Source organism: Loxodonta africana, chromosome 22, assembly GCF_030014295.1.
Source record: "Loxodonta africana isolate mLoxAfr1 chromosome 22, mLoxAfr1.hap2, whole genome shotgun sequence".
In the NCBI taxonomy this organism is placed as follows: Eukaryota; Metazoa; Chordata; class Mammalia; order Proboscidea; family Elephantidae; genus Loxodonta; species Loxodonta africana.
In genome coordinates this window covers 2,714,168-2,858,346 of record NC_087363.1, presented here as the reverse complement: position 1 = coordinate 2,858,346, position 144,179 = coordinate 2,714,168, and the positions used below count along the sequence as shown (strand labels likewise).

Genomic DNA, 144,179 nt, shown 5'->3' with positions numbered 1-144,179 from the left:
CTCTTATTTCATCAATTACCCAGTGGTTTTTAAGCCGGATGTTATTCAGTTTCTATGTAATTGAATTTTTTTTTTCCTTGCTTTTCCTGTTGCTAATTTCTACTTGAATGGTGCTGTGGTCAGAGAAGATAATTTGCATTATTATGATTTCTATTTGTGAATTTATTTTGGCATTTGGTTCCTATAGAATTTTCCTGAATTCTTTAATTTTTTTGTCTGTATTTTCCATGAATTTGCCTGCCTTTTCCAAAAATTTGTCTATTTTTTCTTCATTTTTCTGCTTCTTGTTCAACTCTTGGATAGCTTGGAATATTAGAGATTTGAATTCCCTGTCAGGTACTTCTAGTGCCTTTTCTTCTACTGGAAAGTCATCCTGAGTTTTATTTTTGATGCCTACTGGTACCATTCTGTCCTTTTTTTTTTTTATGTTTTGATGTCTGCTGTCTTCAGGACATTCAGTAGTTATTTTCTTCATTTAGCGATTGTAGATCTGCTTGTTTCATCCTACTTTTTTTTTGTTTTATTAGGTTGTGTCTGAGGTGAGCTGTGCTTCTTTGTTGTTTCCTTGTCTGTGGTCATGATAGTTTTCATCCCATTTTCCAATAGCCAGGGCCAACTGCTCAGCTATGGTACAGCAGAGAATATCCAGCTGAAGTGTAGGTACTGGGATGGGTTGTTTGTCCCGTGTACTAGGGCCACAATGCAGGACGGGAATCAGTGCTGGATAGGTTCCAGTAGCCCATGCCTGTGCTGGTAGGAGTGCGATTTTCAGCACATGGTGTAGGTAGGAAGAAAGGAAGGGGGAGTTTTTGATGTGAGTTAATATGGGTATGGGAAAGAGGAGAGAGGAGAGAGAAACAAGAGCCAAAAAGAAAGAAAGAAACAAACAAAATGTGGTGAGGAAGCTTGCTGTTAGAGTGGAGAGGTGAGAAACTGAAAAGTGGAGAAAAACAAAAAGGAAAGAAAAGAAAAAGGGAAATAGAAAAAAATAAGTAACAAAAAACCATGGAAAAAATAAAGAAAAGCCCCCAGGTGTCCCACTAGTGCAGCTGAAAAGACTGAAGAAGTGGCTCCTAGGCTGCACAGTATAGCCTGGCTAGGAGGGAGTATAGATAGATGTCACACAGTGCTAGTTGTTTGGGAGACAGGAAAAGAAGGTATGTATAGAAAGACCAGAACTGAGAAATGAAGACAGGCAGAAAGGAAAAAAGAGAGAAAAAAGAAATGCTCCCAGGGGCTGCACAGACTGGGGAAGTGGCTCCTAAGACATACAGTGCAGCATGGCTAGAAAGGGCTCCCATGCCATGAAAAGAAAAACAAAACAAAACAAAAAAGCCCAGGAATCCCACCAGTGTGGTGTCACAGACAGCTGGACTGGTTCCGGTTCGGGCTGTACTTCACAGCCTTTCAAGAAGCAAAGCTGGCACGTGGAGCCAGGTGTTCAAGAGAAAGGAGGGTGTGGTGGTGGAAGGCACAGAAGAAACCAAAATAAATGGCAAAAAGCAACATCATCAACAGACACCTGGCAATCAGGGAGCTGGCCAGTGTGGGTGGGCTGAATCCAAGCGCTCCAGACTGAAGTAGTTGCCTCTCTACCAAGACACTATGGCTGGTGGGGAGCAGAGGAGGCCAAAGGTGGGGGAAAAAGGATGGTTATTAAACCCACCCCCAGTGCCCTCGAGTTGATTCCGACTCACAGTGATCCTATAAGATGGAGTAGAACTGCCCCATAGAGTTTCCAAGGAGCGCCTGGAGCATTCGAACTGCCGACCCTTTGGTTAGCAGCCAGAGCACTTAACCACTATGCCACAAAAGAGTGGTTATTAGGAAAGTGTATATCAGCAGTAGATTTCCAGGTCCTTCTAAGCCTGCCTTAGTCTGGAAACTCAGCTGAAACCTGTCCACCTAGGGTGACTCTACTGGTATTTGAATACTTGTGGCATAGCTTCCAACCTCACAGCAACACGAAAGCAACCACATTACCACAAACTGACAGACTTGTGGGGAATTTTTTTTGATTAACTAATGAAATATTTTCAGAATGTTTAGCTGTTAAGAGTCAATTCTAAACAAATATTCTGGTTTGTCACATTTTGGATTCTATTACCCTTTTCCTCCTCCCTTCTCATCACAGTGGTTTGTACCAGGGATGGATTCTGACCTAGGGCAGACACTCCATAAAATGGCCAATCACCTAAATTTAGTCTACTCTACTCAATTATAAGAGCAAGCTTATTCAAATTTCCTCTTTGAAATTCTGACTAGGTAAGCGGACAGGTTGGATGGAAGAGATAAAAGTTTGTAGACTACACGAAAGTAGATCCTTTGTCTTGAAAACCAAAGGTACATGCAAGCAGACATTTTGAGAAAACAGAGAACATAGTACCCAAAACCCAAACCAAACCCAGTGCCGTTGATTCGATTCCAGCTCAAAGCAACCTTATAGAACAGAGTGGAACTGAGTTTCCAAGAGTTTCCAACTCAGTAGAACTGAGTTGTCCCATAGAGTTTCCAAGGAGCACCTGGAAGATTCAAACTGCTGACCCTTTGGTTAGCAGCTGTAGCACTTAACCACTATGCCGCCAGGGTTTCCAAAGAACATAGTAGAGAGTAAAAATGATCTCCAAAATACCAACTGTAATTTTATTATGACATGCAAGAAGTGAAACAACTAATTGCTCCCACCATTCTTTCATGATGAACAGCACATAGGAGATGAACTTTTAGTAGAAAATGAGTGGAAAACTGTATAATAAGTTATTCTTGTTGTTGTTAGTTGTCCTCAAGTCAGTTCGGACTCACAGTGACCCTGTGTACAACAGAAGGAAACACTGTCTGGCCCTGCGCCATCATCGCAATTGATGTTATGCTTGACCCCGTTGTTGCAGCCATTGTGTCAATCCATCTCGTTGATGGTCTTCCTCTCTTTCGTTGACACTCCACTTTACCAAGCATGGTGTCCAAAGTAAGTGAGATGAAGTCTCACCATCCTTGCCGCTAAGGGGCGTTCTAGCTGTACTTCTTACAAGACTCAATTGTCTTCTTTTGGAAGTGCATGGTGTATTCAATATTCTTCACCTACACCATAATTCAAAGGCATCAATTATTCTTCACCCTTCCTTATTTATCATCCAACTTTCACATGCATATGAGGTGATTGCAAACACCATGGATTGGGTCAGGCACATCTTGGCCCTTGAAGTGACATCTTTGCTTTTTAATGCTTTAAAGAGGTCTTTTACAGCAGACTTGCCCAACGCCATACATCTTTTGATTTCTTGACTGCTGCTTCTATGGGTGTTGATTGTGGATCCAAGTAACGAAATCCTTGAAAACGTCAATATTTTCTCCATTTATCGTGGTGTTGATTATTGGTCCAGTTGTGAGGATTTTTGTTTTATTTATGTTGAGGTATAATCCATACTGAAGTCTATAGTCCTTGATCTTCATTAGTAAGTGCTTGAAGTCCTCTTCACTTTCAGCAAGCAAGGTAGTGTCATCTGCATAACATAGGTTGTTACCAGATGCCCCTTTCTTCTTCATGTATTCCACCTTCTCTGATTATTTGCTCAACATACAGATTGAATAAGTAATGGTCAAATGATACAACTTGATGCACAACTTTATTGACATTAAAACCTTCAGTGTCCCCTTGTTCTGTTCGAACAACTGCTTCTTGTTCTTTGTGCAGGTAAGCATGTGAGCACTGTTAAGTGTTCCTGAATTCCTATTCTTTGCAATGTTATCCATAATTTGTTCTGATCCACCCAGCTTACTGCCTTTGCATAGTCAATAAAATAGGCAAACAAACTCAACTTCAAGAACTATATCAGACAGTGTTTCACCACATTTCATAAAGTTTTCACTGGCTGATTTTTTTCAGAAGTAGATCACCAGGAACTTCTTCTTAGTTTGTCTCAGCCTGGAAGCTCAGCTGAAACCTTTCCAATATGGTGACTGTGATGGCTAAGCTTGCGTGTTATTGAATAATGGCTGCAAAGCTTTCAGCCTCACAGCAACATGCAAGCCCCACGTATGACAAATTGACAGACAAGTGGGGGATACAATAAGTGGTAGGCCTAAATATAACATTAGTTTGCTTAGAAAGCTAAGGTGAGAGCCTTTGAGAACCTAACCAAAAAAATAAATAAATAAAAAATAAAAAGAAAAACTAATCCATTGCTGTTGAGTTGATTTCTATTGACAGCGACCCTATAAGACAGAGTAAAACTGCTCTACAGGGTTTCCAAGGCTTTGATCTTTACGAAAGCAGACTGCCACAACTTGGTAGATTTCAACCAATGAATTTTCAGTTAGCAGCTGAGCACTTAACCACTGCACCACCAGGGCTAAATGTCTACTAACAATAGGAATAGAAAGCCTGGAGTTTTAAGTTTAGCCTTGATTGCTAAGAAAAACAGAAGAGTCACTACCCCCAATATATCAATTGAAATTCAAAGACATATTTCTGTTGACCTTTCTTCCAGTTCACTAATCCTGCCATCCTACCTAGAAACAGAAAGTCTCAAATTGTATTTAAAAGTGAAGAAATGAAAAAGCTCTTTGGAATCACTAAATCTGTGGGCAGGATTTGTATATTTTGGGAGATAACTTTCAGATAATCAGGTAGTGCAATATAGGTCAAATATTTTCTCCTGAAAAAAAAAAAAAAGAAACCTCGCCTGGCACCCAACACCTTCCCATCTGCTATCTGGGATATGCACATGCTAGAGGTGGATTAGTGATGTCGTGTGTGCCTGGAGGCTGGAATTTTGGGAGGAGGTAGAGGAAAGGACCCCACGGTTCATTATGCAGACTTTTACTTAATCCTTGTATATGCAGCCGCACACTTCCTAATATTCCCCCACAGTTATATCAGAAATTTTCTAGCTCGATTCTTATCTACTAATGATTATAAAATAAATTTTGCCCTTGAATCAGTTCTGATTCATGATGACCCCCTGTGTTCCACAGTAGAATTCTTCTATATAGGGTTTCAATGACTGTGATCTTTTGGAAATGGATTGCCAGGCTTTTCCTCCAAGGCTCCTCTGGATGCATTCGAACCTGTGATCTTTTGGTAATAGCCAGACATTTAACTCTTTGCACCACCCAGGAACTCCACCTATGACTATAAGCATATGATTCTTTCTTAATGGAAGAAATAAGCAATTCATAGTGATTACCTTTTTACAAAAGGATAAGAAAGAGATAATTAGATTTTTTTGCATTTTGTACATTTTTGAAGTGTTTGGATTTTCAAAAATTATGCATGCATTACTTCATATTTTCATGTCAACAGAGTCATCCAGATGGTGAAATTATATACTGTGTTTTCATCTTTTTATGCCATTGTATTATACAAAAGGAAACCATAAGTTCATATTTTAAAAAAAGAACAGCTTTTCTGTGAAACATGAAAGCTATCCATAAAAATTTATTTCCTCTCTCATCTAAACTCTCACTGAAATGAAAGTGAAGAAGGAAATGACAAAAAAAAAAAAAAAAAACTAAACAAAACAGGACATACTAGTTGCTGAAAGAGTGTCACGCATTTTCCAAAGCATAATGGTAGGTAACTGACTTAGCAGAACAGAGGAAGCTACAAGCACTTGAGGAACGATAGTAAAAAAAAAGCAAGTTAGTTCACCTGGAAAGCTCCTGAGATGTTACATGCTTGAAGCATCATGTTTCACAGAATGTAGAGGTGAAACTTACACTGGATTAGTGGAGGGTTATTTTATTTTCTAGGCTATACAGGTGGTCCCAGAGTTATGGGCACTGGACTTACATATAGCCAGTAGTTATGAATGAACCCGCGTAATGCTAATTATATTAAAAATTTGAGGTACGTAAAATGGCTCAGAATAACATGTGGGCACTATTGTGTAATGAATATCAAAACATTCTTATTATTAATGTATGATTCTGTTAAAAATGTTTTAGGGTATCTGGAAGAGTTTCTTTTTTTTATGCTTAGAAAAGTACACTATACACTGTATACTAAGACAAACTTTTGAGTAACCGATGTTAGATACAAACTGTACCTAACTGTTCCAACTTATTTACAAATTTGACCTAAAAACAGATATAGGAATGGAACTCGTTTGTAATCCTGAGACTGTCTGTATTCTACACAGCCAGGAGACATCCCTTCTACCCATGATGGACAGGTGTCAGCAGAGCTCATAGACTAAGACTGGGAAGAAAGGTGATCTATTCCTGAAAATTGGCCAATGAACACCTTATAGATTACAACAGAGTATTGTCTGACTCACATGTTTCGAACATGTCATTAGGAGGGTTCAGTCACTGGAAGAGAACATCATAGTTGGTGAATTAGATGGCCAGCAAGGATGAAGAAGACCCTTAATGAGATGAATTGGCACAATTATCACAAAAATTGACTTGAACATACCTGCAATTTTGAGGATGTTGCAGGACTAGTCAATATTTTGTTCTGTTGTGTATAATGTCTCTATGAACTGAGTTGATTCAACAGTAGTTATCTATCTCTACTGTCTTCTGTCAGGTTGGCTGCTTATGGGTGATGGGATACATGAAAATATCTACAAACACTGAGATCACAAGAACAATCTCACACTTCTGTTGTTCACTAATGGGTGTTATGTCCCAGGCAATGTTTATGGAATACCATGTCAATGGATGACTTAGTCTATAAGCCTCATTCACAGTTGGAGGCACTGTGAAGGCAGAAGGCACAACCTATATCTGAAGTATTTATCATTGAAATCCATATCTGAAGAAATAATTTCTATTAAGTATTTATAATTAAGGTTACAGACAAAATTAAGGTTACTAATCATCTAACTTTCAATAGGGATATTATCATGTATTATCCAGGTAAAATAAATGAAATCACAAGTATCATTTAAAGGGGAAGAGAGAGGCAGAAGAGAAACATGGGGTTGTGATAATGCAGGAATCATCAAATATATGCAATGTGGCTGACTTTGAAGATTTAGGAAAGGGGTCATGAGCCAAGGAATGTCAGTGGCTTCTAGAAACTGGAAAATCCTAGAGCCTCCAAAAGAAACATAACCATACTGACACCTTGATTTTAGCCCAGTGATACCTATGTCAGACTTCCAACCTAGAGGACTTAAGACAATAAATTTGTGTTGTTATAAGCCACTACACTTGTGGCAATATGTTACAACAGAAGTAGAAAACTAACACAAGACCTTAAAACATATAGAGTCAGCTCCATATGTCCTTGCCAGAACACCAAATCCTTATGTCAAAAAATTTTCAATTTCCAGACTTACACTCTGTCCCCTACACTAACACCTTCAAGATCTTCTCCCATAGTAATCTTCATTTGTCACCATGTAAATTAGCTGGGTACTCTAATTCCCCATGTAAATCATTTCTGAAAGAGTAAAAATTGTACTTCACTGCTTTGGCTTTCCTGAGACCTACCCCTGGTTAATGTGTGGAAGTAATGTGATATAGGAGGGAGCTCTAGGGGAGAAAAAATACCACTGTATGACAACTACTTCAGATGAGGTAATTGCATGGGATCAAGGCAAGGGAAGACTATTTTTTCACAAGGGGAAGCCTACCAAGGAGCTGCAGAAAAACTTTTGGATTCGTGGTTGTCACTTTTCTCTACAAAATTTTAGCTCCCAGGGTCCTATTCCTTCTTTATCAGGACTCTGGTTCCAACAAAGGAAGTCTGCTGAGGCTGCACGTTCAGTCTTCTTTGCAGTTCTGCCTTGTTTATTATAAAATTCTAACTCTTAGCTACAGCAGAATTTCTGCATTTCCAGGAGACATAATAGATGGAGTGTTTCTGAGGAGACCCTTACATTGGATTAAATGCATACTCTCTTTTTATCTTTTCCTTATCTCGAAATACAAGAAGATATCAGCAAAAACTGAGGCAACTGGAAACTACTACTATGCAAATCTTACAATAGAAGAATCAAACTGTAGCTTCTGTAGTCAGTGGTAAACTACTTGGGATGGATTTTGCCTTGAAATTCACAGAAACTAAAAATAAAAAAATGTGATGCATATGAAAAAAGATATGTCACCATAATTCATCATAGAATCCCTAGGTCCGTATCTACACAGAAAAATAGATACCCTTTTTCTCAAGCTAAAGAAATGTCAAAGCTCTTGGTACATAAAACTGATACAAATTTAATAACTTTAATACAATTTACTACAAAAATAAAGTATTCTTAAATAAAAATTTCTGTATGGATAAAAATAATAAATTAATTTGAAATTAGATTCTTAATGATTATGTAATTAGAGACTGTGGGTCAGGTGGATAGTGACAAAAGTTGGTATTCAACCTCACTGTAGAAACGTACATTTCATATTCACATTTCAGTCCTTTCTACTACTCTCTTCTCTGGATTGTACTGAAAACTCACTAAATTTTTATCTGTGACAGAAGATATTCCTGTTTCAAAGCCTCAAATTCCTCCTCTGGATTATCACTTTCATTTTTGAAAAGAGAAAATTTACCAGGATAGGAATTTAAGCATATAAACGGCTAACTGAAATCATAATAAAAACAACAAACCAACAACAACAACAACAAAATCCATAATCACGAAGTTGATACCACTCATGTCAATGTCATGTGTTACTGAGGAGAATTTTTCCGTAGGGTTTTTGGCTGTACTCTTTATGAAAGTGATTACCAGGCCTTTCTTCTGTAGTGCTATTGAGTGTATTTGAATGTAAACTTATAAATGGTGGAGTGACACCAGAAATCAACATGAAGAAGGACAGCAAAACACCAGATCAAAACTGCAAGTGGTTCTAGTTATCCAAGAGAGTTAGAGAGACAACAGTAAAAAATAAAAAGCAATTGGCCTGACATACCTGTTTGTACCTGCTTTTGTCTCTTCCTCTACTTAAAATTGACTCAACACTAACCAGTGTGTGTGTTTATACTACCCATTTTCCTGAAGAAAGTAGCACTTTTCCCACAAAATAGGATTCTATGAAATCCGCAATAAGAAGATAATATGCTTTGTTGAATTATGGTAGGTCAATGCAAACTATGAAGAAAGATTTGAAATTTCCATTTATCTTTGGTCTTCTGAAATCAGTTTCTTGCTCCTCAGCTTCCTCATGGCATTTTTCACCTCAGCATTTCTCAGTGTATAAATCAGAGGGTTAAGCAAAGGTGTTGCAAATGTGTAAAACACAGTTATCATTTTATCCATGGGGAAGGTGGTTGCGGGGCGTGTGTATATAAATATACAAGGAACAAAGAACAAAATGACTACAATGATATGGGAGATGCAGGTGGAAAGAGCCTTTTTCCTTCCTTCAGCACTGTGGTTTCTCAGAGAATACAAAATGACAACATAGGAGAACACCAGCAATACAAAACTCACTATACAAATGGCCCCACTATTGGACACCAGTAGCAGGTTGGTCATATAGGTGTCTGTACAGGCAAGTTTCAAAAAGGGCTGCAAGTCACATAAATAGTGATCAATCACATTGGGACCACAGAAAGCCGAACTCAATGTCAGAAAAATCTGAACTGAAGAATGCACATAAGCCCCTACCCAGGCTACAGCCACCAACACACTGCAGATACACCAGTTCATGATGCTCATGTAGTGCAGGGGTTTACAGATGGCCACATAGCAGTCAACGGCCACCAGCATAAGGATCAAGATTGCCAGGCAGCCAAAGAAATGAAGTGAAAAGACTTGGATAATGCACTCCCTGAAAGAGGTAGTGCTATTCTTCAGAAGGGCATCCACAATCATTTTAGGGGCTATGGAAGTAGAGAAGCAGGTGTCAGATAAAGATAAGTAGAAAAGGAAGAAGTACATTGGACTCTCAAGTGCCCAGCTGGTCTTGATGGTAACAATTATCAGTGAGTTACCCAACAATGTCCCTAAGTAGAAAAGCAAGAAAAACACAAACACTATTTTCCTTTTAACAGGATTTGTGTCAACCCCAGCAGAATGAATTCAGTCACATTATTATTCAGCATCATGGTTTCACGAATGAGGAGAAGGTACAAGTATGAAATCGTTTATCTGAAACAAAAAAACAAAAAATACAGGAATTAATGTACGGTGGTATGCAACAGTGTGAAATATTTTAAGCAAATTAAGTTGTGGTGCTATGTGAGAGCCAGTGGTTCTTACTATGTGATGTTATGGGATATTTTGAGCAAAAATAAATATTCCTCATCAGGGACATTCTAGCTGTTGTTTCTTAGTCGCTTCACCTCTTTGTCCCTCAGTTTTTAGTGACCTCTTCATAGGGTCATTTTAAATCTCAAATCAGCTTATGGAGGATAATTTCCTAAATCACTCTTAAAATGCAACTCCTTGTTAACTTTGACATGTTTCTGCTCTTATTGATTTGATTTATTTGATAAGTAAAAATTAGGGATATATGATGACAATGTATTATTTACTGAATTTTTTTTCACATTCAATACACCTCGGGACCCATGTTTTGCATGGCCATTTTTTCAGGCTGCATTTGGGATATATTTGTCTTTCTTATTGATTTTAATGTTATAAAGTCACACACTAATCCTGTCCACATAAATAATGTCTTATTTCTACATATATTTATGTATTACATATTAGTGATGCATACTTATATAAAATGTATATTATTTATAAATATATAATAAACAAACAAAATCATTGCTGACAAGTCGATTCTATTCATGGAGACCACATGTGTTACAGAGCAGGGCTGCTCAATAGGGCTTTTTTGGATGTAATTTTTTACAGAAACAGATTACTAGGATTTTCTTCTGTGATGGTGGTGAGTGGGTTTGAATCTCGAATCTTTAGTTGAGTGCAAACCGTTTACATCACGAGGGGACCAAAAAATATATATCCCCAAAATTACTGAACACTCATTTCCAGATATTCCACCTTGAAAAAGGGAGCAAGAAACACTTATTTATCCCATTGCTGTGGTGTCAGTTCTGAACATAGCAACCCTGTAAACACTTACTACCTTCTAAATAATCTACTTTTACCTCAAACACCTAAATGATGTTTAGTACTTGACATATTGTAATAAACATAAATGAATATTCTTTGATAATTTGTAATGAGATATCTAGATGCCTTGGTGGTACATGGTTAAAGGACTCCTCTGCTAACCAAAAGTTTGGTGTTTCAAACCCACCAACCACTCCATGGGGGAAAGATGAGGCAGTCTGCTTCCATAAAGACTTATAGCCTTGGATACCCTATGGGCCAGTTCTCCTCTATCCTGTAAGGTCACTATGAGTTGGAATTGACTCAGTGACAGTGGTTTTGAAATACGGCATCTCAAATATCTCCATTTCTATTTTTTTCTTCCAATTTCTGAAAAGCTAAAAAGTACCTCTTACAGCACTCAAAGCCCCTGAGTTTATATTTCCAAACTACAAGGGGAGCACAATTGCTTGATAGTTCATGCTTCACAATATAGGATTTTTGCTTAAACATTTTAGATCCGGGTCAGTAGGAGTGGGGGTATCACCAGGCACACCAGGCAGCTGGTGTAGAACCAGACAGTCAATAAATACAAGTATAAATATAGGAAAAATTTTCAATGTTTAAGTTGACATTTCATATTAATGTGAAATAATGGACCTTTCACTAACTGATGTTAGGAATTTGAATCTCAATCTGAAAAAAAAAAAAAAAACTACCTCATTATTCAAAAAACTGTACATTCCAGACAGTTGGAGGATACAAATGTGTCAGACCAAACTAGAAAATAATATTGGAAGAATAACTATATTTTAGAGTAGCAAATTCATAAAGAAAAATACATTATACACAATTATATACATTATATACAAATAATACATTAAACTGCCATATAACAAAACTCACTATGAACAAAGAATTTTAAAAAGTGGTAGAATAGGATTAAATATTTATAACTCCTACAAATCAAGAACATAAAGATTAGTTACCCAATTTTAAGGAGCCTTGTAGGCGCATAGGTTAAGTCCTCAGCTGCTAACCTAGTGGTTCATGGTTCAAACCCACTCAACGTCTCTGCAGAGAAAAGACCTTAAGGCCTGCTCCCATAAAGATTTCAGCCTAAGAAACCCAATGGAGCAGTTCTACTCAGTCACAAAGGACCGCTATGAGTCAGAATTCAACAGGGCTTTTTTTCGGGTATAAAGACTCATTAACAACCTGCACACTAATTATGCAGGTGATACAACTGTGCTTGCTGAAAGTGAAGAGGACTTGAAGCAATTATTAAAAAAAAAAAAAAAAAACTGGTGAAGATCAAAGTCTATAGCCTTCAGTATGAATTACACATTGACATCAAGAAAAAGAAAATCCTCACAACTGGACCAATAAGCAATATAACGATAAATGGAGAAAAGATTGAAGTTGCCAAGGATTTTGTTTTACTTGCATGCACAAAGAACACCCGTGAAAGCAGCAGTCAAGAAATCAAAAGACAGATTGCATTGTGCAAATCTACTGCAAAAAAAAAAAAAAAAAAAAAAAACTTTAAAGAGTTAAAAAGCAAAGCTGTCACTTTAAGGACTAAGGATGGCAGCTCACTACAACAAATTGAATGATATATGTCACAGTACAATAACACCTATTTTAGGAAAAATATACATATTTAAGGTGGAAGGAAAATTTGAAATTATTTTTCTCAATCCTGAGGGTTAATGTAATTTTTTTTTTAATCTGGATCTAAAAATCCCTATTCTGAGAGGTATCAACTCAATAGGGAAAATTGTTAAGATTTTGGAAAAAGACTATTCAAACTCAGTGGGAACACATTGAGCTTAGCAAACATGACATGACTAGGTAAATGTTTTGATTGCTGTTGTTATTTGTTGTTAGGTGCCTTCAAGTCAGATCTGACTCATAGAGATCCCATGTACAGCAGAACAAAACACTGCCCGCTCCTGCACCACCCTCACAATCTTGTTATGTTTGAGCCCATTGTTGTACCATGGTGTCAATCATCTTGTTGAGGGGCGTCCTCTTTTTCTCTGACCCTCTACTGTACCAAACATGATGTCCTTCTCCAGGGACTGGTCCCTCCTGTTAACGTATCCAAAGTACGTGAGATGAAGTCTCTTCATCCTTCCTTTCAAAGGAGCATTCTGGTTGTGCTGCTTCCAAGACGATTTTTTCATTCTTCTGGCCATCCATGGCATATTTAATATTTTGACCAACTCCACAATTGAAAGGCATCAAGTCTTCTTCGGTCTTCCTTTTTCATCGCCCAGCTTTCTCCTGCATTAGAGGTGACTGAAAACAATATGGTTTAATCAGGCATACCTTAGCCTTTAAAGTGACAGCTTTGCTTTTTAACTCTTTAAAGTGTTTTTTTTGCAGTAGATTTGCACAATGCAATCTGTCTTTTGATTTCTTGACTGCTGCTTTCATGGGTGTTCTTTGTGTATGCAAGTAAAACAAAATCCTTGACAACTTCAATCTTTTCTCCATTTATCGTTATATTGCTTATTGGTCCAGTTGTGAGGATTTTCTTTTTCTTGATGTCAATGTGTAATTCATACTGAAGGCTATAGACTTTGATCTTCATCTTTTTTTTTAAATAATTGCTTCAAGTCCTCTTCACTTTCAGCAAGCACAGTTGTATCACCTGCATAATTAGTGTGCAGGTTGTTAATGAGTCTTTCTCTATACCCAATGCCCTGTTCTTCTTCACATAACCCAGTTTCTAGGATAATTTGCTCAGTTTGCTCAGCATTCAGATTGAATAAGGATGGTTAAAGGATACAGTCCTCACCGTACATTTCTCCTGACTTCAAACCATGCAGTATTCTTTTTCTGTTCCAACAACTGCCTCTTGCTCTGTGTACAATTTCACCATGAGCACAATTAAGTGTCCTGGAATTCCCATTCTTTGTAATATTATCCATAATTGGCTATGATCCACAGAATCGAATGTCTTTGCATAGTTAATAAAACACAGGTAAACCTCTTTCTGGTATTCTCTGCTTTTACCCAGGATCCATTTCACATAAGCAATGGTATTACTCGTTCCATGTCCTCTTCTGAATTTGGCTTGAATTTCTGGCAGTTCCACATCCGTGTACTGCTGCAACTGCTTTTGAATGATCCTCAACAAAATTTAACTGGTGTGTGAGTGACTCAGTGGTTAAGAGCCAAGGCTGCTAACTGAAAGGTCAGCAGTTTGAATCCTCCAGCAGCAACTTGGAAACCCTAAGGGGCAGTTCTCATTTGTCCTGTAGGGTCCCTATGTGTCAGATTTAGCTTGACAGCAATGGATTTTGCTAATATTAATGATATTGTTCCATAATTTCTGCAATCATTTGCATCACCTTCCTTTGGAATAGGCATAAATATGGGTTTCTTTCAGTCTCTTTGCCAAGTAGCTGGCTTCCAATTTTCTTGGCATAGATGAGTGGGCACTTCCAGCGCTGCATCCATTTGTTGAGCATCTCAATTGGTACTCCTTCATTCCTGGAGCCTTGATTTTCCACAATGTTTTCAGTGTGGCTTTAACTTTTTCCTTCAGTACTATTGGCTCTTGTTCATATGCTACCTCATGAAATGTTTGAAAGTTGACCAACTCTTTTCGGTACAGGGACTCTGTGTATTCTTCCATTTCAGTTTGATGATTCCTGTGTTGTTCAATATTTTGCCCATAGAACCCTTCAATATTGCAACTCAAGAATTGAGTTTTTTCTTCAGATCTTTCAGCTTGAGAAATGCAAAGCATGTTCTTCCCTTTTGGTTTTCTAACTCCAGGTCTTTGCACGTCTTCATAATATTTTACTTTGTCTTCTCCTTCTCTCCTTTGAAATCTTCTTTTCAACTTTTTTACTTCATCATTTCCTCTGTTCTCTTTAACCACATTCAAAAGCAAGTTTCAGAGTTTCTTCTGACATCCATTTTGGTCTTTTCTTTTTTTCCTGTCTGTTGAAGGGTCTCTTGATTTCTTCATGTATGATTTTCTTATATCATGCTACAACTCATCTGGTCTTTGGTCATTAGTGTTCAATGCCTCAGATCTATTCTAGAGATAGTCTCTAAATTTGAGTGGAATATACTCAAGGTCTTACATTGGTTCTTTTGAAATTGTTCTAAATTTCTTCAGCTTCAGCTTAAACTTACAGTATGAGCACTTGACGGTCTGTTCCAAAGCCAACCCTTGGTGCTGTTCTGACTGGTGATATTGAGCTTTTCCATTGTCTGTTTCCACAGATGTAGTCAATTTGATTACTGCAAGGTCCACGTGTATAGTTGCTCTTTATGTTGGTGAAAAAAATGCATTTGCAGTAAAGAAGTCATTGGTCTTGCAAAATTCTATCATATGATTTCTGGCATGGTTTCTCTCACCTAGGCCATTTTTTCCAACTGCCGATCCTTCTCCTTTGTTTCCAACTTTCCCATTATAATTGCCAGTAATTATCAATGCATCCTTATTGCATGTTTGATCAATTTCAGACTGCAGATCTAGGTAAAAATCTTCAATTTCTTCATTTTAGACATTATTGGTAGGTGCATAAATTTGAATAATAGTTATATTAACTGGTCTTCCTTGTGGGTATACGGATATTATTCTACTACTGACAACATCGTACTTCAGGATGTATCTTGAAGTATTCTTTTTGATGATGAATGCAGCACCATTCCTCTTCAATTTGTCATGCTGGCATAGTAGACCATAGGATTGTCTGTGTCAAAATGGCCAATATCAGTCCATTTCAGCTCACTAATGACTATGATCAATGTTTATGTGCTCCATTTCATTTTTGATGATTTCTAATTTTCCTAGATTCATACTTCATACATTTTGTGTTCCTATTATTAACGGATGATTGCAGCTGTTTCTTCTCATTGTGAGTTGTGCCACATCAGCAAATGAAGGTTCTGGAAGTTTGAGTTCCTCCAGGTTATTAAGGTGTACTCTCCTTTAAGGTAGCAGCTCTTCCCCAGCCATATTTTGAGTGGATTCAAGCCTGAGAGCTAATTTTCTGGCACAATATCAGACAATGTTCTGCTGCTATTGATACAATTTCGTTGGCTATTATTTTTTTCAGAAGTAGGCTGCCAGGACCTTTTAAGTTTGCCTTAGTCCAGAACCTTAGCTGAAACCTGTCCAGCAAGGGTGACCCTAATGGTGTTTGATACCTGTGGCATAGCTTCCAGCCTCACAGCAACAAGAAAGCTACCACATTACCACAAACTGACAGACATGTGGGGAATTTTTTTGATTAACTAATGAAATATTTTTAGAATGTTTGGCTGTTAAGAGTCAATATTAAACAAACATTCTGGTTTGTCACATTTTGGGTTCCATTACCCTTTTCCTCCTCCCTTCTCATCACAGTGGTTTATACCAGGGACAGATGCTGACCTAGGGCAGATACTCCAAAAAATAACCAATGACTTAAATTTAGCCTAGTCTACTCAATTATAAGAGCAAACTTATTCAAATTCCCTCTCTGGAATTCTGACTAGGTAACCTGACTAGTTGGAAGGGGAGGAGGGGAAAGCTTGTAGAATGCATAGAAGGAGATCCTTTGTCTTGAAAACCAAAGGCACATATAAGCAGATATTTTGAGAAAACAGAGAACATAAAGACAGTAGAGACCAAAAAAGTAAGATAAGAGAAAAAAGGCAAATCATGCAAAAACTCAGAGAAAATAAAAGATGACACACTAGTACTCCCAGCATCCTGAGGTACTTTCTAGCTTCTCCCAAGTACATGAAGGCTCTTATGATTAAATTTTACAAAGTAAAATGATCAGCATACTATTTTTAATCACTAAATAGGTCTGACTGAAACTTGGTACCTGATACATTATCTCCAAAATACCAACTGTAATTTTATTATGACATGCAAGAAGTAAAACAACTAATTGCTCCCACCGTTCTTTCATGGTGAGGAGCACATAGGAGATGAACACTTACTAATAAATGAGTAGAGAACTATATAATAAGTTATTGTCGTTGTTAGGTGCCATCGAATCAGTTCAGATTCATAGTGACCGTATGTACAACAGAAGGAAACACTGCCTGGTCCTGCGACATCATCACAATTGATGTTACATTTGAGGCCATTGTTGTAGCCATTGTGTCAATCCATCTCATTGAGGGTCTTTTTCTCTTTCGTTGACCCTCTACTTTACCGAGCATGATGTCCTTTTCCAGGGACTGGCCCCTCCTGTTAATAGTCTCAAGTATGCGAGATGAAGTCTCACCATCCTTGCCTCTAAGGAGCATTCTGGCTGTACTTCTTACAAGACACATTTGTCTGTTCTTTTGGGAGTGCATGGTATATTCAATATTCTTCACCAACACCATAATTCAAAGGCATCAGTTCTTTTTCAACTTTTCTTGTTCATTGTCCAACTTTCACATGCATATGAGGCGATTGAAAACACCATGGCTTGGGTCAGGCACACCTTAGGCTTTAAAGTGACATCTTCACTTTTTAACACTTTAAAGAGGTCTTTTGCAAAAGATTTTCTCAATGCCATACATCTTTTGATTTCTTGACTGTTGCTTCCATGGGTGTTGATTGTGGATTCAAGTAATGAAATCCTTGAAAACTTCAATATTTTCTCCATCTATCATGATGTTGCCTATTGGTCCAGTTGTGAGGATTTTTGTTTTCTTTATGTTGAGGTATAATCCGTAATGAAGTCTGTAGTCCTTGATTTCCGTCGGTAAGTGCTTCAAGTCCTCTTCACTTTTCAGCAAGCAAGGTTGTGTCATCTGCATAACACAGGTTGTTACCTGATGCCCCTTTCTTCTTCACATAGTCCAACTGCTTGGATTATTTGCTCAACATATAGATTGAGTAATGTCTTAATTATCTAGTGCTGCTATAGCAGAAATACCACAAGTGGCTGGCTTTAACAAAGAGAAGTTTATTCTCTCATAGCCAAGCAGGGTACAAGTCCAAATTCAGGATGTTGGCTCCAAGGGAAGGCTTTCTCTCTTTGTCAGCTCTGGAGGAAGGTCCTTGTCATCAGTATTCCATTTGTCTGTGAGCACCTCAGGCTCAGGGACCCCAGGTCCAAAGGAAGCAATCTGCTTCTGGTGCTTATTTCTTGGTGGTATGATGTCCCCCACACTCTGCTTGCTTCCCTTTCCTTTTATCTCTTGAGAACTAAAAGATGGTGCAGGCCACACCCCAGGGAAAATACTTTTTTATTGGATCAAGGATGTGGCCTGAGCAAAGGTGTTACATCCTACCCTATTCCTCTTTAACCACAGGCAAAGATTATAATTTATCATACATAGGAAAATCACAAAATGGAGGACAACCACACATGGCCTAACTAAGTTGACACATATTTTGGGGGGACACAATTCAATCCATTACAAGTAAGTATGGTCAAATGATACAACCTCATGCATAGTATCCCCTTGTTCTGTTTGAACAACTGCTTCTTATTCTTTGTTCTGGAATTCACATCCTTTGTAATGCTATCCATATTTTGTTATGATCTACACAGTTGAATGCCTTTGCATAGTCAATAAAACACAGGCAAACACAGCTAATCTTCCAGCACTATAGCAGACAATGTTTCACTACTATTCATAAGGTTTTCACTGGCTGATTTTTTCAGAAGTAGACCGCCAGGTCCTTCTTCCTAGTTTGTTGTTGCCTGGAAGCTCAGCTGAAAGCTTTCTACCACAGGTGACTGTGGTGGTTAAGGTTGTGAGTTATTGAATAAGGGTTGCATAGCTTCCAGTCTCACAGCAGCATGCAAGCCCCAACATATGACAAACCAACAGACACGCAGGGGATGCAATATGCGGTAGGCCTAAACATAACATTAGTTTCCTTGGGATGAAAGGAGAGGTGAGAACCTTTGGGAACCTAACCAAAAATAATAATAAAAAAAAATCCATTAATGTTGAGTAGATTTCTACTCATAGCAATCCTATAGGACAGAGTATGACTGCTCTATAAGGTTTCCAAAGCTTTGATCTTAATGAAAACAGACTGCCACATCTTTCTCCTGTGAAAAGGCTGGTAGATTAGAGCCAATAACCTTTCAGTTAGCAGCTGAGCACTTAACAATAGTGCCACCAGGGGTACATGTCCATTAACAATAGGGATCAAAAGCCTTAATTTTTAAGTTTATCCTTGATTGTTAAGAAAAATAGAGGAGTCACTACCCCCAATACATAAATTTAAATTCAAAGACAAATTTCTATTGACTTCTCTTCCAGTTCACTAATCCTGCAATCTTATCTGGAAAGAGAAACTCTCAAGTTGAATTTAAAAGTGAGGAAGTCAATAAGCTCTTTGGAACCGCTAAATGTGCGGGCAGGATTTGTATATTTTGGGAGATAACTTTCAGATAATCAGGCAGTATGATATAAACCACATATTTTCTCCTGAAAAAAAAAAAAATCCACCCCTCTGCTACCTGGGATATGTACATGGTAGTAGACGATTGATGAGCTAGTGATGTGTGGTTGGCTACTGGAATTCCACAAACTCACAGTGTGGACTTTCACTTAATCTTTGTGTATGAGGCAACATACTTCATCATTTTCCTCCCAGTGACATCGAAAATTTCTAGTTCAATTCCTATCTATGCATCTATCTATTGATACCACAAAAAAAACCTACTCTCGTGGAGTGGATTACAACTCATAGCGACCCTATTGAACAGAGTAGAACTTCCCCACAGGGTTCCTAGGAGTGCCTAGTGGATTCGAACTACCGACTTTTTGGTTAGCAACCATAGCTCTTAACCACTAGGACACAGGTTTTCCTATTAATAGGTAAGAAAAATGCAGTTGGCTTGGAGTCGATTCTGATACAAGGCAGTCCCATGTGTTTCAGAGCACAGATGTGTTCCATAGGGTTTATCAAAGGCTGTGACATTTTAGAAGTAGATCTCCAGGTCTTTCTTCTGAAGTTCTTGCAGATGGCATGAACTTCTAATCTTTTGGTTAATAGATGAGCACTTAACTGTTTGTACCACCTGAGGCTCCATTTATGGCTATAAGCATATGGTTATTTTGTAATGGAACAAATCAAAATAAACTACTAATAGTGATTACCTTTTTACAAAAGGATGGGAAAGAGGTACTAAGATTTTTTTTTATTTTGCACATTTTTGAATTATTTGGATTTTCTAAACTTATGCACATATTACTTCATATTTTCATGTAAATAGCTAGTTTTTTTTTTTTTTTTAGTTAGAGACATCTAAGTGGTAAGACATCTAAGTGGTAAAATTTTATACTGTGTTTTCTTCTTTTTATGTCTTTGTTTCATAGAAAAGAAAACCATAAATTCAGATTTAAAAATTAATACCATTTTCTGTTAAATATGATGAGCTATCCATAAAAACCTTTTTCTTCTTTCTCTTGTTTACTAAAATAAAAGTAAAAAAGAAAATTACCTGTTAGTCCACTATGATCAAAAAAAAAAAAAAAAACACTCAGGAAATACCAGTTGCTGAAAGAGTTTCAGACATTTTTCAAAACATAGTGATAGGTACCTGACACAACTGAATAGAGAATGTTACAACCATCTGAGGAAGAATAGAGAAAAAAGAAAGTTAGTCCACCTGGAAAGCCCCAGAGATATTACAAGCTTGAAGCAACAGGTTCCACAGAATACAGGGGTGAAACATACAATGGATTATTGGAGGATTATTTTATTTTCTCATGCTATAAATCATATAGAGTGATGATGGGAAAGACCATCAATTATTCATTTGCAAGTTCAAGTTGAAACTGAAGAAAATTATAACAAGTCCATGACACCCAAAGTACAGCCTTGGGTATATCCCATCTGAATTTAGAGACCATTTCAAGAACAGATTTGAAGCATTGAACACTAATGACTGAAGACCAGACCAGTAGTGGAATGACATCAAGGAAATCATACACAAAGAAAGCAAGAGATCATTTAAAAGACAGGAAAAAAAAAGAAGAAGAAAATAGATGTCAGAAGAGACTCTGAAACTTGCTCTTGAATGTAGTTAAAGGAATGGAAGGAATGATGAAGTAAAGGAGTTGAAAAGAAGATTTCAAACGAGGAGCAGGAGAAGAGAAAGTAAGTGTTATAATGACATGTTCAAAACCTGGAGATGGAAAACCAAAAGGGAAGAACATGCTCTGCATTTCTCAAGCTGAAAGAACTGAAGAAAAAATTCAGTTCTTGAGTTGCAATATTGAAGTATTCTACAGGAAAATATTAAAAGATGAAGAAAGCATCAAAAGAAGATGGGAGGAATATACAGAGTGACTATACCAAAAATAATTGGTCAACATTCAACAATTTCAGGAGGTAGCATGTGATCAGGAACCAATGGCACAAAGGGAAGAGGTCCAAGCTGCAGTAAAGGAGTTGGCGAAGAACAAGGCTCTAGGAATTGAGGAAATACCAGTTGAGATGTTTCAACAAATGGATGCAGCACTAGAAGTGCTCACTCATCTATGCCAAGAAATTTGGAAGAGAGCTACCTGGCCAGCCAACTGGAAGAGATTCATATTTATGCTTATTTTCAAGAAAAGTGATCCAATGGAACACAGAAATTATCCAACAATATCGTTAATATCATGCACGAGCAAAATTTTGCTGAAGATCATTCAATAGCAGCTGCAGCAGTGTATTGACACGGAACTGCCAAAAATTCAAGCCATATTCAGAAGAGGACCTGGAACCAGGGATATCATAACTGATGTCAGATGAATCCTGGCTGAAAGCAGAGAATACCAGAAAGAGGTTTACCTGTGTTTTATTGACTATGCGGGGACATTTGACTGTGCTGTGTGGACCATAACAAATTATAGATAACATTAAGAAGAATGGGAATTCCAGAACACATAATTGTGCTCATTAGGAACCTGGACATAGACCAAGAGGCAGTCGTTTGAACAGAACAAGGGAATCCTGTGTGGTTTAAAGTCAATAAAGGTATGTGTCATGGTTGTATTCTTTCACCACACGTATTCAGTCTGTATGCTGATGAAATAATCCAAGAAGCTGGACTTTATAAAGAAACGTGGTATCAGGATTGGACAGAGACTCATTAACAACATGTGTAATACAGATGATACAACCTGCTTGCTGAAAGTCCACTTACTGATGAAGATCAAAGACCACAGCCTTCACTGTGGATTACACCTCAACATAAAGAAAGAAAACAAAAATCCTCACAATTTGACGGATAAGCAACAATGGGTGCAAGTATAAAAACAATTGTAAGGATGGTGCAGGACAGGACAGTTTTTTTTTCTTTTGTACAATAGGAGGATTATGAATGGGAACCAATTTAATGGTACCTAACAACAAACAAACAACATATACATAAAGCCAAGAAAAATCTCTTCTATCCATAATGGACAGGTTTCAACAGAGCTCCTATACTAAGACTAGGAAGAAAGGTGATCTATTTCTGAAAATCATTCAATTAAAACTCTATGGATTGCAACAGAACTTTGGCTGACTTGCTTGCTTTGTACACATCATTAAAAGGACCCATATCTAGAAGAGAATACCATGTCTGGTGAAGCAGAGTTAAAGCAAGTATGAGGGAGAGCCTCAGAGAGATGGGTTGACAAAACAGATGTAACAATGAACTTGAACATGCCAGCATTGGTGAGGATGATGTAAGACCAAGCAATATTGTGTTCTGTTGTACAAAGGTCTCCATGGGCAGAGTCTATTCAAGAGCATCCAGCTATCTATCTCTACTCTCTTCTCTCAGGTTGGCTGATTATGGGTGATGCAATACATGGTAGTATCAATATTCTGAGATCATGACAACAATTTCACACTTCTGTTGCTCACAAATGCATATTGTGTCCTAGACAACCTTTATGGGATATCATGTCAATGAATCACATAGTCTGTAAGCCTATGTGTAGTTGGAGGCATTGTGGAGAAATAATCCACAACCTATATTTAAAGTATTTATCATTTCAATCTATATCTGAAGAATTTATAATTTCCAATAATATTTATAATTAAGGTTACAGACAAAATTAAGGTTGTTAATCATCTAACTTTAAAGTAGGAAGGTTATCTTGTATTATCCAGGTGAGCTCAGTGTAATCACAAATATCCTTAAACGTAGAAGAGAGAGGCAGAAGAAAAAGAGGGAGGTGTGGCAATGGAAGAATGGTCAAAGATATGCAATGTGGCTGACGTTGAAGATTTAGGAAGAGAGTCATGATCCAAGAAAGGGGGTGGTTTCCAGTTTCTGGGAAAATCCTAGCGTCACCAAAAGAAACATAACCATAATGACACTTTAATTTTAACCCAGTGAGACCTACGTCAGACTGTCAACCTTGAGAACTTAAGATAATAAATTTGGGGTGTTTTAAGCACTGTATTTGTGGTGATTTGTTACAGCAGCAGTAGAAAGGCAATACAACACCTTACAGCATATACGTTAAAAAGCCAGCTTCAGCTGTCCTTGGTAATTCATCAAATTGCAAATCATTTGTGAGTGCCCTCACGGCAAAATTTTTTTCTATCTCCATACTTATTTTCTGTCCTCCTATGCTAACACCTTCAAGATTAACTCCCGTAGGAAAGTGTTCCCCATTTCTCACCACACATATTAGCTAGGTACTGTAATTACCTCATATATATCATTTTTAAAAGAGTGAGGGTTGTATTTTACTGCTTTGACTTTCCTGAGATTTGCCTGTGGTTACTTGTTTGGAAGTAATAAGGGATATAGGAGAAAGTTCTGGAAGAGAACAATTATCATTGCACAACAACTGCTTCAGATGATGTAATCACATGGGATCGAGGCAGGGAAGATATTTCTTCCCTCACAAGGGGGAACCAACCCAGAGGATCCAGATAATTTTGGGGGTTATATACCTACCCTTCTGCAAAAACATTTCCCTGTTTTATCTCTGAGAGTCCCGTTCTTTCTCAGTGGTTTCAGCAAAGGGTATGTTGAGGCTGAACCTTCAGTCTTCTTTGCAGTTCTGCCACTTTTATTATAAAATTATGACCCTGATCTAAAGCACAATTTCTGCCTGCAAGAGACTTGGTGACAGTGGTAGCAGAGGTTTCATACTGAGTACATGTCCAGGAGACATAGGAGATGGAGAGTTTCTGAGTAGACACCTACATTGTATCCAATAAACACTCCCTTTTTGTCTTTTCCTTTTCTTGAAAAAGAAGAAGATATCGGTAAAACTTTTCTAACTGGAAACTACTGCTGTGAAAAACTTTCAATAGCAGAATCAAACTGTGGCTTCTCTAATCAATGATAAATGACTTGGAATAGATTTTACTTTGAAATTCACAGAATGTGAAAAAAATAAGTGATGTATATATGTCACTATAATTCCTCTCAGAATTTACCGATTTCCATGTCCACACAGAAAAATGGATGGTCTTTTTCTCAAGCTAGAGAAACCCCAAAGCACTTGGTACAATAAAATCGATGCATATTTAATAACTTTAATAAAATTTAGTACAAAAACAGAAACGGAAGTCTCAAATAAACAAAAACATTCATGTCTAATTTTCTTCTATATAGATAAAAATACAAATAAGAAATGAAACTGAAATTGGGTCCTTAATGACCATGTCACTAGAGTCTGTGGTGTCAGTTTTCTCTACTCAGTTTATTCTCTTCTCTGATTTGTATTGAAAACTCACTGAAATTTCTATCTGTGGCTTATTTATTTCTTTTCCAATGCCCCAATTCCTCCTCTGAATTATCATATTCAGATTTGAAAAGGGAAAATCTACGAGGATGGGATTTAAGAATATAGAGGCTAACTGTAATCACAATAAAAACAACAAACAAGCTCATTGTGGTTTTTTGGCTGTAATCTTTACATAAGTATGTTTACCACACCCTTTTCTCCAGAGCACTGCTATACCACAAATCAACGTGAATAAGGACAGAGAAAACACCAGATCAAAATTACAAGTGGTTATACGCATCCAAAGGATACAAAGAGACCACTGTGAAAAATCTAAGGCTATGGGCCTTGCATACCTGTTTGTACCTGGGGGGTCTCTTCCTTGACATGAAGTTGAGTCAACACTAACCAGTGTATACGTTCAGATTGCCTATTTTCCTGAGGAAACTAGCACTCATTCCCCAAGATAGGATTCTATTAAATACAAAATAAGAAGATACTATTTTCTGTTGAATTCTTATAGGTCAATTCAAGCTATGAAGAAGGACTTGAAACTTCCATTCATCTTTGGTCATCTGAAATCAGTTTCTTGCTCCATAGCTTCCTCATGGCATTCTTCACCTCAGCATTTCTCAGTGTATAAATCAGAGGGTTAATCAAAGGTGTTCCAATTGTATAAAACACAGCTATCATCTTATCCACGGGGAAGGTGGTTGCTGGGCGTGTATATATAAATATACAAGGACCGAAGAGCAAAATGACTACGATGATATGGGAAATGCAAGTGGAAAGGGCTTTTTTCCTCCCTTCGGCACTGTGGTTTCTCAGAGAATGCAAGATGATAACATAGGAGAACATCAGGATGACAAAACTCACTGTGCAAATGGCCCCACTATTGGACACCAGCAGTAGGTTGATCACATAGGTGTCTGCACAGGCAAGTTTAAGCAAGGGTTGCAAGTCACATAAACAGTGATCAATCACATTGGGACCACAGAAAGGCAAACTCAGGGTCAGAAAAATCTGAACTAAAGAATGCACACAGGCCCCTACCCAGGCTATAGCTACCAACACACTGCAGACCCACCGGCTCATGATGCTCATGTAGTGCAGGGGTTTACAGATGGCCACATAGTGGTCAATGGCCATCAGGATAAGGATCAAGATCTCCAAGGAGCCAAAGAAATGGGCTGAAAAGACTTGGATAATGCACTCACTAAAGGAGATAGTGTTATTCTTCAGAAGGGCATCCACAATCATTCTAGGGGCTACGGAAGTGGAGAAGCAGGTGTCAGATAAGGATAAATAGAAAAGGAAGAAGTACATTGGGCTCCCAAGTGCCCGGCTGGTCTTGATGGTAACAATTATTAGGAAGTTACCCAACAACGTTCCTAAGTAGAAAAGCAAGAAAAAGACAAACACTATTTTCCTTTTAACAGGCTCTTGTGTCAACCCAAGCAGAATGAACTCAGTCACATTATTATTCAGCAGCATGGTTTCGTGAGTGAGAAGGTACAAGTGTGAAACGGTTAATCTGAAAACAATAAAAAATACAGGAATTAATGTATGGTGGTATGCAACAGTGTGAAACATTTTAAGCAAATTAATTTCTGGTGCTATGTGATGTTATGTGATATTTTGAGCAAAAATAAATATTCCTCATCAGGGACATTCTAGCTGTTGTTTATGAGTCACTTCACCTCTTTGTCCCTCAGTTCTTAATGATCTCTTCATAGGGTCATTTTAAATCTCAAAAAAGCTTATGAAAGATACTTTTGTAAATCACTCATAAAATGCAACTTCTTGTTAACATGTGTCCACTGTCATTAATTTGATTTATTTGATAAATAAAAAATCAGGATATATGATGCCAAAGTATTATATACTTAATTTTTTTCACATTCAATAAACCTTGGGGCCCATGTTTTGCATGGTGGGTTTGTCAGGCAGGATTCAGGATACATTTGTCTCTTTTTGAATTTAATGTTGTAGATATAAACTCACATACTATTGCCCTCCACATAAATGATGTTTCGTTTCTATATATATTTATGTATTATATATTAGCAATGCATACTTACATAAACATATATTACTGTTATGATCACTGTATGGACATCTATTTCTTCATCAGTAAAAGAGGAATTATAGTCTTCCTGAACTCTTCTACCCGCTAAGAATTAATCTTTATCATTCAAGTGATTTACTTAATCAATTATTAATCAAAATTATCAATTAATATTTCCATCATTCACTTGCAACTTTTTATTGTTTATTGCTTATAATATTCAATCATTTGATAATGTTTCCAAATATACATAGCTTTTTAGCATTGCTGTTCTATCTGAAATAGAGTAAAAAGCACTCCACAGTTTCTCTTAGCCTCTTGACCCAGCATCAAACAGCCCCAAGTTAGGAGCCAGGATTTCAAGACACTGGTTCCACGGTCAATTTTCCATTAGAACAGATCTCTTTACTTTGACTTATAAAATAATAGAAATTCCAAACTGTGACCAAAATTAGAAGAATCTAAAATTATAAAATATACTTAACAACCAGATATAGTTTCTGAGTATTCATGGAAAAATATTATTTTAAGAGTTGATTTTCTGGATATTCAGACAACTTTAAATGGATTCAGGTATGCAAAAAAAAAAAAAAAAGTAAGGAGGAGAGAAGAAAAGGAAAGGGAAAGAAAGGGAAGGAACTCACATACATGTTATCTGTCAATTCCAATCAATATTTGAAGGAATGTTCTTGAGTTTCTGACCTCATGACAGCATACAGTAAAAACACCAATTCTCTATCAAAATAATAAATACACCTCTTTGGAAAAAAAAATAACAGTGGAAAACTCTTCATGCTTGATATCTAGATTTAAAATTATATTTAAAATAAATATATCAAAAAACCGTTTAGTCATAATGAGAACGAGAACTATGTTACAAAACTGTAGGAAAGTGTGAAATGCTGCTGAACATTTTGCTCTTTCTCTCTTTGCTTCAATACAGCAGTGAGAGGCGAGCGTCAGCTCTAAGGGCAGGGGTGTGGGGACTCCTGGAGACGCTGCGCTGAAAGCATTAGGAGGAGCGTTTAAAGGCACGTGAGGAAGCAGTCCCTACGGTGGGTCTTGGGTAAGGATAGAAAATAAACTCTGTTGTTGTTATTGAACTTGTTTATTGGTTTAGCTTTTAAACGTGCTTTTTAAAAATTCTTTTGAATTGCTTCAACTACGAAGTGTTAAAAATTTAGTATAAGTTTTAAGACTAATGACCAGAAAATTAAAAAATAAAATAGCCTTATATCATTCTATGCAGGCAATAAACGCTAATGCATTCATTAAATTTATTAAGAGTCTTTCTCTGCTTTCATTACCAAGGTGATAATTTATTTGTATTGCAGTTATTCTGTTTTGTTTTTTTTTTTTAACGTAAATAAGGTCAAACTAAAACACACTTGTTATTCTCCTTTTTCCTTTTTTTTTTGGTTGTAGACATCCTGGTGGGTGTGAGGGTAGACCTTTGTGACTGAGCAGTAGAATTCTTACCTTTCATCTGGGAGACACTGGTTTGATTCCTGGCCAATGCACCTTGTGCACAGCCACCACCCATTTGTCAGTGGAGGTTTGTATACTGCTGTGATGCTAACTAGATTTCAGAGAATCCTTCAGATTAATAGGGACTAGGAAGAAAGGGCTGATGATCTCCTTCTGAATATCAGCCAGTGAAGCCCTATATGGATCACAACGAGTCAATCTGTAAGCCCTCGTGGGAATGATGCTGGACCAGGCATTGTGTGTGGGGGCTCACTGGATGGCAGCTCACAACAACAAATTGAATGATATTTGTCATAGTGCAGTAGCACCCATTTTAGGGAAAATATATAAATTCAAGATGGAAGGAAAATTTAAAAATATTTTTCTCTAACCCAAGGTAATTTTTTTTTTAATCTGAATCTGGAAGATTCCAATTCTGAGATTTTTTTTTTCACTTAGAAGAAAGTTGTGAAGATGTTGGAAGAAGAATATTGAAAACTCAATGGGAACAAATTGATCTTAGAAAACATGACATGACTATGTACTTTTTTATTGTTGTTAGGTGCCTTCAAGCTGGTTCTTACTCACATATATCCCATGTACAATAGAACAAAACACTGCTGGCTCCTGCTCCATCTTCACAATCATTTTCATGCTTGAGTCCATTGTCGCAGCCACTGTGTCAGTCTCTCTCATTGAGGGTCTTCCTCTTTTTTGCTGACACTCTACTAAACATGATGTCCTTCTCCAGGGACTGGTCCCTTCTGATAACATGTCCAAAGTATGTGAGATGAAATCTCATCATCCTTCCTGTCTAAGGAGCATCCTGGTTTTGCTCCTTTCAAGACACATTTGTTTTCCTTCTTCTGGCAGTCCATGGTATGTTCAATATTCCTTGCCAACACCATAATTCAAAGGTGTCAAATCTTCTTTGGTCTTCCTTTTGCATTACCTAGCTTTCACATGCATATGAGGCCATGGAAAACAGGATGGCTTGGATCAGGCAAACCTTTGTCCTCAAAGTGACATCTTTGCTATTTTTTTTTAAATAATTTTTATTTTGCTTTAAGTGAAAGTTTACAAATCAAGTCAGTCTGTCACATATAAACTTATATACACCTTACTACATACTCCCATTTACTCTCCCCCTAATGAGTCAGCCCGCTCCCTTCTTCCAGTCTCTCTTTTCGTGAAAGTTTTGCCAGTTTCTAGCCCTCTCTACCCTCCCATCTCCCCTCCAGACAGGAGATGCCAATACAGTGTCAAGTGTCCACTTGATAAAAGTAGCTCACTCTTCATCAGCATCTCTCTCCAGCCCATTGTCCAGTCCCTTCCATGTCTGATGAGTAGTCTTCTGGAATGGTTCCTGTCCTGGGCCAACAGAAGGTTTGGGGACCATGACCGCTGGGATTCTTCTAGTCTCAGTCAGACCATTAAGTCTGGTCTTTGCTTTTTAACACTTTAAAGAGGTCTTTGCAACACATTTGTCCAATTATATGGGTGTTTTGATTTCTTTCCTGCTGCTTCCAAGTGTGTTGATTGTGTATGCAAGTAAAATGAAAACCTTGATAACTTCAATCTTTTTTCCGTTTATCATTTGTTGCTCATTGGTCCAGTTGTGAGGATTTTTGTTTTCTTATTTTTTTTTAATGTCAATTCATTGTGTAGTTCATACTGAAGGCTATAGTCTTTGACCTTCATCAGTAAGTGCTTCAAGTCCTCTTCGCTTTCAGCAAGCAAGGTTGTGTCATCTGCATAACGCAGGTTGTTACTGAGTCTTCCTCCAATCCTGATGTCCCATTCTTCTTCATATAGTCCAGCTTCTCTATTATTTGCTCTGCACACAGATTAAATAGGTATGGTGAAAGAATACAACCCTGATGCACACCTTTCCTGACTTTAAACCAATCAGTATCCTCTTGTTCTGTCTGAACAACTGTTTCTTGATCTATGTAAAGGTTCCTCATGAGCACAATTAAGTGTTCTGGAATTCCCATTCTTCGCAGTGTTATCCAGAGTTTGTTAAGATCCACACAGTCAAATGTCTTTGCATAGTCAATAAAACACAGGTAAACATCCTTCTGGTGTTCTCTGCTTTCAGCCAGGATCCATCTGACATCAGCAATGATATCCCTGGTTCTACGTCCTCTTCTGAAACTGGCCTGAATTTCTGGTAGTTCCCTGTCAATATACTGCTGCAGCCATTTTTGAATGATCTTTAGCAAAATTTTGCCCAGAGAATCCTTCAATATTGCAACTTGAGAACTGAATTTTTTCTTCAGTTTTTTCAGCTTGAAAAATGAGATGTTCTTCCCTTTCATGTTTCTAACTCCAGGTTTTTGCATATGTAATTTTAATAATTTAGTTTGTATTCTTCTGTTCACCTTTGAAATCTTCTTTTCAACTCTTTTACTTCATAATTTTTTTTCCAATCCCTTTGACTACTCTATGTTCAAGAGTAAGTTTCAGAGTCTCTTTTGACATGCATTTTGGTACTTTTTTTTCTTTTCTATCTTTTTAATGAGCTATTGCTTTCTTCATGTATGTTGTCCTTGATATTATTCCACAATTCATCTGATCTTTGGTTATTAGTGCTCAATGCTTCAAATCTATTTTTGAGGTAGTCTCTAAATTCAGGTGGCATATACTAAAATTCATACTTTGACTCTCATGGAATTGTTCTAATTTTCCACAGCTTCAACTTGAACTTGCATATGAGCACTTGATGGTTTGTTCTGCAGTCGGCCCCTGGCTTTGTTCTGGCTGATGATATTGTCTCTTTCCACAGATTTAGTTGGTTTGATTCCTGTGTATTCCATCTAGCAAGTCCACAAGTAAAATCGCCATTTATGTTGTTGTAAAAAGATATTTACAGTGAAGAAGTTGAAATTGCAAAATTATATCATATGTACAAAGGTCTCCATGGGTGGAGTCTATTCAAAAGCATCTGTCTATCTATCTCTACTCTCTTCTATCAGCTTGGCTTCTTATGACACATAGAATACATGGTAACTCAATAGTCTGAGATCATGACCACAATTTCACAATCTGTTGCTCACAAATGCATATTGTATCCTAGGCAATGTTTATTGGATATCATGTCAGTGGATCACATAGTCTGTAAGCCCTCAAACATTGTAGTTGGGGGTACTGTGGAAAATGAAGCCACAATATATATCTAAAATGTTTATCATTTCAAGAGACATCTGAAGAATTTATAATTTCCAATAAGTATAATTAAGGTTATAGACAAAATTAAGGTTGGTAATCATCTAACTTTAAAATAGAGAGATTATCCTGTATTATCCAAATAAGTTCAGTGTAATCACAAGTATCCTTAAATGTGGGAAAGAGAGGCAGAAGAGAAAGACGGAGATGTGGTAGTGGAAGAATTGTCAAAGATAAGCAATGTGGCTGACTTTGAAGATTTAGGAAGGGGTCATGATCCAGGGAATCTGGGTGGCCTCTAGATTCTGGAAAAGCCTAGAGCCTCCAAAAGAAATGAAACCACACTTACACCTTGATTTTAGCCCAGTGAGACCTATGTCATATTTTCAACCTAGGGAACTTAAGATAATAAATTTGGGGTGTTTTAAGCGCTACATTTGTAGCAATTTGTTACAGCAACAGTAGAAAACAATACAATACCTTAAGGCATATACTTTAAAAAGCCAGCTCCAGGTATCCTTGCCAAAACATCAGATTGCAAATCATTGGTGAGTGCCTTCATGTTAAAAATTTTCAACCTCCAGACTTATATTCTCTCTTCCTATGCTAACACCTTCAAGATTAACTCCCATAGTAAAGTGTTTCCCCATTTCTCTTCATACATATTAGCTAGGTACTGTAATTACCTCATGTATATAATTTCTAAAAGAGTAAGGGTTGTATTTCACTGCTTTAACTTTCCTGAGACTTGCCCCTGGTTAGTGTTTTGGATGTAACAAGGGATATAGGAGGAGGTTTTAGAAAAGAACAATTATCGTTGCACAGCAAGTGCATCAGATGATGTAATCACATAGAATCAAGTCACAGAAGACTTTTCTTCCCTCACATGAGGGAGCCAGCTCAGAGGATCCAGATAATTTTGGGACTCAAGGTTCTCACCCTTCTACACAAACATTTCCCTGTTTCAGTTCTGAGAGTCCCATTCTTTTTCTATCAGGACACTGGTTTCAACAAAGGAAGTATGTTGAGGCTGAACCTTCAGTCTTCTTTGCCGTTCTGCCATTTTTGTTATAAAATTCTGACTCTGATCTAGAGCACAATTTCTTTCTGCAGGAGACTTGGGCACAGTGGTAGTAGGGGCTCTATATTAAGTACATGTCCAAGGGATAGATTAGATGGTGTGTTTCTGGGTAGACAACTACATTGCATCCAATACACACTCCTTTTTTCTCTTTTCCTTTTCCTGAAATAGATGAAGACATCACCAAAACTCTTCCAACTGGAATCTGCTTCTACGAAAAACTTTCAATAGGAGAATCAAACTGTAGATTCTCTAATCAATGATAAACTCCATGGGATAGATTTCACCTTGAAATTCATAGGCTCAAAAAAAAAAAAGTGATGTATATATGTCACTATAGTTCCCCTTGGAATCTACAGCTTTCCATGTCCACACAGAAAAATAGATGTTCATTTTATCAAGCCAGAGAAATGCTAAAGTTTTGGTACTATAAAATTGATACAAATTTGTAAACTTTAATATAATTTAGCACAAAAGTAGAATTTAAAAGTCTCAAGTGAACAAAAATATTCGTGTCAAATTTTCTGTACAGATAAAAAGACAAAAAGAAATGAAATTGAATTGGATTTAAATGATCATGTAAATAGAGACTATGCTGTCAGATGAGTAGGGACAAAAGTTGGTGCTATCCCCACTGCAGAAACAGGCATTTCATATAAACATTCAGCCCTCTCTACTCAATTTATTCTCTTCTCTGATTTGTATTGAGAATGCACTAAATTTTTCTATCTGTGACACATGTATTTCTGTTTCAAAGCCCCAAATTCCTTCTCTGGATTATCACATTCAGTTTTGAAAACAAAAGCTACCAGACTGGGAATTTAAGAATACAGAGGCTAAATGTAATAACAATAAAAGCAGCAAACAAATCCGTTGTCATTGAGTTGATTGCAACTCATGGCAACCCCCATGTAGTTTTCTGGGTGTAATCTTTACAGAAGTAGAATCACCAGGCTCTTTCCTCTGTAGCAATGCTTAGTGTGGGGTCCAACTACCAACCTTTATTTAATAGTACAGCAACACCACAAATCAACATGAAGAACAGAGAAAACACCAGATCAAAATTACAAGTGGTTATAGGCATCCAACAGACGCAGAGAGACCACTGTGAAAAATCTAAGGCAATGGGCCTTACACACCTGTTTGTACCTGGTGTGCTCTCTCCCTCAACAGGAAATTGAGTCAACACTAACCACTGTATGTGTTCATATTGCCTATTTTCCTAAAGACAGGAAAGTACTAAATCCAAAAGAAGAATATACTATTTCCTGATGAATTCCTCTAGGCTGATTCAAGATATTAGGAAGCATTTGTAACTTCCATTCATCTTTGGTCATCTGAGATCAGTTTCTTGCTCCATAGTTTCCTCATGGCATTCTTCACCTCAGCATTTCTCAGTGTATAAATCAGAGGGTTAATCAAAGGTGTTCCAATTGTATAAAACACAGCTATCATCTTATCCGTGGGGAAGGTGGTTGCGGGTCGTGTATATATAAATATACAAGGACCGAAGAACAAGACGACTACAATGATATGGGAGATGCAGGTGGAAAGGGCTTTTTTCCTCCCTTCAGCACTGTGGTTTCTCAGAGAATGCAAGATGATGACATAGGAGAACATCAGGATGACAAAACTCACTGTGCAAATAGCCCCACTATTGGACACCAGCAGTAGGTTGATCACATAGGTGTCTGTACAGGCAAGTTTCAACAAGGGTTGCAAGTCACAGAAATAGTGATCAATCACATTGGGACCACAGAAAGGTAAGCTCAGGGTCAGAAAAATCTGAACTAAAGAATGCACACAGGCCCCTACCCAGGCTATAGCTACCAACACACTGCAGATTTGCCAGCTCATGAGGCTCATGTAGTGCAGGGGCTTACAGATGGCCACATAGCGGTCAACAGCCATGAGGATAAGGATGAAGATCTCCAGGCAGCCAAAGAAATGGAATGAAAAGACTTGGATCATGCACTCACTGAAAGAGATAGTACTATTCTTCAGAAGGGCATCCACAATCATTCTAGGGGCTGTGGAGGTAGAGAAGCAGGTGTCAGATAAGGATAAGTAGAAGAGGAAAAAATACATTGGACTCTCAAGTGCCCGGCTGGTCTTGATGGTGATGATAATCAACAAATTACCCAACAATGTCCCTAAGTAGAAAAGCAAGAAAAAGACAAACACTATTTTCCTTTTAACAGGCTCTTGTGTCAACCCAAGCAGAATGAACTCAGTCACATTATTATTCAGCAGCATGATTTCATGAATGAGGAGAAGGTACAGGTGTGAAATGGTTCAACTGAAAAAAACAAATGATACAGGAATTAATGTACGGTGTTATGTAACCATGTGAAATATTTTAAGCAATTTAATTTGTGGTGCTATACAATGTTACTGATATTTTCAGCAAACGTAACTATCCCTCATCAGGGACATTCTAGCTCCTGTTTCTTAATGAGTCACTTTACCTCTTTGTGTCTCAATTTATAACAACCTCTTCACAGGACAATTCTAAATCTCAAATAAGCTTATAAGAGATACTTTCTTAAATCACTCTTTAAATGCAACTGCTTGTTAGCTTTAATATTTTTCTGCTCTTATGAATTTGTTTTACTTGAGGGATACAAAACCAGGATATATGGTTCCAAATTGTTTACTTATTTTTTTTCTTATTCAGTAGACCTTGGGGCCCATGGATTGCATTGTTTCTCAGTCAGCATTGAGGACATATCTGTCTTCTCTTTTGAGTTTAATATTATACATATAAAGCCACACACTATTCTCATTCTTATAAAGAAAGTCTTATTTTTACATAGATGTAGGCATTCCATATTAGCGATGCATTCTTATATAATGTATATTACTTATAAATGTACAATAAGACAAAAAAAATTGTTGCCATCAACTCAATTCCACCTCATGGAGACCCCATGTGTCACAGAGTAGAACTACTCTAGCGTTTTCTTAGCTATAATTCTTACATAAACAGATCTCCAGGCCTTTCTTCCACGGTGGTGCTGGGTGGATTCAAACTACCAACCTTTATGTTCACAGTAAAGTGCAAACCGTTTGGTCCTCTTAGGGACCAAAAAATATATATGGCCCAGCTATTTACTGAACACTCTTTCCCAGATATCCCAGCTTAAAAAAATGAGTAAGAAACATTCATTTACCCCATTGTATTCAAGCTGCTTCTGACTCATAGTAGTCCTATAATACTTATTAAACCAAAACCAAACCTATTGCCATTGATTCGATTCCTACTCTTAGCTACCCTTTAGAATAGAGTAGAACAGCCCCTGTAGGGTTTCCAAGGAGTGGCTGGTGGATTCAAACTTCTGACCTTTGGGTTAGCAGCTGAGCTCTTAACCACTGTGCCACCAGTGCTCCATTAGCTTCTAACTAATCTATTTTTACCTTCGAATGCCTTAGTGATATTTTGTACTTGACATTTGCTAATAAGCACAAATGAAAGTTTTTTGACAATTGGTAATATTGCAAATATTCCCATTTCTATTTTTTTTCCTCCAATTTCTGAAAAGCTGAAAAACACCTCTTAGAGCACTTAAAGTCCTTGAGCTTACATTTCCAAATTAAAAGAGGTGTGATGATTGCTTAATAGTTCATGCTTCCGGTTTTTAGCTTAAGCATTTTAGATCTGGGACAGTAGGAGTGGGGGTTGTTACCAGACACACCAGGCAGTTTGTTGTACGATCAAAGCGTGACTGTAATTCCCAATAAAGTTTGTATTATCCTGGTAGTTGAAAACCCCATGTTCCTAGAACAGAGCAGAGAAGCAGAAAAGGGAGGGCAATGTGGTTAGAAGAGGGATTGTGGATAACCAGTAACTGACTTCTTTATTAAATTTGTTTTCTGTCCTGTCAAATTTAACGATTATTATTGAAATTTGAAATGTAGCATCTTTCAGTGAAGACTTCTTTTACAAATTTAGACAGAAATAATCAAAGCCTTCACTTTCAAGAGCAAAAGTTTGTTTTTGTTTTTTTTTTTACATCTTTCTCATCACTAGGACATTGGAAGGGAGGCCGTATGCACGTAAAGACATATACTGAAATGTTATGTATTTAAATATAATACAGAAGACTGAATTATCTTATTGTGTTCTTCTCAAGTCACGTCCATACCTCCAATACATTGTCTAGAAAGTTATGAGTTGGCCAAAATCCAGACTGGGTTAGTCAAAGTAGACTAGCTTTCTTCTTCCTTTGTAAATTCTCTTTTCCTCAACAGCCTTCAAATAAATCTTATCTTCCTCCAAAGTAAAACCTACCCTTGCAAAATTTCCCAATAAACTTACTCACTTTGGAGTGCCCAGAATAAAACATAATTTTCTTTGGACTATGTGATTCTCAGCAAGGATAAACTGTAAGAAGCCTGACTCTCGGTATCTTAACCATTACAGTAAGTTCATTCTCCTCATTATTCATTTTTAAATGAATGATACATCATAAAATATTTGTATTTGAAAACATGGTAGGTGTTGAAGGTAAGGTGATAGAAAAGTCTCATTCATCTTCAATAGTCTGTGATTTTGGTCACTCCTTTGAGAGTGGCGTTTGGGGTTTGTATATTATCAATCTCATTAGATTATCCATTTCTAAAACAAGTTAATTTTCTACATATATTTTGACATAAATCTCTAAGTTAAATTATGAATCATAAATACTTTTTATTAGCTTGTTTATAATTTTGAGTTCTAGAAGTTTGAAATCAAGGTACCAGCTCTAGAGGAAGGTTTATTCTCTCATGGGCTCTGGGGGAAGGTCCTTGTCTTGGCTCCTTGGCGATCTTCATGTGGTATGGCATGTATCTTCCCTGATCTCTCCTTGCTCACTTGCTTGTTCAATCTCTTTTATATATCAAAAGAAATTGATTTAAAACACTCCCTACACTAATACTGTCTCATTAACATATCAGAGAAAACCCATTCACAAATGGGATTAGAGCCACAGGTATTGGGGATCAGCAGTCTTAAAGCTCATTCATATTCCAAACAAACCCAGATTACTTTAATCGTACATTTATTAATATCCTTTAGAAACATATTCTATGACCTCAAGTACATGTATTTTTTTGGACAAAGGAATTTTTAATCTACAAAATATCATGATCTAGAAGAGCATGAATATAGTTACCAAATTGAAAATATTCATTGAATTCTGTGTCTAATAAGGATATATTCATCATGCAATGGGAGCATGGGAGTAAGGATTAGTAATGTATCTGTGGGAACTTCATAATGGAAATAATCTAAAAGCCAGAGGTTAGAAATGAATAGGGATGAAGCTCTCAAAACCCATCTTGCTATTTCTGTTCCTCTTTTTTCTTATCCAACCGCTTCCTCCTTCTCAAAACGTCCTGACCCAATTACAGAGGAACCTCCTTTAGGCAGCCTTCAATGCTTGTCTTGTGATGAAGGAAATTCTCTCTCCTACTTTCTACAAGCTTTCTTTATAACATTCTTGTAATTTTACACATTTTCACTTACAATACACTTATATGTATGGAATTGTTTTAGTTTCCTTCCTCAAATAAGATTTTTGGAAAACTATGAGCTCTCAGAATTTATTTTCCACTGTTTCAAATCAAACGCCTTATACAATGTAGGTGCTTAGTAAATGCTTTTGAACTGAACTTTCCCTACCTCGTAAAATGTACTAATACATATTACTAATTACTATGTAATATTACTAATTAATAATATTATAATGCTATTCTGATTACAAGGAGCCCTGGTGGCACAGTGTTTAAAACACTTGGCTGATAACAAAAAGGTCGGTGGTTGGAACCCACCAGCTGCTCCTCGGGAGAAAGATGTGGCAGTCTGCTTCTGTAAAGACTACAGCCTTGGAAACCCTATAGGCAGTTCTACTCTGTCCTATAGGGTCACTATGCATTGAAATTGACTCAAAGGCAATGAGAATTCTGATTATGAAATATATTCACACCATTCATTTAATGGGGCTTTCTTTCTATCATATGTAGCATGAAAGACAGACAAATATACTCTGAATTTTTAAAGCTGGGGGATAAAGAGATAGATTTTAAGTAACTTGCCCCTATGAGTTGAAATTGACTTGATGACAATGGGCTATGGTTTTATGGGTTAGTGAATCAGCTCTATAATCTGTAGTAGAAGACAATGCACTTTACACTGCACCACACTGCCATATAAGACACTGACATCCATGAAGATGAAACCTTAAGCTTTTTTTTTATATGAATACTTGACCCTTGTTGTTAGCTGTCGATGAGTTGCTTCCAATTTATGTCACCCCATGTGTGTGAGAGAAGGTTAACAGGTTGTCCCATGATTCTTTGGCTCTCAAAAGTCCAGTGTAAGGGGTGGTATAGTCTGCCTTTTGAGCTCCTCACTCTATGTAAGTGAATCCCTTGAATTTCGATATCTGGTAAAGAGATACCTTGGAAACATTCTGACTTGAAGACCAAAGGTTGCCATAAAATTCAATATACATTACCTATCAGTGGAAACCCTAGTGGGGTAGTGGTTAAGAGCTACAGCTGTTAACCAAAATATCGGCCATTTAAATCTACCAGGTGCCCCTTGGAAACCATATGGGACAGTTCTATTCTGTCCTATAGGGTCGCTATGAGTCGGAATCAACTTGACGGCAGTGGGTTTGGTTTGGGTTTATGCTTCCAATATTCGGTTGCTCCAAACACAATGACATTAATATTTAATTGTTCCTCTTACTGAATTTTATCAGACAGAGAAGCAGGAGTATTACATAGGCACAATGGTAACAAGGTGTGAAAAGGAAGTAGGTCGGATAGGGACAAATATTGAGTAAAAGGGATGATATTTACCCAAAATATTTTCAGGAGCTACTCTCCCACATACAGGGCATACTATTCTTCAAAGTAATTATATAGTTTTTAGCCTCCTTATCATCATGTTTGCTCTGAAGTTTCTCTGAGATGTCATTCTTCAATTTTTTAAAATAAACCTCAGAAGAGAGTCAACTGCAGGTTATATTCTTTCATTTTGGAAACATGCAAGGAGTAATTTTGTATACTGTGATAGCACAATACTCTGTTTAATGTACTCACTTGGAGGTGAAAAACCTGGCATTCTCAAAAAACTATGTCAAGGTCATCACATCCATTAACTTTTTATCTAATTTCTTATTAGACACAACCTCTTCTAACTTTCCAGTACTCAAAGCTCTTTGCTACAATTCATTGCTACCTTACAACAGAAGCATTTGTGAACTTTTATACGCTCTATCATCTCAAGAAGCAATAGCACTGGGCTTCATCCATCTCTCCCCACACAGCAACGATGGCTTTTCACATACCAGATGCTCATAAAATATTTGTTGAATTCAAAAGATAGATTTTCCTCCTCAAATTTGTATTTTCTTCTATTTGTTTCCTAAGTTAATGGTAAACTTTTACAAACACTGAGTTGTTAATTTTTTTCCTTGTTCCTTTCTCAGAGGATGTGGCAGCAGTATAGTGACAAAACATAAGGAAGTCTATTAGAATATCATGCTGAATTACTCTGTAATGATGTCTTTCTGAGTTGATAAAGATGGAAATAATCATTTACTTACTTGTTAGTATACTGTCTAAGTTACTATCAAGTCTGTCTATCCTTTTTTTAAATAAGCATTCTCATAGAATACTGGGGGGAGAAAAGCTCTCTGCATTCTAGAGGGAATATTTTGAGACATAATGTCAGTTATTATCATTTTAGAAAGTATTATTCCCTAAAGTTTTCCTTCCTGTGCTAGTCAGAAACATCTCAGGTGTTGTACTGAGCTTAACTTTTTGCTTATCTATTTAGTCTATAAGAATAGCAAGTTGTTGTTCGGTGCCATCCAGTTGATTCTGATTCATAGAGACCCTACAGGACAGAGTAGAACTGCCCTCAGGGTTTCCAAGGTTGTAATCTTTAGGAGAGCAGATTGCTAGGTCTTTTCTCCAACAGAGTGGGTGATTGGTGGGTCCTAACCAACAGCCTTTGAGTTACTAGCCCAGTGCTTAACCATTGAGCCACAAGGGCAAATTAACCCCCTCATACTCAGAAACCAGGAAAAAAAAAAGTTTGTTAGTTGCCTCAGGCAGATCAAAGGTACCAGAGAATAAAAGAAAAAAGACAAGTGGTAATGAAAGTTGTGTGGAAAACAGGGAAAAGAAAAAATGACGTCGTTGGTAAGAGAGGGAGATCACAAAAAGAATTCCTGTTCCCTAATTGCCCAGTGCCCTAATTGCCCTTCACTGCATTAAAACCCATTGCCATCTAGTTGATTCCAACACGTAGCAACACTATCGAACAGACTAGAACTGCCCCATAGGGTTTCCAAGGAGCAGCTGAACTGTGGACCCTTTGGTCAGCAGCTGAGCTCTTAACGACTGGTCACCAGGGCTCCCCTTCATGCATTAGGAGATAGATTTGTCTGGCTCTTACAATTTATTTGCAAGGAGAATTCAAGGAAGTCATTGTGGCATTCTGAAACCAGAGATTCTATACTGTGGGCTATAAACATTCTCCATCAAGGAACCAGATTTACAGCAAGGAGTCTAAGGAGACAATTGTGTATAAATATAATAACTATATATAGAGAGAGAGCCCTGGTGGCACAGTGGTTAAGAGCTCAAACTGCTAACCAAAAAGTTGGCAGTTCAAATCCACTGGCTGCTCCTTGAAAACACTATGAAGTAGTTCTACTCTGTCCTGTAAGGTCACTATGAGTTGGAATGGACTTGGTGGCAACAGGTTTGAGTTTTCATTGGTGTATATAAATATATATATATAGTTATAGTTTTACAGTTATAGTAGTTACAGTTATTGCTATAGTTATAGTTATAACCATAGCTATAGCTATAGTTATTACATAGTTATTGTTATAGTTATTAATACATAGTTACTCACAACCTAAGAGATACCTTAGATTTACCTAATTAATTTCCATTTGTTCTACTAATTCACCTTAGTAAAAAGTTGTTTAATCAAGAATACTGTTTTATTGAAATAATTTTACTTCATCAAATATTTATTGAATAGTGAGAATTCCAGGACACTCAATTATGCTCATGAGGAACCTGTGCATAGATCAAGAGGCAGTCGCTCGAACAGAAGAAGGGGATACTGTATGGTTTAAGGTGAAGAAAGTTGTGCATCTGGGTTGTACCCTCTCACCATACTTATTAAATCTGTATGCTGAGCAAATAATCTGAGAACCTGGGCTATATGAAGAGGAGTGCAGCATTAGGATAGAAGAATGACTCATTAGCAAGATGCAATATGCAGATGACACAACCTTGCTTGCTGAAAATGAAGAGGACTTGAAGCACTTACTGATGAAGAATAAAGCCCTCCAGTGTGGATTATACCTCAACATAAAGAAAATAAAATTTTTCACAATTGGACCAATAAGCAACATCATGATACAAGGAGAAAGGGTTGAAGTTGTCAAGGATTTCATTTTACTTGGATCCACAATCAACACCCATGGAAGAGCAGTCAAGAAATCAAACAACGCACTGCATTGGGCAAATCTGCTGCAACAGACCTCTTTAAAGTGTTACAAAGCAAAGATGTCACCTTGAAGGCTAGGGTGCACCTGACCCAAGCCACTGTGTTTTCAATTGCTTAATAGCCATGAGAAAGCTGGGCAATGAATAAGGAAGACCTAAGAAGAATTTTTTTTTTTTTAAGAAGAATTGGCGCCTTTGAATTATGGTGTTGGCAAAGAATATTAGATATATCATGGACCGCCAAAAGAATGAAAAAATCTGTCTTGGAAGAAGTAGAGCTAGAATGCTCCTTTGAAGCAGGGATGAGGAGACTTCATTTCACGTACTTTGGACATGTTATCAGGAGTGATCAGTCCCTGGAGAAGGAAATTATGCTTGGTAAAGTAGAAAGGCTGCAAAAAAGAAGACGCTCAACAAGATGGATTGACAAGGTGGCCACAACAATGTGCTTGAGCATAACAATGATTATGAAGATGGTGCAGGTCCAGGCAATGTTTCGTTCTGTTGTGCATATGGTTGCTATTAGTCGGAACAGATGGCAACTAACAACAACTAGACACTGTGTTTATCCCCTTACGTAAATTATACATATATACTTAATTTACTTTGCTATTCCATGAGTTATGTATTTGCAATGACATTTTATGTGAGAGAAAACTGAAATTTGCAGAAAATGCTTGCCCAGGTTGCACATTTAGAAAACTCAGTACTGAAATCTATGCCAATGACTATTTTCTTCCATGGTTTGTCTCCTTTCCACTCATTTTCCATACACTCCTGAATTGGGAATCAGGGCGTATTTGAAAGTGATGATGATGAAAGACGTAGCTGTTTAAGTGATGGTATGTCAGGTTGGGGAGTTAGAATTAACAGAAAAACAATGGAGATAGGTTGAAATTCAGGTACCCATAGCATATGCATGTGAAAATGTTCAGTAGACACTTGTATTTTTTTTTTTTTTTTGAAGTATGAAATTCAAGTCAGGACTATAGAACTAGATTTTGGAATCTTTACTTGTGTGTGATAGTTGAAATCATGACAGTAGATGAGGTCACCCAAGGAACACAAGTAGAAAGTTTAGATAAGTGGGCTAACAACAAAATGTAGGGTTACACTAACATTGAAAAAAACTGGAAGAAATAAAGAAGAATCCCAGAAGGGACTCAAGAAGTATGTTCAAAGAATCATGAGCAAAATCATAAAAGAGTAGTGATATGGAACCCAAAGCAGTAAAGTTTTAGGAAGGAATGAGTGAGTTTTCTGCATAAGAAGGCCACCTGAGCACTAGCGCCTGAAACCCATATACATGCAAATCTTGATTAAACTGTTCAGTGTCTAAAGAAATGTAAAATAGGAAAGAAATGTAAAATAGGAAAGAAATGTAAAATAGGAGAAAGGACTAGAAGCTAGGAAATAATTCCACTTTTATTCCTCAAACTTAGTAGTTTCTACTGAACTGTAGAGGAGCCCTGGTAGTGTAGTGGTTAAGAGCTCGGCTGCTAACCAAAAGGTTGGCAGTTTGAATCCACCAGCCCCTCCTTGGAAACCCTATGGGGCAGTTCTACTCTGCCTTATACAATCGTTATGAGTTGGAACTGACTCAATGGCGCACAACAACAACTGAACTGTAAGCACAGGATGAAGATAGGGATCATGACTCTCCTGTTTGCTGCCATATCTAATACCAACCAACCCATTGCCATCAAGTCAATTCTGAATCATAGTGACTCTATAGGACAGAGTAGAACTGTCCCATAGAGTTTTCAAGGAGAGCCTGGTGGATTTGAACTGCCAACCTTTTTGTTAGCAGCCATAGAACTTAACCACCAAGCCACCTGGGTTTCCATATCTAATATAGTATGTATTTAATAAATGATAGTTTATAGCATGCATTTAATAATCAATTGTTCAGTAATTGAATGAATAAAGCAAATGGAAAATAATTTAAGTAATAACTTATTATTATCTTTTCCAAAAAATTACCTATGTAATTGTACATGAAATCAGTAGAAGAAATTCTTTCTGAACTTACACTAACACCCCTAATTGAAAAGAATGGCAAACAGAAGTGGGGTCAGGGTTTGGGACACAAATACTCCTCTGGGACTCCTTTTCATTGATGTGACTTAACAGCAATTAGAAACTACTGGGAGACAGTATCAAATGGAACACTGAAAATGACAGGTTGCCTCCATAATAGAGTATGATGTCTTTTACGAAGCAATGTGCAATATGGTGTCAATAAGAAATGGATGCATTCATCCTTTGGTGAATATCTGCTATCTTGCTGCACAATATCTAAACACGCTTCCAGATACCTCCTGCCTGCTTTACAAAGACGCTAAAGATGAGTTGCAGAAACTGTCTTAGTGGGCTCTGATTGCTTACGCCTTATCAGAGTCCAATTTCCTTCCTTTGGGAACTGAACCTTGATCTTCCTCTGAGGAACTAAGGATGTTCCAATATTCAAATTTCTAAGGTAATACCATATATTTTCTCAAGGAGCGTAGGAAATGCAACCTAACCACGTGCCAAAGAAAAATAAGACTGAATATTTGTGAACATTCCTAAAAACCTCCACATTTGAGGAAAGGATTAAGCAAAATAGTCTTTTGTTTTAATCAGGAACATGTATAATCTGTAGTCCACAAACAGCCTGAATTTATATTTTTTAATGCCTGTCTAGAAATATCAATTCCTAGCCACTTAGTCTGTGTTGTATTTAGAATACAATTTCTAGAACACTTAGAGTGGTGTCCTACGTAAAAGAGAAATGGCAGAAAGATTTCCCACTATTTGTTAAATATTATTAAGATATATGGTCTTAAAAGTTGGTTTTGGGGTATTTGATTAATTTTTATTAGTCAGAAGAATACTTACAGAGATTTTTTTCATCTACCATTATACCTATATTCATACCTACTTTATTCCAGAACTTTTTGAAGCAAATAATTAAAGAGGAGTTTAGAGATTAGGAAAGGCAAGATAATGAAGAAATCTTAGAATTGTGCATGATATCACACAGTTGTTTGATTCCTAGAATATAGCCTGGGCTCAAAAATCTAGTCAAGTAGAAGAAAAGTTCCCAGTTTGGAAAATGGTACTAAGATATATCTTAACACCTTCATTGATTTCCTACAGCTCAAGAAATAGAAGAATGTCCAGGACCTTGAATCTTAAGTGGACTTGTGACCTCTGAATGGAAGATTCTGTCTGCAGGTGCTTTAGCCTATAAGAAATTCCTTAAAGTGAAAAGATCAGAAAGACTACATGATCAAAGAGATTTACCTGCATTCTACTGCACCCAATACGATTTATTACTTGGTTTGTAAACGTTGATATGAAGATGCCAAGTATTTCTCTGGGGCATAATTTCCTGAGGTCATGAGCTAAATTAAAGCAATGATAATGATGTATTCTTTTCATCAGCCCTACTTATAGAGTCCCTAGAACTGCATCTGGCACAGGAAGCAGGAGGAAAAAAAAAAAGTGCATTCCCTGAGGCACACAGCAAACTGTGGTCAATGTCTTCTTCCCAAATGGTCCCTTGGTCTCCCAGGCTGATGCAATGCCTTAATTATTCAGAATGTTTGGTGCCAAAACTGTCTTCACACTAACAGGCACTGTTACTTATCAACTCCCCAGCGATAACTTCTAGCAGCAATGTTTTCTTAGCAAGAACTTCAGAGCTGAATCATGCTATTGAGCCACTGAAAATGATTCCTACTAGTGGTTCCCAACTATCCAACACAGTAAAAGTTTCTCTGAAGACATTACATCAGCTGCCATGTGTGATGTTTCTATATCCAGTGACCTGACCAGTCAAGAACTGTGATTCAGGCCACCGGCCTTTCTTCCCATCTCTGAGTTCATGCCAACTCTCCGCCTTCACACATAGCATCTTCCTGAGATCACTCTTCTCCCCTTCCTGTCATCCAGAGCGTGGGCAGAGCTCAACCTCACACTCAAGACTTGTGATTCCCTTTGAAATTTTCATTGTGTATATATATATAGGACTTCAGGGAATGTTTTAAATTTGTAGACAATTGTTTATCAAACTGAGTTCCTTGTAGAAATTTTTAATAGGAATGCTCTAAAGTTCAGCTTCAGTCTTAGTATTCAGTCAACACCATTTATCACCTTAGACTTTCTCATTTGAAATGTCAAAGAGGTGAATGCCTACTTCAGTGTCATTTCTGACCTCCCTGACCTTCAGAGATATGGCTACATAGGCTACAATGATATCCAATCTACATAATGATAGTATCATAGATTAGTCATGGCCTTCTGATTTATTGTCACTATATGGATATTCATTTTCAAATATTGGTGATGATTCTAGATGTAACTAGAATATCCCTTATATGTTTTATTTTATTATCACTTTGGTTTTATTTCTAATATCAAACATTAACCAGATTGACATTCCCATAATATCAATAATTGTAATACTAACCTTTTCTCCAAAATCAGAATATAAACGTGAAAGTCATAAGTACAGCTGACAGAAAATCATTTCAGGGGCAAACAAAATGAAATTGCAAATATTTTCCTTTCTTCATTTTTTCTTTTTAACTGGAACCTCACTGCTAACAAATGAAACCCTTTTTTTTTTTTTTTCTATTTCTTCTTGTTTCAGATTAATTAGTACATTACCTGATAGGGCTAACATTGCTCTGTAACATTTAACTGTGCATGCGTATGGGTACAGGAACACGAACATGCACAAAACACCCCTAAGATAAGTGAAATATGTTATTTAATAATATTTTTACTTTTTGTCTGATTCGTGTTAAGGATTGAATAGTAACCCCCAAAATATGCATTAGGACCCTAACCCCTGTACCTGTGAATGTAATCTAACAAAATATAATCATATTATGTGTAATGTAACGTAATCACTTTCCTTAATGTAATCACCATTCAAAATACAAACCAATATGATGTAATGAAATAACCATCTGAGGTCGTACCAGTGTAGGGTGGTCCAGGCCATACAGTGTAGGGTGGATCCTAAACCTAATCACTTCCGAGTTATATAAAGAGCAGCACAGACACAGCGATACAAACAGACACAGGGGGGAAACAGAAGCTATTGGACAACAGAGGCAGTTGAACCTACAAGCCCAGGAACTAAAAGGATTGCTAGCTACTAAAAAAAAAAACTAGAGGCTGAAATTGAGATATAAGGACCTTGCCTTAGAGCCATAACCTGAGTCCAGACTTCTAGCCTCCTAAACTGTAAGAAAATAAATTCCTGTTCTTTAAAGCCACCCACTTGTGCTAATTCTGTTAGAACTGCTGTAAGAAACTGAGACAATTTGGACGCTTGTAGAGGATGATGAACACTGGAAGGGGTCTGGATGAACTCTTCCCCTGAGATATCGAAGAAAGTTTTCCAGGATAAAGTATGAAGAAGGAAGGGGAGGGGGGGAGTTAGGAAGCAGATACTGAGTCAAGTTAAAAATGCACAGTATTTGGAGGGAAGAAAAATAAGCTCTTCATGGAGCCATTTGGGGATGGTGGATCCTTTAGGTACCAGTTCTGGTAACCACTGAAATGGTATCCAAAATTATCTCCTTGGATTACTTCCCATCAGGGCATGCTACAGTAGAAACTGACCGAGGGTTTCCAGCCAGTGTAATAAGCCTGAAGAACTAGCAATGGCCAAGATTTCTATTCTTGCTCTCTGGCATCAGAAGAAAGGTGCTAGCACACTGGACTATATAGGAGGCTGCTGTCATGTCAGTGGTATGTGATTAAGTGAACCCATCTTGGGTGATATTTAGAATCAGTTTTGTGGGGTACACCATGTATAGAACCACACCTCCAGGCCCATGAAGATAAGTGCTTCTCCCACTAGGTCATGGGAATCTTCAATGAAATGTGCTCCCAGTTTAGAGTGGACTTAGTGGAATTTGAAGTCACCATTAATCTGTTCTCGGTCATTTTGATATTGGCTTTGGGAAACTCTAAACTCAGAGTCTATTGGTTCGAGGAATGGAAGCAAATGCCACTGAATATATATTTGGCCACTTCTACTTCTGCCTCAGCTGTCAAAGGTAACAAAACCAACTGGCTGTCTTAATATAGACTTAATTTATGACCTTAATTAACTTATTTCCATGTACCAATTACTAAAAACCTGTATTTAAATGTCCACTCAATGGTATGTTCCCAACTCTTCCTTCTACATGCCCTGGAAGTTAAGTGCGCTGGCCCCATAAAATAGCTCCAGGCCAGGCTGAGTTTATTTTAATTTTTGAAGCCTCAAAAACTAGAGAAATATCAGAAATTTATCAAAAAACATCCTTATTATCTTTAGGAAAAAAAACTGTTGATTTTAAGGAATAAATCTACACTGTAATAGTTCTGCTTTGAATATATGTCTATCAGCTTGGGTGCCTGTCCTGGCCTCTGAGATTGGAAATCATCCTTCAAAGAGCAAAGGCTAAGGAGCCAGCTCTATGGTCCTGGAACTGTCACATGCCCTAGGTAAAAACTGAAACTGTTTAAGAAGAGTGATTTAACGTTCTGTCCCATAAAAACTGATTGGAACCACATTTACAATTATAGGTACAACAAAGTGCAGGAAGCCTGTTAATCATAGGAAGAGTGTGAAACAAATCTTTGAGATAAAATCAGGAATAGATGATGCTCTGGAGACCTGCTCCTGAAGCAGCAGCAACAGCCTTGGCATCTGCCTTGCTACCAGGTTCAAATGGTTTGTAATTTATTTGAAAAGGGTGACATTAACAGACCATGAACAGATCTTGGAACTGAAGCACACTTCCAGAACTTTCAGATAAAAATAAAGTGACAGAGACTCTAAACCTGAAAGGAAAAGGAAAGAACTTGTTACCAAAGGAGTTGACAACACATTTTTAAAACAAGATGATTGGAAATTTGGCACTGCTATGGACGGAAATGAAGCCAGTGCTGTAGTAAGTGTGAGGGAACAAAGTCCTGGAGGTCTGCTTATGCAATCAGCCAGTGAAAACTCTGTGGATCACATCTGTCTGGCCCAAAGCCGATCAGGGGAATGGCACGTGACCTGGCAGTATTTTGTTCTGTTATGCATGGGGTCACCGTGAGTGAAGGGCCAACTCGATGGCAGCTAAAAAAACAACAGTAATAAAAACTCAGAGAAAAATCAATACTCAGAACCATTTCCTAAACAGGCACAGGAACAAACCACCCACCCTAATCCCTGCTCAGATTAGGACAACCTGGTATATGGTAATCTCTGTAGCTCTGTAACCTAACCAACCTAATCTTTATACTCTCTTCCCACAAGGTGGCAATCAAGTCAAATATTAGGCCAAAATGCTGCTGCTGCAAAATGTAATCTAGAACTAGAGGATTTTGCAGATTTGCCTGTTTCTTCAGAAAATGTTAATGGATTGTGAGAATTTTTAACCAAGCTGTGATACAACTTGTGAGTGTCGTTTTAAACTCATGACTGTGAAGGCCTAATGGGCCCTTGATGCTACCAATATATCATACTACATGCCGTGAGTCCATTTATTCTCCCTCTAGCCTAAAAGATTATTTCACACCTTTTCCTCTCTTCAAACCCCCAGTACATCCTTCCTTTTCTTCAGTCTCAACCAATGATTATATTTTCTATTTCACAGAGGAAACTTGAAACAGAGAATTTCTACAAACTCACACCATTCTCTCTGCCCACTGTCCAGCATCTGTAACCACATACTTTTCTTCCCTGCCTGTTACCACAGAACCCTGCTCTTCTGTAAACTATCCTTGCTACTATCTGAAGTCAAAACCTCCACTCGTGCACATTTCTCCTTGTCTACTCAACAGTAATTGTCCTAGAGTTCTCCCTACCACCTCCTTAGCAGCTGTCGTTCTCTACCCCATCATACCATCACCATAAAGCCATCTCGTTATTTCCCCCGTCTTAAAAGTTCCATTCTCGTAATCTTGCTTCTCTGCCAACAACTTTGCCATTTATTTCTTCTTCTTAGTGAAATGCATTGAACTGGTTTTCTTATTTTCTGTTACAAATTCCTTTCTATTCAGTCTATCTTAAACCAACTCCAGGAAGACTTTCCCCACGACTCCACCTTAACAAAGCTTTCTTGTCAATATTGCCAAGGACCTCCACTTTGCTAAATCCCATGGTCAGGTCTCGATCATCATTTTACTAGATCTATCAGAAATATTGGAAATAGCGGATTACTTTTACTTCCTTGATATACTTTATTCACTCGGTTTCCGATATCACACATTTTCTTGGTTTTCCTTCTACTTCACATGTCACTCCTCATTCTGCTTTGTGAATTCTGACTTTTTTACTTCACTATTTAAGGCTGTAGAGTGCACAAGGGCTCAGTCATTGATCCTAAATTTTTCCTCTGTCAATACATACTGCTTCAGTAAATGCATCCAATCCCATAGTCTTAAAAGTTATTCAAATGCTGAATACTCAAAAATTTATATCTGTATTCCAGACCATGCTCCCTACCTCCACACTTACATACATCTAACTGTGTGTTCAAATCTCCCCTTAGATATCTAAGAATATTATGTTCCCTAATTGAACTACTGGAAGCAGCAGTCAAGACACCAAAACACCCATTGCCTTAGCCAAATCAGCTGCAGGAGGTCTCTATAAAGTGTTACAAAGCAAAGATGTCACCTTGAGGACTCAGGTGCCCCTGATGTGAATGCTGGACAATGAATAAGGAAGACTGAAGAATTGATGCCTTTGAATTGTGGTGTTGGTGAAGAATATTGAATATACCATGGATTGCCAAAAGAATGAACAAATCTGTCTTGGAAGAAGTACAACTAGAATGTTCTTTAGAAGCAAGGATGGCAAGATTACATCTCACATACTATCAACATGTTATCGGGATGAATCGGTCCCTGGAGAAGGACATCATTTTTGGTAAAGCAGAGGGTCAGGAAAAAAGAGGAAGACCCTCAACCAGATGGATTGACACAATGGCTGCAACAATTGGCTCAAAAATAGCAATAATTGTGACCATGGCACAGGACTGGGCAGTGTTTCATTCTGTTGTGCATAGGGTTGCTATGAGTTGGACCTGACTCGACAGCACCTAACAACAACAGCAATTGAACTACAAAATGACAAAAGTTCCAATTGTTACTGACAATTAGAAGTTGTAGCAGATAAAGATTAAAAGCTTAGGGGCCTCTTTTAATCTTCTGATGACATATCCTGCCTAGGAACTTGGAATATTGACAAGGGCAAGTTAAGGGTCAGTACTTACAATATATCACGTTTAATCCATGGCATAAAAGAGAATTAAAAGAACATCTAAAGAACAATATCAAAGCTAATAAATGGGAATCCGAGTGAAAGACACCAAGAGCTCAGTAAAGAGGTGCTAAAACAATTACGAGTGAGACACAAGAAAATAAACTGGCAACAGCAAATCTAGAAAGGACAAGACTCTAGAAGACAATGTAAGTCAATCTGACAGCCTCAGGAGGAAAATCTTGATAGCTTGGGAATGCTCTTAAGGAACCACGTTTCCCTTTCTACTTACACTGTGGAACTACTCATGGGTAACAACTGCGTCAGATAATTTCTTGTGCTTTATAAAGAAATTATTCCAAAGGGGAGGGGGAAAAAAAAAAGAAAGATAGTATATGCCTCGCTTACTTGACAGTATGGGTTAAGCTTCATATTTAATTAAAAAATGCCATTTTGGTGTCATTAAATGAGGGGATTAACTAAATTTTGTTGAACGTTAACTATGAACCAGACACTTTGGAAGATATTTTACAAACGTTAGCTAGTAATTCTTACATCGTGATGTAATTACTAACCCCATCTTAAAAAAAAAAAAACAGTTGCCGTTGAGTCCATTCCAGCCCCACGTGTGTCTGAGCAGAACGGTGCTCCACAGCAGGTCCGAATCGCTCTGACCTTTCTGAAGTAGGTCCTCAGGCCTTTCTGCTGAGGCTGCTCTGAGTGGACTCAAACCACCAATCTTTCAGCTAAACACTTAATTGTTTGTTCCACCCAGGCAGTTTAACTTCATTTGGCTTATGAGCAAAATGAGGCCATTTGAGGTTAACTGGATTGCCAAGTCTTTTGGGCGGTGTCTGGACTCTTTCCACAATGCTATTTTGATCCTTTACATGATTCTAAAATGACAAAGCGCAGGGATGACCGTGGACCATATCATAAAAGTCACCTGTGGTTCTTCCTGCATCATCTGGGAAGTTTTCTTCCCATTAAACTCTCAGTTGACTCTCATCTTTGCAGGTAACCCATCTTCACTTATTTCCTCTTGTCAAAGGGAAAAAACAATTTAATGATTTTATTCCCACCAAAGTAAATATATTACTTATTTTTGGAAAAGAAGTACAATTGATAGGATAGCAATCAACTCAAAAGAATAAATAGTGAATGGTAAAATTTGAGATGATATGGCACACAGGTCAATAGAAAACTTTAAGACTCAAGTCACGCCCAGTGGTTGGCTAAGTATATCCTCTGTCCGGTATGAGCCGGAATCAACTCAAAGGCAACGGGTTATGGTATGAGAATAGCTTTCTTGAATAAATACTGGTTCTTCACAGTAACTTTTCCCATATTATGTACTCTGGAATATTAATCATGTTATTAAGAAAAAGGACTGTTTGATCAAATAGGTTGAAGACCAAAGAAGAATTGACAACTTTGAATTATGGTGTTGGCGAAGAATACTGAATATACCACGGACTGCCAAAAGAACAAAAACAATCTGTCTTGGAAGAAGTACAGCCAGAATGCTCCTTAGAAGCAAGGATGAAGAGGCTTCACCTCACTTTCTTTGGACATGTTATCAGGTGAGATCAGTCCCTGGAGAAGGACATCATTCTTGGTAAAGTAGAGTGTCAGCAAAAAAGAGGAAGAGCCTCAACGAAATGGACAGACGCAGTGGCTACAACAATGGGCTCAAGCACAGCAAGGATTGTGAGGGTGGTGCAGGCACAGGCAGTGTTTCACTTTGTTGTACGTGGGGTCACTGTGAGTTGGAACCAACTCCACGGCACCTATCGACAAAAACAGCATGTGCATTTACTTTTTTTTTTTTTTTTTAACAAACATCCATTATCTTTCAAGTTCTACATACTATACCGCTCCTGTTGTTGTTAGTTGTTGTCAAGTCAGTTTCAACTCATGTTGACCTCGTATATGCAGAATAGAACCGTTCCATACTGTTTTCAAGGCTGTGATCTTTCAGAAGGAGATCACTGGGTCTGTCTTCTGAGGAGCCTCTTGGACAGGTTCAAACAGTCAACCTTTTGACTAGTAATCTAGCACTTAACCATTTGTGCATCCCAGGGATTCAAACTGAAAACCAGAAACACAGAAAAGTCAATGTTTTTTTACTGGTTATATTCTAGTTAGGTGCAAATAAATAAAAAGCAAATAAAAGCTAAATGAAAGATATAATTTCACATAATGACAAATGTGATAAAGGAAATAAAACAGAATAGCATCATGGAGCTTGAAAATGAATAAGGAAGACTAAAGAAGAAATGATGCCTTTAAATTATCTTGTTGGTGAAGAATATTAAAAACACCATGGGCTTCAAGAAGAACAAACAAATCTGTCTTGGAAGAAGTGTAGCCAGAACGCTCCTTAGAAGTGAGATGGTGAGACTTTGTCTTATGTACTTAGGACATGTTATCAGGAGGGACCAGTCACCGGAGAAGAACACCATACTTGGTAAAGCAGAGGGTCAGCAAAAAAGAGAAAGACCTTCAATAATTTGGACTGACACAGTGGCTGCAACAGTGGGCTCAAATATAGAAACCACTTTGAGAATGATACAGGACCGACCAGTGTTTCTTTCCGTTCACTGTGAGTCAGAACCGAGTCAACAGCGCCTAACAACAACAGTGCAATAGAGAGGGAGTAGATGCATATCTGAATAGCCACTAATGGAACAACTGAGTTAGAATTTGTAAGAATTGACTATAGAGACTCACATTACTCTCTCCCCATCTTTCCCCACCAAGAGAAGTTGATTCTAACCTGTATCTAAATGGCTCTCGTGACCATAGGGTAATTTCAGACCCCATGTCTGATGAGTTAATATCAGACAATTAGTAAAAATGATTTGAGAGCAAAAATAAGCCTGTGGATAATCTATGAGGATTAGATTCTGAAAATTGAAAAAATTATTCTGATTACCTGAGAGGGTGTTGAAGATAAAAAAAGAAGTTAATGCAAATGAAATAATTTTATAGGGTGGAGAAGGAATGAAAATTATAACCCATTACTCCAAAAATGGTAAAACAGTATTAACTGAAAATGCCATTTCTTAATAAATTTGAAAAAAAATAAATAATTTTTTCTGCCTGGGTACAAATTTTCTGACCATAAAAGTGACCTCCCAAGGACAGATATCACTTCTGTGTGGGAGATGGAATCCAGAGATGGGATATGACTCAGGTTCCTTCCTGTTGCTATATTCTATTTCAAGCTGTGGCAGTTCTGTATTTGAGGTACACATCACAGTGCGTGAACAAATGACTAAATGGCTGATACTGTGATCTAGGCTCCTGCATGTTGCCTTGGCCTTAGTGATATTCTTCCCCTGAGTACACTCTATTATTAAAGTGGGTGAATGGGAATTCACTGGGTTAGGGATTAGCCTCTCTGTCAGTGGAGAACTAGCCTCAGAAGGCTACAACTGAATGACGTAAGTCTCTGCCTTGTCACAGCTGTTCAGATAGGCCCTTTGGCCTCTTATAACCCAAAGGAAAACATTGTATCCATGATGTATCTTCTGGGAAACTGAACAAAGACAATTTCTACTTTGATCTCAATATACAATCCACTGCGATTCAAAAAGGGACCGGAACGATTCAGTAAACTCTCTGCTTGGCTACCTCTTCAGCAAACCTTAATTGGAGAGGATATAAATAAGTCCCTTGGTAAAACAGAATGTATACTTCTTCATTAGGCTCATAGATACCCACAACTTCTGCTTTAAATCTCTCTTCAAAAGCAATAGAAATGCTAGTTTGACAGATTTGACCAGCGTTTAATGACTGGATGATGTTTTTCCACTTATATCTTGGGCAACTTACTTCCACAGTAAGAAAATATACACTGGAATCATTTCACCTGCTTCTTAGACTCTCTGGAGAAGTTGCTTTATGTGAATGAATCTCAGGTGGGATAAGATCTTGGGTTAGACTTGAAAAGATTAACATCTTTATTTGTGTAACTTTCCACTTTTGGCCAATTGTAAAAACTAAATTCTAAGGGTCAACTTTATCTTTCGATTGAGTACTTAATACTTAGGTTTTAATTGTTGCATGGAATTATGGCATAGAAAGCACTTTCAAATTATGACAAATTTTAATTGAATTAATTAATTACATATTAATATGTCCATATCTTTTGCTTTTAAATATGTCAGTAATTCACACTCAAAACCTGTGTGCTTTTTCTGTTAGCAGTATTTCTTCTCTGGAATTTGAGTCATGAACTTCAGTTCATACTTAAGTTCTAACTGGAGTGAGATCAAATTATTTTGCTTGATCTACTTCTTACTCTGAGAAGAAAAATTAAGTATGTCAATTGGCCTCCATCTTAGAAATGAAAATTTGTAAATAAAATAATATGCATAGGTTTCCAAAAAAGTAGTAAAGTATCTGGAAATAGTTACTAGGAGATTGTCTAATTTTTTTCCAATTTCATTTCAATCTTTTTCTCTTGCAGTGTTCTCTCTCTCCTATTTAGTTCTAGCTCTCCCCTCTGAGTGTCTATGTGTGTTTCCTACTCTCTTTCCATTTATTTTCTTCTTGTCTCTCTTTTTTTCTTCGTTCTCAAGGCCATTTCTCTCTTTCCTTCCCTACATATTATTCTTTCTCATCTTAGATTAAGGGTAAAAAAAAAAAGTATTAATGTATTCTTTTTCTTAAAAAATTGTGATATTTAGAGAGTAATACTTAAATTTTAGATTGAAGATCTTCATTTAGGGATAAGCTGAATTTTAATATTTCTTTATCAGTAAAACAGAACAACTACTAAATTTTGTTATAAGTAGATCTACCCGTAGGCACAACAGTGGGAGTGGTGATGGCGATGAAGACGGTGGCAGTGGAGGCAGCAGTAATGATGGTGGTGGTGGCAGTGCTGGTGATGATACTGGTGTTGGTGATAATGGCAGTAGTTGTGGCAGTGCTGGTGATGACAGTGATGATCACAGTGGTGGTGATGGTGGTAGGAACAGCTGTGGTAATGCTGGTGGTTTGGTGATAGCAAGGATGGAGGTAATTTAGGAGCAGCCTATGGAAACACTGATAAGTTATTATAGACCACAATATTAAAAATTAAAACATTATTGTCCCTTCCATTCTACAAAATTCTACTGCAGTCAATTGCAATCCCAGTAATCTGCCATTGGTTTTATGAAAAGAGAAAAAAAAACTGGGGTGATATATGTACTAAAGAGGCTACTTTAAAGTCCTTTAGGGACAAGAGAAAAATCTAGTTTGATACTCAGAAAGCTTTAGAGATACATGTCCACTGACTACATAAAACTGACAATCCAACTGCAATCCCTAGAACCATCTAGGTACGTGGGTTTTCAATGGAGATGTTATATAGCCCAGACAGAATTCAGAAAGAACTCTCAGCTCCAGACTCCAGCTTCCTGGATTCAAAAACAGACTATATTGCTCACTAACTTCATGACCTCAAGGAAGTGAACAAGTCAATATGCTTCATAAATGCTAATTATTATTATGGTTGTTATTTTGAGATGAGTAGATCGATTATTGACAAATCTACTTAGACAAAGAATAATTGTTCTTTATCTATGATATGAGTTTAAATGTTTACTTACTGAAAATTCTTCTGAATTATATTCTGATATACAATGATGCCTCTATAATAACAAAAATAATACAACTGAAAAGTGAGAAATTGATGTAAAGAAGAAAGACAAAAATAATAGAAAAAAAAGGAGAGAAAGAAATATATTATTGTTATGAATGACCATTTTGTAAGGAGAATTTACCAATACCTATCCAAGTGGATCCCTGATGGCACAGTGGATAAGAGCAATGGCTGCTAATCAAAAGTTTAGTAGTTCAAATCCACCAGCTGCCCCTTGGAAACACTTTGGGGCCATTCTACTCTGTCCCAAAGGGTTTCTGAGCTGGAATCAACTTGATGCCAGTGGGTTTGGTTTGGTTATCCAAGTGTAAGATGTTCATTTCCTGTGATTCTGCAATTCTATTGCAAAAACTTATTCTACAGAACTACTTAAATCTATTGCTATATATCTTGATCTGCATCTATATTGTTATAACCTGGCCCAGTTGCTGTCTAGTTGATTCCGACTAACAGCAACACTAAAGGACATAGAAGAACTGCCCCACAGGGCTTCCAAGGAGCACCTGATGGATTCGAACTGCCTACCTTTATGGTTAGCAGCCGTAGGTCTTAACCACTACGCCACCAGGGTTACCCTGATATAGTCATAGATACATACATCAACACAAAACATTCACTGAAGCAATGTACTAGCAGAAAATTGGGAATATGATAAATCTCCATATACTGACATGGAATGTTGTCAATAATAAGTCGTTGATTAAAAATTTAATGTACGGTATATTTGCATACATGATGCAATCTATGTATAAATTTATATTATTAAAATGCATTTATAAATACACAAATGCAATATTTCTACATAAAAATGCAGATCTGGAAGGATAAATGACTTTTAGCTAATTACACAGCTAAAAAGTGTTCCAGAAGTCAAAATTAGAACCTGGTCTATGTTAACTCTAAGACCTTAGCTCTCTGGTTCTGCCCTGAACCGTGTCTCTTATCCCCAGCTCTGGGCCTTTGCTCATGCTTTCCTCCCTGCAGGGAATAGCCTTTGTCTAGCTTTAAAACTTCAATACTTTGTTTTTCTTTCATGTCTTCCATTCTCAATAATTTATTTGTCATTATTTTAAATGTACTAGGCCTGCCCCTTATTTAAGGAAAGAGCCACATCTGACACTTCTTTTTATTGCTCAACTTTGCAGCATCTGCTGAGTTTTTAAGATATTTGTTGTCTGCTTAAATAATTAGGAAATAAGAGGGAACTGGACTGACAAAGAAAAAGAAAAATGTTAACTAAGATTGCCCCTTTCTTATTTGACCAGTCCTTTAAAAAATGTTCCTCATTGACCCATTGTGGAAAGAGAAAAGGAATATCACAAAAGCAGCTGATGGTTGTAAGTCAGCGCTGAGCTGGAAGTTTGGGGTATGGTTTGGTCCTTGGTTATGGCTGAAGCAGGTCTAGAAATACAAATGTTCACAGACTATACCCGATAATTGTCATCATTGAGTCTGATTGACGGAGGAATAGTAGCCAGTCTCTGACATCAACTCCACTTTCAATCCTGGAGAAAGGGCTGACACCAGTATTCTCTATTCAGTTCACAGTTCGTTGCAGTTTCCTTTTGTTCTATACAATACCATGAATTGTATTGGTGCTCACTGCATCCTTAGTAATTGATTAGGAACTTTGAGAAATGTGAAGTCCTAGGTGATACAAACAGTTAATGACCTCGGCTGCAAGCCCAAAGGTTATAGGTTTGAATCTACCCAGAGGCACCTTGAAAGAAAGGCCTGGCAATCTACTTCTGAAAAATCAGCCATAGAAAACCCTACTGCTCACAGTTCTACTCTGACATATGTGGGGTCACCATGAGTCGGAATCTACTCCATGGCATCTGGTCTAGACTGTTTGGCAAGTAACTGTCATTATGCTGAAAACGTTATGAATTTCCCCTGAAAATTATTCCATAAGAGATATGTGAGAAATAAAATTGCCCAACTTCCACTAGAATCCAGAGGTGTCTTTTAAAAATATAAGCCTGATTTATAATTTAGGGTATTTACAATGAAGAAATTATAATACTCGTTTGCTTTATACCCTCCCTTTGTTTCCCATTGCCCTTAGAAATTCCTTGCCTTGTCCTAGAATTCTCTGGTTTACCTGGTTACTGCCCCTAACTCTCCAAACACAGCTTGAGCCAAATAAATGCAGACAAATAGTCACTAATTATAAATGCTATGTTCCTTTTTTAGATTTTCCAACTCTCAGCCAGAGCTCATATCAGTACCTAGTAAATGGGAAATCAAAACAACGTAACTGAATTCATTCTTTTGGGTCTTACGAAAAACCCAGAGCTGAGGAAAATATTTTCTACTGTATTTCTAATCATGTATGTGACCACCATGTTGGGAAACCTACTCATTGTGGTAACTATGACTGCAAGTCAGAGTCTGAGGTCACCTATGTATTTTTTCCTTACTTACTTGTCCCTAACGGATGCCATCTTTTCTTCCGTCATCACCCCCAAGATGATTGTGGATTCCTTCTCTGAGAGTACTACCATCTCGCTCGAAGGCTGCATGACCCAGCTCTTTGCAGTACATTTCTTTGGTGGGGTGTCGATCATCCTTCTCATTGTGATGGCCTATGACCGCTATGTGGCCATCTGTAAGCCCCTGCACTACATGACTACCATGAGTCCTCGGGTGTGCTGCCTGCTGCTGGGAGGGGTCTGGGTGGGAGGATTTTTGCATGCAATTACACAGCTCCTCTTCATGTACCAAATACCTTTCTGTGGTCCCCATGTCATTGATCACTTTATGTGTGATTTGTTTCAACTGCTGACATTGGCCTGCATGGACACCCGCATCCTGGGCTTCTTGGTCATCCTCAATAGTGGCGTGATGTGTGTGACCATCTTTCTTATCCTCATTGTCTCCTACATGATCATCCTCTGCTCCTTGAAGTCTTGTAGCTCTGAAGGGCGACACAAAGCCCTGTCTACCTGTGGCTCCCATCTCACAGTGATCATCTTTTTCTTTGTGCCATGCATTTTCTTCTATGTGAGGCCTGTGGCCACTTATCCCATAGACAAGGCAATGGCTGTGTCGGATATCATCACACCCATGTTAAATCCCTTAATCTACACCCTGAGGAATGCAGAGGTGAAAAATGCCATGAAGAAACTTTGGATTCAATGAGAGACTTTAGTTGGCAAGTAACTGTCATCATGCTGATAGCATTATGAGTTTCCCAATAAAGACCGTCATTTTCTCCAAGATGTGGGAGAAATAAAACTGCCTATGTTCCAGAAGAATCCAAAGATATCTTTTAAAAATATAAGTCTGATTTATCATTTAGGGTATTTACAATATAGAGATTATGATACTCTTTTCTTTTATACACTTCCTCCGCTTCCCACTGTCTTTGGAAATTCCTTTCCTTGTTCTAGAATTTCCTGGTTAATCTGATGACTGTCTCTACCTTCCCAAGCACATTAAGAGCTCCCCGTCTCCTCTCCTCAGCCATGTTGGGTTTTTTCACCTGTAGCTAGGCCTATCTAAGCCCTTTCTCACCACAGTGACTTTACATTTGCTGGGCTCTCTACCTGGAAACAAGCAGTCGTATTCTGTCTTACATTGGTATCACTTCCCCTGAGAAGCCTTCCCCAACGACTCTATTAAAAGAATCTTTCACTCCTGCCATTATTTTCTATATCAACATCTGCTTAATTTCCTTATAGCTATGATCAAAAGTTTTTTTTTTTTTTTATGATCAAAAGTGTAACTACTTTTGTTTAGTTTTCCGTTGACTTCTGTGACTTTCCATCTTCCTCTCTAGATTGAAAGCCTCTGAGGGAAGGACTTTTGTTTTATTGATGCCTGGAACCAATTTATTTTCAATACCTGTCTGTTGAATGATTATAGAAGACAAGCACCTTTCCTTTTCAAAATAGCCAAATTCTGATGATTAGGGAGACAGTTAATAAGCAATTAAAAATAAACAAAAAAACCAAAGTGTGATTAGTACAACAGAGTTAATGGGAATGGGGTGCTTTGATTATTTCTGGAAGAGTACATCATAGTGGGTAATCAGAGAAGGAGTCTATGAGTAAGTGACATTTCCAGTTGATTTTGAATTCTGTTGAGGTTTCCTTATAAAAAGTGATTAAATGTATTAATTAATAAGATTAATAATAATGACAAGCACCAATAATTGACAAAAGGAATCATTAGGAAATATCCCTGTGAGGAGTACTAGGATAGAGATCCTAGGGAGAGAAAATACATAGAACAACTCTAAGGCAGGCATTTTCAAGGAACTATAAAAAAGTAAAGTGGCTGGAACATAATCACTAAAGTAAAGAGGAGCAAGAAATGTAGCCAGAAATGTAGGCAAGGGTCAGATTGTGTAGTGTTAATATATCTAAGTCCTGGCCTTCTCTGAAGCCCCAGAGAGCAAGAATTTTATTATTACCTGTTCAAAATGACTGAAAACCAAAAATTCTTTTAGAATCTCATATTAACTCTAACTTTTTTTTTTTTTATTGTGGTTTAGATGAAGGTTTACAGAGCAGATTAGTTCCTCATTAAACAAATAATACACATATTGTTTTGTGACATGGTTGGCAACCACACTACATGTCAACCCTCTCCCCTTCTTGACCTTGAATTTCACATTACCAGGTTTCCTGTTCCCTCTTGTCTTCTCATTCTTGTCCCTGGGCTGGTGTACCCATTTAGTCTTGTTCTGTTTTATGGGCCTGTCTAATCTTTGACTGGAGGATGAACTCCAGGAGTGACTTCAGTACTGAGTTAAAAGGGTGTCTAGGGGCCATACTCTTGGGGTTTCTCCAGTCTCTGTCAGACTAAGTTGGCTTTTTTTTTTTTTTTGAGTTTGAATTTTGTTCTGTATTTTTCTCTTACTCTGTCTGGGACTGTCTACTGTGATCCCCGTCAGAGCAGTTGGTGGTGGTAGCAGGGCACCATCTGGTTGTGTTGGATTCACTCTGGTGGAGGCTGTGGTAGTTGTAGTCTATTAGTCCTTTGGACCAATCTTTCCCTTGTGTCTTTGGTTTTCTCCATTCTCCCTTGCTCCAGATGGGGTGGGACAAGTGGAGTATTTTAGATGGCTGCTCACAAGCTTTTATGACTTCAGATGCTACTCACCAAAGTAGGGTGTAGAATATTTTCTTTATAAACTATGTTATGGCAATTGAGCTAGATGTCCCCCAAGACCAAGTTTCCCAGTCCTCAGCCCAGTAATTTGGTCCCTCAGGGAGTTTGAATGGATCTGTGAAGCTTCCATGACCTTGCCTTGGGCAAGTTGTCCTGGCTCCCAAGTGTTGTGTACTGTCTTAATCTTTCACTAAAGTTACCACTATTCTATTGTCTGGCTAGTGTTTTTTTCTCCCCGCTCCTCCCCTCTGTCATAACCATCAAAGATGGTTTCTTTCTGTGTGTAAACCTTTTCATGAGTTTTTATGATAGAGGTCCCATACAGTATTTGTCCTTTTGTGATTGACTTATTTCACTCAGCATAATCTCCTCCAGATTCATTCATGTTGGGAGATGTTTCACAGATTCATCATTGTTCTTTATTATTATGTAGTATTTCATTTTGTGTGTATACCATAGTTTGTTTATCCATTCATGTATTTGATCCTAACTTATGTGCTATAGTTATTGAGCAATATGATGTGAAAAGCTTTTGTAGTTACCTTTCAGTTTGTCCTTTAATTTTTAATTGTAGAATAAACTTCACAATACTTTCTTAAAATATTTCAAAGTACCCACATTGACTTTAGATTTATTCATTTTTCAACTTATCGTCAATATAGAACAGAAATGCCATCATAGTATGGTTATTTGGGCCTTTGTAAAAACCTTCCAGAAAAGCCAAACCCATTGCTGTCGAGTCAATTCCAACACAAAATTGACCCTACAAGACCGGGTAGAACTGCCCCTTATGGTTTCCATGGAGCACCTGTTGGATTCAAACTGCTGAACTTTTGGTTAGCAGCCATAAACACTATGCAACCAGGGTATCCTGTAAAAACTGTAACAGAGTCTTTATCATAATCATATTATGTGAATACAGAGAGGGATTTAGCTTGTGGTCCTAAACTTCATATATGTGTACTATGTGAGGTTTAATAATGCTAGGTTTAATTCCATGTTTGTAATTGTTTGGAGCCCTGGTGGCACAGTGTTTAAGGTTTGGCTGCTAACCAAAATGTTGGCAGTTCAAACATACCAGCTGCTCCCTGACTACGTCTTACTATAATATAGGTTCACCTGCCAGTTATTTGATATCTTTTCAATAAGTAATTAAAATTCTTGTTGTTGTTAGGTGCCATCAAGTTGGTTCCAACACATAGCGATTCTATGTTCAACAGAATGGAACACTGCCCAGCCCTATGCTGTCTTCATAATTGTTGTTATGTTTGAGCCCATTGCTGTAGCCACTGTGTCAGTCCATCTACTTGAGAGTCTTTTTTTTCGTTGACCCTCTACCAAGCATGACGTCCTTCTTCAAGGACAGGTCCCTCCTGATAACATGTCCAAAGCATGTGAAAGGAAGCCTAGCTGTCCTTGCTTCTAAGAAGCATTCTGGCTGTACTTCTTCCAAGACAGATTTGTTTCTTCTTGTGGCAGTATACTCAATATTTTTTGCCAAAACCGTAGTTAAAAAGCATCAGTTCTTCTTCGGTCTTCCATATTCATTGTCCAGCTTTCACATGCATATGAGGCAACTGAAAATACTACGGCTTGGATCAGGTGTACCTTAGTTCCCAAAGTGACATCTTTAATGAAGATTAGTTCTCATCTCATTAAATGGGGTGCTTGTCTTTCTCATTAAATACATTTTAGTAGGTAAGGACTAGCAATTATATATATATATATGGAAAACCTGGTGGAGTAGTGGTTAAATACTTCGGCTGCTAACCAAAAGGTCAGCAGTTCAAATCCACGAGGCGCTACTTGGAAACTCTATGGGGCAGTTCTACTCTGCCCTGTAGGGTCACTATGAGTCGGAATCGACTCGACGGCAGCAGGTTTTATACACATATATATATGTTTTTTTTATATGTATATATATTATATATATATATATATATGTATACTATGGGGCAGTTCTACTCTGTCCTATAGCATCGCCATGAGTCGGAATCCACTTGAGGGCAGTGGTTATATATATATATATATATATATATATATATATATATACACACACACACATATAAAATCATTTACAAGATGCCAAAGTGGGATTTGGTAGATCTTAGACTGGATTATGATCAAAACACGGCAAACTAAAATTGAAATTCTTTAACTTGATGAAAGGGTTTCTTATAAAAAACTAAAAAAAAAGTCAAATTTAGTTGTGGAAGAGGTTCATTAAATTCAATAACAAGACAAGGCCATCTTTTATTATTGCAGTCAAACGGTTAAGCGCTTGACTACTAACTGAGAGGGCGATGGTTTGAATCTAACCAGAGGTACTTTAGAAGAAAGTCCTGGCAATCTACTTTCTAAAGGTCATGGCCACTGAAAATCCTATGAAGCAAGTTCTACTCTGACACACAGGGCCTTCGTGAGTTGGAATCAACTCATTGGAAACTTTTTTTTTAATTATTATTACTATACATTGTACTGAGGGCCCTAATGCAGAGATCCTAACCTCAAAACCTACAGAGTCCAGTTGAATAAAAAAAAACAGCAACACCAGCTTCTGTAGAGACTTTTAAGGGGTCATAGGAATATGGCTTCTAGAGATGGAGTGAATTTTAATCTCCTTAGGGGTCGTCCATTACTAGCTCTGATCTGTTGTTGCCTTATGGGAGTGTATGTACAATTTGCCAAACACTCAGATTTTCAGGAGAAGTATGGCATCCACATTTTTATGTGCATTTTATTGATTTGAATATGTTGATAACTAATTAAGTTTCTTTAAAACGCTTTGCTGAGCAACAATCTTTGGATTAAATAAATTCTTTCAGGGGAATTCTGTCCATGGGCTGTCACTTTGGAAACTCTGTGTTAACCAATAAAATAATGGCAAAAAGAAGTAAGGTAATCAAAACTGAAAATGAAGAGGCACAGTTCATTATTTGCTAACATGTTCATCTTCTTAGAAAAACTGAGACGATCAACTGACAAATTTTAAGCTTTATTAAAAGTGTTTAGGAGGCGGAGCCAAGATGGCGGACTAGGCAGACGCTACCTCGGATCCCTCTTACAACAAAGACACGGAAAAACAAGTGAATCGATCACATACATAACAATCTACGAACCCTGAACAACAAACACAGATTTAGAGACGGAGAACGAACTAATACGGGGAAGCAGCGATTGTTTCCAGAGCCTGGAGCCAGTGTACCAGTCAGGTACGGCAGAAGCACAGAGAGCTGCTCCACCCCCCTGAACTAACCCCGGGAGGGGGACCAGCCGGTTCCACGGGCGGCGTGGGACGCAGCCAGTAGGAGAAGTCCCTGGGAGGCAGTGACTGGTCTTGGAGCAGAAAGAGCAGCGTCCGAGCCGGGGAACCATCCTGCAGGGATTTGGACTGGACGCAGGTACGGCATAAACACGGAGAGTTGCTCCACCCCCCTGAACTAACCCCGGGAAGGGGCCCAGCTGGGTCGCGCGGGTGGCGTGGGACGCAGCTGGTAGGAGAAGTCCCCGGGAGGCAGCGACGGGTATTGGAGCGGGGAGAACAGCGTCCCAGCCAGGACACTCGGTCACAGCACAAGCAGCACGGGGAGCTGCTCCACCCATCTGAACTAACCCCGGGAGGGGGCCCAACTGGTTCTCGGGGGCGGCACGGCCACGTGGCTGGAGGGACGAGAAGTCCCCGGAAGGCAGCGACTGATTTTGGAGTCGAGAGTGCACCGTCCGAGTAGGGGAACCTTGATGCTGGGCGTGGGGCTGGAAGAGGAGGATCTGACCGTGACTCAAGTGGGCCAGACCCCCCGGGGGCAATCTCCACACAGCCAGCACACATAGGCGAGGCGCCCACAGGAATCTCAGATATAATAGTCATTCCAAGCAAGACAAGCAACTCTGGCTATATTCTGAGGTGCTACTCTCCTATCTCTCTGTTCCCTCCCCCACCCTCCCCAGGCGGCTTCATTAACATCTGAATAGCCTGAGCCAGAGGGAGAACTCTGATAGGGATCTGAGTGCATTTTTTTTTAGCGGATTTTCTGGAAAAACTAGTTTCCCAGTGATGGCTCGGAGACAACAATCCATATCAAACCACTTAAAGAAGCAGACCATGACAGCTTCTCCAACCCCCCAAACAAAAGAATCAAAATCTTCCCCAAATGAAGATACAATCTTGGAATTATCAGATACAGAATATAAAAAACTAATTTACAGAATGCTTAAAGATATCACAAATGAAATTAGGATAACTGCAGAAAAGCCAAGGAACACACTGATAAAACTGTTGAAGAACTCAAAAAGATTATTCAAGAACATACTGGAAAAATTAATAAGTTGCAAGAATCCATAGAGAGACAACATGTAGAAATCCAAAAGATTAACAATAAAATAACAGAATTAGACAACACACTAGGAAGTCAGAGGAGCAGACTCGAGCAATTAGAATGCAGACTGGGAAATCTGGAGGACCAGGGAATCAACACCAACATAGCTGAAAAAAAATCAGATAAAAGAATTTAAAAAAATGAAGAAACCCTAAGAATTATGTGGGACTCTATCAAGAAGGATAACCTGCGGGTGATTGGACTCCCAGAACAGGGAGGGGGGACAGAAAACACAGAGAAAATAGTTGAAGAACTCCTGACAGAAAACTTCCCTGACATCATGAAAGACGACAGGATATCTATCCAAGATGCTCATCGAACCCCATTTAAGATTGATCCAAAAAGAAAAACACAAAGACATATTATCATCAAACTCACCAAAACCAAAGATAAACAGAAAATTTTAAAAGCAGCCAGAGAGAAAAGAAAGGTTTCCTTCAAGGGAGAATCAATAAGAATATGTTCTGACTACTCAGCAGAAACCATGCAGGCAAGAAGGGAATGGGACGACATATACAGAACACTGAAGGAGAAAAACTGCCAGCCAAGGATCATATATCCAGCAAAACTCTCTCTGAAATATGAAGGCGAAATTAAGATATTTACAGACAAACACAAGTTTAGAGAATTTGCAAAAACCAAACCAAAGCTACAAGAAATACTAAAGGATATTGTTTGGTCAGAGAACCAATAATATCAGATATCAGCACAACACAAGGTCACAAAACAGAACGTCCTGATATCAACTCAAATAGGGAAATCACAAAAACAAACAAATTAAGATTAATTAAAAAAAAATAAGTACACATAACAGGGAATCATGGAAGTCAATAGGTAAAAGATCACAATAATCAAAAAGAGGGACTAAATACAGGAGGCATTGAACTGCCAGATGGAGAGTGATACAAGGCGATATAGAACAATACAAGTTAGGTTTTTACTTAGAAAAATAGGGGTAAATAATAAGGTAACCACAAAAAGGTATAACAGCTCTATAACTCAAGATAAAAACCAAGAAAAACGTAACGACTCAACTAACATAAAGTCAAGCACTATGACAATGAGGATCTCACAATTTACTAAGAAAAAAGCCTCAGCACAAAAAAGTATGTGGAAAAATGAAATTGTCAACAACACACATAAAAAGGCATCAAAATGACAGCACTAAAAACTTATTTATCTATAATTACCCTGAATGTAAATGGACTAAATGCACCAATAAAGAGACAGACAGTCACAGACTGGATAAAGAAACACGATCCATCTATATGCTGCCTACAAGAGACACACCTTAGACTTAGAGACACAAACAAACTAAAACTCAAAGGATGGAAAAAAGTATATCAAGCAAACAATAAGCAAAAAAGAAGAGGAGTAGCAATATTAATTTCTGACAAAATAGACTTTAGACTTAAATCCACCACAAAGGATAAAGAAGGACACTATATAATGATAAAAGGGACAATTGATCAGGAAGACATAACCATATTAAATATTTATGCACCCAATGACAGGGGTGCAAGATACATAAATCAAATTTTAACAGAATTGAAAAGCGAGATAGATACCTCCACAATTATAGTAGGAGACTTCAACACACCACTTTCAGAGAAGGACAGGACATCCAGTAAGAAGCTCAACAGAGACACGGAAGATCTAATTACAACAATCAACCAACTTGACCTCATTGACTTATACAGAACTCTCCACCCAACTGCTGCAAAATATACTTTTTTTTCTAGTGCACATGGAACATTCTCTAGAATAGACCACATATTAGGTCATAAAACAAACCTTTGCAGAGTCCAAAACATCGAAATATTACAAAGCATCTTCTCAGACCACAAGGCAATAAAACTACAGATCAATAACAGAAAAACTAGGGAAAAGAAATCAAATACTTGGAAAATGAACAATACCCTCCTGAAAAAAGACTGGGTTATAGAAGACATCAAGGAGGGAATAAGGAAATTCTTAGAAAGCAACGAGAATGAAAATACTTTGTATCAAAACCTCTGGGACACAGCAAAAGCAGTGCTCAGAGACCAATTTATATCAATAAATGCACACATACAAAAAGAAGAAAGAGCCAAAATCAGAGAACTGTCCCTACAACTTGAACAAATAGAAAGTGAGCAACAAAAGAATCCATCAGGCACCAGAAGAAAACAAATAATAAAAATTAGAGCTGAACTAAATGAATTAGAGAACAGAAAAACAATTGAAAGAATTAACAAAGCCCAAAGCTGGTTCTTTGAAAAAATTAACAAAATTGATAAACCATTGGCTAGACTGACTAAAGAAATACAGGAAAGGAAACAAATAACCCAAATAAGAAATGAGAAGGACCACATCACAACAGAACCAAATGAAATCAAAAGAATCATTTCAGATTATTATGAAAAATTGTACTCTAACAAATTTGAAAACCTAGAAGAAATGGATGAATTCCTGGAAAAACACTACCTACCTAAACTAACACATTCAGAAGTAGAACAACTAAATAGACCCATAACAAAAAAAGAGATTGAAACGGTAATCAAAAAACTCCCAACAAAAAAAAGCCCTGGCCCGGACGGCTTCACTGCAGAGTTCTACCAATCTTTCAGAGAAGAGTTAACACCACTACTACTAAAGGTATTCCAAAGCATAGAAAACGACGGAATACTACCCAACTCATTCTATGAAGCCACCATCTCCCTGATACCAAAACCAGGTAAAGACATTACAAAAAAAGAAAATTATAGACCTATATCCCTCATGAACATTGATGCAAAAATCCTCAACAAAATTCTAGCCAATAGAATCCAACAACACATCAAAAAAATAATTCACCCTGATCAAGTGGGATTTATACCAGGTATGCAAGGCTGGTTTAATATCAGAAAAACCATTGATGTAATCCATCACACAAATAAAACAAAAGACAAAAACCACATGATCTTATCAATTGATGCAGAAAAGGCATTTGACAAAGTCCAACACCCATTCATGATAAAAACTCTTACCAAAATAGGAATTGAAGGAAAATTCCTCAACATAATAAAGGGCATCTATGCAAAGGCAACAGCCAATATCACTCTAAATGGAGAGAACCTGAAAGCATTTCCCTTGAGAACGGGAACCAAACAAGGATGCCCTTTATCACCGCTCTTATTCAACATTGTGCTAGAAGTCCTAGCCAGGGCAATTAGGCTAGACAAAGAAATAAAAGGTATCCGGATTGGCAAGGAAGAAGTAAAGTTATCACTATTTGCAGATGACATGATTATATACACAGAAAACCCTAAGGAATCCTCCAGAAAACTACTGAAACTAATAGAAGAGTTTGGCAGAGTCTCAGCTTATAAAATAAACATACAAAAATCACTTGGATTCCTCTACATCAACAAAAAGAACACCGAAGAGGAAATAACCAAATCAATACCATTCACAGTAGTCCCCAAGAAGATAAGATACTTAGGAATAAATCTTACCCAGGATGTAAAAGACCTATACAAAGAAAACTACAAAGCTGTACTACAAGAAATTCAAAAGGACATACTTAAGTGGAAAAACACACCCTGCTCATGGATAGGAAGACTTAACATAGTAAAAATGTCTATTCTACCAAAAGCCATCTATACATTTAACGCACTTCCGATGCAAATTCCAATGTCATATTTTAAGGGGATAGAGAAACAGATCACCAATTTCATATGGAAGGGAAAGAAGCCCCGGATAAGCAAAGCACTACTGAAAAAGAAGAAGAAAGTGGGAGGCCTCACCTTACCTGACTTCAGAACCTACTATACAGCCACAGTAGTCAAAACAGCCTGGTATTGGTACAACAACAGACACATAGACCAATGGAACAGAATTGAGAACCCAGACATAGATCCATCCACGTATGAGCAGCTGATATTTGACAAAGGACCAGTGTCAATTAACTGGGGAAAAGATAGCCTTTTTAACAAATGGTGCTGGCATAACTGGATATCCATTTGCAAAAAAATGAAACAGGACCCATACCTCACACCATGCACAAAAACTAACTCCAAGTGGATCAAAGACCTAAACATAAAGACTAAAACGATAAAGATCATGGAAGAAAAAATTGGGACAACCCTAGGAGCCCTAATACAAGGTATAAACAGAATATAAAACATTACCAAAAATGATGAAGAGAAACCTGATAACTGGGAGCTCCTAAAAATGAAACACCTATGCTCATCTAAAGACTTCTCCAAAAGAGTAAAAAGACCACCTACAAACTGGGAAAGAATTTTCAACTATGACATCTCCGACCAGCGCCTGATCTCTAAAATCTACATGATTCTGTCAAAACTCAACCACAAAAAGACAAACAACCCCATCAAGAAGTGGGCAAAGGATATGAACACACATTTCACTAAAGAAGATATTCAGGCAGCCAACAGATACATGAGAAAATGCTCTCGATCATTAGCCATTGGAGAAATGCAAATTAAAACTACGATGAGATTCCATCTCACACCAGCAAGGCTGGCATTAATCCAAAAAACACAAAATAATAAATGTTGGAGAGGCTGCGGAGAGATTGGAACTCTCATACACTGCTGGTGGGAATGTAAAATGGTACAACCACTCTGGAAATCCATCTGGCGTTATCTTAAACAGTTAGAAATAGAACTACCATACAACCCAGAAATCCCACTCCTAGGAATATACCCTAGAGATACAAGAGCCTTCATACAAACAGATACATGCACACCCATGTTTATTGCAGCTCTGTTTATAATAGCAAAAAGTTGGAAGCAACCAAGGTGTCCATCAACGGATGAGTGGGTAAATAAATTGTGGTATATTCACACAATGGAATACTACGCATCGATAAAGAACAGTGACGAATCTCTGAAACATTTCATAACATGGAGGAACCTGGAAGGCATTATGCTGAGCGAAATTAGTCAGAGGCAAAAGGACAAATATTGTATAAGACCACTATTATAACATCGTGAGAAATAGTAAACCTGAGAAGAACACATACTTTTGTGGTTACGAGGGGGGGAGGGAGGGAGGGTGGGAGAGGGTTTTTTATTAATTAATCAGTAGATAAGAACTGCTTTAGGTGAAGGGAAAGACAACACTCAATACATGGAAGGTCAGCTCAATTGGACTGGACCAAAAGCAAAGAAGTTTCCGGGATAAAATGAATGCTTCAAAGGTCAGCGGAGCAAGTGCGGGGGTCTGGGGAACATGGTTTGCGGGGACTACTAAGTCAATTGGCAAAATAATTCTATTATGAAATCATTCTGCATCCCACTTTGAAATGTGGCGTCTGGGGTCTTAAATGCTAACAAGCGGCCATCTAAGATGCAGCAATTGGTCTCAACCCACCTGGAGCAAAGGAAAAGGAAGAACATCAAGGCCACACGACAACTAAGAGCCCAAGAGACAGAAAGGGCCACATGAACCAGAGACCTACATCATTCTGAGACCAGAAGAACTAGTTGGTGCCCGGCCACAATCGATGACTGCCCTGACAGGGAGCACAGCAGAGGACCCCTGAGGGAGCAGGAGATCAGTGGGATACAGACCCCAAATTCTCATAAAAAGACCAAACTTAATGGTCTGACTGAGACTGGAGGAATCCCGGCGGCCATGCTCCCCAGACCTTCAGTTGACACAGGACAGGAACCATCCCCGAAGACAACTCATCAGAAATGAAAGGGACTGGTTAGCGGGTGGGAGATAGATGCTGATGAAGAGTGAGCTAATGATATCAGGTGGACACTCGAGATTGTGTTGGCAACTCTTGTCTGGAGGGGGGATGGGAGGATAGAGAGAGAGGGAAGCCAGCAAAATTGTCAAGAAAGGAGAGACTGAAAGGGCTGACTCAAGAGGGGGAGAGCATGTGGGAGTAGGGAGTGAGATGTATGTAAACTTATATGTGACAGACTGATTGGATTTGTAAACGTTCACTTGAAGCTTAATAAAAGTTATTAAAAAAAAAGTGTTTAGCTGAAAATCAACATAATATTTTCAAATAAAACTGCAATAAATATTTAGAAAATAAAATAAGTCACAATACAACTAAAAACTATATAAGGAACGTAAAAATGTGTGTGAAATCGTTATGAAGAATACTAAACATCTTCCTAAAGGAAAGCTGAATAAACTGAGAGATAAAAATTTAATTTTCTTAAACATAGTACTTAATCCTTTCAGACATAGCAGAGAAACTGGACTTCCCTATTTCTTTACTAAAACTGGAAAAAAAAAAGTGAAACAATCGTTTCCAAAATTGGAAAAAAGACAGTATAGAACTAGAGTCCCTTAAGGAAGGGAAATAAAAGAGATGAGCCCTAGGATAGATGCAAAAGTCCTGGATGGTACAAACAATTTGTGCTAAACTACGAACCTAAGGCTGGTAGTCCAAACCCACCCAACAGTGCTATGGAAGAAAGGACTGGCCATCTACCCTTTGGTTAGCAGCCATAGCACTTAACCACTGCTCTACCAGGGTTTCCATGTAGAGATTACAGTCAAGAAAATCCTATGAGCAATTCTACCCTGTAACACATGGGTTTGTCATGGGTCAAAAGTGACTCCATGGCAGCAGGTTTAAGTGTTGTTTTGTTTTGTTTTAAGATAACTGCAGGCTTCTGGTTCGAGTGGCCGAATCCTGGAGAGGAAGGAGCCATGCAGAGAAAAAAGATCCAAAAATCTGCACAAGGGGCCTGAGCAATCTGAGCCTGTTGCTGAATGCTAAGAACACTAAACTGTGGGTGTATGCGGTGAAACTTCACAAGACAGAGTAAAGAATATCAAAAAATGCATTTATCATTCGCCCTACATATTTCTTGCAATTTGAGCCTCTGCTTGACACAGTAATTCAGGGATAGACTGACAAAGACTCTACTATCTTGTATCTGAATACACAAAAAAATGGACATTTAGGTGATATCAAAATCTGCCATATTGGTTATATGCAAATGCTAGATCTTAACTTGTTTAAGAATGAGTAAAAGAAAAATATATATATATATATGTATTCCTTGGACTACAGAATTCTGCATTATAAAACAAATTGGAAAACATTTTAAGGAATAGATAAATCAACAGCATGGATATGAAAAAGATTTTCTTCATGAAATAGAAGTAAATTTGGGACTCCGTATGCCCTGTATACTCAAATTTAAAAGTCATGAACTTTTAATGAAATAAATAAAGAACAAAAAATTAACATACGTGACGGTGGAAACTGAAAATGGCTTCCCTCACCGTATAAATAACCACAAGGGATTTTCTAATAGCTGTCTTGGATCTTTTATGAGGTCACCTGTGATTTCTATACATATATATATATATTTTTTTTTCTTTACCTGTCCCTGGGGTCTTGCCTAATCTGAGACTGATTTCCAAGGCTTCTTTTCTTCCCCTTAATCTTATGCTTGTGATGGTTACCCCTTCCCCTTTAGCCTTCCTCAAGTCAGTCCTTTCCCCTCACTACTGGAGCTCCATAATCAGATCTAAGAGCAGTAATTCATTTTGTGGTTTTTCCTGTTTACAGGTAAATTTTAACTACACAAACTTTTGTCCATAAAGTATACCTTTCACAAGTGTGCACACAAATTTTTTCTCAAATTCAAGTAACGTGCAAGACCTTCCTAAGGGGAAATCAGTTCTTCTGAATTCCAGCAATGATACAAATCATAATTTCACATTTCTAATGTAACAAGGTGGTGAGGCTGACATTTTGGCTAGACACAATGCGTGAAATTACAAAGTGTGTTCCAGACAACACCATGCCTGTTTCCATAGTGAAGGCAATGAATGACAAAGATCAGAATCCTCACAACTAGATAAAGGGTATGGAACCTGGTCAGTGTAAAGTGGGCGAGTGGTTGGTGAGAACTGCTTTGGAGAATTCCCTGTAGAGAATCCTCTTGCCCCGTTATGGGAGTAGAGAGGTATGCCAGCCTCTCACATCGGTACCCATTTTTCTGATGTTTCTGTGGAGGAACATGTTTGGCGTTGCCTACTCTGCCATTTGGCTGACATCACCCCCTACTTTAATTTTTAATTGTCTCTCAACCAGGGATTATAGCTAACTGTTCCAGTCAAGCACCTTAAAATTTGTGTGTGCATTTGTGTGCGTGTGTGTGTGCATTTGCACATATGTGTGTACATGCACGCTGGAAGTGCACTTCTAAAGAGTGCTATTCTGACAGGCTAGTATATGCTCCTCCACATTGGTGGCTGCAGGGACTGAGTTCAGAAAAATCTAGGCAGAAAGAGAGGCTTAGTGGTATCAGTACAGGATTGCCCAGTGAGGCACGCTCAGCTATAGATGTCCAAGGCATCATCTTCTAGGAACATTCTATCAAATGCTCATACTGGCAAAATGACAACGTGGATTCTGCAAGTTTCCAGTCTCTCATGGACTGGCTCATGTTGACCAAATTCATATGGTACTAGAAAAAGATTTATAAAAGGAATTTGGTGGACACAGTGCATTTCTTTCAGGAGAAAAATTTCTACAAGAAATTTTCTACCAAGCGAAAATGGTCAGATGTTGATAGAATTCAAGTATGGATCATTACACGTTGTTCACAGTGGTTGTGAGCTTTAAGTACTCATAGTCTAATACAATCCCTTCAGAATATCAAATGTGTGCAAAACAAATCAATAACATGTTGATATATATTGATTCTTGTTTCTTGTTAGGATTGTTTCCTGTTAGGAGTATTTCACCTTTCCTGTCCATGTAACCAAAACTAAGTTGTTGAGGAAGTGTAAATTAAATACACCATATTTATCAACTGAAGTCATAATTTGCTACACCATAACTTTTTCATGGCATTTTTCACTTCTGCATTCCTCAGTGTATAGATCAGAGGGTTGAGCAAGGGTGTCCCAATTGTATAAAACACAGCCACCATCTTGTCCATTGGAAGTGTAGTTGGTGGGCATGTGTATATGAGTATACAAGGACCAAAAAATATGACAACCACAATGAAATGGGAGGTACAGGTTGAAAGAGCTTTTCGCCTTCCTTCTGCACTGTGGTTTCTCAGAGAGTATAAAATGACAACATAGGATATAAGAAAGAGCATGAAACTCACCATGCATATGGCCCCGCTACTGGAAACAACTAACAAATTTATCACATAAGCGTCCACGCAGGCAAGTTTCAACAGGGGCTGCAAGTCACAGAAATAGTGGTCAATCACATTGGAGCCACAGAAGGGCAATTTCAAAGCCAAGAAAATCTGTGCTGAAGAATGGATACAAGATCCCACCCAGCCCAGAATCACCAGCATGCCACAGACACCCCTGCTCATGATGGTTGTGTATCGCAGTGGCTTACAAATGGCCACATAGCGATCAAAAGCCATGAGGATGAGCACAAATACCTCCACACACCCAAAGAAATGGACTGCAAAGACCTGAGTCATGCACTCAAGGTAGGCAATAGTCTTCTTCTGAGACAGAGCATCCACAATCAATCTGGGTGTCGTAGTTGTAGAAAAGCAGGCATCAGCAAAGGACAGGTAGAATAGGAAGAAGTACATGGGACTCCCAAGAGTATGACTTGTCTTAATAGTCACCACAATGAGAAAGTTCCCCAGCAGAGTCGAAAGGTAAAGAATCGAGAAGATCCCAAATATTGCTTTCTGCTGTTCAGCACCCTGGGTCAACCCAAACAGAATGAATTCAGTCACACTGTTATTCATCGCCATGTCAGTGGCTGTAGGTGGGATGAAGCTGACAAAGGCTTAATCTCCAGAGAGAAGAAAAAAGCGATATATTGGGAAGATCATTTGGCTAATCTCTGAATTCATTTGCTCTGTTCCGTGTTTTGTTACCTTCAATTGCCTTTGGTGTGCACCAAAATTCCCCAGGAATCTTTGTAAATCTACAGATGCAAAATCTGGCTCTCCCAGATTTATCTGTTGATTCTGAAACTGACTGATTGGCTCAACACTTTTGTATTTTGCGAATAAAGTAAAAAAATATATATATATCCTTCAGAAGCTTTGATTTTTACCAAGATTGAGAACTACAGAACTTGTTTTGTCTTTCCCTGGATTAGTGACTTAACTGCTTTGAAACTTGGTCTTCATGTGAAAAATGAAGTACCAATATCTGCCCTACCTTATTCTGAGTTATGAGAATTTAAAGAAGGGTCTACACTCACACTTATATATGTATATATGTTTCATGCGTTACGTGTCTTATCTACTTGCTTTGAAAAATACATTCAAATATAACTGAGCAATAACATTGTTGGAAAATTCCTTTTGAAGAACATATTTTCAGTTCTGTTGACTCATTTTTGTGTCTACTATCCCTGGCCATTTAGAATCTTGAGTGGAATATGCTTTAAAACGAATCTATTTTGACAACCTATCATCTATGCCTCTAATGGTCAAGATGTGAGCTTCACTGATGTTCATGACATAACAAATGGCTGGATAATGCTTGTCTTAGTTATCTAGTGCTGCTATGACAGAGTTACCATACATGGATGTCTTTAACAAACAGAAATGGATTTTATCACAGTTTAGGGGGCCAGAAGTTTGAATTCAAGGTGCTGGCCCTAGAAGAAGGTTTTCTCTCTCAGTCAGCTAGAAGGAAGGTCCTTGTCCCTTTGCACTTCTGCTCCTGGGTGATCATGTGGCTTGGCATCTTTCTTCCCCATCTCTGCTTCTAGCTTTCTTGTTTAATCTTGTTTATTTATATCTCAAAAAAATTGACTCAAGACACAATCAACACTAATTCTGTCTCATTCACATAACAAAGACAACACATGCCCAAATGGGATGGTAACCACAGGAATAGAAGTTAGGATTTACAACACATATTTTGGTAGGACACAATTCAATCCACAGCTAAACTTTTGGTTGGCATAACAGAGGGAAATTACTCTTTATCGTTCTTTTGAACTTATCCCCTTAGCTTCAACATAGAATATTGCACTTCTCTACTTACAAGTTTGACTTGCACATAACTTCTAATATTCCAATAACTTAAGTATTGTTTTTACTCATATATATCATTCTTTATCCTGAATTCCCCAGAATATTTCTTCTAAAAACTTTATTTGGAGAGCACTGATAAAGTAAGGCATTATGCAACACATATTAGAAGAGAAGAAACCATATACAGAGAGAAAAGCACAGATTTTTTTCAAGGATAGATTGAGCAGTGAAGAACTCAAAATTATGTAAGAAATAAGCTATAAGTTTAAGTGGAGAGATCCACATTCCAAACCATGTTCTATCAGATGCAAACATTCAAAATTTAGAACTGAGAGATGTGTTAGCACAGTGATCAATACGTAGAGTCTGAAGCCACGTTGCCTAGATTGAAACCTTGCCCCATTCTTCATAAGAGGTGTGACACTTAACAAGTTCCTTGATATCTCTGTGATTTACTTCCTTCATCTGTAAAACAGAAATAATAAAATAATATACTCTTTAAGGTTGCTATGAAGATTAAATAATTTGACACTTATTTAAGTTATTAGATGCAAGTACTCAGTACCCAAAATAAAAGTAGTTATTTTCATTACGAATATCACTACTGGATTTACAAGAGATATTCTTAATTTTTCAAAAACATTAATTTAAATTTTTTATCTACCCATAATAAAGCTGTACCACTGTATTAAAATATTAAGTTCCTCTGTTGAGTGGCTGAAATCATATCAGCACTGTGGATGACAATAGTTTTCTTATAATGATCAGAAGCTAGGATTGTGAGTTCTAAATATCTTTAATAAATAAAAAGAGAAAAATGAATCAAAATTATGTAATAGCATCAATACAATGGGCCCACAATGAGAGGAAAGTAGAAACAAAATATGGATCTTGGTAGTGAACAATCTGGGATAAAAAGCAAAGGAATGAGGACATTTAGATAAGAAAAAATTAAATCAAAGGTTTCATGGTGATGATAAGGCACATGCTATCAGGAAAATAGATCGATATGAACCCTCTAGTTTAGTCAGACTCAAAAGCTGTGGTAGAAAAGTTGGAAAAGTAAGTTACCCTCATAGCTGAAGGCCATAAAAGCCAGGTTATAAAGTTCTGATTATTTTCTATTGGCAAAGTAGAAAATCTGAAGGCATAAAAATCTTAACAACACCTTCTATTAATATTTATTAGGCACCTATTTTTTTTTTTTAATAACAAAAAGCACTCCGAGTTGTTTAATGGAATTTAGCTTTTTTCTTTTTTTAACTGAATTTAGTCCACTTGGACTTTGAGCTTTGCTGTAACAAAGTGCCTATCTTCAAGATCCCAGAGTCCTACTGAAGACTTGCTTTCTGTTCCCTGCACTTAGAAACTCAGTCAAAAGAGTTCAAGTGGATTCACTCTAAATGGCCAAACGAAACCCATTGCCATGGAGTTCATTCAGACTTATGACGATCCCATGTGTTACAGAGTAGAACTGCTCCCTGGGCTTTTCTTGGCTGTGATCTTCACAGAAGCAATTCACCAGGGCTTTCTTCCATGGTGTTGCTGGGTGGGTTTAAACTGCCAACCTTTAGGTTACGAGACAAGATCAAAACCTATGCACCACCCAGGGACTGGATTCGCTGTAGCCTCAACAAAATAAAGACTGGCTCCTCAGTTATCCCGAATATGACTCATCAGTGGCTCAGACTTGTCCCTTCCTTTCTTAAAGAAGGGTCAAAAATGCTAACTCTCAACTCATCTCTGTGGGAGGCAAAAAACACATAGGGAGCAGAGAGAGATGAATTATAATCTTGTCTATGCCGTTAAAATGTCACTTGACCTTGGTCAAGTAAGTTTATGTCTAAGCATGAATATCATTATTTCCACTAAGGGGGCTCAAGAAAATAATTTTCCTGACAACTTTAACACAAGAATCTTTTCACGCATAAGTCTCACACAATTAAATGAAATAAAAACAGTATATATTGGCTACACTTGTGTAAGTTTTTATTGTGAGAAAGATTAACTCACGTGGAACAAACATGCAGCCTGGGATTTAATAAAGTGGATAGTTCTGGAATTCTTTAAGCGGATTCTCACAGGCTTTTATTGAGATGAGCTCTCTATGTCTCTAAACAGGGAAAAAAGGTCTTAAATTCAGCTATCCCCTCCCCTCCTCATTCTTTCTCTCCTTTCCCTCTTTTTATCTTCTTGTCATCCCTTAAAAGACAAAGTGGGCATTCAAAAGACTGTGATGAGTCATAAATATAATAAAAAGTTTACTATGATTTTATAATCTAATGGCTGGGATGCTCATCATGGCTTTCAAGCCCTCCAACTCTGTGACAGAATCTTGCTTTTCACTTTTCTTCCCAGGACTTCTGCCAATGTATGCTCCAGCCAAGCCTGACACTTGTTGTTCCTTATTAATATACTCAGGCCATCTCATTCCAATTTTTTTACATCTGACAGCAGCTGAACACCCCCTCCTCTGCTACAACCTAAACTTTCCATTTCTACCTGTGGAGAGAGTACCCAGTTCAAATGTCACCTTCTCAAAGAAGCCTATCTGGATTCCCCCTAGTCATTCTCTTGCTGGTGGCCTTCCACAGCCCAAAACTAAATGCTTATTGAATCATGCAGTCCCTGATTATATTCTTCTCTCGTTTTTGCTTTAACATCTTTTGTTCATTGATTTTAAAATATCTTGTGAGTTAAGTAAGGCAAGTTGGCTTTGTTCTATTTTGTGCACTTTGTGTTAAGCTGGGAGGCAGAGTTCAGAAGAGAGCAGTTAGAGTAAATCCAGGACCAAAACCAAAGTCTTTGGTCTGCATGGTATTCTTTTTCTAACACTTCACCCCACATCGCCATGCAAAACATCAAACTCCAGCCATCCAGATAGAGCCAACACAAAGCCCAGAAACCATAAACAGGTAAAGAAGAAAGTTGCTGGCGTGTTCATGGATGGAAATTCCAGGGTGCATGAAACAAAGAGATCAGTAAGTTATGTCTGTATTTGAAAAATAATACTGAGGAGGGGGTAGTGAGGAGATAATGGAAAGAGTCAGATCAAAAGGGGAAAAGTAAGTCATTGTGAATAAGAGAAGGAAGAAGGAACAGGGTGGGATGAGACAGGGAAAAATCAGTAAGGCAAGCAAGGGTGAGCAAAGAACCATGTTAGGGATTAAATAGTCTATCCCAGGATTTTATTAAAGAGATTTCTTCTCCCTTTTCCATGCCTCATGTTATCTTTTTCTCCAACTCCAGAAGTAGGTGTGGTTTTGGTCCATAAGAACGGGTGACAGTGGGCTCTAAACACCTAACATTTGTATTCACTCATGCATTCCCATGCTTTTCCCAAACTTAAACCTTGCAAATAGTCTGAAGATAGGCTATTCTGTCAGGTTGGTCTTGGTGCCTGGGAAGAATTTTTTTCACCCCCCCCCTTTTTTTTTTTTATCAGAATTAGCCTCAGAGGCAGGGATGCACCAAGCAAAAGCCAGTAGAAGCTGAGGGCCACTGACACATGAGAACCTTCTCATCACTGTGGGAAATATGTTCCTGGAACTTCAAGTTTCTCAAAATAACCAGATGATGGTAACTGTCCTAAAAAATGGGGCAGTGTTGGAAAATCATACAGAAACAGCCCGGAAATGTGAGGCAAGAAAAGGAGATATTTCACTAGGGCTTGAAAAACCTACCTTTTTTCTTTTAAGCAAAAAGATAACATTCAATGGAGAGCTCATAGTCTTCTCTTTTTCAATTTTGATCTACTTCGAAAATTAACCATTGCAGTGCATTGCAACATGCAAATTTTACTTGAGATAGGTCCACTCTGGCTTTCTGTTGAAGGAGCTATCAGAAGAGAAGATGCCCCACAGGTAGCCAACTCTTCCTAGAAGGCCTGAATTAGACTCTACAAAAGGGTCTGTAATGCTAGAAGGAGAAAATTTTTTTAAGTTTCTTATTTCTACCCTTAAAATTTTCTAACACAAAAAATATTCTCATTATTCTATGGTAGAAATTTTCTAACGTCAGTTCTACTAGCCTCAAAACACTCCCTGACAAAACACATGAATTAAGCATGTCTTATTCCTTCAGAAATTTATAGGGTTTTCATAAAAGTTCACAAATGCCCAGAACTGCATTTCAGCCTCCAGAGGCCAGGGACTACATTCCTCCCCATCCAAGCTAAAGGATTGGCTCAATGAGCTCCTTAGCACAGTTAGCCCAGCAGCACGGCAAACCATAAAAAAAAGAAAAAAAAAATTTTTTTTCTTTTTTTTTAGGGACAATTAATCCCAGACAAGGTTGTCAGCAGCCAGATTTTGTCCTCAGAGCCCTCCTCTCTGCTTCATTCTTCCTAAGGTACACCTCCAATTTCAGTTACCGAGTGTTCATGTGGCCACATCTCTGCCCCACTTCACCCACACACCCTGCTGTAAGGAACAAGCACACTTTCAAACTCACATTGATATGTAGACCACTAAAAGTTACCAAAGAAGGTTACCAAAGACCTTCTCTTTTAAGTAAAATCTTTTCAAATGGTAGGCAAATCTCAAGTAGGTGTGATGTAATTGAATTCTCTGACTCCATTGCTTATGTTTATGTGACTTCAGACAAGTTTATTAACTTCTCTTACTTTCCTAATATGGAAAACATTACTGTTAACTATAATAATTATTATTAACCCTAATAATATTAGTAAAATATATAACAGAAATTTATTTTCTATAACTTCTAAAACATTTTTGAGTTGGTAAAAAAAGGAAAATGACAGAAGGATTTAAATTTACAAGTAACACAAGACAAATTAACTAAAATAAATTTTATTTAAAGATTACTTTAGCATTGATTTTCTGAAAAGAAAAAAACACACCAACTTGAATATGATACTGAAGGAAGTGAGGGGCAAGCCACACAAATATTTGCGGGAAGAATAATTAGGACAGTGGGAGCAACCTGCGCAACCTTTCCTAGGCAGGAGCATGGCTAGTGTCATGCAAAACATTGGCAGGAATAGTGGTTTATATGTCACAATGGGAAAAAAGAATTAAAAGAGTTGGGCACCAGCAGAAGTAAGATGGAAATAATGGAGATGTGGTTGGAGATTGTTGTTGCTGTATGTCCTCGAGATCTGATAAACAGAAGCCAGCTGCAGGATCCGGAACCAATAAAAGCCCAAAAGCCTTGCCAGAATATCCATTCTGTGCTCGTCACACGCACAAGAAAACTACCCGTCCTGTGATTGACCACTCACACCAGATCCTATCATGCAGGTGATCACATAACATCAAATCTCATCATGGAAGTGATCACATCATCACTCAACTATCAAATCACTAAGAATCATGCCCCGGCCAAGTTCGCACACAACCTTAACCATCATAGTTGGCGAGGAGAGTTAGAATGAAAAACGGAGGGTAGGGTGCTGTAAAGGAGTCCTGGTTGTACAGTGGTTAAGCACTTGGCTGCTAATCAAATGTCAGCAGTTCAAACTCACCAGCCATTCCACAGGATAAAGATGTAGAAGTCTGTTTCTGCAAAAATTTACACCCTTTGAAACCCTGTGGGGTAGTTCTAATCTGTCCTATAAGGTCTCTATGAGTCGAAATCAACGCCAAAGAATTTTTTTTTTTTTAAGATGGTGTAGAACTCAAACCAAACCCATTGTTGTTGAGTCAATTCCAACTCATAATGACCCTACAGGGAAGAGTAGAACTGGCCCATAGAGTTTCCAAGGAGCACCTGGAGGATTCGAACTGCTGACCCTTTGGTTAGCCCAAAAACCCACTGCCATTGTTAGCAGCCATAGCAAAATAGTCTCATTAAAAAAAAAAAAAAAAAAAACTGGTAATCACTAGTCTGAGTAATATTCACACAATTTTTACTAATCCTGGGAATGCATAAAAACCATGGACTTCTTATTGGGTTTTAAGAAATAGCATTATCCATTATAATGTGAACTCTAAAGGTAGGGGTTTTTATTTTATTACTGCTACCTAGGATTAATGGGGAGTTCATGCTTCTGTGAATCCACTCTCTCCTTCCTCTGCAGTAATAGGTGATACCTAGGTGCATGATCACCCAGGAAGACCTCACTTTCCCCAGCCCCCTTTGCAGCTAGGTGCAGCTCTGTGACTAAGTTCCTGTTAATTGGACGTAAACAGAAGAAATATGTGTAACTTCCAGCCTGAAATAGCAAATTTTATCTGTGTACTCCTCAAGCTTATTTTCCCTTCTTGATACCTAAAACCGGGGGGGGGGCGGTGGTTTTACTGCTATAGATGATAGTGCTGTAGGGTAATTCTTCTCAGACTATAATGTACATATGAATCAACTAGGGTAAAAATTTAAATTACGATTCACTGGGTCTGTGTTTTACCGACTCTGCAAATGCATTCGAATGTGTGGATCATAACAACTTTTGGATAACATGGTGAAGAATAAGAATTCCAAAACACTTAATTTGCATGTGAAGAACCTGTACATAGACCAAGTGGCAGTCCTTTGAACAGAACAAGGGGAATCTTTGTGGTTTCAGGGAAGTTGTGCATCCGTATCGTATCCATTCTCCACACTTATTCAATCTGTATGCTGAGTAAATAATCCAAGAAGCCAGACTATACAAAGAAAAATGCAGCACCAGGATTGGAGGAAGACTCTTTAACAACCTGCAATATGCAGATGACACAACCTTGCTTGCTGAAAACAAAGAGAACTTGAAGCACTAACTGATGAAACTCAAAGACCACAGCAACTAGTATGGATTACACCTCAACATCAAGAAAACAAAAATCCTCAGAACTAGAACAATAAATGACATCATGATAAATGGAGAAAATATTAGAGTTGTCAAGGATTTCATTTTACTTGGATCTACAATCAACACTCATGGAAACAGCAGTCAAGAAATCAAGTGATGTATTTTATTGGACAAATCTGCTGCAAAAGAAATCTTTAAAGTGTTAAAAAGCAAAGATGTCACTTTAAGGACTAAGGCACGCCTGGCCCAAACCATGGTGTTTTCAATAGTCTCATGTGCATGTGAAAGCTGGACAATGACTAAGGAAGACTGAAGAAGAATTTACGGCTTTGAATTATGGTGTTGACAAAGAATATTGAATATACCAAGGACTGCTGGAAGAAAGAACAAATCTGTCTTGGAAGGAGTACAACCAGAATGCTCCTTAGGAGCGAGGATGGTGAGGTTTCGTCTCGTTTACTTTGGACATGTTATTAGGAGGGACCAATCCATGGAGAAGGACATCATGCTTTACAAAGTAGAGGGTCAAAAAAAAAGAGGAAGACACTCAATGAGATGAGTTAGCACAGTGGCTGCAACAATCGGCTCAAACATAACAAAAATTGTGAGGATGACACAGGACCAAGCAGTGTTACGGTCAGTTCTATATAGTGTCACTATGAGTTGGATCCAACTCGATACCACCTAACAACTAATAACAAGGTCTGTAGTTGGTCCAGAATTCTGCATTTCTAATATGCTCCCAGGTGATGCCAATGATGCTTGCAGGTGGATCACAATTTGAACATAAAAGTTCTAGGAGATGACCGAGCAACTGCTTGGAAGTAACCTGGGTCTTGTAATGAAAAAGAGAAGAGGTACTGCCCTTCCATCCAGGGCCATTTACATGGGACTGTTCTATCAAGATGAATAAAATTCCTATATGTTAACCCACTGTATCACTGGGTTTCTCTTTTTATAGATACTTAGCCTTTCTCTAAGAATTATAAAGCTCAAAATATTATCCACAAGAAAGATGCAGCAAAAAGGCAAGGTATAAGATAAACACAAAAATTAGTTGGGTTCCTCTATACTAACAAAGAGAACTCTGAAAGGAAAACAATACCATTTACAATAGGGCCCTGTTGTGGACTGAATTGTGTTCCCCAAAATTATGTGTTATAAATCCAAGTCTCTATGCCTGTGTTTATAATTTCATATGGGAATGGATTGTTCTTGTTATGCTAATTAGACAGGATTAGGGTAGGGTGCAGAGATATAAAAGAGATTAAACAATCAAGCAAGAGAAGCAGAGATGGGGGAAGTGAGATGCCTAGCCACATGAAGATTGCCCAGGAGATAAGCTCAGAAGAGACAAGAATTTTCCTCCAGAGCTGACAGAGAAAGAAAGCTTTTCCCTAGAGCCAGCACCCTGAATTCAGACTTCTAGTCTCCTAAAGCATGAGAAAATAAATTTCTGTTTGTTAACGCCACCCACCTTTGGTATTTCTGTTGTAGCAACTCTAGATAACTAAAACAAAATTTGGTATCGGTGTGCGATATTTGGTAACTAGAAGTGCAGGTGTTGCTGTAACAAATACCTACAACGAGGAAGTGGCTTTGGAATTGCATAATGGGTGGAGGCTGGGAGAGTTTTAAGGTGTTTTTAATAGTAAAAAAAAAAAAAAAAAAAAAATTTTTTTTTAATAGTAAAAGCCTATATTGCCTTGAAAAGACTGTTGGTAGTATTAGGGACCTCAAAAGAAATTCAGGTGAGAGCTCAGGAGGAAGTGAGGAGAACTATAGAGAAAGCTTCTATCATCTAAGAGAATACATATGGCTCCAGCAGAAGAATGTTGCTAGAAATGTGAACGTTAGGTGTGCTTCTGGTGAGACATTAAAAGAAAACGATGAACATGTGATTGGACAGTGGACGAAGGGTGATACTTTTTATGCAGTGGCAAAGAACTTGTCTGAATTATGTCCAAATGTTTGGTGGAAGGTAGAACTTGTAAGTAATGAACTTGGATATCTGCTGATGAGATTTCTAAGCAAGCCAAGTGGTTCTTCTTGCTGCTTATAGTAGAATGCAATAGAAAGGACATGGACTTAAAAATGAACTATGTAAAATGAAAACAAAACTTAAAGATTTGGAAAATTCTGTTGTACAAACTAAGGAACATGTCCTAGATTGTTCACCAAGCACATGGCTACACAATCTTTTTTTGAAGAGATTAGGTCTGTTACTGATGGATCTGACCAACTACCACAGCAGAAAACACATTATCTTAGACTGAAAGGGACAAAGAAAGACAAAAGGAAGGAACATTGTCTGCCACTTGGAATTCTACAGGCAGGAAACAAGCTAAAGTAACCACAACTGTTGTCCTCCAAGAAAAGAAAAGGACCATCCCTAGAGCAGCTCAGAGACCTGCAGAACTGCTGGAAAGACCACAGGAAGCAGAGCCTTCTTAGTTTCAAAGGTTGGACCCAAGGTCTCCTGGATCTTAAAGTGTGGGGTCACAACCTCTTAGATTTCAAAGAGCCAAATCTTTGCTAGCTCAGTTCCAGTGTATGGGGCTGCTATTAAGGTGTACCAGGGGGATGGGGCCACTACTCAAAGCTGTGGGAATGCGATCACCATGCTCAAGGGGTAGAAGAATGGAGCCTGCCAGAGTCAAGGGGTGGGGGTCACCATTCAGATGCACTAGGAAAATGGAGCTGCCAAAAACCAAGGGAGTACAGTTGCCATCCCAGTTGGCTTGGAAGGCAGAGCTGAAATCCAGGGCGTAGGGTACTCCAACCAGAATACAGACGGTGTGCCAACACCTAGAGTCTGGAGGGTGGGCCATTACCCAGATGGTCTCAGAATCCAGAGGATTATTTTAAAGGTTTGAGAAAACTAAAAAAAAAGAGCTGATGTAATTAATTTTGCTGGGATTTGGACTTGCTTGGTGCCCTTTATCCATTCTTTCCCTTCTATTTATCCTAGTTTAGTGGAAATGTATAACTTTTGTCACTCCAACATTCTATTTTGGAAGCAGATAACCAGTATTCTAGATTTCACAGGTTTGCAGATGAAGATGACTTTGCCCCAGGATGGAATATGCCTAACATCTCACACATATTTGAATTAGATGATTCAGAAAATAAGATTTTAAACTTGGAGGTGATTTGAAACTTATGGCATGATGTGATAGACTGAATTTGTTTTGCATGTGGCAAGGACATGAATTTTTGGAGGCCAAAGGGTGGAATGTTATGGATTGAATTGTGTACCCAGAAAATATGTGGGTTTTTTTTTTTTTTTTTTTGGTTATAATTCCATTTGAGAATGAGTTGTCTTTGTTATGTTAATGATACAGGGTTAGTGTAGGGTATGTCTTGAGTCAATCTCTTTAGAGATACAAAAAAGATTAAACAAGAAAGCAAGAGAAGTAGAGATGGGGGAAATGAAATGCCAAGCCACATGAATATTGCCCAGGAACAGAAGCTCAAAAGAGACAAGATCCTCCTCCAGAGCTCACAGAGAGAAAAAGCCTTCCCCTGGAACCAGCACCCTGAATTTGGACTTCTAGCTTCCTAAAATGTGAGGAAATAATTTTGTTTGTTAAAGACACGCACACTTATGGCATTTCTGTTACGGCTGCACTAGATGACTAAGACACCCCCGAAATACCTAGGAATAAAAGGGGGCATAAAAGGCTTATACAAGGAAAAGTATAAAACACTACTTCAAGAAACCAAAAGAGAATTACATAGATGGAAAAACATCCCATGTTTATGGATTGGAAGACTTAACATTGTGAAAATGTCAAGAGTACCCAAAGTGACCTATAGATATAATGCAACCCTGATCCAAATTGCAACATTTTTTAATGAAGTGAAAATAATTAATCCTCAACTTTATGTGTAAAGGAAAGGGGCCCTGAATGGCTAAAGCAATATTGAATAAGAAAAGCAAAGTAGGAGGCCTCACATTTCCCAATCTCAAAAGTTACTATACAACCATAGTAATCAAACAACCTGGTACTGGTTCAATGACAGACACACAGATTAATGAAATGGAATTGAGAACCCAGAAGTAAATCTATCCAACTACAGGCAGTTGAGCTTCAACAAAGAAACAGTCTCTTTAACAAACGACATTGAGAAAACCGGTCAGCCATTTATACAAAAATGAAACAGAATCCATACCTCACACCATGCACAAAAACTAACTCAAAATGGACCAAAGACTAAATGTTAAAGGTAAAATTATAAAGATCACAGAAGATAATTTAGGAACAAAACTAGGGAACTTAATATTTGGTATAAATAGCCTATCAAACACAACTAAAAATGCATGAACAGAAGATAATTTAGGTAACAGAGACATCCTAAAAATTAAGTACTTATGCTCATCAAAAGACAAAAATTAAAAAGAGAACCTACAGACTGGGAAAAATTCTTTCTCAACAACATATCTGACAAGGGTCTAATCTTTAAAATATATAGAAAACTTCAATAACTCAACCACAAAATGACAAGCAATGCAATCAAAAAATGGTCAAAGGACGTGAACAGACACTTCAGATAAGAGAATGGACGTTCAGATAGCCAAAAAATACATGAAAAGATGCTCACATCATTAGCCGTTGTGCTGTCGTTAGGTGCTGTTGAGTCGGTTCCAGCTCATAGCAACCCTATGTATAACAGAACAAAACACTGCCTGGCCCTGCACCAACCTCATGTTGATATTAGCCATTACAGAGAAGTAAATCAAAAGTACAATGAGATACCTGACATCCCTGCAAAAATGGCAATGATGAAAAAGACAGAAAACAACAAATTCTGGTGAGGTTGGGGAGATTAGGCCTCTTATACATTGCTGTTGGGACTGTAAATGGTACAACCACTGTGGAAAACAGTATTGTGCTTCCCCAAAAAGTTAGAAATAGAAATACCTTATAATTCAGCAACTCTACTCCTAGGTATATACCCAAGAGATATAACAGCAATGACACAAATAGACATATGCACATCACTGTTCATTGCAGCATTATTCACCGTACCGAAAAGATGGAAACAACCTAAGAGCCCATCAACAGATGCATGGATAAACAAATTGTTGTACATACACACAATGGAATACTACCTACACAAGTATAAAGAATAATGTGTCAGCAAAACATAACATGGATGAATCTAGAGGACGTTAAGCTGAGTGAAATAATTCAATCACAAAAGGACAAATATTGCATGATTCCATTATAATAAAAAGACAAGAATAGGTATACACACAGAAAGAAACATTCTTTGACGGTTACCAGGGATGGGAGAGGGAAGGATACAGAATCACTTTCTAGATAGTCCAAACGAAAACCATTGCCATCAAGTCGATTCTGACTCATAGTGACTCTATAAAGCAGAGTAGAACTACTCCCTAGGGCTTCTAAGGAGAAGCTGGTGGATTCAAACTGCTGATATTTTGGTTAGCAGACAAGCTCTTAACCACTCTGCTACTGGGGCTCCTCCTCTAGATAGTAGACATTTGTTATTTTTGTGGATGGGGAAAGCAATACCAATATTGTTGAAATCTGCACAACCTGATGAAGGTAAATGAAAATACTGAGAAATACACAAGAAAAAGGGAAAACTTCAGTAAATGCTATAACAAACAAGTGTCTTAGTCATCTAATGCTGCTATAACAGAAATACCACAAGTGGATGGCTTTAACAAAGAGAAATTTATTCTCTCACAGTCCGGTAGGCTACAAGTCCAAATTCAGGGCATCAGCTCTAGGGGAAGCCTTTCTTTCTCTGTTGGCTCTGGAAGAAGGTTCTTGTCATCAGTCTTCTCTTGGTCTGGGAGCATCTCAGTGCTGGAATCTCAGGTCCAAAGGATGCACTCTGCTCCCAGTACTGTTTTCGTGGTGGTATGAGGTTCCCTGTCTCTCTACTCACTTCTCTCTTTTATATCTCAGAAGAGATTGGCTTAAGACAGTATCTAATCTTATGGACCTAATCAATAGAACCACTGTTAATCCATCTTATTACATCATAGTGATGGAATTTACAACACATAGGGAAATCATATCAGATGATTAAATGGTAGACAATCATACAAGGGAATCATGACTTAGCAAAGTTGACAGATATTTTTTAGGGGACATAATTCAATTCATGACACGTAGGTAGATATATATGCATATATGTATATGGGAAGGCATATGTGGATGTATGCACATGCATGTATAGGTGTGTCTGCAGGCCTATGTATATCCATGTTTGTGTGTGCTGCATATATATCCATATACATAATAAAGCACATGGGTGCACAATTACAGAGACTTCCTAGACATGACATATTCTAAAAACTCCCAGGATTAGTTTACTGTGTTAAAAAGCTTAGAATGATAAGTCACGAGAGATAACACAGTCAATTCGCTTAACATAGTTCATAAAGTTAATGTTCTACACTCTAGTTTGATAAGTGGAATCTGGGGGATTAAAAGCTTGCAAGTGCCCATCTAAGATACAACTCTACTCATCTGCAACAAAAAAGAACGAAGGAAAACAAAGACTCAGAGACGAAACTAATCCACAGGACTAACAGCCCAAATGAACCACCGTCTCTTCTAACCTGAGACCAGAACTAGATGGGCCCAGCTATGACTACTGACCATCCTGACTTGGGACACAATAGAAGGTCCCAGATAGAATGGGAGAAAAAGGTAAAACAAAACTCAGATTTCTGGAAAAAAAAAAAAAAGTCACACCTACTGAACCAATAGAGACTAGACAAACCACTGAGTCTCTGACCCTAAGATATCCTTTAAATTGGCACAGAAGCCACTCCTGGAGCTCACTTTTCAGCCAAATAATAGATTGACTTATAAAACAAACAATATCACCCATGAGTAACGTGTCACTTAAACAATCAACTGTATGAGACAAAATGGTCAACATTTACCCGAAAGCAAAGATGAGAATTCAAGGAGGGGAAAGGAAGCTAGACCAATGGAAACAGAACACACAGAATGGAAATAATGAGAATGCTGACAAGTTGTGAGAATTGTAAACAAAGTCATGGAAAATCTGTAAAATGTTATCAGGAGGAATCAGTCCCTGGAAAAGGACCTGAAGCAGAGGTCCATCAAAAAAAGGAAGACCCTCAAAGAGATGCATTGACAAAGAGGCTGCAACAATGGCCTTAAACCCAGCAGTGATTGTGAGGATGGCACAGGGCAGGGCAGTTTTTCCTTTTGTTTTACAAGAAGTCCCGATGAGTTGGAACCTACTACAAGGCATCTAATAACAGCAACAATTGTTAATGATCTTGAATATCCTTTCATATGTTTGTTGACTGCTTGGATGTCCTCTTTAGTGAGTATTCTGTTCATGTCCTTTGCCCATTGTGTGATTGGGCTGTTTGTCTTTTTGTTGCTGAGTTGTTGCAGTTTTCTATAGAATTTAGAGATCAGGTCCTTATTGGATAAGTCATTTCCAAAGAATTTTTCCCAGTCTGTAGATTATCTATTTATTCTTTTAATAAAGTCTTTTTGTGAGCATACGTTTTTAATTTTTATGAGGTCCCAATTTTCTATTTCATCTTCTATTTGTGCATGTATTATGTTTGTTATCCTATTTTTACAAAAGATTAGGTCCCATAGTTTTCTTCCAAGGATTTTATGGTTTTAGGTTTAATATTTAGTTCTTTGATTCATTTTGAGTTAATTTTTGTGTGTGGCGTGTTTAATTTTTCTACAGGTGGGTATCCAGTTCTGCTAGCACCATTTATTAAAGAGACTGTTTCTGCCCTGCTGAATGGACTTTGACTCCTTGTCAAAAATCAGTTGTTCATAGATGGGTGGGTTTAACTCTGAGTTCTCAATTCTGTTCCAGTGGTCTATGTATCTATTGCTGAACAAATGCCAGCCCGTTTTGATTAGAGCGGCTGCATAGTACATTTTGATATCAGGGAGTGTAAGGCCTCCTGTTTTGTTCCTTTTCTTCAATATTGCTTTGGCTATTCAGGGTTTCTTTCCTTTCCATATGAAGTCAGTCATTAGTTCTTCCATTTTAGTAAAGAATGTTGTCGAGGTTTGTAACAGGATTGTATTTTATCTCTACATTGCTTTAGATACAATTGACATTTTCACTATATGGTCTTCCATTCCATGAGCACAGGGTACCCTTCCATTTTTCTAGGTCTCTTTTAGTCTCTTGTGGTAATGTTTTATCGCTTTCATTGGATAAGTCTTTTATGTCCCTGGTTAGGTTAATTCCTAGGTATTTTATTTATTTAGGGCTAATGGTCTTGTTTTCTTGATTTCTTTTTTGGAGTAGTCTTTGTTAGTGTAGAGGAACCCAACTGATTTTTGTGTTTTAATCTTAAAACTTGCAACATTGCTAAATTCTTCTACTAGTTCCTGCAGTTTTCTTGTGTAATCTTTAGGGCTTTCTATGAGACTAGTTTTTTTTGTTTTTGTTTTTGGTAATGGCACATACGGCACCAAATACGGATGTAGTAAGCAAAGCACAACCAAAGTAAAATATGAGTGAGCGTACATGGATAAGTATAGTCATATTGGTACACAGGCAGTTACACAGTACCACCAGGACTCGTGTATTTCCAAGCAGGGAATCTCATCTCATTTCCATAGATATCTTCTCTCTTTGGATGAATTATTATAACATTGACCCTTTTTCTCTATATGTCAGTTGCTATGTTTTTTTATTATATATGATCTCATCCATGACATGTTCATTGTTACAATAGAACCCTCACAATTTTATAAAATTGTCACCAATTTAATAAAAAATGTGGGCAGTGTCCATTGACTAAAGTTTCAACAAAAAATGTATATAGAACTAAATTTTATGGATGAATAATGATTAACATGATGAACAAAAAAATGATATTACAGCACACAGGAAAAAATTATGGCTCAATACAGTTAATATTTCTTACAACTGGAATTGTCTTTATTTGAATATAAGTTCATGAGTTGCTCACTGTATGTGCTCAAGAGGGAAGTAAAAGGATGTTCTTTTTTATTTTTTTAAGGATTTTACAAAAGGGAGCCAAGCACCAATAGGGGCTTAATTAGCTTATATGTATGCTCCTATGAGATTCTCATGGTGACCTTACCCTACTGACTGTTGAGCCAGAAAAGACCAGATTCAGTAGTGCCAAAACTTATTTGCCAACAAAATAAATCAGCCCGAAATCACGGACAAATTATCAAACTTGGGTGAAAAACATGGAGGAAAGAAGCTCAAACCAGAATGTACAAAAGAGTGAGCACAACACGATCTGGCTCACATACTGCAAGAGAACAAGGATTATAACCCCAGAGAACACAAGTGGGGAGTGGGCTTGCACTGCCACAAATATTAACGTACTTGATGTTCTGTTACTTTATGTGACATTGGCTCAAAAAAAATGGGTCTGTGCTCATTCTACCAATGTCCTCAGACATACCTCTGGGAGATACTGCTATTGTCCACATCAGGATAAGAATACTTTTTCTTCTCATTCAATCCAATTTTATTTAAATTGTAACAGAATTAACAAGTAGAATCTTCTGTTCTTTGTCACCTCAAGTCATAGCTTGTCCCACCATAACTTTCTCATGGCATTTTTAATGTCTGTGTTCCTCAGAGTATAAATCAGAGGGTTGAGCAAGGGTGTCTCAATAGTGTAAAACACAGCCACCATCTTGTCCACTGGAAATGTGATTGGAGGGCGAGTATATGTGAATATACACGGAACAAAGAATAAGATGACAGCGCTAATGTGGGAAGTGCAGGTAGAGAGGGCTTCCTTTCTTCCTTCTGCACTCTTGTTACTCAGAGAGCGTAAGATGAAAATATACGAGATGATCAGGGTTATAAAACTCACCATGCATATGGCTCCACTATTAAACACTATGAGTAGATTTATGACATAAGTATCCATGCAGACAAGTTTCAACAAAGGCTGTACATCACAGAAATAGTGGTCAATAACATTGGGGCCACAAAACAGTAATTTCAAAACCATGAAAATCTGTACTAATGAATGGATGTGAGATCCCACCCAAGCCAGATTCAAAAATTCATCACAGACGCACTGGCTCATGATGGTTGTGTACCGCAGGGGTTTGCAAATGGCCACATAGCGATCAAAGGCCATAAGTATGAGCACGGAGATCTCCATGCACTCAAAAGAATGGGCGGCAAAAATCTGAGTCATGCACTCATTGTAGGAGATGACTTCCTTCTTAGATACAGCATCTATAATCAACCTGGGAGCTGTGGTTGTTGAGTAGCAGGCATCAGCAAAGGACAAGTAGAAAAGGAAGAAGTACATGGGGCCTCCTAACATCCGACTGTATCTGATGGTCATCACAATAAGTAAGTTTGCCAACAGAGTTGCAAGGTAGAGAAACAAGAAGACCACAAACACTATTTTCTCCTTCAGAACATCCTGTGTTAACCCAGACAGAATGAACTCAGTAACACTGCTGTTCAGCTCCATGGTTACAGTTGACCTGAAATGATGCACTGAGAAATGGTTTCTATGCAAAGAGAAGGGTGTAGGTGGTGATTTGGCAATAGCAGCAGACTCGGAGTCTAAACTATAACTGTATAATTCTAGTTCCATTCTGGCTCCGTGATAGAAATCTCACCTTCAGAGTGGAAGACCTGGTTGTTTCCCAGCTGATGCACGGCATGTGCAGCCACAAACCCATCCATCGATGGAGGCTTGCTTGTTTCAATGCTGCTGAATGGTCTCAGCTGAGCTTCCAGACTAAGATGGAGCAGAAGGGAAGGCCTGGCAAACTACTCTGGAATATCAGTGAATGAAAACCCTGCGGATCATTATGGTGCGATCCCATGTTGTGCATGAGGTCACTGTAAGTCACAGATGACTTGATGGCAGCTAACAACGACATAATCGGTTAGGATTTTTTTTTTTCTTTTTTTATGCTGATGTCCATGGTTTAACCACAGGCATTGACTAAATGTCTTCCTTGTGGGTCTAAGACATTTTGGGGGGAGAAAAAAAAAAAAAACCACAGGCAATTTTGCTCTCTGACAAATTCTGAGAACTGCTTATTTTCCTTTATGACCTTGAACGAGTCACTTTAATACCTTGAAACTTTTTCTTCATATAAAACTTAGATTGTAGTAGAATCTTGGTAAGTGTATGTAAGAATCCCTTGGAGCCCTGTTGGTGTGGTTGAGAGCTCAGCTGCTAACCAAAAGATCGGCAGTTCAAATCCATCAGCTGCTCCTTGGAAATCCTATGGAATGATTCTGCTCTGTCCTACAGGTTCACTAAGAGTCAGAATTGACTTGATAACATTTCTTTCTTTTTCCTTGTTTTTGCTTAAAAAGCCCTTGTAGTGCAGTGGTTAAATTCTAGGTTGGTAACTGAAAAGTTGGCAGCTGGAACCCACCAGCCCTCCTGTGAGGGAGAGATGTGGCAGCCCGCTTCCCTAAAGATAACAGCCTTGGAAACCCTATGGAGCAGTTCTACTCAGTCCTGTAGGGCTGCTACGGGTAGGAATCGATTTGATGGCAAGTTTTTTTTTTTTTTTTTGGAGGGGGGGTATGAAAGCATATATGGAATATATGTGTGTAACTCAATATTTGAAAAACATTATTCCTATATAATTCAAACATTAAATTGGAGATTTCCTATTGAGAAAAAAAATTTTTCCTTAATTTGGACACGAGTTTAAACCAGTTATTCCTGACTTCTTCAGTATCTGAGTTGGGTTATGTGTTTTCATTTACATTGGCCTAAATGGTATGTTAGCCACTTTTTATGCCTCTGGACCTCATTTTTAAGGTCTTAGTCAGGTTCTATTGGACTTAGTGTCAAGGTGGGTTCCTTTTGAAATGCATACAGCTCAGCTGACTGGAGTGGAGCCTCTTCTTTGTATAGGTTGAGCCTTCTATTAGATGATGTTTCCTAGATAAGTTACATTTGCAAAGGTTTGCCTTTTTTTCCTTTATTTCTGTGACATAAGGCTTGCAAACATCACTATGGTTTTCCTGTGTGACAGTTAGGGAGCCCTGCTAGGTTAGTTTTGGTTTTTCTGTGTCATATTTGGAAAACCAAAGGCTTTCCATGTAACCTAATAGAAAGACGTCAGTCATAAATTATCTGCCGAGTTTTCAGTGGCATACTGTCATGTCACAGACTGGTGGCACCAAAATGCCACTGACCTGATTGGTGGATTGTATTGTCAGATCATATTTCTCAAAATCCATATTACCAACCATAAAGTTAAACACACTCAATTAGTAAGCATGCTTTCCAATACTGAAAACACATGCCATCAAAAAACATTTTTTTTTAATAAAAATTTGGTAATGAAAGGGTTAAGAAGAAATGATATCTCCAACTTCGACTCTTGATTTTGCCTTCCTTGTCAGTCAGGACACACGGGATGTTTAAATAAATCATCGAGGCTGGTAGTATCGAGCAGAATTACTGTATATGTGAAATCACCCATTACTCACGTTAGATACATAGTATTTACATGGATGCAACCGGATATACCACTTCTTGTATTTCTAAAAGCTAAATGATGTCTTCACTCAATGTGATTCTACCACTATCTTACAAAACTTTTGTTTTCTGCCAAGTTTTGTTTCTCTTAAAACATAATTTAAAAAATATATTTCATCATTTCACCATGCAGATATCTTCCCCCATGTTGTACTCTATTTTTTGCATAGACATGTACGTATCTATAGAATTGTAAACATTCTCTGATATTTTAAATATTCTGGTTTTCTTTTGGAATTGTTAAAACCTTTTTCCTATATAAAGATTATCTATAATGTATTCATTTACTTTAGGAGTTGTAAATTAACATATACAGGAAATTCATAATATGTTTTCAAAATTTTTTTTAATCATTTAATTTGTTTTCAAATGTTCACCCTCATAAAAGATTTTTGAATGAACCCCTTCCCATGGTATAGTCTTTTCTTTATTATTAGTCATTTCAGATAGTAAATTTCAAGATTATTGAGGCAAAAGCTATGATTATCTTCATACTTATTGGTAACTACTGTCAAATAGCCTTCCTTTTTTTTGTATCAAGGTTTATTAGAAATATTTTAATTATACAGGGAATATATTTATGTAATAAAATATCCAACCTTTAAAATAAATTACAGGATTAAAAAAATTATCCTTCTAAAATTCATAAATTCCCAATCCCATGTTACAGAGGTAACTAATAGTTCCTTACATATTTTTCCAACTTTTCAGAGTTATACATGTACATATTTTGTTTATATATCCTTTTTGATGTAAAAATCGGATTTTTTTTCCACTTGTTTCTAAAATTACAGGAATATGAAACAGATTTCTAATGAATATCAAACTTGGATCATTATCATATTTGCTTGATGAGTAAAAGTAAAACTATGATATACATTTCCTTGATTACTGGTGATAGTATAATTTTTGTACATGTTTTACTTATATTTCATCTTTCTGATTTACATATTTTTGTCCATTAGTTTTTTAAATATCTTTAAATTTGAGCTCTTTCCCTTTTTTCATGTTTATGTCCATCAGTCAACAATTTGGAGAGTTGTGTCTTTATCCTGTCTTATATTATTTCTCTAATTTTTAATATTAATGTCAAAGGATCTAGAATTTATTTAGAATGAATTTTGAGGTACTCTTTCTTTTTCTGATTAATCATCTATTCATCAATGAATCAATAACACCTTCAACTCAGCCATCATATGTACTAAGAACCTAATCAGGTCTCTGGTAGCCATAGCAGCACATAGATATGTGTCTTCAAGCTCTTTATGATCACATTGGACGGATAACACAATTCTGAATAAGATAATTATCTGCAAAAAGTTACACGTGACTATATATGATAATACCTAATGAATTGTAGTTCCAAAAGTAGACAGAACCCTAGAGAACAAACTGAGGGTCAGTGAAGGTTCAAAAATGAGAAATGAATGGAGTTACTGATTTCAATGTATGAAACTGAAGTTTCTCACTAAATTTTATGGAACTAAAGTATTGAAAAGCTTATACTGAATTTTACCAAGTAGAATTAATGTTTCAAATTAGTAAGTGAAATTGTTCCTCTTATAAAGCTGTACAAAAAGAAATAAAACTTTGTTTTATTTATTTATTTTTTCTGTGACCCAGCTCAAATATTATCTCAGTGTGATAATACCAGTTATAAAAACAAAAAGCTTTGACCGGCAGTTTCACTTATCTCTGACAAATAAAAAAAGCAAGTGAATTAATTATTACTTTATTTTGAAACACTAAGTTCCCGACAGGGACTAAAGACAAAAGCATGTCATTTGCTGTGAGGAGAGGAACAGTTAGGCTAGCGAGTGAGTAAAAGATGATAAGGAGGGGAGAAGCATGAACTGGTTCAGGTAAGCATTGTAAGAAACTATACTCTTATTGAAACAAGAAGTTGTAAGAGGTAAGTTTGTGGGCTGATGATGGACAGCAGTGAAAGCCAGGTGATGCAATTCTATTTGATTTTGCTTTAAATGAGCAAAGAAGATTTGAAACCTGAAGATAGGCAAGCAGCACTTCACAAAGATGTATGCATTAGCTAAGATCAGCAGTCCCTTAGAGTTCTATCACTGAGCTCAGCCACTGTTTCCTAATACTCCTGAACAGTCCTAACTCCCTGATATTGGAGGAAACCACGGTAGGGGAACTTGCTATTAGCTGTTCTTTAGTATCTTTAATTTTTACTTTGCCTGTTGAAATGTTAATAGTTCAAATTATAGCTCATCCCAAATCTCTATCTCTGGCCCCAAAAGTCTTCCCTTTTCTTCCCAGACAAATAGGCATCTACCTCTATCCCCTATACTCTTATATCAGTATGTACTTTATTAGGTATGTATTGAATTGAGTGAGGTAATATTAGATTATATATTATTTTTGCATGACCTTAAATAGGTTTTCACTTTCATTATTTGACCTATGAGCTTTTTCATGAGGTAAGTTAGCCATTTATCTTGTTTTCCTTATGTACAAAGATTTATCTGTAATAGACTTTTGCCAAGTACAACCAGGCTATAAAAAGGTTTGGATGCTACTAGATAGCCTCTCTCTCCAGTGTCTAACAACAATCATATAAATCATCAAATCTCAACCATTCATGTAGACCGCATCCTAGAAAAGAGAAGTCCCAAACCAGCAGAGAATGATGTCAAATGACACCTTAAGTTTCTTTCCTGTCTCCAAAACCAACCACTGTAAATTTCATGGTGGGACAAATACCAAACTAGGTGCATAACAAATAATAGTGAAGGGAGGGAAGAGACAGAGACTGGCCGAAGTTAAAGTAAGAGAGAGGAGAGTGACAGTCAGCGAATTCCAGGGAAGGAAGAAGAGCCAGAGTATGGGATGCAGAAAGACAAATGGGAGGAGACAAACAAAGAATGTTATTGAGGGTTGTGTGACCCAAGATTTCATCACAGAGTTCAACTTTTTTCTCCCTGACCAACTATACTACCACTTGAACCTCAACCTGAGAGCAGATGCCACTGTAGGTCATGATCAAGGGTTGCCATGGGTCTTGAAAATCCTGTCTCATAAACATCACCATTGAACTTCAAATCTTTAAAAGAGGATCCCGAAGATTAGAAATTTCTGCTTAGGCTGGCTTCAATGCCATAGTGTAGTTTATTTCCTCTTGTGTAAGCAGGAAGGACTTTGATAGATAGTGTACTTGCTCTGAGGCCAGCAAAGATTTAGGAATCCTTATCCAGCTTCACCTTTCATTGGGGGGTAAAGACCGAGTGAGTATAGATTCCATCAGAGCATAGATTCCACAAGATCACTTATAAGGAGGTATTGTGAAGAAAATATTTTTACCAGACTTGAAAAACTTACCTCTTTTCTTATAAGCAGATATATGACTTCCAATTAAGTATATTTTTCATATCTTCAGCATTAATTTGCTTAGAAGATGAATCATATGAATCCCAGTTGAAACATGGAAACAGTACTTCACTGACATTTCTCAATGCTTTCTAACACAGGAGGTTATGGAGAGTGGGGAGTTTATGGAGAGAAGGAACCCTGCAAATGCAGACTTTACATTGTTGCTCCCCAGAAGAAGCAGTAGCTTAGAAAAAACAAGTGGGTCAATGACACTGGGCAGTGTGGTTTAAAAAAATAAAATATCAAATGTTCATTAATCTTGTTCTTGAAAAGGTGTTTTTGGAATAAGCTATTTCAGTACACTGAGGGAGAAATAACTCTGAGGTCAGTCCCCTTCCCACAGGTACTTTTGAGTTAAGGTTTCTCTTTTTACTGTGTTGGATATTTATTGTAATTCACACAAAATCTGCAAAAGCCTATGGCAGGCTTTCAGCCTCAGGAGCTCCAAAAAAAACATTACTCCCAGCCAAGTCCCTAAGGATGTTCCAATGTGCTACCCAGGTCAGACAGTTCAAGAGCAAAAGCAAACCTTGGGGCCAATAAGTTAAACTCCATTCTCACTTTGAATGCATTTGAGGAAACCTCAATCCCTTCTCCATAGGATTGCTTAAACCCATCTCTTCTAGAAGGATTAAAGACTTGAAGCCAGTTAAAGGCTCAGATGAGTGAAATATGTGTGGTAGACATGAATTCAGGCAAGTTTCTTAACCTATTAATTTCAGTTTCCTCTTTTGTAAGAGATATCTGGTAATAATTATTACTTATTACTTTTAACATTATTAATATTACATTCTCCTGTTTCTAACCCCATCTATGTTTTAAGATAGTTCATAAAGAAGGGAGACAGAAGGAAAAGAGAAAGGAAATATTGAATACTTGTCTTATGTGTTTTCTTTTTCTTTTTAAAGATATGATTTTCCACTCATAGGAAAGAAACCTCAATTTTTGTTTTTTTAATGTGATTGCACGTAATTAAAGATGGGACAGATTACATTGCAATATTGCTTTCTTGTTTGAGAGACCATGCTTCTACCCAGAGTTCTGACGTCAGAATGTCCTGCTAGGTGTATCAGTGCCTGCCAGGTATCCCCAATGAGGATGAAATGAGAGGTCCAAGGAGGGGCTCAGACTGAGAGATGTGAGGCAGAAAAGGAGGCATGATTTGCATTTTCACCGAAGGGCCTAGTGGCAAAAAGCAGACCCAAACTTCTTGGAGAAAATCATGCCCAACATCTGGAATTTTTTGTTATAAACAGAGGAGTATACTCTTGAGGAAGCTTTTTGGTGAGTGATTGAAAGTATATAAGCCTCAGATTTTCCATCAATTGAATGGGAACAAGAAGACCTAACTTTAAAAAGCTTCTTTAAAAACTAAAAGATATAATACATAGAAAGAAAGCACCCCTGGTTCAGAAATGTGCAAAGAAGTACTTACGTGTTTTTATTAATCCTTTCTAAACTTGTGAACTATATGAAGAAGGTGGCATCAGGATTGGAGGAAGTCTCACTAACAACCTGCAATATGCAGATAACACAATGTACCTTGCTCAAAGTGAAGAGGACTGGAAGCACTTACTGATGAAGACCAAAGACAACAACCTTCAGAATGGATTACACATCAACATAAAGAAAACAAAAATCCTCGCAACTGGACCAGTAAGAACATCATGATAAATTGTGAAAGACTGAAGTTGTCGAGCATTACATTTTACTTGGATCCACAATCAATGTCCATGGAAGCAGTAGTCAATAAATCAAACAACACATTATACTGGGTTAATCTACTACAAAAGACCTCTTTAAGGTATTAAAAAGCAAGTATGCCCCTTTGAGGACTAAGGTGCGCCTGACCCAAGCCACGGTGTTTTCAGTTGTCTTTTACACATGTGAAAGCAGTACAATGAATAAGGAAAACCAAAGAAGAGCAGATGCCTTTGTAATTATGGTGCTGGTATGGACTGTCAGAGGACTGAACAAATCTTTCTTGGAAGAAGTACAGCCAGAATGCTCATTTGAAGAAAGGTTGACTCAACTACGTCTCACATACTTTAGACAAGTTATCAGGAGGGACCAGTCCCTGGAGAAGGACATCATTCTTGGTAAAGTAGAGGGTCAATGAAAGAGAGGAAGACCATCAACAAGATGGATTGACACAGTGGCTGCAACAATGGGCTCAAGTATAACAATGATTGTTAAGGGTGGCACAGGACCTGGCAGTGTTTTGTTATGTTAGACATAGGGTTGCTATGAGTCCAAACCGACTCAATGGCACCTAACAACAATAAACATGCAGACCTCAGGCCCAGAGAAGGGAAATAACTCACCTAAGGTCACACAGTTAGTTAGTGACAGAATTGAGCATAGGATAAAATCTTTAACTACAAGTCTAAAGCTCTTTCCTTCTGATAAGGTATGTACAGTAATGCCATAAACGTTCTTGGCCTGGAAAATAACAACAGCCAAAAGTGTAGTCCATGGGTGGCATAAATGGTTAAGTGCTTCCCTACTAACTGAAAGGTTGGTGGTTTGAACTCACCCAGAAGCCTGGGAAGAAAGGCCTGTCAAAATGCTTCCAAAAGGCACCAGCTTTCAAAATCCTACGGAGTGCAATTCTACTCTGCACACATTGGGTCACCATGAGTCAGAATCAACTCAAAGGCAACTAAAAAAAAAAAAAAGTTTCAAAGGAGATCGCTGAACTGCCCAAAGGCAAGAAGTTAAGTAAAAGTTCCCTTGAGGTGCTTTCAAGATCTGAGGTGAACAGATCAGGAGTGCTCATTAAATATTCATTGTAGACTGAATGACTGGATTATTCAACTGGACTGCAGGTTAAATGTCAGGGTATTATTGAATGCAGTTGATCATGGAACATTCAGTTATGGGAACTGAGAACACATGACAACTGAGATATTTTGGGTTTAGATCCACTTGTTTCTCACATGTAGTTTTAGGATGAATTAGTGTCCTACTTTAAACCCTGTTCACTTAACCCTATTTTAAACCCTATTCATTTGCATCTTACTGAGGTGACATTTCTAGTGAATAATTCAGAAACTATGGCAAGATTCAAACCCAATGAATAAAATGAAACATTGAAGTAAGAGATTATTTTATTGGGATCCAAAATGCCTTCAGAATGAAATTCAAATCAATGATAACGCTTATTTTTGCAGGTTATAGGAGAGGGAATGGAGAATGAGAAAGAGTAAGCAGAGAGTAATACCTTTATTTTCTGTTTTAATTTTTTATACAGATTTGGGAAAATAACTAGAGTAGATAATTTGTTTGTAATATTCTTCGCTGTGTTATGTTAAAGTGTTATCTACGGTTATTTTCAAGATCAAGGGACGAATCCCAGCAACAGCTGCATTCACTTGCCAAACTCAACATTTTAGTAGATTAATATTGTAAATACATTTAAATTTCAAAAAGGGAAGATAGCTCACTTATTTTCATTTACTCAACAGACACTTACTGAGCTCCTGCAACAGGCGGTTCTAGATACTGATGATACATCAGTGAATCACATAGGAAAAAATCTCCTGCCTCACAGTTTATTCTATGAGAGACGGCAGATAAGACACAATAAGGAAATAAACTATATAGTAGGTTATAGAGTAGAAATTCTTATGGAAATATGCAGAGTAGATAGGAGAAGCTATAAAACCAGGTTGGGTATTGCTATTTAAAAAAAATATAGGCAGGGTTCAGATGTGTTTGATTTGAATTCTCTCTTTACTGACTAATGCTCAAATAGAATTATTTTCACTTGGATAAACCAAGTCAACAAAATTCAAATCAATGAGTAAATTGAATGCAATCCCCTTTTGAAATCTAAATTTTACTCTCAGATACCTCCGGCCTCTGTTTACCCTGTAGTCAGCTCACAACACCCTCAACTTTGATATTGGTTTTGCTAGGAAAATGATTTATCAAGAGTCCTCTCTGATTGAACTCAAATTAAAGCTACTCATCAATGGTTCCCTTATGAAATCTACTTCCCTTCCTCTCCCTCTGATGATTGGCATGGGGCGGTCAACTGACCCAAAAGGACCTCATCCATTGGCAGAAAATGGTCAATCAGGTGTTATCTCTCAAGAATTTTAACAAGTGATTCAGATCTGTTGTTGCTATTGCTGTTGTTAGGTGCCATCGAGCCAGTTCCAACTCATAGCAACCCCATGGACAACAGAAGGGAACACTGCCCGGTCCTGTGCCATTCTCACAATCCTTGTTATTATACTTGAGCTCATTGTTGCAGCCACTGTGTTAAATCCATCTTGTTGAGGGCTTTCCTCTTTTTTGACAACCCCCTACTTTACCAAGCATGATGTCCTTCTCCAGGAAACAATCCCTCCTGATAATAAGCCCAAAGTATGTGGGACGCAGTCTCACAATCCTTGCTTCTAAGGAGCATTCTGGCTGTACTTCTTCTAAGACAGATTTGTTTGTTCTTTTGGCAGTCTTTGGTATATTTGATATTCTTTGCCGACACCACAATTCAAAGACATCAATTCTTCTTTGGTCTTCCTTATTCATTGTCCAGCTTTTGCATGCATATGAGGCAATTGAAAACACCATGACTTAAGTCAGGTGCACCTTAGTCTTCAAGGTGATATCTTTACTTTTCAACACTTTAAGAAAAAGTCTTTTGTGGTAGATTTGCCCAATGTAGTGCATCTTCTAATATATTGACTGCTGCTTCCATGGGTGATGATTGTGGATCCAAGTAAAATGAAATCCTTGACAACTTCAATCTTTTCTCCATTTATCATTATGTTGCTTATTGGTCCAACTATGAAGATTTTTGTTTTCTTTATGTTGAAGTGTAATCCATACTGAAGACTGTGGTCTTTGATCTTCATCAGTAAGTGCTTCCAGACCTCCTCACTTTGACCAAGCAAGGTTGTGTCATCTGCATACTGTAGGTTGTTAATGAGTCTTCCATCAATCCTGTTGCAGATGTTAATGGACCCATGTTAAATGATGAAGTCATTTGTTCCAGGAACATCTACAGTTGAGTTTCTGAGAATGCCCTTGTCTCTTTCCTTCCTGAGTCCTGAATGCTTTTCCATCAGATTGACTGGGATCACCTCCCATTGCCATCTAATCCATTTCAACTCATCACAAACCTATATGACAGAGCAGAACTTCCTCATAGGGTTTCCAGGGTTGTGATCTTCATGGAAACAGACTCCTGCATCTTACTCCCCTGGAGCAGCTGGTAGGTTCAAACCAACCCACTTTTGGTTAATAGCCGAACACTTAACCACTTGGTCACCAGGGATCCTTAACTCTGATCAGTACCCTAAAAATAAAACTTTTTTTCAATTGAAGGAGTTTCAGGAAGTTCCTGTTCTAATCTCTAAGATATTATTGTCCTCCTTCCCTGAATGTTTTTTGGAGCATGGTGTGAATGGCGAGCAGATTAATAGATAATCTGATTCCTCTCTTTTCCTGATTTCTTTTTGTTATTATATTTTAAATAAGCATAAAATTCAAGTCTTTTTACATATGAGGACATTGAGCTGCCAACTCCGAAATGATGAGTGATCTGAAGGTAGAAAAAACATTTCCTGACCTCCGTGTTAGTGTTTTTCTATTGCATTATATTACCTTCTGTCTTACAAGGTGCATCCCCTAGAGAGTTTTTCTCTAAGCCCATTTCGATTTCCATCTTCTGGAAGTTTGCTTTTTTATAAGTTTCATGTTTTATTTTTATCAGAAACCACCACAAGTCTGGTCCACAACTTCCTCATGGCATTTTTTACTTCCTTATTCCTGAATGTGTAAATCACAGGATTGAACAAGGGAGTTAGGAGGGTAGGAAATATGGCCACAATTTTTTCAAAGGAGAAAGTAGATGGAGGTCGTGCATACGCAAATATGCACGGGACAAAGAACAAAACCACAACAGCAATGTGAGATCCACAGGTTGAGAGAGCTTTCCTTCGACCTTCAGAGCTATGAGTTGTCAGCGAGACCAAGATGACACAATAGGAGATAAGCAACAATAAGAAGTTTATAATGCAGATTAACCCACTATTTGCAACAACAAAAAAGCCAAGGATATGAGTGTCAGTGCAGGCAAGAGCCAATAATGGGTATAAATCACACATGAAGTGATCAATGACATTGGGGCCACAAAAGGGCAGCTGAAATATAAAGAGAATTTGTATTACAGAATGCAAGAAGCCCCCTGCCCAGGCTACCCCCATCAGAATGCCACAGAACCTCCAGTTCATGATAAAGGGGTAGTGCAATGGCTTGCAAATAGCCACATAACGATCATAGGCCATGGCGGTGAGGACAATCACCTCTACTCCAGGAAAGAAGTGCTCAGCAAAGAGCTGTGTCATGCAGCCCCCGAAGGAGATGGTTTTCCTCTCATAGAGGGAGTCCACGATCATCTTTGGAGCAATGACAGAGGAAAAGCACGCATCCAGGAAGGACAGGAAAGCCAGAAAGAAGTACATGGGGGAGCCCAGGAGTGCCAAGCTGCTGATGATGGTCACTACAATTAGCAAATTGCCCCCAACAGTTGCAATGTAGGTAAGCAAAAATACAACAAATATTATTGTTTGACTATTTGGGTTTTGTGAAAGCCCCAATAGAACAAACTCTGTCACACAGCTTTGATTTTTCATGATTTCAGAGGAAAAGGTGAAAGCTTCCATAGTGACCATGTAGAATCCGAACTTAGGAGAAAGAGATATTTGCCACAGACTAGTTTATGGGATTAGCTAGTCATCAATGCATTGGTGCATCCATAAGCAAAGTTATTTTAAGTGCTTGTTTCTGTTGAGAATACAAAATGAGAAATATGTTAAAGGTGGTAGTGAGACACCAGGAAGGATCAAGGTAAATACTTTAAAATAGCCAGAGTTTCAATACAAGGAATGGAAACATTCATATGTGGTAGGAGTGACAAATAGTTTTTATCTCAAGTGCCAAATCTGATTAGTTAGTAGTGGCTACCTAGAGTGAGTTATTGAGAATTCTGAAACACATCCAAGCTCTGAAGAAAGGGGGACTGTAATGTATTAGTTATGTCTGCCATTGACATGGCATGGGAACCAGGATGACTTGCATGGGAAATACATCTCTCCCCAGTAAACCGCTTTATCTACAAATAGAAGACAACAAAACATGCAGTTTTACAGGCACGTGGAAATCACACCTACTCCCACAGATATTTCTTTAAAAGTCTGACCTGAATTGGGCCTTTAAGATGAATTAATTCATTCTTTATAAAAAAATAAAGGCCTATGAAATTGCCTAGACATATGCTTAGCCAATAATATGTATACATTAATTTTTTGGTTGCTTTTTTAATTCATCATTTTAAAATGAAAACGGAAGCTGGTAAAAATAACACTACCTAGTTCAGCGTGCTATGCTGATGACTAAATGAAATAATGCAAGGAAAGCAATTGCTCAGTGCCTTGTGTCTAGGATACAGTCCGTGTTAGGACTTATTATCCCTATGTTACTGGTAACAAATATATGCTTTAAGAGGTTAAGGTCAAAAAATTTTCAAAAAGTGGATCTGGGATTTTCTGGTTCCAGAGCCCAGGTCCATTCCACCTTATCAATAAGGAAAAGGTTGAGAATATTTCTTTTCTAAGGAGATCTTCAGAGCAAGGATGGCCTTTCTACAGTCTCCACACACCTCTCAATGTTAAAAACTTCTGATTCTCTTGTTCAAGTATAAATGAGACATGTCAGGGAACTAACTGCAAATGATGTATAATCAAAAGGTAATGGCCCCACCATATACATATATATCATATACACTTTGACAAAAACCATGTAGGTAAGGAATAGAAACAAGATGTTGAATATAAGACACTCTAAAGGCTTTATCAATATTAACCAATTACTTATACAATGTGGCTCAGTATATTTAAGTACAATCCCTCAAGGTATATCTGCTTCAAAATTATATAACTTTATTGTCAAATAGTTCATACATACTTTACCTGATCACCTCATAGGATTATGATGAGGGCCAATTACGAAATGTGAAAATGTTGCTTATGATAAGGAACTGTTGCAAATTGTGGTTATTATCATCCCACTTAATAAGTCAGCTGCTTTACCCATTGAAAGCATTTCCATGAGTCAACTAGATAATTACTTCAACGTTGGACTTCATTTTCCATAAGAAGGCACGGCTTTGAAGGATGAGTGTATCTTCACCTGTACATATAACAGAAACGTATCACTCAAATAGTTTATACAATTATGTTTGCTGAAGAAATGAATAAAAAAAAATGTGAGAACTATCAGTAAACTGATTTTGTCAAATGCCACTTAGAATTAGCAAATAAAACTAACAAATATACAATTGTATAGGTTAATGTCTTCTGTTAACTTGCTTTAAAACAGCCATTTCCTTAATTTCTCAGAGTCTAGGCAATACTAGGGAACCCCAAGAGGACATTGGTTAAGAGTTTAGCTGCTAACCAAAAAGTTAGCAGTTTGAATCCACCAGCCGCTCCTTGGAAACCCTATGGTGGCCAGTTCTGCTCTGTCCTAGAGGGTCACTGTGAGTAGGGATTTGTTTTTTTTTAGGGAATCCTAAATTGTGCCACCACTGTTAACTCCATATCTAGGGACATGCTGTCACCCAGAAAACAAGAGTATAAAACAATCCCAAGAAGATCTTGCATCTGTCAACAACCATTTATTAAAAAATGAAGGATATCAATATATGATTCAACAGTGGTCAGTTTAGCCTAGGACCAAAGCAGGAGAAAAAATGAGATGAAATGAGTAACACCATCAATTCCATACTCCTACAGGCCTGGGTTCAAATCCAAGCTCTTCAATTTAGTTATGCATCATGGAATAGAAAAAAATAAGTTACTTAAAATCTTTGGTTTCCACTTCTGGAAAATGTAATAAGAATGCCTATTGATAGAATCAGATAACACCGTACACTTAAAAATATTCAATAGGAGATCAAGCCCCCAGGCAACTGACAGAGAAGAATTGTCAACATTTTTATTTATACTTAATTCCCCCTTTACCATGAACATGGCCCATAAGTGCTTTTATTGATAAGCTCTTTGGCACATCTTTTTATTACTTTAAAAGTATAAATTATTTGGTCACAGTGTAGGTATGCTAACTTTTTAAAGGCATATCACTTTTCAATGACCTTTGGAATCCCTTAGTAACACTCAAATCCACGTAAGTCCACTTCATTTCTTCTTTGTACAGAGAAAATCAAATTGATTCTACATCAATCTATGATAATCTGTATTAATGATTAAATAATTTTTAATCTTCCCACTTCTCCTATATGGGGAATTCTAAGAGTAATACAATTTTAGAACTAAAATGTTCATTAGATATAAATAATCAGCCCTCCCTATTTTCAGATGAAAAGGATTTCTAAAATTAGCATTCAAATGTTGACAATGGAGAATCAGTGTCCTTATGGTTTATGATCACAAGGTTTATGACTTTTAAGTCAATTAAAAGATGATTGTCCTAGATTGAGTCCTAGGACAGAATAAGGTCAGCAGTGAAGGACTAGTGAATTATGAATAAAATCTGGAGTTGGTTGTTGTTGTTAGGTGCCCTTGAGTAGGTTCCAACTCATAGTGACCCTATGTACAACAGAACCGTACACTGCCCGGTCCTGCACCATCCTCACCATCCTTGTTATAATTGAGCCCATTGTTGCAACCACCGTGTCAATCCACCTCATTGAGGGTCCTCCTCTTTTTCACTGACTCTCTACCAAGCTTGATGTCCTTCTCCAGGAACTGATCCCTCCTGATAACATGTCCAATGTATGTGAGGCAATGTCTTGCAATTTTCCTTCTAAGGACCATTCCGGCTGCACTTTTTCCAAGACAGATGTGTTTGTTCTTTTGGCATCCTATGGTATATTCTATACTCTTCGATAACATCACAATTTAAAGGTGTCAATTCTTCTTCAGTCTTCCCTCTTCACTGCCCAGTTTTCACATGCATATAAAGTGATTGAAAACACTATGGCTTGGGTCAGGTGCACTTTAGTCCTTAAAGTGACACTTTTGCCTGTTAACACTATAAAAGAGGTCGTTTGCAGCAGATTTGCCCAATGCAATGTGTCACTTGATTTCTTGACTGCAGCTTTCATGGTTGTTGATTGTGGATCCAAGTAAAATAAAATCCTTGACAACTTTAATTTTTTCCCTGTTTATCATGATCTTGTTTATTGGTCCATTTGTGAGAATTTTTGTTTCCTTTATTTTTAGGTGTAATCCATACTGAAGGCTGTCGTCTTTGATTTTCATCAGTAAGTGCTTCTAGTCCTCTTCACTTTCAGCAGACAACACTGTGGCATCTGCATAACTCAGGTTGTTAATGAGTCTTTCTCCAATTCTGTTGCCCCATTCTTCTTCAGATACTCCAGCTTCTCAGATTATTTGTTCAGCATACAGATTGAACAAGTCTGGAGAAATGACAAGACTCTGATGCATAACTTTCCTGACTTTAAACTACAGCATCTTCTTGTTCTGCTCAAAAGACTGCCTCTTGAGCTATGTACAGGTTCTTCATGACCACATAATATGTTATGATCCATGCAGTTGAATCGCTTTGCATAGTCAATAAAACACAGGTGAACTATCTGGTATTCTCTGCAGTCAGCCAGGATCCATCTAACATCAGCAATGATATCCTTGGTCCCATGTCCTCTTCTGAACCTGGCCTGAATTTTCGGCAGGTCCCTGCTGATATACTGCTGCAACTGCTTTTGAATATCTTCAGAAAAATTTTACTTTTGTGTGATATTAATGATATTGTTAGATAATTTCTCCATTTGGAGGATCACCTTTCTTTGGAATAAGCATAAATATGGAACTCTCTCAGTCAGTTGGCCAGGTAGCTGTCTTCCAAATTTCTTGGCATAGACAAGGGAGCGCTTCCAGCGCTGCATCCATTTTTGAAACATCTGAATTGGAATTCCATCAGTTCCTGGAGCCTTGTTTTTCATCAATGCCTTCAGTGCTTTTTGGACTTCTGCCTTCAATATTATTGGTTCCAGATAATATGCTATCTCCTGAAATGGTTGAATGTCAACCAATTATTTTTGGTTCAGTGACTCTGTATATTCCTTCCATCTTCTTTTGATACTTCCTGCATGGATCTGAAGTTTAATTAATTATAATAATATCCCAGTGCTTGTTTCATAGTTTTTTACAAATGTACTCAGGGTTACATAAAACACTAGCATTAGGTGGAGCTAGGTGAGGAGTGGAAACCCTGGTGGGGTAGTGGTTAAGAGCTATGGCTGTTAACCAAAAGGTTGGCAGTTTGAACCCACCAGGTGCTCCTTGGAAACCCTATGGGGCAGTTCTGCTCTGTCCTATAGGGTCACTATGAGTCAGAATTGGCAAAGGGTTTGTTTTTTTTGGTTTAGGTGAGGAGTATACAAGAACTCTCTGTACTATCTGTGCAACTTCTCTGTAAATCTAAAATTACATAAAATCAAAATATCATTAAAAAAAAGTGATTGTTCTGTTTCTGCTATCAAAAGGGTAGTTATCCCAGCTTCCTCACAGAATAGCCAGGGGCCCTTGAACAAACCGGTAAGCCTCAGTGTTCTCACCTATAAAGTAGGGATAGTAACAGTTGTTCAAGCTGCCTCACTTACAAGAGTCCAATAGGACAGTTAATATCAAAATGATTGGCAAAGTATAAAGTTTTAAAAATGTGAAATATTATTTTCAAGCAATGACTACACACACAAAGTTAGCTATAAAAGAATAAAATGTGTGTTTTTAATTTTTTTTTTTAATTATCCTCATTGCTAAAATTGCAATTAAACTGTTTCCATTCATGTAACCTTTTTGGAAAATACATGAGTAAATATTTCCAGTCTGATAAACACGTTCCTATCATTTATACTAGCTACCTCAACTCTAAACAATAAACAATTCTTTAACAATAGAAAGATTTTTATGTAATTCAGACTACTTCAAATTAATAAGGGATGATGCTGTCAATAAAATGCTGATTAATGATATAAAGACATAGAAGGTGAAGCATCTTTACAATATGTTAAATGACCAAAATAGAAGAAAAATTGAAATACTCCTGTCCATTTGTATAGATATTATAATTTTAAAATCTAGATGGGAACATGGAAATGGCAGAGATTGCTTATTTTCTTTTTAATATGTATCTTTAGGTAATCTTATGAATATTTTAAATTTTTATTTTTAACCAAGGTTAAACCCACAACACTGTATTTTCCATCAATTAAATAGTTCATAAACGTAGGTTGGAACTGGGGCAATTTTTTCATTTATCCAGTATGATTTGTTTGTAGAATTCTCATGATAACATAACATGGGTTAGATTGTTACTTTAAAAATAAAGTTATTGTAAAGACTCCATTAATAGCTATACCATGAGTTCCAGCCTTACCCTGCCCCTATACTCACTGTGGTATCAATTTTAAATTCATGTCTCCACCTTAGGACACAGCTTGTTTTGTCCATATTTCTCCTAGAAGATCCCATGGTCTTTCCTTTCTTGATAGCCATACACTGCACCAGACATTGCTTAGGGAACCCTCGAGGCCAGCTGTGAACTGTGCATTCTAGGGCACCTCTTGGAGAGTGACCTTGGAAGTTTACCTCCCCAACCCCCAATAACCCCATTGCCCACTATTTTTTTCCTGTTAGTTTTAATAATAAAATTAATTCTAATGCCAATAATTTGAAAACAATAGAAGCTACTGTTTCAACTTTGAAGTATGTATAACATTAAAAAATAAATGCAGAATTAGAAATAAGGTTGTCAACATAAGCAGTCTTTTTGTTATTTCAAACAATAAAGACATAAATGTATATTTTAGAATCACTTTTATGTACATATATTTGTATATCAGTCATATCTGCGTATGAATATGCATTTCTAAATAAATATGGTTATTACAAATTAAAAGAATAGGTTTAAAATCCATTCTTAGTTACTCTCTTTGTTAAGTTCATTAGTGCACTGTGTTTCTGATCCAGGGTTGTTGTTATCATTTATTTCAGCAATATTTATGTCTTGTCTGTCTACTTAAGCATATTCCTTCCTTGACGACCTGGGAAATCTTTTCTCCTCACACTGCAGATGCTTTTCCCTTCTGCAGTGTTGTTCTGCTGTTTTCTCTAAATATCTCATCTTATACTCTTGCTATTTCTAGAATTAAAAAAAAATAATAACCTCACTGTTTCTACCTGTGTCCTTCCTGATGGATGCCTGAGGTTTCTTTGTTCTCTCTTAGGAGCTTAGCTCATTTAAGGAGACAGACAAAGGTCACCCCAATTAGCACTATAGCAGTTCAGAGCTTCAGTCATTTAAGCATCCTTGAACAATTCTGAGAGAAATCTCATGTTATCTATGATATGAAACACACTTAGTGAAAATTTCAAGTCAGAAGACTCTGCTCTTTGATTTAATGAATCACTTTTACTCTTAATTCCCTACCCTGTGATATATGTGGAAAAACTAAGGGATATATTATATATGGAAACCCTGGTGGCGTAGTGGTTAAGTGCTACGGCTGCTAACCAAAGGGTCGGCAGTTCAAATCCGCCAGGCGCTCCTTAGAAACTCTATGGGGCAGTTCTACTCTGTCTTATAGGGTCGCTATGAGTTGGAATCGACTCGAGAGCACTGTTTTTTTTTTTTTTAATATTATATATAGGAATTCTGTAAGTGATAAAATAGCAATTGAGGTACCATGCTCCTCCATCAGTATTCTTTATAGTCTCAGAAGATCTCAGTTTTCAATCTAAAACACCAGGATGGGGAGAGCATCAGGGGGTAAACGATAATTGAGAGTATATTAAGAAAGAATATATAAAATGCCGTATAGAGAGCTAGGTCAAAACCTGCACTGTGTCCCCTCTAAGGTATTTGGATTTAACTTGAAGATGACAAGCTGAAGATAGATCTAATTTCGTTAGACTTTAAGTAAAAAGTACTGGTACTCCCAACCCAGAGAAAGTTTTGTATTATAATAGCTGATATTTATGGAGCATCTATAATACATTACTTCATATATTTCCGAAAACTTTGCCAATATCATTATCCCTTTTAAAGATTAGGTGTCTGAGAACCAGAAAGACGATGTAACTAGCCCAAATGTACTAATTATTGGTAGTTCCACGAATTAAACTTGGTAGTCTGACCACTACCCTCACACTTTTAAGCACTTCGCCACACTTTTGAAGGCCTTTTATAAAATGCAAAATGTGAATTATAAATCTTACCGTGTGTCAGTTCCTGGAAAACTCTGGTGTTGGCAATCTTTTATTCTTTATCGACAAAAGTCCATTCAGTGGCTGGATAAAATGTGAAGGTTGTTTCCAACTCTTATATCTACATCTAAGAGAGAGAAAAAGAGCCTCACAGGCACTCAAGATGGAGAATGTTCTCCACTGCTTCTCAAGTGCTGCCTTCAATATGGCCTCAGAGAACAAAAATAAATAAGCAAACTTTCCTCCTTTAGTTCCAACTGAAATTTAAAGCGGTTTCCCCAAGGACATGAGCCTGTAGTACTTCCTCTCAGTTGGCCCCAGTGTTGCAAAAGTTCCCATTAGTATGATTCTCCAAGACACAGTTTAATGTGGCTTGATTTGCTTAAGCGTTTGCAAAACTTTTATGTCCCTGAGAAATTGGGGTTTTTTTTTTTTTTAACTGCTCCAGAGTTTCTATTTGAAGATGCTTTCATTTCCTTTTATGTTCAGGAATATAACACCATGTATGCTGGGATGGAAACACCTATGTTCTTACTAAACCCAAGAGCTGAGTTCTGGGATAAGGCTCAGCATCAGACCATGAATACAGTAAATGCTGTTCTTGGGCAGGGGTAGCAATGAGTGCTTATTAAAGAATAACGTATTTCATGCATAAATAAGTAAAAAAATACATATTAATCCAAATGTTATTTTTTTCTCTCAATACCTGAACCTTATATTTCATGACTTTGAAACTAAAAGCCTAATTTCTATCCCTGGGTGGTGCAAATTGTTAGTGCACTCACCTGCTTACAAAAGGTTGGAAGTTCAAGTCCACCCCGAAGCAGTTTAGAAGAAAGGCCTGGCCTCTATTTCCAAAAAATCTGCCCTTGGAAACCTATGGACTACATTTCTCCTCTGACACACATGGGGTCTCCATGAGTCAGAATCAACTCAATAACAATTTTTTTTTAATTTTTTCCTCTTGTCATTTTATTTGAAAATAATGAATGACAAATCTGTTTATCCTGATGGTATGTAGCATTGTGATTGAAGTTTGAGGGAAAACCAAGAGTCGGCCCATGAGACCAACACAGAAAAGGACAGACCAAACAGGTTGTTGTTCCATACACTCTTTAAACATTTTATTCTACTATTTATAGGGTCGTTATGAGTTGGAATCTACTCAAAGGCACTGGGTTTTTTTTATTTATATGGCTATTCATAACACACAAATGGTGCAAAATTGAAATGATTCATCAGAAAAGTCAAGGCTCAGAAGCAATTTCATGTCAATCAACTATGGGATTAAAGCACAAGGGTTACTTTCTTTTTATTAAAATTGTATACATTTGCCCTGACCAAAAGAATTGGCCGACATGGACCACAGTCCTCGTGATCCAAAGAGAGAAATCGCCAGAGAAGCCTGACACATGATATGGAGCCTGTGGAGAACTGGGTGATCTTGCTAGATAGCGGCAAGAGGGACATTTAGGGTAAAGGATGTCTTCCTCCACCCTCAATACCCTCAGAGCATGGACAGGTGAGAGCTAATAAGGGCTCACACACAGCCCAAGGCCAAGGATCAGCAAGGGACTATTTTCAACCCAGAGCCTTGAACTTGTGCTGTGTCACCCAAATGTAACATGTCTGCACCACTCTAGTAACCCAATGTAGTGCAATTCTGTGGAAAAAAAAATAATAATAAAGATACAACCTGCGGAGGCCATTTGTTTACTATACCACCCAATAGAAACTAGAGTCCCAGTCACAGGACCAGGGATAACTTTATTCCAACCAAATAAGAATTCCTAAAGGCTTCTGGTTGGATAGGATAGAATATAGAGAACAACTTGAAAAGGAGAAATAGGGAGGGGCCCATGCAGTCAGTTCCAAGTTGGGGTGCCCTACACATAAGGTACTACAAACTTACCAATCCTAGGCACTGGAGAACTTAGAAAATTTTTCAGAAGGCACTCTGAAGTGTAGAAGCAAGCATAGGGTTCTGCCTGCTTAGGTCTAAATGCAGGGCTATAAAGTATCAGTTTTTCAGATCTATGAATTTAAAGAGAGATTGTAAGCCATTTAGAGAGACCAAGGGAAGGACATGTGTTCCAAACAGAGGGACTAGCCAATGTTCGTACAGGCTCTATGGCAAGAGCATACTAGGTCAGTAAGAGGAGGAGAAAGTGGGACATGGACTGGAGGAGTCAGTGAGGGGTCAGCCATGAGAGAGGAGTTCAGAGAGGTGTGAGGGTACCAAGATTACTGCTACCTGGTCTTTAACAATTGTAAGCTTTTGGCTTTTACCTTGAGTGACATGGAAGGCCACTGAAGTAGAGTCATGATATGATCTGACTTATGGATTTAAAGGGTAATCATCGCTGACTTGCTCAGGATAGGCTTTTGGAGCAAGGGATGCAAAAGTAAATGCAGGGAGACAGGTAAGAGGCAATTGCAATAATCCAGGTGAAAAATGACTGTGGTTCAGAATTTGGTGACAGCTCTAAAAATAAGAAGCTCTTGAATTTGTATATATGTTAATGTTAAAGCCAAGAGGATTTCCTCATAGAGCAGACGTGGGTAATGAGAAAAAGAAATAGAAAAAATGTGCCATCAGTCAAGATGGAAGATGATGTAAAAGAGTCAGTTTGGAATGTGAGCAGAACCAGGAATACAGCTTTGGATTAGTTCAGTTTAAGAAATCTATTTGTCATTTAGATGGAAATACCATGAACCAGTTGGATTTTCAGGTCTCAAGCTCAAGAAAGAAGTCTGGTCTGAGGTACTTATTTGGGAAACTTGGTCATGGGATATTAGATGATGAGGGAAGTGGAATCAAGGGAAGATATTTTTTAACAAAGAAAGAGGTAATGGATTGCTTCTTTGCTGATGTAAATGATCCAGTAGAGAAGGAAACAGAGATGAAATAAGAGACAGAAGAGATTCTTAGACCAGTGTCCTCGTGTAAGCGGTGAGGAGAGAATGTCCCATGCAAAAGTAAAGAGCGTTTGATTGCCTTTGAAAAGGGTCAAAGATACTTCATTTAAAATAGCAGTTAAGAAGGCAGCATATAAGTGAATGGAGGCTGGCAGACTGAGAGACACATCTGTAGGAGCCTGGAAGCTCTCTTTTGATAGTTTAAATTATCTCAATAAAATAGGAAGTAACTTCATGTAATGTTTCCCATTAAGTGTGATGTTTGTGGTAGTTTTTTAGGCAGATACCTTTCCTCAAAAGAAAGTATTCTTCTACTCTTACTTTGCTAAACCTTAGTATCGTGAATAGTAGTGAATTTTTCAAATCCTAATATAAAGGTAAGCATAAAACTTAAAGGCTAATATTAGTAATGCAAGTCTCTATAACAAAACAGTAAGACCAAGATCTGTTTCAGAAATCAGAGTGTCAAAAAAAAAAAAAAATGTCAGCATTAAGCTGTTAAATAATATGTTTAATACTAAAGGGTATTTACTATGAATTAATTTGGGGATCCCACAGAACAAATAAGAAATTCGTGAGATCTAATTAGCAGGTAATATTACAGCATGAAAAGTCAGAACAGCTCATACATATAATACAAAATGTAGATTCTGAGCCTGCTTTATTTTTTACAGTGACTTAAACAAGATAGAAATTTATTTCCCTCTCATACAAAGGAAGGTAGAGGCAAGTAGTATGGGGCTAGTTCATACAGCTAAACAACATCAGGATTACAGGCTCCTCAGTCTTGCATATCCATCAACCTTAACACACATTCTCATGGTCCATCGTGGCTGCTTGAATTTCAACCATAATTTCCCATTCACAGAATTACCATTTACGTTACCACTTAACTGGGTTCAAAAAGTTCAGTGCCCCCAAAATAAGTTTTTTTTTTTTTTTTCAGTTAAAAGAGTTTCAGAAAACTTCTCTTCTTTAAGATATTTTTTGGGTCCTCTACATGAAGGTTATTCAAACCATGATGTGAATGGCAAGCAGCTTAATAGATAATCTGACTCCCCACTTTTCCTGATTTCTTTTCACTGAATTATATTCTAAATAAGCATAAAATTCAATACTCCAAGATGAAAGTGATCTGAGGTGGAAATAATATCTCCTGGCCTCCACTTCAGTGTTTTTTTTTTTTTATATATTATATTATATATAACCTTCAGTATTACATGGTCCATCCACTATAAAGTTCTTGTCTAAGCCCTTTTTGACTTCTTTCCTCTGGAAGTTTTATTTGTTTATTTATTTAAGTTTAATTGTTATTTATCATCAGAATCTACCACCAATTTAGTCCACAATTTCCTCATGGCATTTTTCACTTCCTTATTCCTGAGAGTATAAATCATAGGATTGAGCAGTGGAGTTAGGATAATGTAAAACAGGGCCACCATCTTGTCAAAGGAGAAAGCAGATGGAGGTCGTGCATACACAAATATGCATAGGACAAAGAACAAAACCACAACAGCAATGTGACAACCACAGGTGGAGAGAGCTTTCTGTCGTCCTTCAGAGCTATGAGTCCTTAAAAAAAAGAATTAGAGGGAGCAAAATGACACAATAAGAGATAAGTAACAAGGAGAAGTTTATGATGCAGAAAAACCCATTATTGACAACCACCAAAAGGCCAAGGATGTGAGTGTCAGTACAGGCAAGCTCCAATAATGGGTACAAATCACACATGAAGTGATCGACGACATTGGGGCCACAGAAGGGCAGCTGGAAAGTAAAGAGAATTTGTATCACAGAATGCAAGAAGCCCCCTGCCCAGGCTACCCCCATCAGAAGGCCACAGAGCCTCCAGTTCATGATAGAGGGGTAATGCAATGGCTTGCAAATGGCCACATAGCAGTCATAGGCCATGGCTGTGAGGACAATCACCTCTACTCCAGCAAAGAAGTGCCCAGCAAAGAGCTGTGTCATGCAGCCCTTGAAGGAGATGGTTTTCCTCTCATAAAGGGAGTCCACAATCATCTTTGGGGCTATGACAGAGGAGATGCAAGCATCCAGGAAGGACAGGAGAGCCAGAAAAAAGTACATAGGGGAGCCCAGGAGTGCTGGGCTGCTGCAGGTGGTCACCACAATTAGCAAATTGCCCCCAAGAGTTGCAAAGTAGACAAACAAAAATACAACAAATAATGTTTTTTGAACATTTAGATTCTGTGAAAGCCCCAAGAGAATGAATTCAGTTACAAAGCTTTTGTTCTGCATGATTTCAGGGGAAAAGGTGAATTCTACAGTGGCCATATAGAATCTAAAATTACGAGAAAGAGGTATTTGTCTCAGACGAGTTTAAGGTGTTAGCATAGCCCTCAACAGGCTGGTGCATCCATAAGCAAAGTTATTTTAAGTGCCTGTTTTGTGGTTGAAAACACAAAATGAGAAATTTATCAAAGGCGGTTGTGAGACATCAGGCAGAATTGAGGTTAAATACTTTAAAACAGAGTTTCAATATTGGAGAAGGAAACATTCATATGTGCTAGAGATGACCAATAGCGTTTATCTTAGGTGCCACTGATTAGTTGGTAGTGGCTACCTGGAGTGAATTGTTGAGGATTCTGAAGCACATCCAAGCTCTGAGGAAAGGAGGGCTGTAATGTGTTAGATATGTCTGCCATTGACATGGCATGGGAACCAGGATGACTTGCATGGGAAATCCATCTCTCATCAGGAAACTGCTCCGATCTACAAATAGAAGAAGAGATAGCATGCAGTTTAAGAGGCACTTAGAAATCATGCCTACTCCCTAAATATTTAAAATCAGAGCTCAAGTGGGCCTTTAAGGTGAATTAATTGATTTCTTATAAAAAACAAGACCCTATGGAAATGTGCTTATATTTATGCTTAGTAAATACTAGGTATACATTAAAGGTTGAGTTGCTTTTTATTATTCGTCATTTTAAGATGAAAAAGAGGCTGATAATAATACCTACTTCAGTTTGTCGTGCTGATGACTAAGTGAAATCATGCAAGGAAAGCAATTTCTCAAGCGAGGGTGTTTAGAATAAAGTCCATGTTAGGTTTTATAATTCCTATGTCCCTGGTAACAAACTCATGCTTTGAGAGGTTAAGGTAAAAAAAATTACCAAAAGGTGGATCTGGATTTTCTGGCTCCAAAGCCCACGTGTAATCCACTGGATTGATAAGGAAATGGGTGAGAATGTTTCTTTTCTAGGGAGAACTTCAGAACACGGATAGCCTTCTAGAGTCTCCAACCAACTCTCAAAGTTAAAATTTTCTGATTGATTTGATCGTGTACAAATGGGACACCTCAGAGAAAGAAACTCCAAAGGATTTTTGATCAGAAGGTAATGGCCTCACCTTAAAACACATTATTAAAAAAAAAAAAGTTGCCACGGAGTGGATTCTGACTCATAGCAACCCAGTAAGGGTCATATACACATACAAATTAACAACAACCGTATAGAAACAGCACATTAAATACAAACCAATCTTAAGGCTTTACCAGTTATTAACCAATCATTTATATAATGTGCCCCACAGGATCAAGTACAGTTCTTCAAGGTTTCAGGTTATATCTGTTTCAAAATTACATAGCTTCAATGTAAAATAGTTCATATATAGCTTACCTGATCATCTGGCAGGGTTATGCTGATGGCCAATTTCAAAAATGTGAAAATGTTACTTATGATAAAGAACTGTTGTAAATTGTTGTTATTATTATCTCACTTAATAAGCCAGTTGCTTTACCCTTTGAAAGCATTTCCATGAGTCTACCGGATAATTACTTCAACTTTTGACTTCCTTTTCCATAGGCAGACACAGCTTTGAAGATTGAGTGTGTCCGCACCTGTGCATATAGCAGAAATTTATCAGTCAAGTAGTTCACATGATTACATGTTTCCTAAAGAGATGAATAAAAGAACAGTGGGGCTTATTGTGAGAATTATCAGTAAACTGATTTTGTTGAATGTCACTAGAATTAACAAATAAAATCAGCAAATATGCAATTGTGTAAGTTAATGCCTTCTGTTTCCTTGCTTAATAACAATCATTTCCTTACAGTACCAAGGTCTAGGCAATCCTAAACTATGCCACCACTATTAACTCCATATCCAGCTACAAGTTGGCACCCTGAAAACAAGAGTATAATACAAACTCAATGAGGTCATTTTGTCTGTGAACAACCATTTATTAAAAATTAAAGAATATCAATATATGATCCAAGAGTGGTCAATTTATCCTAGGACCAAAGCAAGAGAGACAATGAAGTGAAATGAATAACAACATCAACTCCAAACTCATACAGACCTGGGTTCAAATCCAATCTCTTCTGTTTTGTTATGGGTTATGGAACAAGTTACTTAAAAGCTCTGGTTTCCACTTTCGGAAAGTGAATATAATGTCTATTGATAGAATCAGATAACAGTATACACATAAAATCTTTCAATAAGAGATCAAGCCCCCAGACCACCGACACAGAGAAGAATTGTCAACATTTTCATTTATGCTTAATTTTCACTTTACCACAAACAGGGATCTTAAGTGCTTTTACTGATAAGCCCTCTGACTCATCTTTCTATTACTTTAAATGTATAAATTATTTTAATTGGTCACAGTGTAAATATGCTTTTTTTTTTTCAAAAGCATTCTACTTTTAAATGATCTTTGTAATCACTTAGTAGCTCTCAAACCCATGAGTACACTTGTACTTCAGGTAGCTTCTTTAGACAAAGGAAATCAAATTGGCTTTATATTAATCTGTACTAATAAGTTTTAATACTTAAATAATTCTTACTTTTCCACTTCCCCATTATGGGGGTTCTAAGAGTAATACAATTTTAGATCTACAATGCCCATTAGATAGAAACAAAATAGCTCTCTATGTTTTCAGATGAAATGAATTTGCAAAATTAGCATGAAAATGTTGACAATGAAGCGTACAGTGTCCTCATGGTTTATGATCACAAGGTTTATGATTCTAAGTCATATAAAAGGCAATTTTCCTGAATTGGGTCCTAGAACAGAAAAAGGACAGTAGTGGAAGAGCTAGTTAATTATGAATAAAGTCTGGAGTTTAATTAATAGTAATATTGAGATAGGGAAGAAAAAGGCACTGAACTCCTAGGCAAGGAGCCCTGCAACACCTGCAACTTACAATACTATGTGCTTGGCTAATGCAAAACCTCTATCTTGAAGTATTCACTGAGGGAAGAACAATGTACTCCCTTGTAAGATGTTTTTCAGAAGGACTGACCTGATCTGTTCCCTGGAGCATGGGCAGACATCCACAAGGTGACTGACGGATGACCTCTGCCTGATGCTAGTACCCGCAACAGGAATTGAACTGGCTTCTCAGAGGGACTGCCCAGGCATAACGCCCCATAATAAGTTCTGCCACCTAGTCCCAGAAGCCTTTGCTACTGGTTCCATCTTGGATTCCAGATGCACGTGCAACCTAATTCAGTATGCACTGCCATTCTGAGAAATCCTCCCCCCTCCCCCGAAAGAAACCTACTAAATGTTCGTTACCCTATTATCCTTGCCAAACCCATATAAGCCCCAGAAAAACCTTTGTTGGGGGGAACAGAGGGTAGCATTGCTTGGTCCCTCTCTGTTTCTGCTCCCGAGCCTTCACTTTCTTTCTGCTGCTAACAAACCTTGTTCGTGTGGAAACTCTGAGCCTCTCCTGGTCATTCTTGGTCAGTAGAAGGCAAAAACCTAGGCTGGGCTTATTTCCAAGCTGGGAATCCTTGCCCTGCAACAATATCCCAATGTTTGTTTCACAGGTTTTACAAATGTACTCAGGGTTACGTGAGATGTGAACATTAGGAGGTGTATACAAGAACTCCCTATGCGATCTGTGCAACTTCTCTGTAAATCTAAAATTAGTGACAATTAAAGCTTCATTAAAAAAAAAAAAAGATAATCGCTCTGTTTCTGCTATCACTAAATAGCCATGTGCCCTTGAAAAAACAATTAAGCCTCAGTGTGCTCTCCTATAAAGTAGTGAAAATAACACTTGTGCAAGCTGCCTCACTCGCAGGAATCTAACAAGACAGCAATTATGAAAGTGATTGGCAAAATATAAAGTTTTAAACACTTTTTTTTTTTGGTTTGGGTTTAAGAGAGTGATGTCAGCATTATTTTCAAGCAGTGACCACACACACAAATTGAGCTAGAAAGTTAAATCAGCTTAAGAATAAACTGTGTGTTTTTAAAATCAAGGTTTTTTTTGTTTGTTTGTTTGTTTTAATTAAGTTAATAGGACATATTGCTGTGAATATAATACTACTTAATAATATAAAGACATAGAAGGTGAAGTATTTTTACACGTCAAATGAGAAAAACAGAAGATAAGTTGTAATACTCCTGCACATTTGTATAGATATTTTAAAATAATTTTAAAAACTAAAACAGAACATATGAAAATGGTAGAGATTTTTTAATCTTTATATATCATATAAAGATTTAAAATGTTTATGTTTAATCAAGGTTAAACCCACTAAACCATATTTTCCACTAGTTGAACAGCTCAGAAAAGGAGATGGGATTTGGGGATAATTTTATCATTTATCCAATATAATTTGTTTGCATAGGTAGAATTATCATGCTAACATAATATAGATTAGACTGTTATATTAAAAACTAAAAATAATTGTAAACGTTCCATAAATAGCCATACCATCAGGCCTGATATCAATCTTAAATTCCGTCTCTGTCTTAGGAAGCGCCTTATTCTGCCCATATTTCCCCTAGAAGATTCCATGGTCTTTCCTTTCCTGACAGCCAGAGGCTGCACCACAGATTGCTTAGGGTCCTCTGAAGGCCAGCTGTGAACTGTGGCCTCTGGGGCATCTCCTGGGGCTGTGACGCCGCAAGCTTGACTCCCTACTACCCTCATTGCCCACTATTTCCTTTCTATCAATTTTATCAGGAAACAGAAAAATTAATTCTAATGCCAATCTTTCTGAAAACAAGAGAAGTTTCTGTTTCAACTTTGAAGTATATATAACATTCAAAAATAAATGCAGATTTACTGGTAAGGTTGTCATTGTAAGTAATATTTTTGTAATATCTTTCAAACAATAAAGATATAAATGTATATTTTAGAATCATTTATATACAGATATATTTGCATATCAGTCATATCTACATATGAATATGACTTCCTAAATTAATACAAAAAAATTAATACAGTTATTACAAATTAAAATAATAGATTAAATTCCATTCTTTCTCTGTTAATTTCCTTAGTCCACTGTGGTTTTCTTCCAAGATATTATTGCCATTTGTTTCAGCAATATGTATTCCTTGTCTGTTTACTTAAGCATACCCTCTTCCCTGACAACCTGGGAAATCTCTTCGGTTCACACTGCAGATGCTTTTCCCTTCCTCAGTGTTGTTCTGCTGATTTCTCTAAACATCTCCTTTTAAACTCTTGCTATTTCTGGAATTTAAAAATAATAATAACTTCTCTGTGTTCCTACCTGGGTCCTTTCTGATGGATGTCTGAGCCTTCTTTGTTCTCTCTTGGCAGTTTAGTTCATTTAAGGAGAGAGAAAAGGGGTCTCAATGTAGCAATACAGTAGTTCATAGCTTTAGTTGTTTAAACATTCTTGAACAATTCTGTGACAAAAACTTAATGCTAACTATGACATCAAAGGTACTTATTGAAAATTTCCTCAGAAGATTGTGCTCTGTGATTTGAAAAAAATAACTCTTTTCTTAATCTTAATTCCCTGCCCTGTGATATTTGTCAAGTCAATTCTGACTCATAGTGACCCTATAGGACAGAGTAGAACTGTCTCCATAGAGTTTCCAGGGAGGGCCTGGTGGATTCCAACTGCTGAGCTTTTGGTTAACAGCCCTAGCTCTTAACCACTATGCCACCGAGATTTCTAAGTGTGTATTATATATAGGAATTCTGTAAATGATAAAGTAGTAGTCGAGGTTCCATGCTCCTACATCAGTATTCTTTACAGCCTCAGAAAATCCCACTTTTCCATCTACAACACCAGGAAGGGAAGAGTGTGAGGGGATAAATGATAAATGTAGATACATTCCAAAAGAACAAATAAAATGCTATAGAGAGAGCTAGGATGAAATATGCACTTGTTGCACTGCGAAGTTATTTGAACTTAATTTGAAGACGACAAGCTGAAGATAGATCTAATTTCATAAGACTTTAAATAACTGGTACTCCCAACCCAGAAAAAGCTTTGTATTATATTAGCTGCTATTTATAGAGCATTTATTATGCATCACTTCATATATTTCCACAAACCCTACTAATGCCATTATCACCTTTAAAGATGAGGCATCCGAAAACCAGAAAGGTGATGTCACTAGCCCAAGTGTTCACATCATTGATAGACTCATGCACTAAATTTGGTAGTTTGGCCACAACGCTCACACTTGTAAGTACTACAACACACTTTGAAAATCCCCTCAGAAAATGCAAAAATGTGAATTATAAATCTCACCATCAATCAGTCCCTTGAAAATCCTGGTGCTGGCAATCTCCTATTCTTTATCAAGAAAAGTCCATTCAGTGGCTGGATAAAAAGTGAATGCCATTTCCAAGTCTTATTTCTACATCTAAGAGAGAGAGAAAGCCTCACAGGCACACAAGGTAGAGAATGTTCCCCGCTGCTTCTCAAGTGCTGCCTTCAACATGTTCTTGGGAACAAAAAGAAACCAAAGTTTCCTCCTTTAGTTCCACCTAGAATTTAAAGAGGTTTCCCTGAGAGGACAGGAGCCTGTAGAACTGCCTCTCAGTTGCCCCCCAGGGTTTAAAAATTTCCCATCAGTATGATTCTCCAAGACATGATTTTTTTTTTTGACTAGCTTAGGTGTTGTGAATACTTTCATGTTCCTGACCAATTAGGTTTTTTTTTTTTTTTTTTAATCTGCTCCTGAGTATCAATTTGAAGATGACTTCATGTCCCTTTATGTTCAGGAATAGAACACTGTGTATGCCAGGATGGAAATGCCTATGTTCTTGTAAATGCAAGAGCTGAGTTCTGGGATAAGGCCCAGCATCAATCCATGAGGGTAGCAAGTGCTGTTCTTGGACAGGGTAGTAATGAGTACTTTTCAAAAAATATCTTTTGCATCCTATTCTGACTCCTAGTTATTTCATGCATAAATAGGTAAAAATGCATAGATTAATTCAAATGTTATTTTTTTTCACAATAAGCTTGATACTCCATGACTTTGAAACTAAAAGCCTGATTTCTGTCCCTGGGTGGTGCAAAAGTTTAACACACTCAGCTGCTAACCAAAACACTGGAACTTGAAGTCCACCTCCAGGCACTTCAGAAGAAAGGCCTAGCCATCAACTTTCAAAAAATCTGTCCTTGAAAACCTTATGGAGTATAATTCTACCCTGATACATACCGGGTCTCCATCAGTCAAAATCAACTTGATAGCAACTGCTTTTGTTTTAAAGAATTTTTTCTCTTTTCATTTTATTGGAAAGGAATGAAAGACAGAGCTGTTGACTCCGATGGAATGTAGCATTATGACTGAAGTTTTAGGGAAAACTGGAGGTGGCCCATCAGGCCACTTCAGAAAGGTTACAAACCTAACAATTTGTTGCTCCATACTATATTTAAACATTTTACTCTACCTATTTATATGGCTATTTATACTCCACAAAAAATGCAGAATTGAAGTGATTCATCAGAAAAGTCATGGCCAAGAACCTTCACATCAATCAGCAATGGGATTAAAGAACATGTGTTGCTTTCTTTTTATTAAAATTTTAAATATCTGTCTTCACCAAAAGAAGTGGCTGACATGGACCACACTTGTCATGATCCACAGAAAGAATTCCCCAGAGAAGTGCCTGACACATGGCATGGAACCTGTGGAAGCACTGGGTGATCTCACTAGGTAATAAGAGGGACACTCAGGGTAAAGATATCTTCCCTCACTCTCAACACCCTCAGCTAGTGCATGGATGGGTGAGAGCTGGTAAGGGCCCACACCATGGCACAGGGATAAGGTTCATCAGGGCACCGTTTTTACCCCGAGCCCTGAACATGTGCTGTGTCACCAAACTCAGCATGTTAACACCACTCTGGGAACCCAGTGTAGTGCAATCCTGTGAAAAAACATAAAGAACCGGCCTGCAGAAGCCATTGCCTTGCCAGATCACCTAACTGGAGCTAGGCGTCTGGCCACAAAAAAAGGGATTACTTGATTGGAGCTGAATAAGAGCTCCTGGAGGCTTCTGGTTGACCTTATGCATGGAACAGATTATGGAAGAATAACCTGAAAAGGAGAAATAGGGAGGGGCCCATGCAGTCAGATCCAATTTGGGATGCCCCACACATAAGGAACTACAGACTTCCCAATCCTAGGCAATGGAGAATTTAGAAAATCTTGCTGAAGGCACTCCAAAGTGTTGAAGCAAGGACAAGGTCCTGCTTGCCCAGGTCTGAGTGTAGTGCTATCTAAAATATCAGTTCTTCAAATCTATTAATATAAAGTGAGAGTATAAGCCATATAGAGAGACTGAGGGAAGCGAATGTGTTCTGGACAGAGGGAATAGCTGACGTATGTACATACTCTATGACAAGAGCATACCTGCTCAGTAAGAGGAACAGAAAGGGGTCACATGGACTGGAAGATCACTGAGGGGTCAGCCATGACAGAGGAGTTGAGAGAGGAGTGAGGGTGCCATGATTACTGCAGTATCCCATTGTTCTCTTCAAATATTTCCTCTTGGTCTACGTACAGGTTCTGGAATTCCCATTCTTCACAATGTAATCCATAATTTGTTATGATCCACACAGTCACGTGCCTTTGCATAGTCAGTAAATCACAAGTAAACATCTTTTTGGTATTCTCTGCTTTCAGCCAAGATCTACCTGACATCAGTAATGATATTCTTCATTCCACAAACTCTTCTGAATCCAGCTTGAATTTCCGGAAGTTCCCTGCAGATGCACTACTGCTGTGACCGCTTTTGAATGATTTTCAGTAACATTTTACTTCTCTGTGAAATTCATGACTTTGATAATTTCCACATTCTGTTGGATCACCTTTCTTTGGAATGGGCACAAATATGGACCTCTTCCAGTCAGTAGGCCAGGTAGGTATCTTCCTAATTCCTTGGTATAGATGAGTGAGCACCTCCGGAGTTTCATCCGTTTGTTGAAACATCTCAGTTGGAATTCCATCAATTCCTGGAGCCTAAGTTTTCACCAGTATCTTCAGTGTTGCTATAGGGTCGACATGAGCCAGAATCTAATGCAGAACAATTTTATTTATTTATTTATTTAACACAGCTTGGACGTCTTCCTTCAATACTATCAGTTGGTGATCATAAGCTACCTCCTTTTGAACATTGACCAATTATTTGAGTACAGTGACTTTGTGTATTCTTTCAATCTCCTTCAATACTATCAGTTCATGATCATATGCTATCTCCTTTTGAACACTGACCAATTATTTGAGTACAGCGACTTTGTGTATTCTTTCAATCTTCTTTTGATGCTTCCTGCTTCATTTTGTATTATGCCCACAGAATCCTTCAAAATTGCAACTCGAGTCCTGATTTTTTTTTTTTCCAGTTTTTTCAGCTTGAGAGAAACCAGACGTGTTCTTCCCTTTTGGTTTTCTCACTCCAGGTCTGTACACATTTCTTTATAATACTTCGTCTTCTCAAGCCATTCATGGAAATTTTCTGTTCAACTCATTTACTTCACCATTTCTTCCAATCTCCTTAGGCACTCTACATTCAAAGCTGAATTTAAGAGTCTCTTCTGACGTCCATTTTTGTCTTTTCTTTCTTTCCTGTCTTTTGAATGACCTTTTGTTTTTTTCATGTATGATGTCTGGCTTAGGCTGCATTCTCTAGAGAAGCACAACCAGCAAAGCTTATAGAGAGAGAGATTTATATCAAGGAAATGGCTCAATGATCACAATGTCCTTGATGTCATCCCACAACTAGTCAGATCTTTGGTTATTAGCTTTCAGTGTGTCAAATCTATTCTTGAGATGGTCTTCACATTCAGGTGTGATATACATGAGGTCACATTTTGGCATTCACAGGCTTGTTTTAGTTTTCTTCTGCTTCAACTTGAGCTTCCATTTGACCAGTGGATGTTCTGTTCCACAGTTGGCCCTGGACTTCTTTTAACTGATATTGATCTTTTCCTTCGTCTCTTTCCACACGCGTAGTTGATTTGATTCCTCTGTTTGCATCCTATGAGGTCCAAGTGTACAGTTGCCATTTATGTTGTTGAAAGAAGGTATTTGCAATGAATAAGTCATTGATCTCGAAAAATTCTGTCATTTGATTTCTGGCATTATTTCTATCATCAAATTCATATTTTCCAACTACCAGTTGTTCTTCATTTTCACCTTTCCCATTCCAGTCACCAGTAATTACCAATGCATCTTGATTGCACGTTTGATCAAGTTTTGACTGTAGAAGTTGGCAAAAACCTTCAATTTCCTCATCTTTGGCCTTAGTACTCTGTGTATCAATTTGAAAAATAGTCGTATTAACTGGTCTTCCTTGTAGCCATATGGATTTTATCGCCTATCACTCATAGCATTTTACTTCAAGATAGATCTTAAAATGTTCTTTTTAATGATGACTGTACCACCATTCCTTTTTAATTTATCATTCCCGGCAGTGTAGACCATATGATTGCCTGATTAAAAATGGTCAAAACAAGTCTATTTCACCTAACTAATGCCAATGATATCAATCTTTATATGTTCTATTTCATTTTGGATGGCTTCCAATTTTTCTAGATTCACACATAATGCATTCTACTTTCTGATTATTAATGGATATTTGAAGCTGTTTCTTCTCATTTTGAGTCATGCCACATCATCAAATGAAGGTCCTGAAAGCTTTACCCCACCCATGTCATTAAGTTCTACTCAACTGTGAGGAGGCTGCTCTTCCCCAGTTGTATTTTGAGTGCCTTCCAAACCGAGGGGCTCATCTTCTGACACTACACTGGACAATGTTCTGCTGCTATTCTTAAGGTTTCCTCTGGATAATATTTTCAGAAATAGACTGCCAGATCCTTCCTTTTAGTCTGTCTTAGTCTTGAAGCTCCTCTGAAACCTATCTGTCATGGGTGACCCTGCTGGCTTTTGAAATAATGGTGGCATAGAGTCCAGCATCACAGCAACATGAAAGCACCCACAGTACGACAAACTGATAGACGCATTGTGATATGGAAGTGTGTGTGTACATATATATACACACACACACACACACACACACACATATATATATATATATATAATCACCTGCTATTTTTATGTATGTGTATAGATATATCAAGAACATCAAAATGCTTATTTTGGTCTTTGGTCATTATCTTTCTCTCTAGGGAGGTAAGTCTCTTTAGGAAACCCAATTACCATATGAGATTTGCTTGATAAAGCTAGGATTTGAACAAAAGGCATTATTGATTATGGTCTAAAATAGCCATAGTCTGAAATATCCCTCTTCACATAGAGCTGTACCAACCAGGCAGGCAGGCCACTAATCAGTGAAACACATCCCCTGCACTAGGACTGTGCCTGATACCTAATAAGAAGTTTTACCTCCTTGATATACTTCTATATATTCAAGCTGGGAGTCTCATTTCTGTGGACATCTTCTCTCTTTGGATGAATTATTATAACATTGGCTCTTTTTTTATATGTCAGTTGTTGTCTTATATTATTGCATATGATCTCATCAATGACATGCTATATTATTACACGTGATCTTATCAATTACATCATTCTTATAATGTAACTCTTGCAATTTTATAAAATTGTCACTAATTCACCAACCAAAAGATTTAGGCAGGGTTCATTGACATAAGTTATATTAAAAAAAAAAAAAAGCTATATAAAACTAGATTTTATGAATGAATAATGGTTAACAAAAATATATTAAAGTCCATTGGGAGAGATTATTACTCAATACAGTTGCTATTTATTATAACTAGAATTGTCCTTTTTTGAATAAAAGGTCATGAATTATCCCTCTGTGCATGTCCAGGGGCAGCTGAAAGGTTTTTTGTTGTTGTTGCTTTTTTTTTTTTAAGGTTGTTACAAAAAGAAGCATAGTGTCAAATACGGGCTTAATTAGCTAATATTTATGGTCCAATAAGATTCTTGTGGTGACTACACCCCACTGACTGTTGAACAAGAAAAAAACCAGATTCAGTAGTGCTAGAACTTATTGGTCAACAAAATAAATCAGTCAAAGATCAGGGATAAATTATTAAGCATGGATGGAAAACATAGAGAAGAGAAGCTCAAATCAGAGTGAGGTGAAGCTATACACACAACAGGATCTGGATTATGTACTGCAATGAACAAGGGTAGCAACCCCAGAAAGCATAAGTGGGGAGTGAGCTTTTGCTCCCACAAATATTACTGTATTTGATCTTCTGTTACTTTATGGGACATTGGTTCAAAAAAAAGAAAACAGAGTCTGTGCTCACACAACAATGTCCCCAAACATATTTCTGGGAGAGAACCCTATTTTCTCTTCTCTGTCAATCCAATTTCATTTAATTTTTAGAGAATTAACAGTTGAAATCTCCTATTCTTTGCCATTTCAAGTCACAGTTTGTTGCACCACAACTTTCTTATTGAATTTTTTATGTCTGTGTTCCTCAGAGAGTATATCAGAGGGTTAGCAAAAGTGTCCCGATAGTGTAAAACACAGCCACCATCTTGTCCACTGGAAAAGTGATTGGAGGGCGAGTATATGTGAATATACATGGAATAAAGAATAAGACGACAACGGTAATATGAGAGGTGCAGGTAGAGAGGGCTTTCTTTCTTCCTTCTGCACTCTTGTTACTCAGAGAGCGTAAGATGAAAACATAGGAGATGATCAGGATTATGAAACTCACCATGCATATGGCCCCACTATTAAACACTATGAGTAGATTTATGACATAAGTATCCATGCAGGCAAGTTTCAACAAAGGTTGTACATCACAGAAATAGTGGTCAATAACATTGGGGCCACAGACGGGTAATTTCAAAACCAAGAAAACCTGTAATAATGAATGGATGCAAGATCCCACCCAAGCCAGATTCAGCAATGCACCACAGACACGCTGGCTCATGATGGTTGTGTATCGCAGGGGTTTGCAAATGGCCACATAGCAATCAAAGGCCATGACTATGAGCACGAAGATCTCCATGCACCCAAAACAATGGGCGGCAAAAACCTGAGTCATGCACTCATTTTAGGAGATGACTTTCTTCTTAGATACAGCATCTATGATCAACCTGGGAGCTGTGGTTGTTGAGTAGCAGGCATCAGCAAAGGACAAGTAGAAAAGGAAGAAGTACATGGGGCCCCCTAACATCTGACTGTGTCTGATGGTCATCACAATAAATAAGTTTGCCAACAGAGTTGCAAGGTAGAGAAACAAGAAGACCACAAACACTATTTTCTTCTTCAGAACATCCTGTGTTAACCCAAAACAGAATGAATTCAGTCACACTGCTGTTCAGCTCCATGGTTACAGTTGATGTAAAAAGAATGCAGCTGAGATATGGTTTATCTGCAAAGAAAAGTATTTAATTGGTGACATGGCAATAGCAGTGGACTTGGACTCTGAACTACAACTTTATAGTTCTAATTCTGTGGGGGTTCAGTGTAGAATTCTTGCCTTCAGTATGGGAGACCCAGTTCATTCCAGCCAATGCACCATAGGGGCAGCCACTACCCATTTGTCGGTGAGGGCTTGTGTGTTACAACAATGCTAAACAAGTTTCAGCAGACCTTCCAGATTAAGGAAAAAAGGAGTAGGAAGAAAAGCCTGTGATCTACTTCTGAAAATTACTCAATAAAAACCCAGTGGATCACAGTGGTGTGATCCCATGTCCTGCATGAGGTCAACATAAGTCAGGGGCAACCTGATGGCAGCTGGGAACAACAGCATTATCATTTGGGAATTTTTTTTTTTTTTTTAATGTTGATGCCCACACTTTAACCTCAAGCACCGACTCAAAATCCTCCTTGTGGGACCAGTATATTTGGGGGGATTAAAAAAAACCTACAGGTAATCGTGCTCTCTGACAAAATCTGAGAACTGGGCATTTTGCTCTATGACCATCATGGATTGAATTGTGCCCCCCGAAAATATCTGTCAATTTGGCTAGGCCATGATTCCCAGTATTATGTGATTGTTCACCACCTTGTCATCTGATGTGGTTATCCTATGTGTTGCAAATCCTACCTCTATGATGTTAATGAGGCAGGATTAGAGGCAGTTATGTTAACGAGTCAGTATTCAATCTACAAAATTAGGTTGTGTCTTAAACTAATCTCTTTCGAGGTACAAAAAGGAGAATCCAGCAGAGAGACATGGGGACCTCATATTACCAAGAAAGCAGCACAGGGAGCAGAGCAAGTCCTTTGGACCCAGGGTTCCTGTGTGGAGAAGCTCCTGGACCAAGGGAAGATTGATGACAAGGACTTTCCTCCAGAGCCAGCAGAGAGAGAAAGCCTTTCCGTGGAGCAGGCACCCCGAATTTGGACTTCTAACCTCTTAGACTATGAGAGAATAAATTTCTCTTGGTTAAAGCCATCCACTTGTGGTATCTCTGTTATAGCAGCTTGAGATGACTAAGACAATGACCTTGAGCAAGTCACTTTAATGTCTTGAAACGTTTTTGTCATATAAAACTTAAATCCTACTAGACACTTTGTAAGTATATGTAAAGAACCCTAGTGGTACAGCAGTGAGGCACTAGGCTGTTAACTGAAATGTTAGAGGTTGGAACACATCAGCCACTCCACAGGAGAAAGATGTGGCAGTCTGCTTCCCTAAAGATTACAACCCTGGAAACCCTATGGGGCAGTTTTACTCTGTTCTATAGGGTCACTATGAATTAGAATTGACTCGACGGCAACAGGTTTGGTTTTCTTTTTCTACGCAAGCATATATGGAAAATATGTGCATATGTATATCAACATCTGAAAAAAATTCCTGTATAATTTGAATATTGTATTTGGAGATTCCTTACTGGGGAAAACATTCCTTAATTTGGACACAAGTTAGTACCAATTATTCCGGACCTCTCCAGTACCTTGGTTGGGTTTGGCTTTAAGAAGAATTCATTTCTCCAACTTTTGACTCTTGATTTTACCTTCATTGTCAGTCAGGACACATGAGAGGTTTGAATAAATCATTGAGGCTAATACTACACAGCAAAATTTCTACGTATGTGGAATCATCCATTACTCACATTAGATGCATGGTATTGAGTTCCACATTCTGTGGATGCAACGTGATACACCACTTCTTATATTTCTAATGCCTGAATGATGTCTTTACTAAATATGATTCCCCTATCAATATCTTCCAAAAGTTTTTGTTTTCTGTGAATTTTTGTTTTTCTTAAAATATAATTTTAAAAATATTTTGTAATTTCACCATATAGGTATCTTCCCCATTGTCCTACTTTATTTTTTGCTTACGTACAAGCATATCTACAGGATTGCAGTCATCCTATAATTTTTTAAACATTTTGATTTTCATTTTGGATTGTTAAAAGCCTTTTCCCATGTAGAGAGAATCTAAAATGTACTTACTTATTTTAGCAGTTGTAAATTAACATATACAAATTCATAATATATTTTTAATTTTTTTAATCATTTAATTTATTTTCAAATTTTCACTGTCATAGAAAACTTTTGACTGAACCTCATCTCATGTACAGTCTTTATATTTAGTCATTTTGGCAAGTACATTTCCAGGGGATTATTGAGGCAAAATATATGATTATATTCACAAATATTTATAATCATTGTCAAATAACCTTCCAATTTTGTTGTATCAATAATTATAACAAATATTTTATTTAAACAATAAATATATGTACATTCTAACATTTACAATAAATTACAGAGTAAAAAATAAAATCTCCTTGTAAAATTCATGATTTCACAATCACACTTTACAGAGGTAACTAATAGTTCCTTACATATTCCTCCAGGTTTTTCACAGTTATACATGTACATATATTGTTTAAATATCCCTTTTTTATGTAAAAAACTGGATTTTTTCCATTTTTTTCTAAAATTACAGGAATATGAAACATTTATAATGAAAATCTAACCTGGAGCATTATGTCATTTGCTTGATGAGTATAATTAAAACTATGTTATTCATTTCCTTGATTACTGGCAATAGTATAATTTTTTTGTATATTTTTTATTTCTTATATTTTGCTTTCTAAATTTTACACATATATATATCAAAAAAAAGTTAGTTAATTTTTTTAATATCTTTAAAGTTTGAGCTCTTTTCTTTTTTTCATATTTATATAGCCCAGTCTTCAATTTGGGGAGTTATGTCTTTATCCTGTATTGTATTATTTCTATAATTTTTAATACTATTGTTTTAGGATGATTTTGAGATACTTTTCCTTTTTCTGATTAACCACCAATCCATCAGTGAGCCAATAACACCTTCAATCAGCCATCACATGTACTAAGAACCTACTCAGATCTGTGGGACATAGAAGTATGTCTTTAGGCTCCTTACAGTCAAATTGGAAGGAAAACATACCTCTGAATAAGATAATGAGTTATGTAAGAATCATACTAATACCTAATGAATTATGGTTCCAAAAGTAGAGAGAATCCTACAGAATAAAGTGAGGGTCAGTGAAGGTTAAAAAATGAAATAGTAATGGAGTTACAGATTTCAATGCGTGAAAACAAAGTTTTTAGCTAGGTTCTCTGGAACTAAAGTACGGATTAAGCTTATACAGATTTTCCCCAAGCAGAACTAATATTTCAAAGTTAGTAACTCAATTTGTCGCTGAGCTGCATAATACAAAATCTTTAAGTTTCTTTGTAGTCCGTCTGAAATAAAATTAACTCAATGTGATAGCATTAGTTATGACAACTGGAAGCTCTGACTGGCAGTTCCAATTATATCTGAAATGTAAAAGAAAAGGTGAATTAATTATTATTTAGTTTTGATACACTAAGTCTCTGATAGAATCTAAAGACAAAAAAAGCCTGTCATTTTCTGAGAAGAGAGGAGCGGTTAGGTTAGAAAGTGAGTAAAAGATGGTAAGAAGATGCATTGCTTCAGGTAAACATGGAAATAGCCATCCTAAAAACTACACTCTCATTAAATCAAAAAGTTTTAAGAGGTAAGCCTGTGGACTAATAATGGACGGCCATGAAAGTGATGCAATTCTATTTGGTTTTGTTTTAAATGAGCAAAGAGAAGATTTGGAACCTGAAGATAGGCAAGCAGTAGGACTTTACTAGATGCATGCATTAGCACAGACCAACAGTGCCTCAGAGTTCTATCACTCAGTTCAGCCTTTATTTCCTAATACCCCTGAGCTATCCTACCCCCCTGATATTGAGAGACATCACAGTAGTGGAATTTGCTCTTTGCCCTTCTTTAAAATCCTTAATTTTTACTTTACCTGTTGAAATGTTAACAATTCAGATTATATCTGGACCCAAAGCTCTCTCTCTCTATTTTTTTCTTTTTATGGAAAGCTCTAGATCTGGGCCCAAAAGTCCTCCTTTTTCTTCCCAGACAAATAGATATATACCTCTATCCACCGTGGTATTATATTTCCATGTGCTTTGTTAGAGAGGTATTGAATTGAATAAGGTAATCCTGGATTATATATTATTCTTGAGTGTCCTTAATTTAAACAGGTTTTCACTCTTGTTATTTCATTTGACCTGCACACTTTTTGGCCTGGTAACTGGCCATTTACATTGTTTTCTTTAAGTACGAATATTCATCCATAATAGAGAGTTTTACCTAGCATAATCAAGCTATAAAATGGTTTGCATACTGCTAGATAGCTTTCTCTCTAGCATTTTACCTGCAAGTCATAAAAATCATCAAATCCCAACCACCCATCCTAGAAAAGAGAAGTCCCCATTCAGCAGATAATGATGTGAACTGACACCTTAAGTTTCTGTCCTGACTCCAAAATCAACCACTGTAAACTTCATGATGGGACAAATATCAAAGCAGAAAACTAGGTACGTAAGAAATAATAATGAAGGGAGGGAAAGTTCAGAGACTTGATAAAGTTAAAGCAGGAGATCGAGGAGAGTGACAGTGAGCGAATTCCAAGGAAGGAAGAAGAGCAAGAGCATATGGGATACAGAAAGACATATGGGGGGAGGTGAGCAAAGAATGATATTGAGGGTAGTGTGACCCAAGATTTCATCACAGAGTTCAACTTTTTTCTCCCTGACCCACTGTACTTGCCCCAAAATCTGACATGGTATGCTGTTGTAGATTATGATCAAGGGTTGCCCTAGGTCTTGAAAATCCAGGACAAGCATATAGGAGTACAGCACTCTTTTATATCCAGTCCCAGAAACATCACCACTGAACATCAAACTCTTTAAATGAGAGGACTCCCAAGGATAGACATTTCTGCCAGGCTGGCTTCAATGCCATGGTGTAGATGATTTCCCTCCCTTTTTTTTTTTTTTTTAAGCAGGAAGACCTTTGACAAATAGCCTAGTTTTGCTCAGAGGACAGGGAAGTCTTGGGAATCCTGAACCACTGTAACCCTTTGTTGGTGGAAATACTCCCTAGGAGTTCCTTCTTTTTCAGATTGCAGACTGAGTATAGATGCTATCAGGCTATAGATGTCACCATGTCGATTTTGAAGAGGTATTGCAAAGAAAATATTTCAGATAGACTTTTGAAAAACTCACCTGTTTTCTTATGGACAGACATATGACTTCCAATAAAGAATATTGTTCATATTTCAGCTTTAATGTGCTTAGAAGATGAATCATATGAAGCCTAACTGAAACATGGAAACAATTCTTCCTTGACATTTATAGATGCTTTCTCTCACAGAAGATTATGGAGAGTGAGGAGTTTATGGGGACAGGGAACTCTGCATAGGGAGACTTTACCTGGTTTCTCCCCAGAAGCAGTAGCTTACACAAAACAAGTGGGTCGGTGACACATGTGGGGCGGTGCAGTTAAAAAAAAAAAAAAGCAAAAGTTTATTAATCTGGTTCTTGAAAACACTTTTATTAAAAAAAAAAAAAAAAGTATTCTGGTACACTAAAAGAGAAATGCCTCTGAGGCCAGTCCCCTTATTACAAGTTCTTTTTGGAAAACATGAGTTAATGTTTCTCTTTTTACTGCATTGAGTATTTATATTCATTCACATAAAAATGTCCAGAAGCCTATGACAGGCTTTCAGTCTCAGGAGCTCCAAAGAAACCATTACTCCCAACCTAGTCCCTAAAGATGGTCCAGTGAGCTACCCAGCTCAGACAGTCCTAGAGCAAAAGCAAACCTTGGGGCCAATTAGTTAAACTCCAACTCACTCTGAATGCATGTGAGGAAACCTTGATCCCTTCTCCATAGAATTGCATAAACCCATCTCTTCTAGTAGCATGAAAGTTTTGAAGCCAATTAAAGGCTCAGATAAGTGAAATATGTGTGGTAGACATGAATTCTGGCTTCACCACTTATGTGTTCTGTGAATTTAAACAAGTTTCCTAACTTCTTTAATTTCAATTTCTTCTTTTGTAAGTGGTAACTGGTAATTACCATTTATTAATTTTAACATTATTACTAATGTTACATTCTCCTGTTTCTAACCCCACCTATGTTTAAGTTGGTTCATAAAAAAGAAGGGAGAGAGAAAGAAAAGGGAAAGGAAATATTGAATGCTTATCCTATGTGTTTTCTTTTTGTTTTTGAAAATGTATGCTTTTCTACTTATAGGGAAGAAAGTTGCATTTTTGCTTTTTTTAATGGGGTTGGAAGTTATTAAAAATGGGACAGATTGCATTGCAAAATTACTTTCCCATTTGGAAGACCATGTTACTACCCAGAACTCTGACCTCAAAATTGCCTAGTGCATGCTAGGTACCTTCAATGAGGATGACATGAGAAGTCTGCAGTGGGGAAGAGGGAGAGAGCTGAGAGATAGAAACGAAGGCAGGATGCCATTAACATACACTGCAACATGCTTTCCAATTTTGCTGAAAGGCCTAGTGGCAACCAGCATGCCCAGTCTCAGAGAAAGGCAAGCCCAACATCCGGATTTTTTTGTTATAAAGGGACAGACTCATGAGGAAGGTTTTTGGTGAGTTACTTAGGGTACACAAGCCTCAGATTCACCATCAATTAAATGGGAACAAGCAGATTGAAGTTTAAAAAGTTTCTGTAAAAAGTAAAAGATATATGAAAAGAAAGCATCCTGACTCAGAAAAGTGCAGAAGAAATGTGCATGTGTTCTTATTAATCCTCCCTAAATTTGTAGACATCAGGCCCAGAGAAGGGACATAGCTCACATTAGGTCACAGTTAGTTAGTGACAGTACTGAGTCTAGAATCCAAGTCTCTTAATTACAAATCTAAAACTCTTTTCTTGTAATAAGTTATGCACAGTAATGCCATAAACATTCTTGGCCTGGGAAATGACACTAGCCAATGGAGGAGCCCCTGAGTGGCCCAAGTGGTTAAGCAGCAGCCTACTAATTGGAAGGTTGGTGGTTTGAACTCACCCAGAGGCCTGGGAAGGAATGCCTGGCAAGATGCTTTCAAAAAGCCCCAGCCTTGAAAATCCTCCTTGTGGTTCTTGTTAGGTGGTGTTGAGTGGGTTCCCACTCATAGCGGCCCCAAGTACAAGAGAACCAAGCATTACCTGTGCCATTCTCACAATTTTTGTGCTTGAACCTATTGTTGCAGCCACTGTGTCTATTCATCGCATTAAGCATCTTCCTCTTTTTCACTGACCCTCTATTTTACCAAGCATGATGTCCTTCTCCAGGGAGTGATCCCCCCAATAACGTGTCCAAAGTATATGAGAGGTAGTCTCTCCATCCTTGCTTCTAAGGAGCATCCTGGCTGTATTTCTTCCAAGACAGATTTGTTTGTTCTTCTGGGAGTCCACAGCATATTCAATATTCTTTGCCAACAACATAATTCAAAGGTGTCAATTCTTCTTCGGTCTTCTTTATTCATTGTCCAGCTTTCACATGCGTATGAGGCGATTGAAAACAACAGGCTTGGTTAAAGTCCTATGGAGTGCAATTCTACTCTGTACACATGGGAACACCAGAAGTCAAAATCCACTAGAAATCAACTGGAAAAAAAAAAAAAAGTTTCAAAGGAGACCATTAAACTGCCAAAAGGTGAGAAGATTGGTAAACGATACCTTAATGTTCTTTCAAGATCTGAGGTCAACTTACCATGAGCGTTCATTAAGTATTCATTATAGACTGAATGACTGGATTATCTAACTGGACTTCAGTTTCTGCCTTAACAATGCCAGGGTGCTATTGAACCCAGTTGATCATAGGAACATTCACTTATGGGAGGCGAGAACAGATAACAATCAAGGTATTTTGGGTTTTGATCCAAGTGTAGTTTTAGGATGAATTAGTGTCCTACTTTAAACCTTATTCATTTTCATCTTGTCAAGAGTATGTTTCTAGTGAAAAATTCAGAAACCCCAGCAAGATTTGAACCGGATTAATAAAATGGAAAATTGCCTTTAGAATAAAATTCAAATCCTTAGTAAAAATATTGATTTTTGTAAGGGATAGGAGAGGGATTGGAGAATGAAAAAAAGAGTAGGTAGAGGATAATACCTTTATATACTAGCTTAATTTTTACATACATTTGGGAAAATAACTAGAATACAGAATTTATTTGAAATATTCTTCTCTGTGTTATATTAAAGTATGATCTGCAGTTATTTTCAAGATCAAGGAACTAATCTCACCAATAATTACATTCATTTGCCAAACTCAAAGTTCTAATGTATTTATATTGTAAATACTTTTGAATATGTTTTTAACCCAAAAACCCACTGCTGTCGAGTTGAATCAGACTCATAGCGACCCTATAGGACAGCGCAGAACTGCCCCATAGGGTTTCCAAGGAGCTCCTGCAGGATTCAAACTGCTGACCTTTTGATTAGCAGCTGTCGCTCTTAACCACTATGCCACCTGGGTTTCCTAAATATGTTTTTACTTTAAATCTGTTGCTATCACCTCCTAATTCCGTCCAGTCAATTCCAACTCATGTGGTTGTTGTCATTAGGTGCCATCAAGTCAGTTCCAACTCATAGGGACACTGTATACAACAGAATAAAACATTTCCCGGTCCTACTTCATCTTCGCATTGGTGTTATGTTGCAGCCACTATGTCAGTCCATCTTGACAAGAGTCTTCCTCTTTTTCACTGACCCCCTACTTTACCAAGCATGTTGTCTTTCTCCAGGGACTGAATTCTCCTGATAACATGTCCAAAGTATGTGAGACATAGTCTCACCATCCTTGCTTCTAAGGAGCATTCTGGTTTCACTCTTCCAAGACAGATTTGTTCCTTCTTTTGGCAGTCCATGGTACATTCAATTTTCTTCACCAACACCACAATTCAAAGGCATCAATTCTCCTTCGATCTACATTATTCATTGTCCAGTTTGCACATGCACATGAGGAAATTGAAAACACCATGGCTTGGGTCCGGTGCACCTTAGTTTTCAAGGTGACATCTTTGCTTTTTAACACTGTAAAGCAACCCTAAAGGACAGAGTGGAACTGTACCATAGAGTTTCCAGAAAATCCTGCTGGTGTAGTGGTTAAGAGCCACAGCTGCTGATCAAGAGGTTGGCAGTTTGAATCTATCAGGCTCTCCTTGGAAATTCTATGGGGCACTTCTCTGTCCTATAGGATCTCTATGAGTTGTAATTGACTGGACTGCAATGTTTTTTGTTTTATTTTGTTTTGTTTTGTTGTTGGTAGAGAGTTTTCTAGACTATAATCTTGATGGGACCGGACTGCCATATCTTCCTCCAGCACAGTATCTGGTGGGTTCCAACTGCTACCCTGTCAATTAGCAGGGCAGTGCTTAACACTGTGCTGCCGGGGCTCCTTAACTGGGATCAGTGTCCTAAAAATAAAATGTATTATCAATTTAAATATTTTCAGGAAGTTCCTGTACCTAATCTCTAAGACATTTTTTGTCTTCCCTCTATGAATGTTTTTCAAAGCATAGTGTGAATAGCAATGACTTTAATAGAAAATCTGATCCGTCTCTTCTAGTGATTTCTTTTCATTCTTATATTCTAAAAGTATGTATAAAATTCAAATTCAACTCTCTTTGCTTTACGTATAACTTTACTGAGCTCCATCTCTGAAATGATGAGTGACCTGAGGGCGGAAATGGCATTTCCTGATCTCCACGTTAGTGTTTTACAGTTGCATTACATTACCTTCTGTTTTATAGGGTCCATCTCCTGTAAAGTTCTTGGCTAAGCCCATTTTGATTTCTTTTGTCTTGAAGTTTTATCTGGTACACAACTTCCATTTTTCTGGAAAAGGATTCCAGAGAGAGGGAATAGCCAATTTATTTACCTTTCCTATGGCAAGAGCATAACTGGTCAATAAAAGAAACAGAAAAGGGCTACATGGACAGAGGAGTCAGTGAGGGATCAGCCAGGAGAGAGGAGTTCAGAGAGGTGGGAGGGTAGCAAGATTACTGTTGCTTATTATTTAACATTTGTATGGTGTCGGCTTTTACCCTGGGTTACATGGAGAGCCATTGCAGTAGAGTAGATTTATGATATGATCTGACTTATGAGTTTAAATGGTAACTGTAGCTGCCTTGCTCAGGGTAGGCTACTGGGGAAAGGAATGCAAAGATAAAAGCAGGGAGACTAGGTAAAATTCAATTGCAATAACCTAGGTGAAAGATGATGGTGGCTAGGAATTAGGTGACAACTTTAAAAATGATAAGAAGTCTTTGAATTTGGTAAATGCATTGGAGTTAAAGCCAACAGGATTTCCTGGTAGAGTGAAAGTAGGGAGATAGAAAAACAAATAGACCAAATGCACCATCAGTCAAGTTGGAGGATGACGTGAGTGGAGTCAGTTTGGGGATGGGAGGAGAACCAGGAATACAGCTTTGGGTTTGTTCACTTTAAGAATTCTATTTGTCATTTAGATGGAAATATCATGAAGCAGTTGGGTTTTCAGGTCTTCACCTCAAGAAAGAAGTCTGGTCTGAGACACCTATTTGGAAATCTTGGTCATGTAAAGAGAGTATGTGAAGGAAGAAGGATAGATCAACTGAGTTAAATGCAGATAACGGATTTAATAAAATGAGAAATGAGCAATTGCTGTTAGATTTAATGATGCAGAGGCCAAAGGTGACCTTGAGAAAAGGATTTTTAAAAAGCATTATGTATTTATGTGTGAGCGAAGGGGGTTTAAAAAGAATGGAAGGAGAGAAACGGAAGATAAGCATTATTGAGTTTTTCTGCAAAAGAGGGAGAATGAAATGGGATATTAGATAATGAAGTGGAGTCAAGGAAAAAAAAATTTTTAAAGATAAAAAAGTTAATGAATTGCTTCTTTGCTAATGTAACTGATCCAGTAGAGAGGAAAACACAGATGAAATAAGACACAGAAGAGATTCTTAGGCAAGTGTCCTTGTGTAAGCAGTGAAGAGATGAGTTCCCATACAAAAGAGAGTTTAATTGCCTTTGGTAAGGGTCACAGATACTTCATTTACAGAAGCAGTTAAGAATGCAGCATATAAGCGAATGGAGGCTGGAATAGTAGTGAATTTTTCAAATTCTAATACGGAGGTAATCATATAATTTGCAAGCTAATATTAGTAACAGCAAGTTATTAGTAACAGCAAGTCCTTATAACAACATTAAGGCCACTATTTGTTTCAGAAGTCAAAACGTCAAAAAAAAAAAAAAGGTTAGGCATTGAGCTGTTAAATAATTTGCTTAATATTAAAGACTTTTTAATGTGAATTAATTTGGGGATTCCATAGAACAGATAAAAAATTTGTAAGATCTAAAAAAAAAAAAGTTTTTTTTAACTGACAGGTAATAGTACAGCAGGAATGTTCAAAACAGCTCATACATGTAATAGAAGATGCAGATTCTGAACCTACTTTTTTTTAAAAAAGTGACTTAAACAAGATAGAAATTTATTTCCCCCTTACATAAAGGAAGCCCAAAGCAAGTAGTATGGGGATAGTTTATACAGCTA

General features: G+C 37.6%; 7 protein-coding genes and 1 pseudogene across 7 annotated transcripts; 1 reads left to right on the top strand and 7 right to left on the bottom strand.

The window, feature by feature from the left end:
* Positions 1 to 9,071: 9,071 nt before the first annotated feature.
* LOC135228525 (olfactory receptor 4C16-like) lies at positions 9,072 to 9,770 on the bottom strand. Its single transcript, XM_064275163.1, has one exon. The coding sequence runs from the start codon at positions 9,768 to 9,770 to the stop codon at positions 9,072 to 9,074; it is 699 nt and encodes a 232-aa protein (XP_064131233.1).
* Positions 9,771 to 25,075: 15,305 nt separating this feature from the next.
* On the bottom strand, positions 25,076 to 26,975 carry LOC100665371 (olfactory receptor 4C16-like). Its single transcript, XM_003422350.3, has one exon. The coding sequence runs from the start codon at positions 26,199 to 26,201 to the stop codon at positions 25,170 to 25,172; it is 1,032 nt and encodes a 343-aa protein (XP_003422398.3). The 5' UTR covers positions 26,202 to 26,975; the 3' UTR covers positions 25,076 to 25,169.
* A 6,626-nt stretch (positions 26,976 to 33,601) lies between these two features.
* LOC100665655 (olfactory receptor 4C16-like) lies at positions 33,602 to 34,798 on the bottom strand. Its single transcript, XM_064274219.1, has one exon. The coding sequence runs from the start codon at positions 34,646 to 34,648 to the stop codon at positions 33,716 to 33,718; it is 933 nt and encodes a 310-aa protein (XP_064130289.1). The 5' UTR covers positions 34,649 to 34,798; the 3' UTR covers positions 33,602 to 33,715.
* A 24,263-nt stretch (positions 34,799 to 59,061) lies between these two features.
* Positions 59,062 to 60,249, top strand: LOC100674490 (olfactory receptor 4C6-like). The gene has a single exon (XM_010602145.3). The coding sequence runs from the start codon at positions 59,062 to 59,064 to the stop codon at positions 59,965 to 59,967; it is 906 nt and encodes a 301-aa protein (XP_010600447.1). The 3' UTR covers positions 59,968 to 60,249.
* A 14,863-nt stretch (positions 60,250 to 75,112) lies between these two features.
* LOC135228437 (olfactory receptor 4C11-like) lies at positions 75,113 to 76,195 on the bottom strand. The gene has a single exon (XM_064274218.1). It carries the CDS (start codon positions 76,025 to 76,027, stop codon positions 75,113 to 75,115), a length of 915 nt encoding a protein of 304 aa, XP_064130288.1. The 5' UTR covers positions 76,028 to 76,195.
* A 17,393-nt stretch (positions 76,196 to 93,588) lies between these two features.
* On the bottom strand, positions 93,589 to 94,629 carry LOC100676475 (olfactory receptor 4C11-like). The gene has a single exon (XM_010602147.3). The coding sequence runs from the start codon at positions 94,627 to 94,629 to the stop codon at positions 93,589 to 93,591; it is 1,041 nt and encodes a 346-aa protein (XP_010600449.2).
* Positions 94,630 to 104,701: 10,072 nt separating this feature from the next.
* Positions 104,702 to 106,586, bottom strand: LOC100676760 (olfactory receptor 4C15-like). The gene has a single exon (XM_010602148.3). The coding sequence runs from the start codon at positions 106,584 to 106,586 to the stop codon at positions 105,645 to 105,647; it is 942 nt and encodes a 313-aa protein (XP_010600450.3). The 3' UTR covers positions 104,702 to 105,644.
* Positions 106,587 to 118,331: 11,745 nt separating this feature from the next.
* On the bottom strand, positions 118,332 to 119,378 carry LOC100674776 (olfactory receptor 4C15-like; annotated as a pseudogene).
* Positions 119,379 to 144,179: the final 24,801 nt, after the last annotated feature.

Bases quoted from the DNA above. Each gene is read 5' to 3' on its own strand.
- LOC135228437 (XM_064274218.1), bottom strand. From the start codon at position 76,027: ATGGCGATGAATAACAGTGTGACTGAATTCATTCTGTTTGGGTTGACC.
- LOC135228525 (XM_064275163.1), bottom strand. From the start codon at position 9,770: ATGATTGTGGATGCCCTTCTGAAGAATAGCACTACCTCTTTCAGGGAG.
- LOC100674490 (XM_010602145.3), top strand. From the start codon at position 59,062: ATGGGAAATCAAAACAACGTAACTGAATTCATTCTTTTGGGTCTTACG.
- LOC100676475 (XM_010602147.3), bottom strand. From the start codon at position 94,629: ATGGAACTAGAATTATACAGTTATAGTTTAGACTCCGAGTCTGCTGCT.
- LOC100665371 (XM_003422350.3), bottom strand. From the start codon at position 26,201: ATGTTTCACACTGTTGCATACCACCATACATTAATTCCTGTATTTTTT.
- LOC100676760 (XM_010602148.3), bottom strand. From the start codon at position 106,586: ATGAAAAATCAAAGCTGTGTGACAGAGTTTGTTCTATTGGGGCTTTCA.
- LOC100665655 (XM_064274219.1), bottom strand. From the start codon at position 34,648: ATGCTGCTGAATAATAATGTGACTGAGTTCATTCTGCTTGGGTTGACA.